Genomic DNA, 136,385 nt, shown 5'->3' on the forward strand with positions numbered 1-136,385 from the left:
CTTCGGCGATGTCATTTACAAAATAGCCTCCAACACTCTACTCAGCAAACTGGATGCAGTCTATCACAGTGCCATCTGTTTTGTCACCAAAGCCCCATGTACCACCCATCATTACGACCTGTATGCTCTAATCGGCTGGCCCTCGCTACATATTCGTCGCCTGACCCACTGGCTCCAGGTCATCTATAAGTCTTTGCTAGGTAAAGCTCCGCCTTATCTCAGCTCACTGGTCACGATAACAACACCCACCTGTAGCACGCACTCCAACAGGTATATCTCACTGGTCATCCCCAAAGCCAACACCTCCTTTGGCCGCCTTTCTTCCAGTTTTCTGTTGCCAATGACTGGAACGAATTGCAAAAATCGCTGAAGCTGTAGACTTATATTTCCCTCACTAACTTTAAACACCAGCTATCAGAGCAGCTAACCGATCAGTTGTACATAGCCCATCTGTAAATAGCCCATCCAATCTACCTACCTCATCCCCATATTGTTTTTATTTACTTTTCTGCTCTTTTGCACACCAGTATTTCTACTTGCACATCATCATCTGCACATCTATCACTCCAGTGTTAATCTGCTAAATTATAATTACTTGCTACTATGGCCTATTTATTGCCTTACCTCCTCACGTCATTTGCACACACTGTATATAGACTTTTTTTTATTCTATTGACTGTACACGTGTTTATTTCATGTGTAACTCTGTTGTTTGTGTCGCACTGCTTTGCTTTATCTTGGCCAGGTCGCAGTTGTAAATGAGAACTTGTTCTCAACTAGCCTACCTGGTTAAATGAAGGTGGAATAAATAAAAAATATGTATTACAAAATGTATCTGTATATAATGCTAAATGTATCTATTAGAGGTCGACCGATGAATCTGAATGGCCGATTAATTAGGGCCGATTTTAAGTTTTCATAACAATCGGATATCGGTATTTTTGGACGCCGATTTGGGCGATTACATTTTTTTTTAAGACCTTTATTTAAACTAGGCAAGTCAGTTAAGAACACATTCTTATTTTCAATGACGGCCTAGGAACGGTGGGTTAACTGCCTTGTTCAGGGGCAGAATGACAGATTTTTACCTTGTCAGCTCAGGGATTCAATCTTGCAACCTTACGGTTAACTAGGCCAACGCTCTAACCACCTGCTTTACATTGCACTCCACGAGGAGCCTGCCTGTTACGGGAATGCAGTAAGAAGCCAAGGCAAGTTGCTAGCTAGCATTAAATGTATCTTATAAAAAACAATCAATCAATCATAATTACTAGTTAACTACACATGGTTGATTTATATTACTAGCTTATCTAGCCTGTTCTGCGTTGCATATAATCGCTTAGGTACACGTTGCTCCAACCATAAACATCAATGCCTTTCTTAAAATCAATACACAAGTATATATTTTTAAACCTGCATATTTAGTTAATATTGACTGCTATCATGAATTTCTTTTAACTAGAGAAAATGTGTCACTTCTCTTGCAAACAGAGTCAGGGTATATGCAGCAGTTTGGGCCGCCTGGCTCGTTGCAAACTGTGAAGACTATTTCTTCCTAACAAAGACAGCCGACTTCGCCAAACGGGGGATGATTTAACAAAAGCGCATTTGCGAAAAAAGCACAATTGTTGCACGACTGTACCTAACCATAAACATCAATGCCTTTCTTAAAATCAATACACAGAAGTATATATTTTTAAACCTGCATATTTAGCTAAAAGAAATCCAAGTTAGCAGGCAATATTAACCAGGTGAAATTGTGTCATTTTGCGTTCATTGCACGCAGTCAGGGTATATGCAACAGTTTGGGCCGCCTGGCTCGTTGCGAACTAATTTACCAGAATTTTACATAATTATGACATAACATTGAAGGTTGTGCAATGTAACAGGAATAACGTTTTGTTTTCGAGATGATTGTTTCCGGATTCGACCATATTAATGACCTAAGGCTCGTATTTCTGTGTGTTATTATGTTATAATTAAGTCTATCATTTGATAGAGCAGTCTGACTGAGCGATGGTAGGCAGCAGGCTCGTAAGCATTCATTCAAACAGCACTTTCGTGTGTTTTGCCAGCAGCCCTTCGCAATGCATTGCGCTGTTTATGACTTCAAGCCTGTCAACTCCCAAGATGAGGCTGGTGTAACCGATGTGAAATGGCTAGCTAGTTAGCCGGGTGCGCGCTAATAGCGTTTCAAACATCACTCGCTCTGAGACTTGGAGTAGTTGTTCCCCTTACTCCCCTTACTCTTACTCTCGCTGCTTCGAGGGTGGCTTTTGTCGATGTGTTCCTGGTTCAAGCCCAGGTAGGAGTGAGGAGAGGGACGGAAGCTATACTGTTACACTGGCAATACTAAAGTGCCTATAAGAACATCCAATAGTCAAAGGTATATGAAATACAAATCGTATAGAGAGAAATAGTCCTATAATTCCTATAATAACTACAACCTAAAACATCTTACCTGGGAATACTGAAGACTCATGTTAAAAGGAACCACCAGCTTTCATATGTTCTCATGTTCTGAGCAAGGAACTTAAACGTTAGCTTTTTTACATGGCACATATTGCACTTTTACTTTCTTCTCCAACACTTTGTTTTTGCATTATTTAAACCAAATTGAACATGTTTCATTATTTATTTGAGGGTAAATGATTTTATTGATGTATTATATTAAGTTAAAATAAGTGTTAATTCAGTATTGTTGTAATTGTCATTATTACAAATAAATAAATAAATAAATAGGCAGATTAATCGGTATCGTCCTTTTTGGTCCGCCAATAATCGGTATCGGCGTTGAAAAATCATAATCGGTCGACCTCTAGTATCTATACAGAATGCAGAAAAGTAAATAGTATAGAGGATATGTTTTGGATATTGAATCAGATCGTGAAACTTCAGGTCGTGCCAATTCATATACTTCTCCAATAGTATAAGTCCATTGTCTGTTATGATGGTACACATATTCCAGCATCGTACAATTCCCATAGCTGCCATTAAAATATCATATCCAGGGAGCCGTAGCCTCATGGAGGTCCCTGCGGCAACCAAATCTATCTCCGTAACCGACCGTCCCAAGTGACAACCGGGGTCGGATATGCTTCGCTGGCTCTCTGAGGGGAACGGATGGTGACTGTCTGGGATATGATGTTTGGGGAATACGACAGTGGTGAATGTCGTTCCCCATGTCAAGTGACTGTTGGCATTATCATTTTGTAAGGCTTTGCTATCGGAGGGGAACTCGAGGAAGGACAGATAAGCCTTTTGGGTATCCGGGGAAGACGGAAGGTTAAGGGAAGAGGTCCCAAAGAGACAGATGATGGGAAATACAAAGATGCTCATTCTCAAATCAACCCCTAGCTCCTAACCCTTAGACCAGGGCTCTCCAACCCTGTTCCTAGAGAGCTATCTTCCTGTAGGTTTTCCCTCCTACCCCAGTTGTAACTAACCTGATTCCTCTTAGCAACCAGGTAATTATTAGAATGTTGACACCTGTTCTATCCGTTCCAATCTCGTGTCTAGATCTACATGTAATCGGCTAAGAGAAGGCAGTGTTCACCAATAAGTAATTCCCTCATGGAAGGAAGGGAGGAAGGGACAAATTTGATCATTTTAATCTATTTAATCAATTAAAGATCCCAATTGAATCACCACCAAATGGGTGGATCATGGGTGATTCAGCAGTAAACCAGATCAAGTTGGTGCTTCTGTTTCTTGTGTCAGGCCATTAAGAATTACTATACAAGTCATAACTGCCCGGGATGCTGATTAAACTTTAACATTGACCTCTGCCATGGAAACATTGTCTGGCTCTGGAAGAATTATAAAACAAATTCCACTTGGCAGGCCCATAAGAGAATGAAAGAACGCATTATTTGTTGCATGAATGTAATTTCCAGTATTCCGCTTTGGTGCATTTCTTAGATCAAAAGTGCCATTCTTGATACTACTTGTACAAATTCCAAATCATCTAGTCACTTGTGCACATCATTAAAGCAATTTCTTATTCCTTTGAACAAATTGCAATTGCTTTTGTACATATTGCAATTGATCATGTGCAAGTGTCAGCTTTTTTCCACATTTTCAATTGCTCATGTCATGTTGATCAAAATATAGTAGATGGTTCTCTGTTGAATAGTCTTACCCCTCAAAACATCTAGGCATTAGTTCCTTGCCTATGCCATTACATGCAAAATTGTTTCACTATTTGTAATAAACTGTCAAGCATAGTTTTACACATTTCTATTAGACCTTTTGTACAAAAACGTGAATTGATGAATGGTGCAGGTGAAATTGACCCTCACTCATGAAGGAATGTAAAGTGTTAGTTCAACCAACAATCAACCAGTTGTCTTCTATGCAGCACCCTGTCGATGGTTGAGATGCTAACCGTATGGATGTTTTCAAAGACATCGTTGTCTTCTATAATGGTCCTTTGTATTTCCCTGAGTCTCATGGCATTGTTTGCTCGGACCATGGTGCAAATAGCCTCCTCCTGTTGAGGTGTGAAAAGGCGTCCTCTGCCACCGGTTTGAGGTAATCTTGCAGTCCTATGTGGGGAAAAATGCAGTGATGCATCGCACACTTTCACATAGACAAAAACTATGCGAACACACATTTTACTGTAAAACATACAGGTGGGTGCATGTAAGGTGCAGTATGTATCTGTATAGAGTATATTTCTGTATGCTGTGAAATACAAGTGGACTACTGTAATATGAAGCATTGTAGGAAGTATACAGTATACTGCTTATATACAGTAACTGTGCACTGTACATTGGTGGACATACCTGTTCTCTCTTCGAAACGTTTGAACTATTGAGGACACGGTTGATCTCCCAATATTCGGCTGCACTCTTCGACCCACCTCAGCCATTGTAAGGCCATGATTGACAATATGGTCTACAATAGTGGCCCTTATGTCATCATATATGCGCCTATGTCCTCTTCTGCCTCTTCCTCTGTTTTGCCTTCCACCACGCATCCTTGCTCCTCTTCTTCCTCCTCTTGGCTGTTGACCCTGTTCGTTTTCCTGGTCCATCCATTATTGGAAAATTGCAACTCTGTGTTGTGGTCTGTCTATATATGCTTGCCAATTGATTCTTCATGAGATGCACCTGTACCGTGTACCATTCCAAAGGAATGAGGACAGAGTTAAGGAGCTACGGTACCAGTATGTACAGGTAAAACATATATCTATGTAACTACTTTACAGCAACATTTTATAGTGATACATAGTACAGTAAGCATAAACTGCACACATTTCCATTGCTGTGGAAGGAACATGCAATATATGTACATTTTATGTCACTCTTCCTTACCAAAACAAATTCAACTGTGTGTTCTGGGATATAGCGTATAATGGAGTTGGAATCAAGTGAACCCTCTCACAACTTTGTATACGTGGATGAGGCTGGCTTCAACCTGACCAAATGCAGAAGGCGGGGTCGGAATATCATCGGTCACAGAGCTACTGTGGATTTGCCAGGCCAACGGGGAGGAAATATCACCATGTGTGCTGCTATTTCAGAGCATGGTGTCCTAACCCATATCCCCCTTATAGGGCCATACAACACCCAGCATCTACTCAACTTTTTAGAGACTCTCTACAGGGCTCTCATCCCTGATGATGAGAGGGGTCTGTTTAGAGAGGATTTGCCAAAGTATGTGGTCATTTGTGATAATGTGAGTTTCCATCGATCAAACATCATAAGGCAATGGTTTGTGACCCACCCGAGGATGCTCATAGAATTCCTCCCACCTTATTCACCATTCCTTAACCCAATTGAGGAGTTATTTTCAGCATGGAGGTGGAAGGTGTACGATCGTCAGCCACACACACAGATGACCCTGCTGGCTGCAATGAATGCAGCATGTGAGGACATCACAGTAGACGCCTGCAGAGGATGGATAAGGCATTCCAAAATATTCTTTCCACGTTGCATTGGAAGGGAAAATATCCGGTGTGATGTGGATGAGAATATGTGGGCCGACAGACAGGAACGTCTGGATGTGTAGAGACAGCACTAGAACATTGCTGCGGGCAAAGTTGTGCCTTAGGGGTGGTTTCCTGTGTTTCTTTCTAATTTAGTTTTGTTTCCTTTGTGCCCCTTGGGTTGTCCAGTCTCTTTCAATCAATAACCCACATACAGTAATATGTAAATAGTACTGTTGAAATTGATATATGCCATAGAAGTGCAGCCTTGTGCATTTTCAATACAGTAACTGTCATCCAAACTGTAGCCTAAGTTTACATCAGGTAATACTGTCAAAGTACACAGTTCCATTGACAACATGCCTAAACATTTTGACGACCTTGTTCATGAACAATGACTCAATGACTTATCATTCTGATGACACTGACATGATCATTGGCATGAATATTTACTTTTGAGAGATGTACTAAGGATTTTTAGTGACTGACTAGCTTTAGAAACACATCTATTGTATATTGCAGTTTGTACAAATTGTTCTGAGAAATGCACTTATTATTTTGCACAGGTTAGGGATGATGTGAAAAATGCACCAAAGCGACTGAGAAAAACTGTAAGTAGAAAAAGGAAATGGGGGTAAACCAGGACCCGTATGTATTAAGCATCTCAGAATAGTGCTGATCTAGGACCAGGTCCCCCCTGCCCATTATAATCTTAAAAGGTAAAACTAATCGTAGATCAGCACTCCTTCTCTGAGTACAGCCCTGCACAACTTCATTGCTTATTTAAACATTCATTCATGTTGCTATCCTTATTTGTATACATACATTAATTTAAATCCAGTCAATCTGAGATCATCACATCATGTAATTAATCTCACGTTGGCTATTTTATGTCTGGGACATTAGTCTCAGGTATAAGTGACAGATCCTCCCTGGCTATCTGACAGCCGGACCGGATCAGGTGGTTCAGTATAAATATAGTGGTGAAGGAAAAAGGGCCAGTCATTAAATTAAAGTCCAGATGGACCTCGCCTCTTTATCCAGCTACCCGGCAGGTCCCCCATGTAATTATATTACCCTGTCTAATGGCTTCTATTATGCCGCTTATCTCGAGTCTGGAGGGAGAGATGGATGGATTGAAGGAGAGATGGGGGAGGGAGAGATGGAGATAGAAGGAATGGAAGAGACAGAGACAGACACAGAGACACAGAGAGACAGATGGATAGATAGATAGATAGATAGATAGATAGATAGATAGATAGATAGATAGATAGATAGATAGATAGATAGATAGATAGATAGATAGATAGATAGATAGATAGATAGATAGATAGATAGATAGATAGATAGATAGATAGATAGATAGATAGATAGATAGATAGATAGATAGATAGATAGATAGATATAGAACAGAGGTAACTATAGATAGATAGATAGATAGACAGAGAGACAGAGAGACAGATAGACAGATAGATAGATAGATAGATAGATAGATAGATAGATAGATAGATAGATAGATAGATAGATAGATAGATAGATAGATAGATAGATAGATAGATATGATCCAGAAGGTAATATAACAAGACGGGGGGGGGGCATTTTGATACACCACAGAACCCTCTCTGCACCCATTAACAGGTCAGGGGTCTCAATCTGGCAGCTGTGGTAATATCTGAATGTCCTAACATGGTGGAGAGAACAGAGGATGATTGGTGAAAGCCAAGTTATGACACACTACTGCCCACTGTAACCCATGGCACAACATGCCATTTGGTATTTTCTATTGAATAGAATGACAATGGTAATAGGTTAGTTCACAGTCACATCCATGCAATCGTGAAGCCATAGTACCATTCCACTCATACACTGAGTATAAGGCCTTTTTATTGAGGAAATTTCTAGTTATGTCACCCTACAGTCCATTGTAACACATGGCCATTTGGCACATACAGTATTTGCTGTTGAATAGAATAACCAAAGGTCGCAATCCTTTTTCAGATCAGTACAGATGAAGCACACAAGGCAAACAGAAGATGGCACAACATTAGACAATTGACACATAGCTACAGTAGGTGGATCAAACCCTTCAACTCAGTTTAGGACCAGAAAGTCCATTCGGTTGATGTCCCTAGCCTGAACTTTACAAGAGGATGAACCTCGTCTAGATGGCCTCTCCAGATCACAGTTAGTTTGATCATGCTCAACACAGTGAAAATCTGAGGCCCACAATGACAGTTGAATAACCAGGCTTTGTTGATGTGACTCGTCTTTGAAGGCACAGAGGCACCAACAGATCTTTAGAAGTGCAGGATCTGAGAGACCCGGACAGAGAGAAAAGAGAGAGAAAAGAGAGAGAGAGAGAGAGAGAGAGAGACAATGTGGATGAAAGAGAGAGCTCAATCAGCGAAGGAAAGACAGCTGTGTGCTAATCAAAGCTGCGGCGTGTTCAAATGGAAACGTACTAAGTCGGCAAACCAACGTCCTTCAACGCTCGTCCTTGGCTATTTGTAGGCTCGGCAAACATGAAACAGCATCAAATAACCAGTATTTAAACTAACTAGTTAGATAACAAGATAACTAGCTACTTCTCATGTTCAGATTTGTAGTTTAAGACCTTGCAGTAATTAACTTAAATGACCCTAGTAGCCTATCTCAGCGATGTGAAGGATATCTTCTAGACAAGATTCCCAGAGGGCATTGGCTATAAAACAAATGTTCTGTGTCAACAAACATGAAATAGTTTGTGTAAGGCAGGGGCTAGCTAGCATCTGATTCACCCTTTTCACTTATGTAACGGCCGACATAGAGTTGCCCTCTGGCCAGACATGGTGTTAACAAGGGAGAGATCGGACATAGCTGGCTTTCCCTTTCTGGAATGTTCTCTGTCTCACTTCAGGAAAACATCACTCAGGAAAACTAAAACCCTTCCTGTTTATAGTCAAGATTCTCCAATTCTGTCCTCCTCATGGGGTTTTAAGTGGATCCTTGAAGTTAAGACATTCCAGATTTATGGAATCAAAAGGAAATGTACTTTAATATATTAATCATTAAAAGTCAAACTGCATCACTGCTATGCACCCTCCGTGACCGACCTTAATACTCTAGCCTAGCTAGTTGTGCAGATCTGAAATAAATCCTAGGTTTAGGTTACATATAGCCATATAGGCTATATGGATCAGGGCTAGGGGTTGTTTCTGGACAGGACTCGTTTCTGGACCAGATGGATCAGTTGGATGGAGGATGGTGGAATAAAGGCTGATGGTTCCATTCCCACATGGGCCTATAAACTTCACTTCAAGTTCTAGTCTATTTCTATACTGTATAGCCCGTTTCTGTGTGGAAATCTGTCCTCCCAGAACTGACTCCTGTCCTGATCCACTGAGGGACCAGAGGCAGATGCCTGGAGGCTCCAGCTGCAGAGATGGAATGAACAGGTGGGCTGACTGCAGCTCTGCAGCTCTGCCCAACGTTGGCCTGGTTCCCTACAGTGGGATACATACAGACATCAAAACACACCTACACATGTCCAGCCAGGCGCACACACACACACACACACACACACACACACACACACACACACACACACACGTGTGCACACTAATGCATGCACACCCAGAGTCTTCCTTGCCACTGTCAAGTCTAGGTTTGGAGGTGAAGGTCTGAGCTTTGTTAATTGCTCTTTGACAAATATGTCAAAAGCATTAGCCATCTACAATTTTGCTTGATTGGTTGATTGAAAAGGACTTGTTCTCAGTTCATAAGAGGTTGGGGTTAGGGCCATGTGGAGAGATAATACTTTTCTGTATATAGTATATTGTGGGCTTTGCACTTGGAGATGGAAGAATATCGCCCTCTAGAGATACGCTACTATCATTACTACTACCACTACTTCTGAGAAAGAGTTGCATCCCAACAGTCTGAAGGAGCTTCCTCTTCTTGCCTTTTCTCAATCTGCATGGATCTGAGATCATTGGGAGAATCTCAAATGCATACTTCTCATGTTCTCCTCAAAACCCATTAGAGGAGAAGGTCAGAGGGGAGGGACCTCTGGCTTTCATATCCAATGGGTTTTGAGAGGGAGGCGAGGAGAGAGGATGCAGGGAGTATGCAATTGAGATTCTACCACAGTATAGATGAAAACATTGTGGATGCCTACTGGGCATTTCCCTTTTTCCCACTTTTTCAGATATTTCAGATCAGTGAAGATTAAAGAGATGAGACAGGGAGAGAAAGCTAACTTATACTATTGAAATGCACCCATGGCTTCTATGCAAGCTCCACTAATCAGAAAACCCAATTTACCCTAATGGGCAGCATAAACTGGGTCCAACGTAGGAATTATTGTTTCTGTTTGAGTGAAGGCGAGTATACATGCTCATCTGTTAAATCGTCTAATATAATATTGCTCTGGAGGCGTAATTCATGGGCACCCCCACTCGATAATCTGATTAATCAAATGATTCACTGGCAGTAGTGTGTGTGTTCTGTATAGGCAGTCACATGATTTCTATAAGTCCTCTGAGTATGTGAATGTCAACAGTAGAATGCGGTGTGGGTGTGTGTATTGGCCTGGACCAGGGGCAAAAATCTGATATCAACTTTGGAGGGGACAATGACATTACATTTTCTCAAGAGCAATTCCTGAGGGGGACACCAAAAGTAGTGCTGTAACACATAGCCTACGTTTAATATGGTAAATGTATATTGAGGAACCAAAGAAATAAGGTGTTTGCCGTACTCCTAACTACCGGTACCCAAAACTACACAACTAATCACAACAGCAATACCATTGCCTTTAACAAATCTTAGTTCAGTCACCAGTTTAAGTTGAGAGTGGGGGTATCCATGGCATTTTCCAATTATGTTCCTATTTTACAAGTAAAAAAAATGGAGAACCTTTCATAATGTTGCCAAACAAAGACTCAACAAACTTACCTGAGACTCCCTGTCTCTGCCAGTCTGTCCCTGCATATCTGTCCCCAACTCTGCTGTCTGTGTGCCATCTGTTGCCTGCTATGCCTAATAACATCATTGTGAAACATTTCCATTGGAATTTCATTTCTTTCTTATGAACATTTTATCAACTAGTCTTTGAGATATTAGAATACTAAGGTTCTTACTTTGCGTTTTGGGGTACTGAAAAATACTCTGATGTCCGTCTTTTTTCTGTCATTTTTCTGCCATTTTTCTACCTGGTTGGCTACACACACACAGTATGTAGGTTATTTACAGCAGGAGATGGGATTCTATCATCTTATCTTCTATCATTCTATATGGGCTTCGATCTAAAAGGTAGCTAGCAAATGTGAAACGGATTGCAGTGACAAGAGTTGACAGCTGAATGAGTTCACCATTTACACAACATATGCTGCAACCTTTTGTAATTTTAATCGTTTGTTTCATATTGGCTGGCTTCTAACAATACCTGAATTTGCAAAGCTAGCGAGCACCAATTCAGTGGTATTTGCTATAATCTTTGCTACCCGGGTTAAATAAAGGTGAAATAAAATATATAAATAAAAGTTCCCTTGCGACAATTTAGCTTTTGCAACGAGACCATTAAATATATTTAAAACAATGGTAGAAGAGAGTGTAGTTCTGTTCAGTTTATCGCTAACCTTATCACAGGGACTTTGAAGCACTAACTTACATGCATGCTGATCTTGGAATAAATTGACGATAGCAAAGATTCCATCTTTGACGACGCCACATAAATGGAATAGGTACTAGCTAGCTTAATAGTTAATATTTACGCGCTAGCTCTGCATATTCAGCTAGTGTGTGTGCGCGATTGACTGGATTAACCTCACGTCAGTTACGTGCATTGAGTGCCTTTCAGACAGTAGATACGACCTCTACGTTACCTCGCAAGCTAAGGAACTGGCAGTGGATCAAACCATTGTGAGGCAAAGGGTGGGGGGGTCGCAATCTTTTGAAACTTAAAAACGAGCTATTAAGTGTCTATAATCAGCACAATTGCTTTCATTGCGTATTATTAATATTATTTAAATTACATAGTTATGTTTCAGTGATATATTGGGGGGGACAAATCATATTTTTCCCAGGATGGGGGGGTCGTGTCCCCCCCCGTCCCCCCCGGGATTTCCGCCCCTGGCCTGGACACAGGATATGCACAAGCATGCCCGTGAGTTTATATAATGAGTGTTTGTGTGAGGGACTCTAAAAGAGAGTGTGTTGGAGCATGTTGGAGAACACACACACACACACACGTGCACATTAATTTGTGTGTGTGTGTTTGCGCGTGCTTGTGTTAACATTTAATTTCCTTCACAATGTCAACTAACCAGACTAGCCTTTTCCCATACATCCCCACTACAGTATTAATGAGCATGAGCAGTGTTAATGAGCATGAGCAATGAATGGGGACCAGATTTACTACTGTATCCGAGTGTTACGCACACACACACGCTCACACACACACACACACACGCACGCACGCACACACACAGAGGAGTAACAGGTGCGGGGGGACCCACTGAACTTTAAGCGCCTCCAGGGTGCATAGGCTCACCTCACACCCATATAGGCTCACCTCGCCCCCATATAGGCTCACCTCGCACCCATATAGGCTCACCTCACACCCATATAGGCTCAACTCGCACCCATATAGGCTCACCTCGCACCCATATAGGCTCACCTCACACCCATATAGGCTCACCTCGCACCCATATAGGCTCACCTCGTACCCATATAGGCTCACCTCGCACCCATATAGGCTCACCTCGCACCCATATAGGCTCAACTCGCACCCATATAGGCTCACCTCGCACCCATATAGGCTCAACTCGCACCCATATAGGCTCACCTCGCACCCATATAGGCTCACCTCGCACCCATATAGGCTCACCTCGCACCCATATAGGCTCACCACGTACCCATATAGGCTCACCTCGCACCCATATAGGCTCACCTCGCACCCATATAGGCTCACCTCACACCCATATAGGCTCACCTCGCACCCATATAGGCTCACCTCGCACCCATATAGGCTCACCTCACACCCATATAGGCTCACCTCGCACCCATATAGGCTCACCTCGCACCCATATAGGCTCACCTCGCAAACATATAGGCTCACCTCGCACCCATATAGGCTCACCTCGCCCCCATATAGGCTCACCTCGCACCCATATAGGCTCACCTACTGACAAGAAGCACATGGCTGAACTCTTTAATCACCAATTCATTTAGTCAGGATTCCTATTTGACTCAGCCATGCCCCCTTGCCCGTCCAACATTTCCTCATCTCCTATCCCTTCTAAAGCAACTATCCCTGATGCTTCTCCCTCTTATTCCCCTGCCCCACTACAAAGTTTCTCCCTGAGTAGAAGGTGCTAAAGGAGCTTCTGAAACTTGACCAAAAAAACATCTGGGTCAGATGGTTTAGACCCTTTCTTCTTTAAGGTTGCTGCCCCTATCGTCGCCAAGCCTATCTCCGACCTTTTTAACCTGTCTCTCCTTTCTGGGGAGGTTCCATTGCTTGGAAGGCAGCCATGGTTCGTCCTTTATTTAAAGGGAGAGATCAAGCTGATCCTAACTGTTTTCGACCTATTTCTATTTTGCCTTGTTTACCAAAAGTGTTTGAAAAAAACGTGTCAAAAATCAACTGACTGGCATTCTTGATGTCTATAGTATTCTCTCTGGTATGCAATCTGGGTCCGTTCAGGTTATGGATGTGTCAGGACTACCTGAGGCAGGACTATGCCTCAGGACTACCTGACATGATGACTCCTTGCTGTCCCCAGTCCACCTGGCCGTGCTGCTGCTCCAGTTTCAACTGTTCTGCCTGCGGCTATGGAACCTGACCTGTTCACCGGACGTGCTACCTGTCCCAGACCTGCTGTTTTCAACTCTCTAGAGACAGCAGGAGCGGTAGAGATACTCTCAATGATCGGCTATGAAAAGCCAACTAACATTTACTCTTGAGGTGCTGACTTGTTACACCCTCGACAACTGTGATTATTATTATTTGACCATGCTGGTCATTTATGAACATTTGAACATCTTGGCCATGTTCTGTTATAATCTCCACCCGGCACAGCCAGAAGAGGACTGGCCACCCCTCATAGCCTGGTTCCTCTCTAGGTTTCTTCCTAGGTTTTGGCCTTTCTAGGGAGTTTTTCCTAGCCACCGTGCTTCTACACCTGCATTGCTTGCTGTTTGGGGTTTTAGGCTGGGTTTCTGTACAGTACTTTGAGATATCAGCTGATGTAAGAAGGGCTATATAAATACATTTGATTTGATTTGTCACTGCAACCTTAAAGGTCCTCAATGATGTCACCATTGCCCTTGATTCTAAGCAATGCTGTGCTGCATTTTTATTGACTTGGCCAACGCTTTCGATACGGTAGACCATTCCATTCTTGTGGTCCGGCTAAGGAGTATTGGTGTCTCTGAGGGGTCTTTGGCCTGGTTTGCTAACTACCTCTCTGAAAGAGTGCAGTTTATAAAGTCAGAGTGTCTGCTGTCTCAGCCATTTCCTGTCACAACATAGCTCAGGCAGTAGGAAGCTCTCTCATCCAGCTCTCTCATCCATTTATATGCAGATGATACAGTCTTATACTCAGCTGGTCCCTCCCCGGATTTTGTGTTGAATGCTTTACAACAAAGCTTTCTTAGTGTCCAACAAGCTTTCTCTACCCTTAACCTTGTTCTGAACATCTCCAAAACAAAGGTCATGTGGTTTGGTAAGAAGAATGCCCCTCTCCCCACAGGTGTGATTACTTCCTCTGAGGGTTTAGAGGTAGTCACCTCATACAAGTACTTGGGAGTATGACTAGACGGTACACTGTCCTTTTCTCCGCACATATCAAAACTGCAGGCTAAAGTTAAATCTAGACTTGGATTCCTCTATCGTAATCGCTCCTCCTTCACCCCAGCTGCTAAACTAACCCTGATTCAGATGACCATCCTACCCATGCTAGATTACGGAGACATAATTTATAGATCGGCAGGTAACGGTGCTCTCGAGCGGCTAGATGTTCTTTACCATTCGACCATCAGATTTGCCACCCATGCTGCTTATAAGACACGTCACTGCACTCTATACTCCTCTGTAAACTGGTCATATCTGTATACCCGTTGCAAGACCCACTGGTTGATTCTTTTTTATAAAACCCTGTTAGGCCTCACTCCCCCCTATCTGAGATATCTACTGCAGCCCTCTTCCTCCACATACAACACCCGTTCTGCCAGTCACATTTTGTTAAAGGTCCCCAAAGCACACACATCACTGGGTTGCTCCTCTTTTCAGTTCGCTGCAGCTAGTGACTGGAACGAGCTGCAACAAACACTCAAACTGGACAGTTTAATCTCAATCTCTTCATTCAAAGACTCAATCATGGACACTCTTACTGACAGTTGTGGCTGCTTTGCGTGATGTATTGTTGTCTCTACCTTCTTGCCCTTTGAGCTGTTGTTTGTGCTCAATAATGTTTGTAACATGTTTTGTGTTGGTACCATGTTGCGTTGCTACCGTGCTGTGTTGTCATGTGTTGCTGCCTCACTATGTTGTTGTCTAGGTCTCTCTTGTCGTGATGTGTCTTTTGTCCTATATATATTTTTTTTACATTTTTATCCCAGCCCCTGTCCCCGCAGGAGGCCTTTTGCCTTTCGGTAGGCCGTCATTGTAAATAAGAATTTGTTCTTAACTGACTTGCCTAGTTAAATAAAGGTTAAATAAATAGGCTCACCTCACACCCATTTGAAACATTAAAAAAATCCCAAAATAAATGTACAAACAGTAGGGTATAAATAAATATCTCAATAACTAGAAATAAATAAAGAGGAGAGTCTATGCTTCTATCGAAACTTGTGTTTCAACTCTAAAAAATGAGTGCAGGAGGAGAGGTAGTTACAATGGAGGTATCACTGATCAGCTGTTTAGAGAAAATCCCCCCTATGTCCCCTATGCTCATTGTGCATGACTCAACACATATTAAAAAGTACAATATGCAATATGTATTGGTGTTAAATTGTTCAACATAAATGGAAGGTTCCCGGGCCCATAAGTAGTTTGGTCATGACCAGGGTAGACCCGTAGTGCCATCTTGTGGTACTTCATGACCATGCCTCCCTTCACTACCACATATTAGGTCAATTAGACTCACATGCAGACACCCAGCGTAACTTTTCCTATGACTATTCTAAACAATATAGTCATACATAGTTTTAATGTGAGGTTTTCTATGAAGTCATTGGGCGTGTTCCTTTGCCCAGGCGTTGCTGACGCCTGCCAGATCTTACAACGCCTGAATAGGTATTTTACGTATCAGCTAACCACATCATATGTTATAACAGCACAGACGATTACGTGGCACACAACCATTGGTTGATGCAACGCCTGAGCATGGAAAAGCGACCATTGTTTAATTTGAGTAGGCTACTGACAAGGAAAATGATTGATCTTGAGCACCAAACAGAGAGGAGGGTTGCTTGTGAAAGCCTTGACAGTCCTTGGTCCAACTCAAGTGAACAACTTCTGAATGTGCATTTAGAGTTGATTGGAGTTTGCATACTCCTCGCGTTCTCTTCTTGCCTGATAGGACATCCAACTAGTTCAAATTGCTGCCATACAAATTAACAGACAACATATTTCTGGGAAAAAAATGAATACTAAACTTTTTGAAATACAAAAAAAAATCGATGCAATTGTGTGGTTTGCATCACTTAATGCCCAATTTTACATATACGGAACAAACTTTTAAGTGACTATACTTTGCCAAAAATAAACATTTTTCTTAGAAATATATGTATGAATTTCAGAAACTTACCTTTTTGACAACTTACGAGACCATTCGAAGTAACATAATTCACTTTTTTACCATTGTTGAAGTCCACCATTTTCAGCGCCAATCTCTGATAGTGTAATTACAAAGATCGGGCATCAGATGGTGTCAAGTGTATACTAGGATCTCTTCTTGACGATCGTGGTTTCCTTTTATGTACTGATCGGGTTCAGACACTTTACCAGGTGTTTAAAGACACTGTTACATATATGTAACATTGGGCTTTAAAGGGTTAACAAGGTGATCAACTTTTCCATATTAATTTTCAGTACTTCAGTGTTCGTTGCTTGTATTATAATCAGCAGGCCAACAAGACGAGTATGAGATGAATATACTTTTTGGATTTGACAGAACAATAATGATTAAATAAACTGAGATGGCTGTATAATATGCTACACACTTTAGATTATATTATGTTGGAATGCCTTGGTAGATGTATGCATAGGTAGCATCACATATCACATACAAAAACATTGTCAGGAAATCAATATACAAAGAAACACCCATCTTGTTTTCTTTGTACAGATATTTAATATTTAGACTTGGGGCAACAGCCGTTGTTTTTACAGCACAATTTGCATAATTTATCAATACCTCCTGTGTACAATCACAAAACCATGACATTAGATTTTTCTGTTTACATAGAAGTGGAAAACCAGACGGATTTTACAAGCATAATCTTTGTACAGTCAACATACATCTTTAAATAATCGGAGAATTAGTCTTCAGAATTTCGTTCCCCTCGTAACGTTTGATCTCTCTGTCTATCTTTCTTTTTAAATAGAATTTCTGGACACAAAAATAGTATGAACGAACCACCAACTAAACATGCAACATCCATTGTTGTGAGCACATTTAAATTCTCCTGCAACTACTTGTGTTGATAAGATAAGGTTTGTCAGTGTTTGTATACTCTGGTAAAACTCTGTTGTGTCCGGTGTAAGGACAAGGTTTATAAGGTCTTTACTCCATCTAACTCCTGTAGGTATTCTGCCATGTCAAGAGAGTAACATACTGCTTGTGTTTTCATCCCGTGATCATATGCGTTAATGTCAGATATCAAGGAAATCTTTCGGTTTCCTCTTGTAGAAAAAAAAATATGTACTTACAAGGTAGGAAATAAAGAGATGGCATTTCCGTGTGTGTGTGTGTGTGTGTGTGTGTGTGTGTGTGTGTGTGTGTGTGTGTGTGTGTGTGTGTGTATATATCTTAGCTAGACCACACACAGGAAAGGGAGGTCACTTTCAGGAGGACTTGGCCATGCATGGTGTGGTACGGAGAAACTACTCACCCACGCTTGTATCAAAAAGGATCCATCTCAGGTGGGTAACCATTTTAGATAGAACATCAAGTCATTACATTGTTCAACTTTTTTTGGTCCTTTTTCAAATGACATATATACTGGAAAAATAAAACTATTTAAAAGTGGGGGTGCGTAAAAACTCTGTGAAAAGCTGGAATCTGGTGGGAATGTGTCTCTGGTGTTAAGAAAGTGTCTCCTTAGATTCTAGTCTATGTGAAGAGTCACTACTGTGTGTGTGTGTGTGTGTGTGTGTGTGTGTGTGTGTGTGTGTGTGTGTATGAGTCTGCTGGGACATTGGGCTGAAGACCGAGTTCCTGGGTTGAAATACAAGCACCGGATAATTTTGCTGAAAACAAAATACCTTTCCAATTAGCTATGTACTGTACATATAACATTTGATGATGTAAAAAACATATGAAAACAACAGCTTATGTGCAATAAATAAAGTTGCATTTAACAGTATGAGAAAGCATACTTATAAAAATCTAATTTTAAGAGCTATATGTTCTTATTCATTCCCAAACTTGAAGGCAGTAAAAAAAATATACATGTGCACAATACACAAACAGAATAACCCATTGTCCCCTAAAATGCATTGCTAACTCAGACTGTAGAATCTAGATCGACTCATATAATTCAGACACAGTCACAACACGAAGTCTATGTTGCATAGAATCAGCTGGATAGAACCTGTGGTGTTTGGTCAATGTTTGGCAAAGATCAAAGGTCAAAAGGTCACTATCAAACCAACACACTTTGACCCTAGGCAGGACATCACTCTGAGTGTGTCCTTTCAACTGAAAGCCATGTTACACATCTTCAAATCTCACAAGTCCATAGCTTAGAGATGCACACCCGCCCATAGCAAAATAATGTGTCACCAGGACTATGACAAACATACCAAAATGTAATCATTGTAGCATTTCTTAATCAAAGCAACTTTGATTGAACTCATCTACAAACAATAGCCCCAGCTACCAACCTCTCCCCATAGACAAACAGAGAACCCCAATAGGATAGTTTGTACCTAGACATGTGATGGAGATAGACACACCAACAGAAACAGTCCAAAGCATACCGCATCCACTAACTCCCCCACCCCACCCACCCATCCAATGTATAGATAGACAACTGTTTGGAGGGGACCCTGATATATGAACCATGGGACACACTTTACTATACTATATGGTCAACTATATTATATTACTATAATATATGACTATATCATTTATTTAATATATTCATTTGATATACTTATTTATATATATATATATATATATATATTATATTTCTCTACGAGTGGGGACATACTGTATATTCATCTATACATTCCATAACTTGACAAAGTGCTAAGTAAAACATGACAGTGTGCATGTGAAGCGATATTTCAAATGTGTGAATGTAAGGAGAAGTCAGAACTACGCTAGTCTTATGCATAGTAGTTCACTGTGAATCTTACTAGGAGAAAAACCAGGCTTGAATCACAGCTAAAACCTGTGCCCAATATTTCACATTCCAAAATAATACATTAAGCCACAATCATCCACAACGGATTGTCTGTGATAAGAATATATCTATTTATCTCTCACAACGACAGTGTACTCAACTATATACAAAGTGCAACTTTTCACTGTCACGTTCATTAGGTCACCCAACAGAAAACATTTTGCAACTGAAAACTAAAATGAGCATTTCTTCCTGGACAACAGCAGGTAGTCACCTCCTTGTTTCAGTCTGTTTTCTTCCATTTGGTGCCTAATAAACATGACCCTGTGCACAAGACTACCCAGTCTGTTTAAACCACACCAATTATACTTAGAACAATGTTTATATAATATATCTGATATATCAGCATCTAAATTTACATCTAGAGAAAGAAGAGAAAGGGAAATATTGTTGTCCCAAAATGTAAAAACATGCTTGTCAAGGGCCAGATGAGGGAGTCATTTCAAATGGACAATTAGAATTAAAGTGAGAGTATGTCACAAAATATACTGTGCGTCCCTGGATTCAAAATTCTTCATTCATCATTCAGTACTTAAACAATTGAGGAGAATAATCAATAAAACTCTAATAATCATAATTATAATACAAAAATAAGAGGTGCAATCTCCATAGAATACATCTTCAACATTTAATTCCCAAAATGCTTCATAAATGAATTAAATTCTTCTAACAATATAGAATGCCATGAGGGGAATCCACAGGTAGTTATAATTTCATTCATAAATAAAAACATCTCCAGTCAAATAAAGCAATGAGAGAATCTAAACGTGTCCATCCCCTGTATTTATGTGTCAGTCTCTTATGATCATCTTTCTTTGTGGTGTGTTTGAATGTGTTTGTGACTGTGTGTGTGAGCGTGTGTGTAATACCTGGTTGATTCTGTTCTTGCTTTGTTGCCTCAATGTCCTGCTCCCTCCCCTGGCTACACTACTTCCTGTAAACACAAGTTAATTTCCTGTAAACACATACCTACTTCCTCCCCACTACCCTTATCGCCAAATGCATGTCAAACAAAGGTTCTCTCCCCAATCCCCAGTCACAGCTCAAGCAATTCAAACGCTGACCCCTGACCCTTGACACCAAAACTCAAGATCCACAGGATACGTAAGAGATGTCTAACTCCCGCACCCTAACGGTCCTCACCCCCACCCCAATGGTGGACCTGTGAGTATGTTCAGTAGGTCCATAAAGAGTGGATCAATGATGGAGACAGTAAACTCGAGCGCCCTAGCCTCCTCGTCTTTCTCTCTGTGAGTTAAGAGCCTATAGAATAGACAAGATTAATAGTAGGTTCTTTAGGAGTGGATCTGAGCAGAGCTAGCCAGCAGTTTGTGCCAGCTGACCACTCGCTTCCGCACGTCCACCTTATCCAGCCAGATGTAGGCCTCTCCGATCAGGGTCTTCTTAATGAACTTCCCCCCATTGGACACCAGGAAGAGCTGGACAGAGGAGAGAGAAGAGTTAGACACCAGGAAGAGCTGGACAGAGGGGAGAGAAGGGTTAGACACCAGGAAGAGCTGGACAGAGGAGAGAGAAGAGTTAGACACCAGGAAGAGCTGGACAGAGGAGAGAGAAGAGTTAGACACCAGGAAGAGCTGGACAGAGGGGAGAGAAGAGTTAGACACCAGGAAGAGCTGGACAGAGGGGAGAGAAGAGTTAGACACCAGGAAGAGCTGGACAGAGGAGAGAGAAGAGTTAGACACCAGGAAGAGCTGGACAGAGGAGAGAGAAGAGTTAGACACCAGGAAGGGCTGGACAGAGGAGAGAGAAGAGTGAGACACCAGGAAGAGCTGGACAGAGGAGAGAGAAGAGTTAGACACCAGGAAGAGCTGGACAGAGGAGAGAGAAGAGTGAGACACCAGGAAGAGCTGGACAGAGGAGAGAGAAAAGTTAGACACCAGGAAGAGCTGGACAGAGGGGAGAGAAGAGTTAGACACCAGGAATAGCTGGACAGAGGAGAGAGAAGAGTTAGACACCAGGAATAGCTGGACAGAGGAGAGAGAAGAGTTAGACACCAGGAAGAGCTGGACAGAGGAGAGAGAAGAGTTAGACACCAGGAAGAGCTGGACAGAGGAGAGAGAAGAGTTAGACACCAGGAAGAGCTGGACAGAGGGGAGAGAAGAGTTAGACACCAGGAAGAGCTGGACAGAGGAGAGAGAAGAGTTAGACACCAGGAATAGCTGGACAGAGGAGAGAGAAGAGTTAGACACCAGGAATAGCTGGACAGAGGAGAGAGAAGAGTTAGACACCAGGAAGAGCTGGACAGAGGAGAGAGAAGAGTTAGACACCAGGAAGAGCTGGACAGAGGAGAGAGAAGAGTTAGACACCAGGAAGAGCTGGACAGAGGCAGAGAGAAGAATGACACCAGGGTGTCAAGCTGGACAGAGGAGAGAAGAGTTAGACACCAGGAATAGCTGGACAGAGGAGAGAGAAGAGTTAGACACCAGGAAGAGCTGGACAGAGGAGAGAGAAGAGTTAGACACCAGGAAGAGCTGACAGAGGAGAGAGAAGAGTTAGACACCAGGAAGAGCTGGACAGAGGGGAGAGAAGAGTTAGACACCAGGAAGAGCTGGACAGAGGAGAGAGAAGAGTTAGACACCAGGAATAGCTGGACAGAGGAGAGAGAAGAGTTAGACACCAGGAATAGCTGGACAGAGGAGAGAGAAGAGTTAGACACCAGGAAGAGCTGGACAGAGGAGAGAGAAGAGTTAGACACCAGGAAGAGCTGGACAGAGGAGAGAGAAGAGTTAGACACCAGGAAGAGCTGGACAGAGGGGAGAGAAGAGTTAGACACCAGGAAGAGCTGGACAGAGGAGAGAGAAGAGTTAGACACCAGGAAGAGCTGGACAGAGGAGAGAGAAGAGTTAGACACCAGGAAGAGCTGGACAGAGAAGAGTTAGACACCAGGAAGAGCTGGACAGAGAAGAGTTAGACACCAGGAAGAGCTGGACAGAGAAGAGTTAGACACCAGGAAGAGCTGGACAGAGAAGAGTTAGACACCAGGAAGAGCTGGACAGAGAAGAGTTAGACACCAGGAAGAGCTGGACAGAGAAGAGTTAGACACCAGGAAGAGCTGGACAGAGTACCGGAGCGCCAAGTCTAGGTCCAAAAAGCTTCTACATAGCTTCTACCCCCAAGCCATAAGACTCCTGAACAGCTAATCAAATGGCTACCCCAACTATTTGCATTGCCCCCCCACGCTGCTGCTACTCTCTGTTATTATGCATAGTCACTTTAATAACTCTACCTACAGTACTGTACATGTACATATTACCTCAATTACCTCGACACCGGTGCCCCCGCACATTGACTCTGTACCAGTACCCCCTGTATATAGCCTCGCTACTGTTATTTACTGCTGCTCTTTAATTATTTGTTATTCTTATCTCTGACTTTTTAATTTTAGGTATTTTTTTTGTATTTTCTTAAAACTGCATTGTTGGTTAAGGGCTTGTAAGTAAGCATTTCACTGTAAGGTCTACACCTGTTGTATTCTGCGCATGTGATTTGATTTGAGAGAGAAGAGTCCTGTTTAGAACAGACATCAAGCAGACACTTTGATCCAGAGTATTCTTGGTAACCAGGACCAAACATTGCGTGCATGGGAGCTGGCTACTCGAATGAATGTAACTTTCTGTCACAAGAGCTCATATCCAGTGTGACACACAGAGCATGTGATATAGGGGCAGCAGTACAGCACACATACGAGCATCCTACATATTATACTTTAAATGACATATAACAGTATCTAAGACAAGAAAAATAACAGTATCTAAGACAAGGAAAGAGATGCATGAGGTAAATAGACATTCAGGCAGGCAGGCAGGCAGGCAGGACAGACAGACAGACAGACAGACAGACAGACAGACAGACAGACAGACAGACAGACAGACAGACAGACAGACAGACAGACAGACAGACAGACAGACAGACAGACAGACAGACAGACAGACAGACAGACAGACAGACAGACAGACAGACAGACAGACAGACCTGCAGAGAGTGGCCGGTGGGGTTCATGCAGAATCTGAAGGTCTCGTTGAAGGAGGGCTCACGGTCGTGACGACATACCCGGGTCTTCTTCTTGATGATCCTCTTCTGGGTCGCAATGTTCACCACATACAGCTTCACATAGAGGTCTGTAGACACACACACACAGACATATGAGCAGACACTACATTTGTCACAAAAGAGTTGTCTTCCATTTTCTGAAACAGGTGTGTGTGTGTGTGTGTGTGTGTGTGTGTGTGTGTGTGTGTGTGTGTGTGTGTGTGTGAGTGTGTGTGTGTGCGTGTACCTGAATTCACATGTATCTGTACAGTTTGAGTGTTCGTGTGTGTGCGAGCGAATGTGCATCGACATGAGTGTGTAAACGTGTGTGTGTGTGTGTGTGTGTACATGTTTGTGTGTAATGTACATGTGCATATAGCAGTACCTGGCAGGTGGTCTGGAGACTTGAACTTGTAGGTGATGTTTCTGCACTGGAGAATCTCCAACACCAGCTGGTCTCCCTCTGTCTTCAGCTCCTTCCTCAGAGCTATCTTGATCTCTCCCATTACCTGGGTCTTTCCTACACACACACACACACACACACACACACACACACACACACACACACACACACACACACACACACACAACACCGGTGGAGGTCGGAGCCGTTTAAAGATGAGGGAGGACGCACATTTTTTTTACAAGTATGGCCTTATTTCCATTACTGCATATTGGATGACTGTCATTCATATTCCATTCACCCAGCTCAATGTAACAGCAATAGGTTTAGCTACTACATGATACTAACATTTTCCCTATACCCATCATGAGGTTGCTACAACCTAGTCTGTGAATGCAAGTTTACAATGTAGGTGCACAGGTGGAGAGAAATTTGAGTAATCAAAGTGACAGACATTGACACATTCACTCTTGCCTGCCTCTAGCTGAGCTAGGGTGTAATCATTAGTCCAACAGTTGAATATAAGAGTTTTCATTGGACAAATTCAGGTATGTTGATCCCCGTTTCGTTCCGTTTGCTTCCGGTTAAGAAACGTTTTTTCAACAGAATCGGCGGAATGAATACACCCGTAATCACATGCAAACACAGTTAACTTTGATCCCTTTGATCGTTGTATAATCCCTTATCACATCTACATGCTCTCCTCCTCTCACCTTTTCCCTTCGCTTGTGGACTTCAGTGCACAACACATTAGCTGCCTGTGACCAGGCAAAAAAAACTTTCCAAGCCAAACATTCATATCATAACAGCTAACTGCTACACACGGCCTACATCATTGTCACCATATTAACGTCATAGTCAACAAAGCTACTAGAACTAATGCGTTAGTAAACCCGCTATAATCATGCAGTACAGTGTACAGTCAGCAGCAAGCAGTTTAGCAGTCACCGGCGGGCCCCTGTGGCAATAAATTAATAAAACCAAAAGCTTACCTTGACTTGGAAAAGTTCCAGTGTTGGATAGCCATATCCAGCTAGCTAACATTGCATCCCTCTCTGTTTGAGCCGGTTTGTTTGAGTAGGCTAAACTAGCTAGCTGCATTCGCTAGCTAAGTGAAAGTGAAAAAAATGCAACTAAATATATCGCTCTCCTTCATTTTTAAAGAAATTAATTTGTTCATACTACAAGAGCTCTGATAGGTTGGAGGACATCCTCTGGAAGATAATTACTGTGTAAGTCTATGGAATGTGGCGAGAACCAATAGCCTCCTAGGTTTTTTTATTGAAGACAATGTACCCAGAGGGGGACGGAAGCTAGCTGTCCTCTGGCTACACCATGGTGCTACCCTACAGAGTGCTGTTGAGGCTACTGTAGACCTTCATTGCAAAACAGTGTTTTAATAAATGATTTGGTGACGTGAATATATTTAGTATTGTTTTATCTAAAAAGGATAACTTTTTTAATGTTTCACTATTTTTATGAAATTCAATAACGATGATGGTCCTCCCCTTCCTCCTCTGATCACTAGAGTGTTCCTTCCATGACACGTGTCAGTACTGTATGAAGTATGCTCATAAGGTCAGATGAATGTGACTGGTGCTGTCACTTCTTGATGACTTATGACTTCACACCAATCATAACACTCACACTGGGGTTCAACTAAACCTGCCCTAGAGAGCAGACCAGCTAACCATAGTTATATCTGAGGGAGGTGTTGACACATATTGTACACACTGAAGCTCACAAGGACATACTCACACCTATACACACACATGCATGCACACCATAGAATTACACTTCCACCTCCAGGTGCTATACACACACACGCACACACACACACAAACACACACACACACACACACACACGCCACTGTGACTTACCCTCAGAGTCCATATGGCCCATTGGTGACATCATCACGTCGGTGCCATTTGGAATCTTCCCACTGTCCGGAACAAGATCATATCAAAATACAGAAATATATACACTGAGTGCACAAAACATTAGGATGTAAACTACAGTATATACAATAACCAAACTCACAACCGAGGGACCTGGAAGATGGCACTGTCCACGGCATTAGTCCCACCCTCATCCTCCAATAGGCTGTAAGCACTGCCACTCAGACCGCTGTCCAATGAGGCGGCTGTTACCGGGGCGTCGCCGGACCTGCCGGGCCGTGCTGTATGGAGATTGGACCACACAAGTCATGAGAGAGAGAGAGAGGGAGCCCTATATAGGCCTGGTTGAGAATGTACTGCCTTATGTGGGTGCACTATAGGTCTCAATAAAGGCCTGGGTAACTGTCTCCTTTGGTTCCATTTTTATATAGTATTACACCACCCATGCCTACTGTTACCATATTATATATTATTTAGCACTTTGAGTGTGATGTATAGCTCTTCCACTTTACGTGACATAACATGGTGTGTGTGTGTGTGTGTGTGTGTGTGTCTTATCTACAGAATAAGGGCAGCCAACACCTCTCCCCCAAAACACACCAAATTGTTATTATAAATAGCACCACAATACTATAGAAGACAGGCATGAAGCATACATGAATGGGCAGATGTAGTAACATACATACAGTATCATCCCTCACACATAAACAGGACAACCTTTTCAAACGGATTCATCATTGGACACACAGAGAGAACACAAGGACATAGACACATAACGATCCAGAGAAACAGAATCAAACATTAAGCAACATAAATATGTTCACAACAGACCAAACAAAAGACCCACAGACCCTATTACGCGTTAGTAATCTAAATGTTGGACTACGTGTGTGTCTCTGATTTGTGGGGCTAACTAATCATCTTACTCTAAAACACATTGACGTAACGTTACTTATAAGCAATTTTACATTTGTTATGCAATCATCACAATTATATCTTAGTAACTGATCGTAGTTTCAAAACTTGAATTGTTTAAATGCCTATTTATGTGTTTGCTTTGCAAAAGTTACGTATAATAAATGCACTGTTTATATTCACAGCAACTTCTACAGTAAGTAAGTGTGTAACTGACTGGGTTTGACCTGGGTCTTCTTTGTTCCACAAGACTGTGTTAGCCAGCTGAGCTAAAGCCTAGGCATTAGCTCTGAGATCTAAATGCCAAAACAAGTTCAAATCACTTCTTTAGGTCTGGCAAGGTTACACACAAAACCACCTCTGTTACATAAGTGCAGTGGTGAGATAGATATAGAGTATGACTGGTTGGTTGTGAATGGCGTGGCGTGGGATGTGTGAGTCACGTGACATGAAACTGGATCTATGCCGACGCTCTTCTCTCAGGCCTCTCGACACGATAAGAAAAAATAAACGTTTGCTAATACCATTTAATGACCCAAGGGAAAAACGGAGTAAAAAAGTGTACAGGTACTTTATAAAGTATTATAAACTGCCCTGAATGCTGATTGGCTGACAGCCGTGTTATATCAGACCGTATACCATGGGTATGACAAAACATTTATTTGTACTGCTCTAATGACGTTGGTAACAAGTTTATAATAGCAATAAAGAACCTCGGGGGTTTGTGATATATGGCCAATATACCACGGCTAATGGCTGTGTCCTAGCACTCCGCATTGCGTTGGGCTTATGAACAGCCCTTAACCGTGGTATATTGGCCATATACCACACCCCCTCGGGCCTTATTGCTTAATGGTTTTATGGTAATTGCTGTCAAAGCCTGATTTATTGTTAGGGAACAATGCCGGAGCCCTGGATTGATAGTCTATTTCCTGGTATTAGCAAACTGTGTCCGCGGTCATTAAGAAATTGTGTCTCGCTGCATGAATCTCTGGCTGTGTGGCTGGCTGTGTGGCTGTGTGTTAGCTCTTTCTCTCTCGCTTTCTCTCTGGTCACAATCTCTCCTAATATCCCTTTCTGTCTGTTGTATTGTGTCAGATCTCTTTCTGTCTGTTGTATTGTGTCAGATCGCTCTCTTTCTGCAGGTGTGCGTTAGTAGTATCCCAGCCTGTCTCTCTCCGGCTGCAACAATCTTTGCAGTCAGTCACACGACAGAGACGTGCGACTCTCACCTCCTTCCCTCTGTGGCCTCTCTTCAGACATGGCTTTCCTGAAGGTCAGGTGTCTGCCGTCTGCTTGGATCCCATTGGCCGATGCTGCCAGGCCCGGCAGGGCGGGAGCGAATCGGATTGGGCTTTCTGAATGGTGAGCACGCCCACTATGGTGTGTCTGTGGTGCCTCAGGGAGAGGCGGCCTCTTTGGGCTGGGGGGTAGGAGACTGGAGGGCATAAGGGGCGCAGGCGCGGGACAGGGTCACGCCAAGGGGGTAGAGGGCAGAGGTCAAGGCCGGGGGCAGGGGGCGGGCAAGATGGAGACTCAGAAAGCAGGAATATCATCACCATTGAAACCAGCTTTACTGTCAGTCACATGCAGCCACAGTGCGCGGTGCACAGTCGCCCCGGCCCTCCACATCACATAGGGGTGGGGCGTCTACTGATGTGCATTGTGGTCAAAAAAAAAAAAAAAAGTGTGGGTGGGAGAGGGGCAGCGGACTGCATGCACAGCCATATCCGAGTGGAGTAGCTTCAGAAAGCCGGCCATTTTGGTATAAAACAGAAACCAAAATAAGTCCAAAACACAGGGAAAAAAAGGGATAATGAAATTTAAACGGAAGGAGAGGGTTAGGTTGGGAGACTTTCTTCTGAGTTCATCGTTGTAAATGCTTGGATCAGGTAGTTGAAACGATTCAAGTGATATCTAAGTGTAATTCCTAGCCTTCCCTCTCTTAGACCATGATGCCATGACTAATCCAAACGGAATAAAATATACTGTGTCTACTAATCTACTGAGTCTACTGTGTGTACCATGGCAGTCATTGGCTTGATTAGTCATGTGAGAGCTCTGGCAGTGGTGCTGTGTTCAGACACTGATTCACAAGTGGTCCCAAAGTGACTTTTCAAAAGCCCTACTTGTTTGTCGGGAGTCAGTCTTGTTTAAGATCATCGCTGTCATTCTGTGACATTGTGTTAACTGTCTTACAAAATTAAATAATACAAGAACATTTAAAAGAATGTTTGAAACAAAGGGAGGATGATTAAGCCTGCAACCTTATGATTCGTTATTTAAACGTTTAGTTCCAATTTATGACATCATTTAACAGAGGGTTTAGTGTCTGTTTTTAGAAACGTTAGTTTAATTGTAGTAATTGTATATTTCCCTTTTATCAAACTTTTAACCAATGAAGTATAAAATGTTTTTAACAGCAATCTTTGTGGCCCTGGAGGTTCATTGAAACAGGGTAAACTTAGGAGTAAACTTAAGTGTAAACTCTAAAACAAGAAGTGCTAGAATACGGTAAGTGTGATGCTGGATCTACACACCGTGGGAACATACAGAAGAGAAGCAGTGAGAGGGGGGGAGTACGGAAGGCACCAGAAGTAGGAAAAATAAAAAAAGGAGGGGGAAAAAAAAGGAAAAGTGGAAAAAAGAGAAAACAAAGAAAACAGCTGAAAGTGGACAGAAGGGGAACAGATGAGCGCAAGGCGGCCATGCTGCGGAGGCTTTATTTGCGTCTTTTACTTGGTTGGAGGCGGTGCTGTTGCTGCGGAGCCGGAGCTTCACCCGTTGCTACAGCGACACCGCCGTCGCCATCCTGCTGGTGTTGCCTTGCACTTTTGCGAGGCGCCGCACGTGGAGCCGCACGTGGCGTATGTTGGCTGTGGCCCTCGGACGGGGAAGGCTTCGATGTGCCGGGGCTACTGTGAGATTTCTCAATAGTGGGCACCTGCGTGTCTAGAACAACCAAATTCACCAATTACCATCTATTATTACCATTAAAGCTACCATCTGTTGTTGTGCTCTTCTATTTTTACATCAGGGCTAGATAGCTACTAAGCTACATGCCACATTCTGTAGCGCCCTGTTTAAATGACCCTTTGGAAGTGGGTATTTTCCAATTGTTTGGGCCACATAAGTTTTCCACTTAAATTTGGGGTTTTCCAATTAAGTTAAGGGTTAAGACTGAGGAGGTGGGGGTTGTTTTCAAAGCCTTCCATGGCCATGTTGTGTAAGGACGGGAATGGAGGAAGCTGAGAGTAGGAAAAGTCTGAGCTGAGTGGAGTCATGGCAACAGCAGAAAATAAAAACATGGCAAAGCAAAGAGCATGAATCCAAAGCTATAATGGGTGAGTCTGAATAGTGAGAGAGAGAGAAGACAGAGAGGGATAGAAAGAGAGACAGAGAGAAAGAGAGCGACAGGCAGAGAGATAGATAGGCAGACAGAGAGAGAGAAACAAAGACAGCTAGAGAAAACGAGAGAGAGAGAGAGAGAACAAGGGAGAGAGGGAGAAAGGGAGAGAGAACCAGAACAGGTACAGATAGAGAGAAAGGAGTAGGGTAGGCTGTTCATGATGACTAAGAGGTCAGAGGGAAGGGAAAGACAGAACCTCTCCTACCCTTGGCTGGATCAGGGAAGATCCCGTGGCTCCGGCTCTTGATGACCGACGACTTGGGCGAGTCCTGGTTCCCGTGGGCGGGGGTTTTGGGGGAGGCGTGCTGCGAGGGGGGCTTGGGGGAGTCCTGGTTACCGTGGGCGGGGGTTTTGGGGGAGGCGTGCTGCGAGGGGGGCTTGGGGGAGTGCTGGCGCCCCTGGGCTGAAAGGGAGCGCCGGTGGTGCTCTCCCTCACTCTGTTCCTTCAGAGGGAGCCAGCGTGGGACGTTATCCATGTTAGCTGTGTTGGACAGGTCCATCAACACCTAGAAGAACACCCACACACATCCCCTTTAACATCAAGAACACCCACACACATCCCCTTTAACATCAACCTCACATAGTGGATGGCTGCTACTTATAGGTAACTGACAGCAGCATCACAGTAATGTATGTCACCCTCACAGAAGTGCTATGGACAAAATGCATGTCTCTCTCTCTCACCTCTCCCAGAAAATCGTTGGAGGAGCACTTGTCGTAGTCCCACACGCTCACCTCCAGCAGCTTCTTCCTCAGCTGAAACACACCACACACACACACACACACACACACACACACACACACACAATTATTCCTCTAAACTCACAAATGCAGTATTCACAGTAACCAACACACGTGAAACACACAGGACATTGTGGTTATTCCAAAAGCAGTTAGTGATACTGTACCAGTACCTGTTCCAGGTGGATGTTCTTATAGATAACAGTCTGGTTCCACTCTGGGTTCAGACTCTGGCCAGCTTGTTTTGATCTCCTCTTATTCTCAGCACTGGAATCACACACAGACAGAGCAGGCCATTAGCAAGGTATATATATATACACACACACACACACACACAACCACACACACACACACACACACAAAACACAGAAATTCAGAGCACAATAGCACAATGTTAGGGTGCAGGGCACAATGAAAGGAAGTAGCGAGCTATGTTAAGATGTAGGGCACAATGTAAGGGGGTACGGAACAATTTAGGGCACAATTAAAATGGAACACTATAGGGAACAACACTGGATACAACGGAAACCACAATATCAAGAACAACTTCAGGGTGAGGTACAAAGTAAAACACAATGTTAGAAAAACAATTTAGGGTATTGTATATGTCTGACAGACATGTAGGGAAATGAGTTATGGGAAAGTGGGGAATCATATGTTAGGTCATATCGTAGCGATTAGAGGTAGAGTCTACTGTAGTATGCATATTAGAACACAATCTAAGGAGGTAGGGAACAATATGAGGGCATAGGGCAGAAGTGTACAATGCATGGGAGTGGAAAGGTGTTAGAGTGAGTACACAGTGACTTGCTGGGGTTATACGCTCGTCACCAGCTCCACATGCATTGGGCCCTGAGCCTTCAACTCAATCGTCATCGCAATCCAGGTCCAACCTTACTACAACCTAACAGCAACCATCAAAGTCAAAAGTCAGAGTGGGCAAATCACATACCTGGCATTCTGGACAACCATGACCTGACTGAATGGGTCCAGCATGCATTAAATATAAGAACAGCATACAAAAACAAGGGTCAGTGTCAGGGGGAGGGGGTAGGAGTGTGTGTGGGGTGTGTGTGGATGTAGTTTTGGTGGGGGGGAGGGGGGGTTAAGTGAGCAGTGAGGGTTCAGGTGTGTGGTGGGGGGGGGGGGGGGGGGTGTGTTGTGTGTGTGTGTGCCTGTGTGTGTGGTTGTGTGTGTGTGTGTGTGTGTGTGTGTGTGTGTGTGTGTGTGTGTGTGTGTGTGTGTGTGTGTGTGTGTGTATTTGGGGAGGTCAGTAACAGGGAAGTGGACATGGGGCACAGGATTTGTGTTGGGGCAGTGAGAGAGGAATGTGTCTGTGTGTATTGTGAGTGTGCATTTTCTCCCAGCGTGTGTGTGCTTGTATGTGCATGTGTGTAACACTATAAAAGTCCAGTGGTCTCTAAGGACTCCATAGATAAGGGTAGGGTAAGTGGTAGAGCTGATTACAACATGACATAATCACATTGAGCACTGAGATCCAGACGGCTACAGTGTGGATCGTATTACGAGCTATTATGAGTCTTATCGATTTCCCTGCTCTATTCCGCCTAGCAACAAGAGCAAAGGGGAAAACTCAGCAGAACTACATGGCAGAATATAACATCATTTACATCATGTTTAGGGTATTACATGTGTGTCGTTTGACGCTGATTAGGTGTTAATGACTCCCTTCATAAAAACTAGGTATCAAATGTCTACATAGAAACAGTTCCTAGAATGGTAATTACATTTCATGTCATGTGACAGGCTTGTAACAGGCTTATCATAGTGGCATGATGGAATTGATCTGACATCAGGTGTGGGTGCATAGAACACAAAACATGCCATGGCCAGCTAAAATCAATCGTAAATCGATGTTAAGATGAATGGGAGTTCGTTTTGAGCTTTCCAAAATGGCTTCCTTTTGAAGTGGTCTAGCCATGGTTTTAATGGTAATTTTGGTTCTATGCATTTCTTCCGTATGAATGCGTTTGTCTACATGACCTGAAATTCACAAGGCCTTTTACACACGTGAAACACCCTGAAACTAAACTAATCACCTTTCCAGTGTTTTATATACACTTAACACAATTACAGTAACACTTTACCACACAACCATTCAACACTGCTATCGATAATGCTTCCACTGCGATATGACACAGTTCCTTATTAACTCACAGTGATGCACATCCGATAAGGAGATGCTCTGGTAACATTACAGAGCATAGATACATGGACAGAGCACAGCAACAGAGCAAGGATGAAAAGTGAAAGAGTTACATAATGGCTGTAGTGTGTAGGCTACTTCTGTGAAGTATACTGTGAAGTATACTTAACTTCTCTCACCAAAGAGATTGTTCTCTCCTTGACTTGACTTGTTCCAGTGTTTCTGTCCCTACCTCTCTGCTTTAGTCTAGAATCCAAACGGAATACCACTCCTCACTGCTTGCCTGCAAACTAAACTGTATATACTTTCATTTCAATTAAAAAAAGAGTGATATTCCATTTGGATTCCAGACTAGCTTTCTTTGGTAGGGTTGTAGAATTCTGTTAAGTTTCCCAAAATTCCCAAGTTTTCCAGAAATCCGGATCGGAGGATTCCGGATAAGCCGCTTATTCTCTCCTGACTCCAAGAATCTTCTAGCCAGGATTTTATTTAGAAACCTGGGAATTTTGTGAAAGTTATCAGAATGTTGTAAACCCTACTGGTAGCGTATCCAACAGACTCACCCCCTCCCCGGTAGGAGGTAGACTTTGACGAAGGGGTCGGAGTAGCCGTTGATGTCTCGGGGGGCCAGGTTCCTGGCTTGGAGCACGTGAACAATCAGGTTCCCCAGCTGCTTGTCATAGTTGATTTGAAGCTGCAAAATCAAGAGATGGTGGAAACTCAACGAGACGACTGGTCTTAGTAAAACACCTTATGAAGTGCATGGATATACAAGCAGTGGTGAGTCAAGGAATGTCAAAAGAAGGCTTGGTCAGCTGACCTGTATCTCTCCAGTAACAGGGTGGGATTGTGTCTTCACTGCGTCCGCAGACTGGAAGATGAGAGAAACACATTTAGAAAGAGCAAGAGTGTGTGTGTGCGTGTAAAGAACTGTCAATGAGTACAGAATTATGCATGAGATTAATTAGAAACGCTTTCAAACTAAAATGCATACAACATACAGTGCCAATATAGAATTTCCTCTATTGAAAATTAGACAGTTCTTGTGAACATAAAATATGTTTTAGTCATGCAACCAGAAGATGACGCCTGTGTTCAATTTATCTCCACATCATCCTCCACCCGTTCACCTTGCTGCTGTGGCGTTTCTTGCTGACGGAGGGCGACCCCGGCTGGCCCGGACTCTGGATGGCGCTAGAAGTGGCCGAGGCGGCGCCTGAGATGGCAGAGTGGGGTCCTTTCTCTCCCCCCACCGTGGAGGAGGAGGACGTGGCGGTGGTAGGTGGAGGAGCCTGCTGCTGGGACACCTTCTGTAGCTCTGCAGCCAGTTGCTTCGGATCCACCCCCGGAGACCTGGGGGGTCTGTCACCTAGAGCACAGACACACACGTATGGACACAAATTCACAAAGAGAAACACACACACACGTTTGAAGTTATGGAATCATTCACTGTGGTAGAGGCCATAGTGATTGAAATATTCTAGTTGCAGAACCTTTAGTGAGGAGAGTCAAGAGAGAGAGGAGGAGTTGAGAGAGAAGGAAAAAGAGAGAGAGAGGACACCCTGGGGTGAAGAGGCTAAGCTCTTAGTCTACCTGGTTTGTTCTGGTCTGGGAGATCAAGGTGCTGAGAGCCATCAGAGTCAGCCAGCATGTTCAGATCTCTGAGAGAGAGGGAGAGAGAGAGGGAGAGAGAGAGAGAGAGAGAGAGAAAAAGAGAGAGAGAGAGAAAAAGAGAGAGAGAGAGAAAAAGAGAGAGAGAGAGAGAGAGAGAAAGTGAGAGAAAGTGAGAGAGAGCGGGTAAGAGAGAGAGAGACAGGTTGGGAAGAGAGAAAAGAGAAAACAAATTGTGTCAAAAAGAGAGGACAGAGATGAGTGTGAGAGAGAAGTCACCATTAAAGTGAGGGAGTGCGAGGCAATGAGATTAATTTAGAGAAGACTGAGATTTTAAAAAGAAATGTATTCTATGTGAATCAGAAACAGCCCACTCTAGAGAACTACTGAAGCTAATGAAGACTACTCACTTTCAAATATTTGAGGTGGAACCCCCGCAAGGCTCTTATCAGTGAGTGTAGGTGGCTGTGCTCAAATATATATCTTAAGGCTTAAATTCCTCCTCCTCTATCAAATCGTGACAAACGATAAAGGGAGAAGAGAGAGAGAGGAAGGTAGCTGGACAGAGAGAAACAGGAGGAGAGGGAGAGACATAGAGAGAGAAAGAGTTACAGGAATCGAGAGAGAGAGAGAGAAGTAGCCTAAGACCAATAAGAAAGGGAGAGACAGTCACAGAGAGAAAGTGGGACGGAGAGAGCGAGGAGAAAATATGCTCACAGTCTCACGCAGAGTTCTGCCTGGCCACACTGCTGTACCACAAGCCCCTGCACTTCCTCGTAGGTCTTCCCCGTCAGAGGAAGCCCGTTCCACTCCAGCACCTGCATTCCTATATTCACACACACACACGCACACAAACATAGTTTGTTTATTCTATAAAATGTATCACACCTAATTCTCACACTCGAAAACTGAAACCAATTAGCTAAGTGTAAAGTGTATCACCTCACACACAAACAGAAACACACCACACCATCATCAATAACACACAGTACCAATGAGTCCTGTTTTAACACCACAACTCAATGCTGTGCAGCCTCCTATAAACGCTAACTCTTTCTCCAACAACCCCATGCTTCGAAGAAAGTTAAACCACATGACCACAGGGTCAGTAGCAGGGTTTGGATCAATTCCATTTCAATTTAGTCAGTACATGAGATCACATTCAAATTCTAGAATTGAAAAGTGTTGCTTTTTCACGTCTTGTACTGAAGTTTCGATTCACTTCCTGAATTGAAACGGAATTGACCCTGGTCAGTAGAGGTCAGATCAGGCCAAAGCAATACAAACACACACACACACACACACACACACACACACACACACACACACACACACACACACACACACACACACACACACACGCACACGCACACGCACACGCACACGCACACACACGTCACACACACAGACCAGTCCTATAGCACTGCAAACGCACACACACTCCGTGCTGTCCAGCAGCACTCACACAGGTGAAAGCGAGTCTTGACGTAGGCCAGGTAGACTCTCTGACTGCGCCGGTGCTCCTGAGCTGTGCTACCCACATGGAGTTTCACACTAGTTACTCAGTGACACAGTATGGCAGTATGACTCATCACACACACTCGGCCTGAGCCTTCGCACCTGCTAGAATTGACACAGTTCTGTATTCACACCGCTCACTGTGAGAAACCATGTTCCAAAGTTTCAGCGGAAGTGTCACCTTACACAGAGACACTTTGTTTGGAACTGACACAGTCATAGCTGCAGCTCTCCATGGTAACGTTTTCACTGACAAAACGATGAGCTCTGAGAGAGTGAAAGGTAACAGTGTCACTAGGCTGCTACCCATCTCCTTCAGGCCTGGATGTTTTAGTCATCGGATAATAAATACTTCTGGTGAATGCAACTTCTTGGGATCATCTTAAATGTGTGTGTTAATGAGTGCATGCAGATATGTGGAGTAAGAAGAACATGTATTTAATTTGAATGAGGATTGATGATCTGCACTGTTTGGAGATGGACATTTATCAGGGCCGTGTTCAGTAGGGAAAACATCTTGAAACAGAGAGCTACTGGATCTGAATTTGTACAATAAGAAGAACACAGGTGTTCATTATCAGTTGCAAAATGTTTTGCTATGGTGTGCCCTAATGAACACAACCCAGGTGTTGACTGTAAGCAGAAGAGCTTGAAGATGGTGCCTCCACAGCTGACCTACTAGACGAGTGCAGAGGTGAGATCCAACCTGTCACAGCATTGATAAATACACACACAGGTCCAGACCAACCTGTAGTTAAAGATCATTCTGAGACAGAGGAAGAGACACAGAGGAAGAACAGCTGTTATTCAATTTTTTATTTTTTTTATTTAACCTTTATTTAACTAGGCAAGTCAGTTAAGAACAAATTCATATTTACAATTCAAGCCCATGATAAATCAGAGAGGGAGGGAGGGAGGGAGGGAGGGAGGGAGGGGAGGAAGGGAGGGAGGGAGGGAGGAAGGACAAAGATAAATTGATGGAGGAGAGATTGGTCAGGTGCAGGGAAGAAGGGACAGAGATAAGGAGGGGGGAGGGAGGGAGGGAGGGAGGGAGGGAGGGAGGGAGGGAGGGTGAAGGAGGAAAAGATGAAGAAAAATGGGGGGAGAGGACACACACACACCGAATGCATGCACGCAAACACAATAACACAGACACACACACAGTGTGACAGATGGATGGCCCTAGCTCCCACCAGGTGGCTCTGGGCTGTATCTCTTCCCTCTTCTCTTTACAGTCCTCCGACCCACCTCTCATACATCAGGCCCCAGACAGCCCCTACAGAGGTAGGGGCCACAGCCGTGCTAATTCACAACCGTCCAGCATGGACCCTGTACAACCCCCCAGACTGAGACAGAGAGAATGAGAGAGAGACTAGAGAGAGAGAGAGAGAGATACCAGAGACACCAGAGAGAAGAGACCAGAGAGAGAGAGAGACCAGAGAGAGACCAGAGAGACAGAAAGAGAGCGCGAGATAGAGAAAGATACACAGCATCCCTCTAGTCAAATCAATAAGTTTCATGAAATTCATTTCTGTTAATAGGACATAGCCATCCATCTTCAGATGGTGTTGTATTGACAACTGGCCAGGAGTGAGACTGTCTAGGGATAAATGGACAATGCTTACTGCTTGTTGTGCCTAAGGCCCCTTAGTTTGGATTCAGATCTATACCACTCTGGGCCCTAGCCCTACCACTGAGTTTTAGCACATTCCCAGAAATGTAGTAATGAAATAATATGGGTAAACCCTGACCGAAGGTCAAGATGACAGGAGTAAAGTAACAGAAACGCTAATGTGAACATTGCTAAGTTGGAGTAATAGTTGCTAACTTACAAAGCCATTCCGAAACGTACAATGCATTTTGAGCTTTGATTGAAGAAAACCTGTGATATCATTACATTCAGAATTCTGAAAGGGTGAAATATCTAAATATCTCAAACCCCCCCCCCCCCCATGAACCATTGCCTGGAGGTGACAAAACAAAATGCAAAGTAACTTCTATTTTTGTCATCTCCGTGTCGTTCCCCCTCAGTCCTCACATCTCACTCAAGTCAGATTCCTCTCAAACCATCTGTCAACAGTGAGCCACTGCTGCATTTATACACACACACTAAGGATAGAGAATGACAGGAGAGAAAGGTAAACAGAGAGAGATACGGACGGATAAACAAACGGATTTAAGGAAACAGACAGATGGAGAAAGACAGATAGAGCTACGATTCCTTCTTCTGATAAGAATCACTCATGTCCAGGCTTGGACTACTTGATTCTTGCAACTGATTGATTCTTAAAGGGGGAAGTACATTTCACATATAGAAATGTCTCTCTCAAATGTTTTTTTGAGCAACATAAGCACTTGACTGATATACCCATTTTGCACCATTTCATATTCATTATGACCACGCAGAAAATGAAAACAAGCATTTCTTATTGGACGAGTTCAGGTAGTCCCTTCCTGGTTCAGTCAGTTTGGTGCCTAATGAATACGACCGAGAAGTACAGTATATATCCCAGGATTTGTGAACTTAACTTACCCTCTAGTATCTTCCCAGTCTGTTGGGCAACTCCTCCAGGTAAGACTTTAGCTACGTAGGCTCCGATGTCTCCGTTGGTCCCTGGAACCTCTTTACCTCCCACCACTCTGATACCCAATCCATTCCCTGGAAATGAAGAGGTAGAAACCCACAAATGAGTGAGAAGCATGAACACACACAACTATACACATGCACGTACAGTGGTCAGACACCCATTAAGAGTATGCATGCACAGGAATATGTATCCAGAGTAGAATGTAGACACACACATTTATGTGCACGCACTCACTCACACGCACACACACACACACACACACACACACGCAGACACAGTCATTTAGAGATCAGTCATTTAAACTAAAGAGTAAATACACGCTTATCACACTGACACAGTCATCCAAATCCCACAAACAAATCGTTCATTTTAGCACTTCTCCACATAAACAAGCACCTTCTTTGTGGCCTGCTGACTAATTGCAAAAATCTAATCCGGTGTGTCAATGATACGCCATTTTGAGCCAGGATGGATGACTGATGAGAGTGGAGATGTGCCAAATCAACAGAGGAACCACGAAATGTCTACCCCATTTTGGGTCAAGGCAAACATTAAGACCTGTCACTGTGTTAAGACAGCTGTGTTTATGACAGATTGTGTCCATGTGCAAGGTAAACTGTGTTTCCCTTACCTGATACGCTGCGGTCCTTGGGATCCCTCTGCAGTTTGACTCTGGTGTGAGGAAAGGGGTAGTAAACACCCTTCCCCTGAGAGACACATACAGGAAACGACATAAGTATTTTATAGGCTATTACACCTCAAACAGATAGCTGCAGTTACTGATACAAATGCATGCTTGAAAATGTATCCACAATTATGTAGTCATGAATATGTATGTTATTAGTTTGGGTTATTTCTGCAAGAAAGAATAAACAGTAAAGCATTGTTTAAAAGCCTGTGTGCATATGGGCATTTCTCAACTTTATGACTTGTGCCGTGGGTGGGTGGGTGCGTCGTGGGTGGGTGGGTGGGTGGGTGCGTGGGTGTCACCTGTCTCCTGTCCGGCCCTTGTCCATTCTCTGGTCGTCCCTCGCGTGGTTTGTCAAACCAGTCCGTTTCCTCTCGCCGTAGGTGGTAGGCTTCAGAGACAAATAGGCCATGATCATTAACCCTGTCAATCAGTCCCTTCTAACCTATCAGTGGGGACAAGCTTTCTGATTGGTTGGAAGAGGATTGCATGCTGGAGAGGGGACGGGCAGTTGAAACAGGAAGGAAGAGAAAGAGGCCTCCAAAAAAGGTAAAAATGTAATAATTTAGGGCATTTTAAGATATAAATGACAAGCAGCTAAATGATAATACTTTCCTGTTGAAATATTTAACGCCAGGGGTAACTTTAACTTATCTTAGCTCATGGCAGATGTAATTTATTGGCATTAATGTTTGGCATGTTTTTGGTGTCATGTTTTTCACACTATCATGCCAACCTGACCAATGCTCTTTTTAGTTACTATGGCACAGTATAGGGTTAGTCCGTTTTCTTTCCATAGTTTATCACAACTGGCACCAGTTACTGTACAGTATGTAACCATGGTAACAGTCTGACCTTTAGGCCAGTGTAGCTCACTTTTGGAGTGCTGGTAAATGTGAAAATAAATGTAAGGTCCTATATCTTTAGATCAGCATTGATAAACTGCAGGTTTGAATTTCCGATTGGTGTAAAGCAACCTCCCTGACTCATCAATAAGGAACAAACGGTACACAGAAGCCAGCTAACATCTACCAACATTGAGTCATATTGGAAATACATGTTGACGTCTGGAATGGTTAAGATGTTGGCTTATGGATGATTGACAGGTAGGGGGCAGGGGAGGAGAATGGAACTAATATGTTTAAGGTTATGGTTAAGGTATTGTCTACATGTTGGCTTATGGATGATTGACAGGTAGTTGGCAGGGGCAGGGCAGGATAATGGAACACCCTAGAACTAATACTCTACCGTTTGGGATATTCTCATGTGATTGTCGGGGATCATCTCTGTTCAGTGCCAGCATGGAGTCACTTAGGGCTGTAACCAAGGGAAATTGATAAACATGGAGTTTTCTGCCCCATATGACATCATGTAGATCAAAGGGTCAAGTTCTACACACTTATTATGGGATAGGGTCATAGGGACTAGGGTGTTTACTTCCTGTCATGACAATAACTATTGGCACAGTCATAGATTGTTTTGTTCATATGTATATGAAATCAAGTAAACAGTGTTATGAAGGGGTTGTTTTAAAATAGACATGGTTGTCAGCAGAATAGAGATGGAGAGAGTAAAGAGAAAACTGTAATGCCTGCATTTTGTTGGAGCATGCGTAAAAGACCCTGATAAAGACTGACATCACAGAATCAGGAAGAGCTTTGTTCATGCTACAATACACATTATATTCCCCATGCAACATGTACAACAAAGGTATGACACCCATGCTCGTATTCAGACAAACACATGCAAATGAAATGTATTTATTATTGATTAACGGAACATGCATTAACATAACATGCATTGGAAAACCCTTAGAGATCGACATGCAAGAAAGTGAGAAAGAATTCTAGAAAAGAGAGAAAGGATCCTTCCCATATCATCTAGAAATTGTCAAGTGTATATCATCCAAATAAGAAATACTGCACTGATGCAATGATAATACTGTATGTACCTAACTACCGCAACAAAATACTTTTTAAACCTTCCAATAGATCTGTAATAGGCGTATCATAGTCTAAATAGATAATGTATAATGTAACATAACGTGCAGTGTTCACACAGATACACATTCCTATGATGTATATTTTGTCCTCAATTGAAGTACTGAATTTGAAATAAACATCAAATATCTGAAGGACAAAGCAATAAACACATTCCATAACATTTTGTTAGCCAGAGGCACTTTTTCAATTTATCACCTCAGAGAAAGCGAGGCTCTTTTCCCATTTCCCTGCACAATCTGACCTGAGCTTTCAAGTAGAGGGATTATTCTACTCCCAACACCTGGGCATTACATAAACAAGCAAGTTGTGAAATACTACGGAAGTCCTCTAGGACTTAAAGTACAAAACCATATTTTCAAGTATGTCAGTTATAGAGCAGAAATGACAACATTTAGCAAACTACACTGCTGATCAGTTTCAGAGAGAGAATGCTATTGGAGGAAGGATACCTTCTACATATCTATAAGTGACAGACATTCTAGAGTAACATACATAGAGATTAAATAGGAAAATATATATTACATAATGATTCCAACGCAGACACAATCACATGCATTTAGAGACCAGAAGAGACCCAAATGAGGGATTAAACACCAAAGGACATCAACATAGACAAATACAAAATACAGTAATTACATTCAGTAAAGTCAACTTGTCCTTTGTATTGAGACCAATACATCAAATCAAAGGAAGAGGGAATGAATACATTCAGAATAGACAATAGATGAAGAAACCAGTAAAGACACAGATAAGACATAAAGAAAGTCAAAAGTCATGGTTGGTGCAGGTGGGTGGTTCATTGGGTGATATATTGGGTGGTATATTGGGTGGTATATTGGATAGTATATTGGGTGCATACAAGCAGAGTCAGTTTGAAATAGGAAGAAAACAGTTCTGAACTGATGCCGTTGTTGTTTACCTTCGCCGTCCGACATGGTGCCCTGGAGGTCGTCCATCAAGACGTAGCCCCGCCCCCTCGTTGGCTCTTCCCTCAGGTGCTGCTGCTGCTGGGAGTCCTGCAGGGAGAGGCACGAACCAAACTGGTCCCGTGAGTCGGCCGAGATGGGAGGCAGGGGCCCCGCCGACGCCCGCGCCATGCCCATAGGCTGGCCCACAGGACTCAACGGGCTCTCCTCCTCAGAGTTCTGCGCCACGATGGGGATGCGCCCCCGGCCACCCTGCACGATGGGCAGGCTGGTGGGCTTGGCACGCCCTGATGGCATCGGGTAGCTGTCTGAGGCCGCCTCGCCATCCCCCTTGAGCCTCAAAGAGGAACTGGATGGGTCCCGTTTGAGTGAGAGATCCAGGCCATAGACGGAGTTGGGCCTAGAAGAGGGCCGTGACCGGCTGCCACTGGGGTAGGAAGTCGAGTCCAAGGCCAGGCTCTGGCCGAAGTTGAGCGAGCCAGCCAGGTTGGCACCCAACGTGGAGCCCAGGTACTTCTGCTGCTCTGCAATGTTCTTGCGTAGTCCAAAGGTGATCTCGTCCTGAAGGAGCCGGCTGGATCTGGGAGAGGCACTAACATTACTGGACCCTAAATAGCTGGTATAGTCTGTCTCCAGACTCCTGCCGTCTTGCATTGAGGAGTACTTGGAGACTTTGGAGTCGGTCAGTGGGGCTTTGTGCTTCTGGTACAGCATGGACGCCGGGAGCTGCTTGGCTGCCTGCTTCTCTAGGGTCAGCCGGCTGATGCTGTATTTCTCCGTCTTGGGGTAGTGTCTTTGGGAGTAGCTCTGGGAGGAGGAGACACCCGAGCTGGGGGTGCCGTAGTAGTTGTGGGAGAGACCCGTCAGCGGGTCCAGACTCTCTGTTCCCCCTGTGCTCCTCCGGAACTCCTGCTTCAGCTGCTGCTTGAGGAGCTTCAGCTCGTAGGGGTCGTCCATGGAGTCCTCATCGTCTGGGGTCTTTCCATACCCGGAGTGGAGCCTGGAGCTGGAGCCCAGGTAGTCGGTGGAGGTCAAATCAGCTGCACTTCTTCGCAACAGCCTTTCTGCCTTAGCCAGCTCCTTCTCGGCCTGGGCGTAGCTGGATGAAGCCAGACTCGTGGAGCTCTTGGCCAGCTCTGCCGCATCTTCTAGGAGGACGTAGCTTCGTGGAGTGTGGTGGTGGTGCTCCACGTCTCCATAGAAGGAGTCGGCCGACACGTTGGACATGGGGCTGCCAGCCATACTGCCCCCCACCTCCAGGGCCCGGAGGTCCAAGTGGTTACCGTACTTGTCGTACCTGACCCCTCCCATGTAGGCAGAAGACACGGGGTCGGGCTGTCGGCTGATGACTTCGTACTTTGACGACGCGTCCAACTCTTGGATCAGGGCCGCCTGCCTGGCTGCCTTCTGCTGGAGAAGGAGCATCTGGTGGTAGCTCTGCTGCTGGGAGCTAGACAGGGAGGGGACTGAGGAGTAGATGGACTGAGACTGGTAGGACTGGGGGGACTGGTAGAGTGACTGCTGCTGGTACAGCGTCTGGCTCAGTGGGTACTGGTACTGGGAGTACGTGCCGTACTGGGCCTCGTGTGTGGTCTGTGGTGGCACAAAATCATCCAGCTCTGACTGGGGTGCCGTCCTGGGGCGCTCCAGTCCACGACTTCCCATCTCTTCATCTTCTCCACTGCCGCGGCCGCTCCGTGTCTCCCGGATGTTGCTGACCTCACTATCTGACATGTAGTCACGATCCTCGGCCACGCTCTGCAGGTAGGCCCGCTCCCTCTTCTCTCTCTCCTTGAGGAGGGCGTCTTTCCTGCGGTTGATGCCCATCTCCAGGTAGCGTAGCTTGGCATCGATCTCCTTCTCTTCTTCGTCCAGCTCCGCCTGCTTGTGGCGGAGCTTGGACGACTCACGCTCCACCATGTCCAGCTCACGGTCGATATCCTGCAGGATCTTGGCCCTCGCCATGTTGGTGTTGCGGCACATGCGACGGCGGGCCGAGCCAGTGCTGTAGGCCGCCTGGCCGGCGGCTGTTGCCTCCTCCTCCGAGGGCGGGTTGGGCAGGGTCCTCTTCACCTTCTTGCCGGTGCCAGTTGGGGTGCTGCCTGACGAGCTTTTGCCCTGATGGAGAAAACCAAAACAAACAAATAGTTATAAAAACGAGAATAAATTGCTTCTTTAATTATTTATACTCAAACGTCACATTGTGATTTCACACTGAATGGGTACAGCATCTGAATGATGACTTTATCCAAACCTTTACTACATGGACTAAATTAACCGGAACGAAGTGTTAAATCTTTCATGATTTCAATTATCTGATTAAATTAATGGATGACTAAAATAGAAGAGGATCTCCATCCCGGTGTCTCTGTGTCCTAATCAGGCACGGACAAGAATCTGGTGTCCTGAGAGTGAGGGAAAGCTTATTGAGAAACAGAGCATATTGATTGCTGGTGAGTTTCACAGGAAGATACTGTACGTGCTCCTGGCCATAAATGTTACTCACTACCTTAAGAGCAGCCTCAAAATATGTAATTTATTCACATTAAACCCCTATGGATCTGTGGCATATCAATACTTTCCTACAAGCTCAGCTGTTTGTCCACCCCTTGTATGTACAGTATGAGGAGCTCTGTGGTGTGTCTCTCAGGCAGAGAACTGATTTATATACCCCGGGAGAGGGCCAGAGGAACAATGTGAGGCTTGATTAAGTATGTATAATGCTTGGCTGGTATACCATATACAGTGCCTTCGGAAAGTATTCAGACCTTTTAACTTTTCCCACAATTTTATTTTACGTTACAGCCTTATTCTGAAATGGATTAAATAAATAAAAATCCTCAGTAATCTACACAATATAGATATAAAACATATACAGTACCAGTCAAAAGTTTGGACACACCTACTCATTCAAGGGTTTTTCTTTATTTGTACTATTTTTTACATTGTAGAATAATAGTGAAGACATCAAAACTATGAAATAACACATATAGTAAACCAAAAAGTGTTAAACAAATCTAAATATATATTATATTTGAGATTATTCAAAGAAGCCACCTTTTGCCTTGATGACAGCTTCCTAGAGCTGGTCGCCCGGCCAAACTGAGTAATCAGGGGAGAAGGGAGGTGACCAAGAACCCGATGGTCACTCTGACATAGCTCTAGAGTTCCTCTGTGGAGATGGGAGAATCTTCCAGAAGGTCAACCATCTCTGCAGCACTCCACCAATCAGGCCTTTATGGTAGAGTGGTCAGATGGAAGCCACTCCTCAGTAAAAGGCACATGGCAGTTTGCCAAAAGACACCTAAAGACTCTCAGATCATGAGAAACAAGATTCTCTGGTCTGATAAAACCAAGATTGAACTCTTGGCCTGAATGCCAAGGGTCACGTCTAGAGGAATCCTGGCACCATCCCTTCGGTGAAACATGGTGGTGGTAGCATCATGCTGTGGGGATGGTTTTCAGCGGCAGGGACTGGGAGACTAGTCAAGATCAAGGTAAAGATGAACAGAGAAAAGTAAAGAGAGATCCTTGATGAAAACCTGCTCCAGAGCACTCAGGACCTCAGACTGGGGCATAGGTTCACCTTCCAACAGGACAAGGACCCTAAGCACACAGCCAAGACAACGCAGGAGTGGCTTTGGGACAAGTCTCTGAATGTCCTTGAGTGGCCCAGCCAGAGCCCAGACTTGAACCCGATTGAACATCTCTGGAGAGACCTGAAAATAGCTGTGCAGCGACGCTCCCCATCCAACCTGACAGAGTTTGAGAGGATCTGCAGAGAAGAATGGGAGAAACTACCCAAATACAGGTGTGCCAAGCTTGTAGCGTCATACCCAAGAGGACTTGAGGCTGTAATCGCTGCCAAAGGTGCTTCAACAAAGTACTGAGTAAAGGGTCTGAATACTTATGTAAATGTAATATTTCCATTTTTTATTGTAACACATTTTTATTATTAAAAAAACATTTTTTGCTTTGTCGTTATGGGGTATTGTGTGTAGATTGATGAGGGATATATTTTTTTTAATCCATTTTAGAATAAGGCTGTTACGTAACAAAATTTGTAAAAAGTCAAGGGGTCTGAATACATTCCAAAGGCACTGTCTCTGGATACTGCCCAACTCTAGTATTTATAACCTACTGTAAGTATATATCTTAACTTAATCATCTTTCATTACATTTTGACTATGTCTGAAACCGGTCCCATGGAAACAAGTTGAATGAAAAAAAAATGATATGAACACACTTCTATACCTGTGGTGTTTATGAAATTCAAATGTTATGTTTTAATACAACTAGTAGATACTAAACGAATAGCTGTAACCTTTGGACTAAGTCATTTGCAATACCTCAAATATATCCTGATCTAGTTAGTCTGGTTGGAAAGAAAGAATGTGGAAGGATGCTACCAGTCCAAAATCACATTGAAGAGGCACTGTGCAGTGACTCAATGTATGAAAAATTGAAACTCTTCTAGAAAATTGCCTCCAGTCTTACGGGCTTTGCCTTCAAACTAAAATGCCAATATAAATATATCAGCTTTAGTGCAGCAATGCCTTTGAAAGGGCATTCTATGAGAGACTCATATGAATTTAGACAGCAAACTTGCCAAATGAATAGCAAGCTGGGGGCTACATTAGATGTGTATGAGAGAAACGGAACTGCAATAAGACATCATTTTCAGGGAAATAATGGAGTAGTGTTATGACAAGAAGTGCAACCTGGAAATACATCCAAATCTGGTTTCAAAACAGAACAGAAATGCATCCAAATCTGGTTTCAAAACAGAACAGAAATACATCCAAATCTGGTTTCAAAACAGAACAATATCCTGGATTATGCTCTACTTTGTTTGTCCAATGTCACAGTATATCATACTTCCAAAAACTCTAACTCTAGTTGCCTTAATATAAAATGACAAAATAAACCCAATTATCTATAAAAAATAATATGCAAGTGTTAGCGCCCTTTTGTACCATTTCTCCTTGGGGTGAGAAAACTGACCATTATATAAAGCCTGCGTGCCTAAGGGAGAAACTCTATGCCCATTTGAACAGAACACATCACAACTGCAAACAATGATTAAACCAGAACTCACGGAGTAACCGTCGCCATACTGGAAACTGGATGATGCCCTCTCCTCTCCAGTGGGACTCATGGGCTTGGGGTCGGACATGGATCGCTGCATGGCCTTAGGTCCCTTGGGGCTGCCAGTTGGAGAGACTTTGGTCGGATCAGTACACCCTCTTATCCTCTGTGGGCTTGTATCACCCAGTGATTTCTCATAGGACACAAACTCAAGGGATTTGCTCGGGGATATGCAGGGGGATATGGGGGAGTAGAGAACATTGGGGGATTTGGGCGGGGCCTGAAGTGAGGAGGGGTCAGCTCTGAGGTGACTAGACTGTTCTATCTCCAAGGGCGTGGGCCGTCTCTTGTCTTCCCAATGTGGACTTTCCGAGTCAGAGAACTCCATCCTGGCGTCCATTCTTACATTCCCTGCAGAGTCCGTCTGTATGGAGATCTCAGAGCGAGCCTGAATGGACATATCGGAAGTCTGTCCGCCTCTGTCCCCCCTTGACGTGCGGGGCCTGCTACGTCTGGCCCGAGCAGGCTCCCACTCCTCCTGGTCCTCATCGTCCGTCTGCACGCAGCTGTCTACGCTCTTCTTGGCCGTGCTTCTCTTCTTCCTCCCCGCCGTGTAGGCTTTATCGACAACACTGTCCTCGTCGTCCGTCTGACACCCACTATCCATGATTTTCCGGGCCAGCTCGGTGCCGTCCGGCCCCAGAACGACTGCCTCCTGCTGGCCCTGCCCCAGCAACACCTCCCCCGGGTACATCTTCCGGAACTTCTGCTCCTCCAGTTGTGCTCGGAGCTGCTCCTGGAGCCTCTGGATCTGCTCTAGCTGCTGCTGCTGCTGGGCATAGGTTTCCTTTTGCATCATGAGGTGGGCCTGGCGCTCATCCTCCTGCTGGCACAGGATGGCCTGCTTCATGGACTGCAGCTCTTCCAGCTCCTTCTGCACCAGCATCTGTTCCTGCTCGCGGAAGCGCTGGATCTCCTGACGCTCCCACTCCAGTTCTTCAGCCAACCGCTGCTGTTTGAACTTCTCCATCTCCAGAATCTCACGCTGCATCTGGTATTGGCCCTCCCCTGGCACACAGGGCGAGGACAGGGCCTCCAGCGAGGCGGCGATAGCCTCCAGGGACGCGTCCGTGTACGAGTCCAGCCTTTCCAGGGCCAGGGTGACCGTTTTGGTGGTGAGGGCCGCGGAGGTGGATATGCCATCTTTAGAAAGCTCCAGGTTGAGGGGGACGTCCCCTTGATCGTCTGCAGAGGTGGTGGAGATGAAGCTGTGTGACCGAGTCATGGGCTGGTTCTGGAGAGTGGACAGGGATGGCATGGTGTCGCTGGTGTGCATGCCCGCCGACAGGGAGTTGTAAGTGTTGCTGAATATGGACCCAGGTTGTGTGGTTATGGCGTAGGTGGATGGGATTGGTACTGAGACTGAAGAGTACACCACCCCATTGGAGGATCTCAGGACACTGCTCATGCCAAAGTGTGTCCCAACAGCTCCTTTGACTCTGGCTTGGGAATATGGAGGGATTATCATTCCTGAATATAACCCTGAGCCTTTGGTGGAGAAGTCCAAAGCTACGCCTGTTGGGGAAAATAAATATATTGAGTCCACAAAAACAGGTAGCCTTAGTGGTGAAGCATCAGACAGAAAGCCATGCTCCATCGAAAGCAATGCTCCATCGAAAGCCATGCTCCATTAAAATAAATAAAAAAGCAACAACAAAAATGGAAAAACCTCCAGTCTTGTCAGATCATGGATGATGTAAAGTCAAAGCAAACAGCATGCAAGCACATGCATCGGTGTACCAAAAAAATGATCATAGAGGTAGAACGAAAAAATAAGGTAATATGTCCATGCAAACAACTCATGAAAAAACAAAAAGAAGTGAACGAAACAACAAAATACACTAAAATGCCACAGGATCAGCCATGAATAAGCAAAGGCATCTCAAAGTGACATTTCAGCGAGAGGTCGGCGATGTCACTGCACAAACCTGCATCAGATGTCTTGGAGGATGTCAGGTCTACTGCACCCTCTGTGGTGCCATGGAAATTGTAACTGTTCTTGCTCTTATAGAGGAAAAGCCCGGCCTCAGCCAGATTGGTGTCAGACATGGAGGGTTTGATGCCACCGAAGCCCCTCATGTTGTAGGGTGAGCGGTCATATTGGTAGTGGTCGTCTCGGTAGCCAAAGCGGTCTTCGGGCAATGGAGTAGTGGGCTGCTGGGTGGTGCAGCTACCTGTAAATGGCAGCTTGTAGACAACATCACAGCAGACGGCTCTTCTCGCAGCCGTCAGGTCCACGGGTTTCCCATCCTCCTCTGTGATCACAGCCATGACCACTTCCGCGGAGGAAGCGTCGACCGAAACCACGGTGTTGAAGGGTTTGGCTGTGCTAAGGTCCACCGCACCTGCTACTGTCGGCATCCCGCTGCTCAGACCATTAGCCACACACCCTGGGGCAGGGGTAGGGGCGATAGTAACAGGTGTCTGGAATGTCCCTAAGCCTGTGCCAGGTCCTACAGAAAGGTTAATCGGGATCTCAGCATTGTTGCTGGTTGTGGGCTGTGCATCTATGGGCCGATAGATGATCTGACAAACAGGCTCGAAGGCTTTGTTTGTGGTTGTAAGCTGAAGGGGCAGAGAAGGGACTTGGGATATGTTGGTATTTTCGTAACTTTGTATGGTGGCAGCACATGTAACTATGGTGATGCTGTCAGTCACTATGGAAACACTGGTCGACTCAATGCTTAGATTGACCACTGGGGACTGCACTGCACTTGTCTGACGACCGTTGATATCTGTGGCCAAGGACTGGCGTCTAACATCTGACGAAGACAGATCCACCACTTTCATGGCCGATTCTGAATTCACCTTCATGGTACGAAGGTCTACTACTTCCCCTGGCTGGTAGCCCTGTGGACTCTGTGTCTGTTGTGGTTTAGGTTTCTCCAGTGAGATTGGAACACCGTTCGCTCTTGGGGCTGGAGGTGGGGGCGGCGACCTTTCGTGTCGGACAGACACCATGGTTCTTTGAACTTCTGTCGTCACAAACTGAGTGACCTGCCCTAACCTGACCTCTGGGGGTGGAGCGGATGCTGAAATAGCCTCAATGACATGACAGGAGCTTGATACAACTTTCTCTGGCCCACATATCTCTTGACTTTCCATGGACTCAGTGATGCGAGTGAATGCCAGGGGCACTCTATTTGTGTGTGGTGGAGGTGGCTGTGGTTGTTTCTGGGGTTGAGGTTGTGGTTGATACTGTGTTTGAGGTTGAGGTGGAAGTTGGGCATGTCTTGAAGGAGATGCTGGACCTGGACTGGATGGGGCCTGGGTGGTGATCCCTTCCACTGGAGAGCTGGGCTGGGATGGCAGAGTTATAACCACATAAGTTTCGTGTCGATTGCCGTATCGCGGAGAAGTGGGGGATGGGTGACCCGAGGAGTGACCCGAGGAATGACCTGAGAAGTGACCTGGCCTGCTTTCAGCTGAGGGGCTCAGATTCAGGGCTATATCAGCATGGCCTGTGTGGAGGGCAGTGGGTCTTGGATATTGGATGTGGGCAGGAGAGCCAGGCTGAGAGACAGGTTTTGGAGCAAGGGGTGGTTTGACGTTTTCCCCTGGCCTGTGGCTGTACCCCATTCCAGCAGGGATGGCTGGCTTTGGAGGAACTGGTGGGGGGACATGAGGCTGTCTTACCGGTGACACTTGGGCTGTTGTCATGGCAACATGTTCTGACCTGATTATAGCCTGAGATGGAAGCGGAACAGGGGGTTTCCTGGGGTAAACCGATGGCTTTGGCATGGTGGGAGGGGGCAGTGGAGGGGGTTCAGGAATGTCTGCTTTTTCCTGAGACAGGGCCCTGTGCAGGATGGCTGGTTTGGGGGGCACTGGTGGGGTGGTTGACACTACACTGGGGACAGTGGAGGTGTACTGAGGGAGGGTGGGTAAGGGCGATACACTGGCAACAGCAGGGGCTGAGGACTTCATACTAGACAAGTCTATGACATCCTGTTGGCTTATGTCCAGAGGCTGGTCAGCCTGGGAAGTTTCAATGTGGGTCTGTGGTTGGTCTGAAGTTGTTGATGGGGGGACCTTGCAAGCAACTGATTTGGACTCTGTTTCTGCAGCAGCTGTTAAGGGTGCCTGATCAGCTTTAGGAATGTCTGATGAAGTCTTTGGCTTATCTTGACTTTTGGCCTCAGTGGCCTCTTCATCAGCGTCCTCCTCCCCTGAGGAGCACTGTGTAACCCTCAGGTCTGGTATGGGACGCAGAGCCCTTCTGGATTCAGTGCCTTCGAACTCACCACCAGGGGCCGCCCCAGATATATCAGGACCTTGCTGTGTCGGGCTAGTCCCAGGAGTCAGAACTTTCTTCATGAGTTCCTCATACGCAGCCTCAGCATCGAGCAGTGGTTTCCCATCCTTGCCTACAGTAACTATAACACTCGTGGAGCTGGTTGGCTCAGTGGGTTGCAATACAATCTCTGGTGTGGGTCTTTCTAACATGGACTGTGCTTTTTTCAGTTCCTGCTCCAGCTGCATGAATTCTTTCTTCTTCTCCATCATGTCTTCGTAAACCTCATCTGGAGATCTCAGTATTTTGGGCTGTGCTGGCACTGAGATTTTCTCAGGCTCCTGCTGCTGGACTTTCTTTCCATTTCCATCAACAAGGGACTCATAGGCATAATCTTCTATCAGCATCCCACCATAGAGGGACTCTTTCCCCGGAGGGATGTCTACCTTTTCCTTTGTGGGTGTTCTAGCCTTTACCATGATCTCTTCGTAGGCTTCGTCTGCAGTTTTTAGGGCACGTTTTTCAGGGCTTTTATTAGCACCTTGATCAGCTGTTGGAGAGTAGAGAGAAACAGATGTAGGAAGTTGGTATACTTTCTGTACTGCTGCAATCTTTACAGCATTGATCTCAACTCCCTCTGGTTCTGACTCGATGCTGGGAGAGAAATCGGATAAGGATGATCGCCTGAACTCCTCCATCTCTGCCTCTTGCCTCAGCTCTTCTGTTGGGGAGGCATCTTCAATGGGAGAGAGGTTGCTGGGCGGCGTTTTGGGACGCTCCCGCCTCCTCTGAGCTCGGATCTCATCTTTGTCCTTCTTCGACTTCTTCCCAGAGCCTTTCTGCTTCTCCTGTTCTCTTAGCAGCTCCTCCTCCTCTCGTAACTCCTCTTCCTCAGAAGAGTCTTCGATGGTGGGTAGACCTTGGCCTTGTTGTCTATGCTTCGCTTTCCTGTGCTGTTTCCCCTCGCCACTGTGCATGCGGCTGGGACTACTGCTGTCACTGTCCTCATCCAAAGAGGAGAGGGATGTAGGCGATGTCCCAGGGGTGAAGCTGGATGCGTGCAGGCTGGAGGACCCATCGCCCCTGGAGCGATCATCAGGGGAGTTGGTGAGGCTTTCCATCTCAAGCTCTCCATCATCTGATGTACCCGGTATGCGCACAGGGGTGGTAGTCGTGTTGAGCTCGATGGTTCTGAGTTGGTGTACTGCCACGACTCTATCTGCCAAAGGCTGTTCCCCTTCCTGAGAGTCTGAGACTTTGGGTTCCGATCCCTCTTTCCATGCCTTGTCAGGTTTATCCAGTGAGAGTTTCTGCTCATCTTCGTCCTCAGGGCTGATGGTGTTCTTCTTGAGGAGCCGCCTGCCTTTTGCCATTGCACTTCTCTCCTTCCCCTCCCCTTTCTCCTGCTCCATTCGTTTCCTGTCATGATCTCGGATCTTTCGCCGAATGAGGTTTTCTTCGTCAGACGGCGAAGCATCCTCGTTCTCACTCATCTCCATGATCTGTTTACGAATGAAGTCTTCGTCATCCCCTGACACGGGACTATCTTTCCCTAAGCTCTCACTGCTGTCCTCCAACGAGTCACCCCTGATGTCTGTCGGCACCAGCAGATTTTTCTTTGCTGAGGCATCCTTCTTCTCTGAGAGTTCTGGGTCATCCTCTGTGCTGGGAGATTCAGGTGAGAGGGGTAGCACCTCAAGTTTGCGTCTGGTCTTGAGTGAGTCGGTCAGTTTGTCCGAATTGTCCTTTGGTTGTGTAGCCTGGGCCTCTAGTATGGGAAGGACAGTGCTCTCCAGCTTGGCAAGGTCTGAGGGGCTGGTGGGACTGCTATCCTTGGCGACTGTGTTTTTTTCTCCAGGGTCTTTCAGCGTTGCCTGTAAATTAAAATAATAAAACACAATTATTGTATAATAAATATGTAGATGATAATCATCCATAATTGATCATAAACATGACATTATTTGGAACAATTAAAATGGATATATGAAGATGTATAAAGAGAAGATAGATTATTATGATATATTTTTTTACAACTAATGTCTGTCGATTATTTTACATAACTAAAAGGTATGTAGAAACATTTGTGAAAAGAGCCCTTCTGACTTGAATCATCTAATTCTCAGCCACTACTGTTGCTACATACTACAGTCACCTCTCCAACTGCATCCACTTCAGACTCTATTATCCCTTGAATTTCAGGCATTGACTTTTCTTCATTCAGAGGTTTGTCTTCATCCTGTTCACCAACTACAGGGACTAGGGTGTCAGGTTCTACTACAGGGGCTGGGGCTATAGACACATTTTCAGATACAGTTTCAGATGTTTTAGTCTGCTCTGGTGTTGTTTTGTCTTCTACACTGCCCTCTCTGTCACTCACAGCTTTCACCTCTGATACTGAAATAGGTTCCTGCTTTTCACTAACTACAGGTGGTGACACAACCACTTTCTCTTTCTCTGGCTGAATGCTCTCAGACACAGAGTCTGTCTTTGGAGTTTGCTCGGATTCATTTTCTTTGGATAATTCTTTCTCTTGCACTGCTTTCTCATCACACACAGTAGGAGTTGGCTCCCTACTCTCAGCTATAGACACCTCTTGTTTATTTTCAGCTATGCTGCTAGCTTCTTTTCCTTCCTGTGTGGGTTTCTCCTCAGAAACGTTCTCAGGGGCTTGTGGCTCACTAGCAGCAGATGATAGTGACGCTGCCTCTATAGCTTGTTCTAAGTGCTCTGCTTTGACCTTTTCTTGCTCTTTAGCTTCAGAAGCTGGGGGAGTAGACTCATTCTGGGCCTTCTCAGCCTTATTATCGGCTGTTGGCTCTGGTTCAACCTTGGTATTCACAGATGTCAGATTTTCCTCTTTCTGACCTACACGTTCTGCTCCAGCCTCAGTTTCAGTTTCATCTGTGTTTTTTTCTACTACTGGTGCTGGAGCTTCTACAGCCTCCTGAGGTGGGATCTGATCAACTTTAGCTGATCGTGGTTCAGGTTCTGGGAGCTGTTCAGGGACATTTTTCTCAAAAGGGGATGGTGAAACTGACTCCTCGGCTTTGACTTCTGGGCTGGGTTCAACCACTGTTTCTGACTCTGTCCTTTCGGCATCTCTCTCAGGGCTAACGTTTTCTGGTTCAGCGGCAGGAGGTGCAGGAGAAGCCTCTGGTACTTTCTTTACTACTGCCTCACTTTCTACAGGCTTCTCCTCAACTTGGGCTGGCTGAATTGGCTCTGCCTCCTTCTCTACAGGCTTCTCCTCAACTCGGGCTGGCTGAATTGCCTCTGCTTCCTTCTCTACAGGCTTCTCCTCAACTCGGGCTTTCGGAATTGGCACTGCCTCCTTCTCTACCGGCTTCTCCTCAACTTGGGCTGGCGGAATTGCCTCTGCCTCCTTCTCTACCGGCTTCTCCTCAACTTGGGCTGGCTGAATTGCTTCTGCCTCCTTCTCTACAGGCTTCTCCTCAATTTGGGCTGGCAGAATTGGCTCTGCCTCCTTCTCTACAGGCTTCTCCTCAACTTGGGCTGGCTGAATTGGCTCTGCCTCCTTCTCTAAAGGCTTCTCTCAACTTGGGCTGCAATTGGCTCTGCCTCCTTTTCTCTACAGGTTTTTCTACTTGGGCTGGCGGAATTGACTCCTTCCTCCTTCTCTACAGGTTTTTCACTTGGGCTGGCGGAATTGCCTCCTGCCTCCTTCTCTACCGGCTTCCTCCCTCAACTTGGGCTGGCTGGAATTGCCTACCACTCCTTCTCTACAGGCTTCTCCTCAACTCGGTTGTTGGCGGAATTGGCTCTGCCTCCTTCTCTACAGGCTTCTCCTCAACTTGGGCTGGCTGAATTGGCTCTGCCTCCTTCTCTAAAGGCTTCTCCTCAACTTGGGCTGGCTGAATTGGCTCTGCCTCCTTCTCTACAGGTTTCTCCTCTACTTGGGCTGGCGGAATTGACTCTTCCTCCTTCTCTACAGGCTTCTCCTCAACTTTATCAGTAACTAGAGGAGGAGATGTGGCTACAGACTCAACTGCCTCAGTTTGTGGAAAGGTCCCTACCTCTTTAGGCTGTTCATTCTCAACAACTACAGGGGGAGTTTCTTCTACCGCAGGGGGCACATCCTCTTTTTGTGAAGGCACAGGCTCTAGCTCTGCTGGTTTGGGAGATGTACAATCCTCTACCGGCTCATTAGGGGCTTCGGGTGCTGAGGCCGAATTCTCTACAATCTTAACTGGTGGAGCAGGAGCCACTTTTGGCATCTTAGTCTCCACGGCCGTCTCCACAGCTGAACTCTCTGCTACTGGACCTGTATGTACTGAAGACACCTCAGTTGGAGGCTGTTCAACAGTAGTTGCTTGAGGCTCTGGCTCTTTACGTTTCTCCTCCTGCTCGGTGACTGCAGGAGGTGTTGGAGCTGTCTCCTCAGCTTTAGGTGGCTGGCTAGGTTCTTCCTCAATCACCACTGCTTTATCTTCCTCCTCAGTGACAACAGGAGCTGGCGGTACAGGCTCTGGTGATTGGTCAGGTTGGACAGTAATTTCCTGTGTGACCGTTTCAGGTGTTGGAATCACCTCTGGTTCTACCGACTTAGCTTCCTCTTCAAGAACCTTCTCTAGGATGGGCTCCTGTTTCTCACTACCTGCAGAGGGAGCCGGTGAGATCTGCTCTGCTGTAGACTCACTCTGCACTGTATCTGGGCTTGGAGTTGGCTCGGGTGCAGCCTCAACAGGCTTTTCTGACTCATTCTCTACAGGGGGGGCAATGACAGGCTCCTCTACAACTGCAGGCTGGAAATCTGATTCTGCCTGAGTAGTGTTGGGTGGTGACTGTTCTTCTGTAACTTTCTCTGGCATACTCTCTGGATGATCCACTGCCGGGGCCTCGACAGCACTCTCCGCTACACTCTCTGTCACAGGCTCATCCAGTATAGTCTCAGATATAGCTTCCATCGCTTCAGCCTGCTCTGGGTCTTTCTCCACTGCTGGGGCCGCGACAGCACTCTCCACTACACTCTCTGTCACAGGCTCATCCTTTATAGTCACAGATATAGCTTCCATCGCTTCAGCCTGCTCTGGGTCTTTCTCCACTGCTGAGGCTTCGACAGCACTCTCCACTACACTCTCTGTCACAGGCTCATCCAGTATAGTCACAGATATAGCTTCCATTGTTTCAGCCTGCTCTGGTTCTTTCTCCTCTGGGACACTATCAGAGGGAGGGGTGGCATGCTCAGGTGGGATGGGTGTGGTGTCTGTGTTTGCAGACGCAGAGTCTGGTGTTTGGGGCGGGGTGCGTTCTGTTACTACCTTGGACATGGGAAGCGGCTGGGTGTCTTCCTTTGCTGCTGCTGCTGCCTCTGCCTGAGTGACTGAGGGGCTTCTTGTTAATGGAGAGGCAGCAGCAGCAGCAGCTGGGGAGGCAGGGACTTTGGCAGGGGAGGCAGGAGGGGTAGGGGTAGCTGTGGGTAGTTGCTTCTTCACAGGAGATGGTGGAGGGGGTATATCGCCCAGCTGGCCAGAGAGAGCTCTTTGGGTCTGGCAGTTGAGACATAACCATTCTTTCTGTAAGACAGAAAAACAAAGAAAATGTTAGTTAGTGTTGACCTTGTAAAAAAGCTCACTCACTCTAATACATAGTTGTCGTAGTGGATGATTAAAATGTTGACTTTAAATAGTAATTATGTTTTATGATCATTATTAGAAAACTGGACACACGGTTTCGTAACACTTGGGCTATGCGTAGACACGGGGCCAGTGTAGCCTATTCTAGTTCAGGCAAGCTTTTTACATTTATGTAACTTAACAGATAGTCCTTTCATAATGCATGGTAATGGCACAGAGGTTTACCAATGCATGTCAGAATGACTCTGGCAGCGTGTGCAGACATTCCACAGCAGAGCCAGGGTGGAGTCTGTGTGTGTTTGTGTGTGTCTAGCTGACCCATCTACACAAAACGATTTTATACAGTGCATCCATCAGGATGAACACATATTAGGCCCTATGACTTAATGACACAAGACCATAACCCCAGACCACTGCGCCCCTTAGTCCCATGTCCTAAATTCAGCATGATGTACAGTATATTAGGGATGAGCAACTGTTGGCCCGCGGCCCCCCTTTTGAAGGCCCTCACATCAATTTTCACAAAAATATGAGTATTATTTTTACCTTTATTTAACTAGGCAAATCAGTTAAGAACAAATTCTTATTTACAATGACGGCCTACCAGGGAACAGTAGGTTTAACTGCCTTGTTCAGGGGAAGAACGACAGATTTTTACCTTGTCTGCTCAGGATTCGGTTACTTGCCCAACGCTTTAATCACTAGGCTACCTGTCGCCCCATAGTACAACAAACATTTGGAACTAATTTGGGGTCTCAACTTACTGTTGCAAGCTAGAATAGTAGAATACACAATATGCCGTTTGGAAATGTGGTTGTGCATCAGCAGTTTTTCTGTTTTTATGTCAGTCACTGATAGTCAATCAATTAGCCATGTAATCAAAACATTTTAAGATTGCTAAGTTAGTTTAGCGGCCAGCTATCTAAACTTGTTATTGTGGTCGAATGATGGGCTGACAAGGACCTTACAGTGGGATGAACTGAAACATCTTATGTCAGACCAATTCAATCTGTCAGTAAACCCAGCTCAAAGGCAGGCAATTAAAAGTGTGCATTCAGTAAACGGTTTATCCTGCGTAGTGCGATGACTTCGGCATTGTTTATTCTTCCCATCCCCCGCTTGGGACCGAACCGGCCCTCTATCTCTGAAAATAACCAGAGTGCATCAGCAAGAAAGACAACAAACCGCCACGAGTACAGCTGTTCAAATCCTTCGTCTCGGAGGGCCTCTAATTCTGTCCTGTCATGGTTATCTGACTCAAGTCGACAATCACAGCACTAAAGAAGAAGTCATTACAGAAGGGCTCCACTGAGAATTGTGGTTTAAGTGTTGTACCCGTTAAGACGGTTTAATATTCGATATCTCGACAAGAAAGGAGAGAAAGAAACGATGGTAAACGTTTGATTCCTAGGGACTCTGGGTCTTACACTGTAGCACACCAGAGCTAATGTAAGTAGGACTAACGATGGAGAGACGTTGTACTGTATGTGTAGTTGTACTGTAAGTGTATTGGTAAAATAACACATCCACGCACCATACATACATATTCTCTCTTTCTCTCTTGGGGTCTAGTCCAGCATGGGTCTAGCCACCCCTCCAGTCTCCGTTTCAAGTAAACACCCTATTTCCTGCATACCCGTTTTGTGTGCCTCCACAGGCCAGTAATGTGGGTGTGTGCCACGGTAAGATACCTTAATGGTTGCCTCATAACGTTCTCCATGTTAAATGGTTAGCATGAAGTTTAGAATGGCATTTTGTTATCATACGATCGAAATGGAGAGTGTGTGTAAAAAAGAGCAAGGGAGAAGAGGAGAGGGGAGGGATAGAAGAGGAGAGGGGAGAGAGAGAAGCGGAGAGGAGAGAAGAGGAGAGAAGAGGGGAGAGAGAGAGAGAGCGAGAGAGAGAGAGAGAGAGAGAGAGAGAGAGAGAGGAAATAAAGTGAGAGCAAGAGAGGAAAGAAACAGAGAGCCGCAGGATTTCACCTTTATTATATATGACTTCATTAATAATATCATAATGCAGCCCCATAGCCATTCCAACCCTATGTAGAGGTCCCTCTTTCTACAATACAGGATGCCGTGCCACCCCCACAGGGCATTGGCTTTCGCAGCTTGACTGCTCCATCCATTTACACCACAGAGAGCAGCTCGAGAGGCAGAGAGATGGTTCCAGATTGCCACTGATAGGGAATAATGAGAGCCCGGACAGAGCCAGCCAGCCACAAGATCTGTCGCTTCAGCTTCAAACCACTTTTACCCTTGTCATCACCGACGCTATCAGAGATCTGCAGCCTACGGTCCTTGGATATCACCCATCCACCAGATCACCACCATAAAAAGCATCCTGTCTCTCCATCTCTGTACTTGTCAAATACACAAGTGCACACAAACACACACAAACACACTCCCTGTCTTTCACGCTCTCTCTCTCACACACACACACACACACACACACGCACACGCACACGCACACGCACACGCACACGCACACAGACACGCACACAGACACAGTGATCCACACACAAACACAGACTTCCACACACACAGTTAGCCACACACAAACACGTATATGCACATAAGTGTCACACTACAACTTTGTCGTATTGAAATGATTTAACCCCTTTAAGCCATTACATTGACTCCCTGATTGAAGCTAGGATGCTAATGGATGTTCGTGTTTTCCTAACTAGCCAATTACAAAGCATTCCTGGTAACAGAGCTCAGCAGCTTCAATTCCTTGAAGTGTCATTAAGAGCCCAGTCTTGTCCAGTCTTGTCCAGCGTCTCATTAAGATAAGAGAAACGATGAGTCATGTCACAGAGTGTGTGTGTGTGTGTGCCATCAGTTGGTCATCATAGTAGCGATGGGGGATGTATAATCATCAGCATCCTCACATTTGTATAGCTGTGTGGCTGTGTGGCTGTATGGCTGTATGGCTGTGTGGCTGTGTGCCTGTATGGCTGTGTGGCTGTGTGGCTATGTGGCTGTATGGCTATATGGCTGTATGGCTGTGTGGCTGTGTGGCTGTGTGGCTATATGGCTGTATGGCTGTGTGGCTATGTGGCTATATGGCTGTATGGCTGTATGGCTATTTGGCTATATTGCTGTATGGCTATATGGCTGTGTGGCTGTGTGGCTATATGGTTGTATGGTTATGAGTCTGTGTGACTATATGGCTTTATGACTGTATGTCTATATGGCTGTATGTGGGATCCACCCTCTCATATACATCCCTGTGGGTTGTGAATCAGCCATGCTGCTGTTTGCTAAGCACACACACACATATACATACACACACACATATACATACACACACACGGTATCACAGCTATACAGTGATATGCACATCCCACATGGATCTGGGTATAACATACTGTAGAGAGAAAGATAGTAAAAGGAGCAGCATTAGTGTGGGAGCCTTTCCTCTCTTTACTAGAACTATACAACCCTGACTTTACAAAAGAGTTCAAACGTTCAAGGACGCTACAAGAAACAACACTTTCAAACTACTAAACTACCTCAAGTCTCAAGACATTAACATAAAAAGTCTGAGATGATTTTGCAAAATCGGCAAATCTGGTAATCCGATGAGTCTATCCTCCGTGTTGGGTCATTGGTTCCTCCTCTCAGGGGAGGTAAGCGACGTGAAGGTCAAAGTGATATCCTTTTATTACAGAGGAGGATCCTGCAAGGGTTTTACCTCCTAAATTTGGTGAAGTCTGACATGAGAATTCCAATGGGTGGAGAAGGGAGGGGATATTTGAGGTGACTTCACCTGTTGCAGATAGCAAATTAGCTAGTCAGTATTAGTGTTTCTTAAATAATTTTAAAAGGGAGGCTTCTGATATGAAATAATTTCCCCCACAAATACGGATATAAATGTAGTGATTTAACCTGCTTTTAAATGGGCCAAATCTGGTCTCTGGGGATGGGAGTATCACACTTTAACCAACTAGACCATCAAAATCATTTGGTTCAACTGTGAACCATGTTGTCATAGAAACTACACTTTGCCATTTCTCTGGTTAGATTGTTTTCTTAGAAGGTTGAATCCTTAGCAACCTGCCCAGTGTTGAGAATATGTTGCTTGGTGTACTGTACAGTAGACCCGCATAGCTACATGTAACGGCTGTCGGGAGAGAGAGTCGACCAAGGCGCAGCGGAGTTAGTGTTCATCATGATTTTAATGGACAAAAGAACACTATACACAAAAACGAGAAAACTGACAGCCAAACAGTACTGTCAGGTGCAATACGTAACAGAAACAATTACCCACAAAACCCCAACGGAAAAACAGGCACTTATGTGTGACTCCCAATCAGCAACAACCAACAACAGCTGTGCCTGATTGGAAGCCACACGGCCAAAATCAATGAAACAGACAACATAGAAAATGAACATAGAACGCCCACCCAATGTAACACCCTGGCCTAACCAAAATAAATAACAAAAACCCATCTCTATGGCCAGGGCGTTACAGTACCCCCCCAAGGTGCGGACTCCGGCCGCAAAACCTGACTCTGAAGGGGAGGGTCCGGGTGGGCTGCGCCCGGCTGGCGGGCGTCGATGGCTGCGTCGGACAGGCGGGCGGCTCTGGACAGGCGGGCGGCTCTGGCGGCTCCGGACAGGCGGGCGGCTCTGGCGGCTCCGGACTGGCGAGACCCACTGGAGGCCTGGTCCATTGAGCAGGCACAGGACTGACCAGGATGGGGAGACCCACTGGAGGCCTGGTCCTAGGAGGAGGCACAGGATGGACCAGGATGGGGAGACCCACTGGAGGCCTGGTCCATGGAGGCGGCATAGGAGAGACCAGGATGGGGAGACCCACTGGAGGCCTGGTCCGTGGAGGCGGCACAGGAGAGACCAGGATGGGGAAACCCACTGGAGGCCTGGTCCGTGGAGGAGGCACAGGCTTAACCAGGAATGCCCACTTTGGCCCGTCACGGGCGAAAGCGCAGGCATTGGGCGAACTGGGCCCTCCCAGCGCTCTGGAGACACAGTGCGCAGAGCCGGTGCAGGATAACCTGGACCGAAAAGGCGCACCGGAGACCAGACTCGCTGAGCTGGCACAACCCGTCCTGGCTCGATGCCTGCACTCACATGGCACTTGCGGGGGGGGCTGGCCTATAGCGCACCGGGCTATGAACGCGTACTGGGGACACCGTGCGCTTTACCGCATAACACGGTGTCTGACCAGTTCTGCGCTGCCTCCTGTAAGCACGGGGAGTTGGCTCAGGTCTACCGCCTGACTCCGCCAATCTCCCCATGTGCCCCCCCCCCCCAAAAAATGTTGGGGGCTGCCTCTCGTGTCTGTTGCGCTCCCTTTCCTCATACCAGCGCCTCTCAGCTATCGCTGCCTCGATCTCCCACTGCGGGCGGCGATACTCCCCAGCTTGAGCCCATGGTCCCTTTCCGTCCATTAATTCTTCCCATCTCCAGGAATCCTGAACGTTCCTCTCCATCTTCTCCAAAGTCCATGAGTCCATATTACTTTCCTTCTCCTGGTGCCTCTCCTTCCTCCGATGCTTGGTCCGTTTTTGGTGGGTAATTCTGTAACGGCTGTCGGGAGAGAGAGTAGACCAAGGCGCAGCGGAGTTAGTGTTCATCATGATTTTAATGGACGAAAGAACACTATACACAAAAACGAGAAAACTGACAGCCAAACAGTACTGTCAGGTAACAGAAACAATTACCCACAAAACCCCAACGGAAAAATAGGCACTTATGTGTGACTCCCAATCAGCAACAACCAACAATAGCTGTGCCTGATTGGAAGCCACACGGCCAAAATCAATGAAACAGACAACATAGAAAATGAACATAGAATGCCCACCCAATGTAACACCCTGGCCTAACCAAAATAAAGAACAAAAACCCCTCTCTATGGCCAGGGCGTTACACTACAGTACTGTAGCAGGTGTCAAAGCTGTGTGGGCTAGAAAGCCTTGTTAGTGCGAAGGTCAAGTAAGGAGTTGAGGTGTTCATTAGGATTTTCTCTTATCTGCTATTGGAAGCATCACTTCAGAGTTCATGTCATCCAACACACAATGTCCAATGAAATATTCACAACATGGATTCAACTATCCAGCATTACATTCCAAACCTTTCTACTAACCATACAGACACTTCCCAAATACAATTACACAACAAATACTCTCTGACACCAACAAATGTGTACCTCAGTACTGTCTTTTCCTACTGTTTGACAGGAGTAAAGAGGTACTGTGGTGTCCCAGGTGGTTTGGGTTTGTTTCCCAGGAGGTTGAGGTGTGTGTTAAGGGATACTGAGAGGGAAGGTGAGAGACAGCACCATATTTACTCTGAGCTAGGTGAGAGACAGCACCATATTTACTCTGAGCTAGGTGAGAGACAGCACCATATTTACTCTGAGCTAGGTGAGAGACAGCATCATATTTACTCTGAGCTAGGTGAGAGACAGCATCATATTTACTCTGAGCTAGGTGAGCGACAGCACCATATTTACTCTGAGCTAGGTGAGAGAGAACTTAGTAAAGGAGGGGAAAGGAAGACCCAGCAAAACTAGGTAGGTGGGTGTGTCCGTCTGTATGTCTGTCTGAAGTGTTCTTCCGTTTTGCCATCTGTCTACTGAACTTTGAACCCAGTGTTATTTTGTGTGTATCAGCTTTTTGCTTCATCGTATCTTACACAGTACATTAGGTCAGTTCGCCAGCTGCAGTTAAAATGGGCTTATCAGCTGGTGTGTGTGTGTGTGTGTGTGTGTGTGTGTGTGAGATCGGGTTTCCCCTAGCTGGACAGGTGTGAGATGCTAGCTTGCCTGTGCTACTGGAGGCAATGAGAGAGGGATGGAGAGGGGGATCTCCTCTCCTCCTTTCAGTTTTAAAGGAGGGATAATTAAGACCCACAACAGCCTGCGGTAATGAGCGGCATTTGGAGTTCGGCTGCTGTTTTTGCTTTTCTGTTTGGGGTGAGAGAGAAAGAGACTGTATCACTTTGTGACTGACAGACCTGGGATCAAACACCAAAATCATGGCAAATATACTCAACAAAAATATAAACGCAACATGTAACGTGTTTGTTCCATGTTTCATGAGCTTATTTCTCTCACATTTTGTGCACACATTTGTTTACATCCCTGTTAGTGAGCATTTCTCATTTGCCAAGATAATCCATCTACCTGACAGGTGGTGGCATATCAAGAAGCTGATTAAACAGCATGATCATTACACAGGTGCACCTTGTGCTTGGGTCAATAAAAGGCCACTCTAAAATCTGCATTTTTGTCACACAACATAATGCCACAGATGTCTCAATTGCATGAGGCAGCATGCAATTGGCATGCTGACTGCAGGTTTGTCCACAAGAGCTGTTGCCAGAGAATTTCATGTTAAGCCACCTCCAATGTCGTTTTAGAGAATTTAGCAGTACGTCAACTGGCGTCACAACCGCAGACCACATTTAACCACGCCAGCCCAGGTCCTCCATATCCGGCTTCTTCACCTGCGGGATCGTCTGAAACCAGCCACCCGGACAGCTGATGAAACTGTGGGTTTGAACAACCAAAGAATTTCTGCACAAACAGTCAGAAACCATCTCAGTGAAGTTCATGTGCGTCCTCTTCATCATAACCATGGTCTTGACCTGACTGCAGTTCGGCGTCGTAACCGACTTCAGTGGGGAAATGCTCACCTTTAATGGCCACTGGCATGCTGGAGAAGTGTGCTCTTCACAGATGAATCCTGGTTTTAACTATATTGGTCAGATGGCAGACAGCGTGTATGGCATCGTGTGGGCTAGTGGTTTGCTGATGTCAACGTTGTGAACAGAGTGCGCCATAGTGGTGGTGGGGTTATGCTATAAGCAGGCAAAAGCTATGGACAACGACCACAATTGCATTTTATCGATGGCAATTTGAATGCACAGAGATACCGTGATGAGATCCTGAGGCCCATTGTCGTGTCATTCATCCGCCGCCATCACCTCATGTTTCAGCATGATAATGCACAGCCCCATGTTGCAAGGATCAATACACAATTCCTGGAAGGTGAAAATGTCCCAGTTCTTCCATGGCCTTCAAACTCACCAGACATGTCACCCATTGAGCACGTTTAGGATGCTCTGGATCGACGTGTCTGACAGTGTGTTCCAGTTCCCGCCAATATCCAGCAACTTTGCAAAGCTATTTGAAGAGGAGTGGGAAAACATTCCATAGGCCACAATCAACAGCCTGATCAACTCTATGCGAAAGACATGTGTCTTGCTGCATGAGGCAAATGGTGGTGAGACCAGAAACCCCTACTTTCTTTTAAGGTATCTGTGACCAACAGATGCATATCTGTATTCCCAGTCATGTGAAATCCATAGATTAGGGCATAATGAATTTATTTCAATTGACTGATTTCCTTATATGAACTGTAACTCAGATCTTTGAAATTGTTGTATGTTGTGTTTATATTTGTGTTCAGTGTAGTTTAGCTGGGCTTGATTGATTTTGCCTGTTGGTCTGGAACCAATAGAAAAGTCCCAGGAGTCAATGCTGACAAAACTAGCCTCCTCTCCACTAGCACTAATGCTAACAATACTAGTCTCCTCTCCACTAGCCCTAATGCTAACAATACTAGTCTCCTCTCCACTAGCCCTAATGCTAACAATACTAGTCTCCTCTCCACTAGCCCTAATGCTAACAATACTAGTCTCCTTTCTACTAGCCCTAATGCTAACAATACTAGTCTCCTCTCCACCAGCCCTAATGCTAACAATACTAGTCTCCTCTCCACCAGCCCTAATGCTAACAATACTAGTCTCCTGTCCACTAGCCCTAATGCTAACAATACTAGTCTCCTCTCCACTAGCCCTAATGCTAACAATACTAGTCTCCTCTCCACTAGCCCTAATGCTAACAATACTAGTCTCCTCTCCACTAGCCCTAATGCTAACAAAAGTGGTTTTGTACTCAATAGCTGTTAGCATTTTATTAAAGCAGCATGCAGCTGGCACACGTACATCCTCTGTGACATGACATCCAACCCCTCCTACTGCTTTCCTCAGTCATCCTGTTCCTCCTCTCCCAACCACCTCCTCTCCTTTGTTCACACTCATCCTTCTCTACCTCCGCTAATCACGTCTCTCTTCTCTTAAACATCTCCCTCAGTTTCCATCACAATCATTTTCTTCTTTCCCCTCCCCCTGCCTCCTCTACCCTTTCTCCCATTCCCTTCCAACTAAAGGCTACAACTAACGTTACAATTCAAGATATTGATCAGCTTGTCAAGTTCCTGAATGCCTGTGAAAGACTAGACCAGTCAGAAGACGTAGAATTGCTGATACCCAAATGCGTCACAGGTCCAGGTTAAGCCTACTCCTAGACTCAAAAGCACTTTCAAAAGTGACTCTCCATTGGAAGTGCTTTTGAGTCCAGGAGTAGGTTTAACCTGAGCATGGGAAATAAAGGTCTGCATCTTTCACAAGTGTGTGTGTGTGTGCGTCCCTTAGTGTTGCACGGTATACCGACAGTAGATCATGAAAAACGATTCCGTAATAGAACTTTTGTTATTTTCGGTACTTCTGTCAAGTCTGTCTATCAGCCCAGCAGATGTCTCCTTATAGCTCTAGAGTACCGTGCCTGTCAAGTCTGTCTATCAGCCCAGCAGATGGCTCCTTATAGTTCTAGAGTACCGTGCCTGTCAAGTCTGTCTATCAGCTGATGTCTCCTTATAGCTCTAGAGCACCGTGCCTGTCAAGTCTGTCTATCAGCTGATGTCTTCTTATAGCTCTAGAGCACCGTGCCTGTCAAGTCTGTCTATCAGCCCAGCTGATGTCTCCTTATAGCTCTAGAGTACCGTGCCTGTCAAGTCTGTCTATCAGCTGATGTCTTCTAATAGCTCTAGAGCACCGTGCCTGTCAAGTCTGTCTATCAGCCCAGCTGATGTCTCCTTATAGCTCTAGAGCACCGTGCCTATCAAGTCTGTCTATCAGCTGATGTCTCCTTATAGCTCTAGAGTACAGTGCCTGTCAAGTCTGTCTATCAGCTGATGTCTCCTTATAGCTCTAGAGCACCGTGCCTGTCAAGTCTGTCTATCTGCTGATGTCTCCTTATAGCTCTAGAGCACCGTGCCTGTCAAGTCTGTCTATCTGCTGATGTCTCCTTATAGCTCTAGAGCACCGTGCCTGTCAAGTCTGTCTATCAGCCCAGCAGATGTCTCCTTATAGCTCTAGAGCACCGTGCCTGTCAAGTCTGTCTATCAGCAGATGTCTCCTTATAGTTCTAGAGTACCGTGCCTGTCAAGTCTGTCTATCAGCTGATGTCTCCTTATAGTTCTAGAGTACCATGCCTGTCAAGTCTGTCTAACAGCTGATGTCTCCTTATAGCTCTAGAGTACCGTGCCTGTCAAGTCTGTCTAACAGCTGATGTCTCCTTATAGCTCTAGAGTACCGTGCCTGTCAAGTCTGTCTGTCAGCAGATGTCTCCTTATAGCTCTAAAGCAACGTGCCTGTCAAGTCTGTCTATCATCTGATGTCTCCTTATAGCTCTAGAGCACCGTGCCTGTCAAGTCTGTCTATCAGCCCAGCAGATGTCTCCTTATAGCTCTAGAGCACCGTGCCTGTCAAGTCTGTCTATCAGCTGATGTCTACTTATAGTTCTAGAGTACCGTGCCTGTCAAGTCTGTCTATCAGCCCAGCAGATGTCTCCTTATAGTTCTAGAGCAAAGTGCCTGTCAAGTCTGTCTAACAGCTGATGTCTCCTTATAGCTCTAGAGTACCGTGCCTGTCAAGTCTGTCTATCAGCAGATGTCTCCTTATAGCTCTAGAGCACCGTGCCTGTCAAGTCTGTCTATCAGCTGATGTCTCCTTATAGTTCTAGAGTACCGTGCCTGTCAAGTCTGTCTATCAGCTGATGTCTCCTTATAGTTCTAGAGTACCGTGCCTGTCAAGTCTGTCTAACAGCTGATGTCTCCTTATAGCTCTAGAGTACCGTGCCTGTCAAGTCTGTCTATCAGCAGATGTCTCCTTATAGCTCTAGAGCACCGTGCCTGTCAAGTCTGTCTATCAGCTGATGTCTCCTTATAGTTCTAGAGTACCGTGCCTGTCAAGTCTGTCTATCAGCTGATGTCTCCTTATAGTTCTAGAGTACCGTGCCTGTCAAGTCTGTCTAACAGCTGATGTCTCCTTATAGCTCTAGAGTACCGTGCCTGTCAAGTCTGTCTGTCAGCAGATGTCTCCTTATAGCTCTAGAGCAACGTGCCTGTCAAGTCTGTCTATCAGCTGATGTCTCCTTATAGCTCTAGAGCACCGTGCCTGTCAAGTCTGTCTATCAGCGGATGTCTCCTTATAGCTCTAGAGCACCGTGCCTGTCAAGTCTGTCTATCTGCTGATGTCTACTTATAGCTCTAGAGCACCGTGCCTGTCAAGTCTGTCTATCAGCCCAGCAGATGTCTCCTTATAGCTCTAGAGTACCGTGCCTGTCAAGTCTGTCTATCAGCCCAGCAGATGTCTCCTTATAGCTCTAGAGCACCGTGCCTGTCAAGTCTGTCTATCAGCTGATGTCTCCTTATAGTTCTAGAGTACCGTGCCTGTCAAGTCTGTCTATCAGCCCAGCAGATGTCTCCTTATAGCTCTAGAGCACCGTGCCTGTCAAATCTGTCTATCAGCTGATGTCTCCTTATAGCTCTAGTGCACCGTGCCTGTCAAGTCTGTCTATCAGCTGATGTCTCCATATAGCTCTAGAGCACCGTGCCTGTCAAGTCTGTCTATCAGCCCAGCTGATGTCTCCTTATAGCTCTAGAGCACCGTGCCTATCAAGTCTGTCTATCAGCTGATGTCTCCTTATAGCTCTAGAGTACCGTGCCTGTCAAGTCTGTCTATCAGCTGATGTCTCCTTATAGCTCTAGAGCACCGTGCCTGTCAAGTCTGTCTATCTGCTGATGTCTCCTTATAGCTCTAGAGCACCGTGCCTGTCAAGTCTGTCTATCAGCCCAGCAGATGTCTCCTTATAGCTCTAGAGCACCGTGCCTGTCAAGTCTGTCTATCAGCAGATGTCTCCTTATAGTTCTAGAGTACCGTGCCTGTCAAGTCTGTCTATCAGCTGATGTCTCCTTATAGTTCTAGAGTACCATGCCTGTCAAGTCTGTCTAACTGCTGATGTCTCCTTATAGCTCTAGAGTATCGTGCCTGTAAAGTCTGTCTAACAGCTGATGTCTCCTTATAGCTCTAGAGTACCGTGCCTGTCAAGTCTGTCTGTCAGCAGATGTCTCCTTATAGCTCTAGAGCAACGTGCCTGTCAAGTCTGTCTATCAGCTGATGTCTCCTTATAGCTCTAGAGTACCGTGCCTGTCAAGTCTGTCTATCATCTGATGCCTCCTTATAGTTCTAGAGCACCGTGCCTGTCAAGTCTGTCTATCAGCAGATGTCTCCTTATAGCTCTAGAGCACCGTGCCTGTCAAGTCTGTCTATCAGCTGATGTCTCCTTATAGCTCTAGAGCACCGTGCCTGTCAAGTCTGTCTATCTGCTGATGTCTACTTATAGCTCTAGAGCACCGTGCCTGTCAAGTCTGTCTATCAGCCCAGCAGATGTCTCCTTATAGCTCTAGAGTACCGTGCCTGTCAAGTCTGTCTATCAGCCCAGCAGATGTCTCCTTATAGCTCTAGAGCACCGTGCCTGTCAAGTCTGTCTATCAGCTGATGTCTCCTTATAGTTCTAGAGTACCGTGCCTGTCAAGTCTGTCTATCAGCCCAGCAGATGTCTCCTTATAGTTCTAGAGCACCGTGCCTGTCAAGTCTGTCTAACAGCTGATGTCTCCTTATAGCTCTAGAGTACCGTGCCTGTCAAGTCTGTCTATCAGCAGATGTCTCCTTATAGCTCTAGAGCACCGTGCCTGTCAAGTCTGTCTATCAGCTGATTTCTCCTTATAGCTCTAGAGTACCGTGCCTGTCAAGTCTGTCTATCAGCTGATGTCTCTTTATAGTTCTAGAGCACCGTGCCTGTCAAGTCTGTCTATCAGCAGATGTCTCCTTATAGCTCTAGAGCACCGTGCCTGTCAAGTCTGTCTATCAGCTGATGTCTCCTTATAGCTCTAGAGCACCGTGCCTGTCAAGTCTGTCTATCAGCTGATGTCTCCTTATAGCTCTAGAGCACCGTGCCTGTCAAGTCTGTCTATCAGCTGATGTCTTCTTATAGCTCTAGAGTACCGTGCCTGTCAAGTCTGTCTATCAGCTGATGTCTCCTTATAGCTCTAGAGCACCGTGCCTGTCAAGTCTGTCTATCAGCTGATGTCTCCTTATAGCTCTAGAGCACCGTGCCTGTCAAATCTGTCTATCAGCTGATGTCTCCTTATAGCTCTAGAGCACCGTGCCTGTCAAGTCTGTCTATCAGCTGATGTCTCCATATAGCTCTAGAGTACCGTGCCTGTCAAGTCTGTCTATCAGCCCAGCAGATGTCTCCTTATAGCTCTAGAGCACCGTGCCTGTCAAGTCTGTCTATCAGCCCAGCAGATGTCTCCTTATAGCTCTAGAGTACCGTGCCTGTCAAGTCTGTCTATCAGCCCAGCAGATGTCTCCTTATAGCACTAGAGTACTGTGCCTGTCAAGTCTGTCTATCAGCTGATGTCTCCTTATAGCTCTAGAGTACCGTGCCTGTCAAGTCTGTCTATCAGCCCAGCAGATGTCTCCTTATAGTTCTAGAGCACCGTGCCTGTCAAGTCCGTCTATCAGCTGATGTCTCCTTATAGCTCTAGAGCACCGTGCCTGTCAAGTCTGTCTATCAGCAGATGTCTCCTTATAGCTCTAGAGCAACGTGCCTGTCAAGTCTGTCTATCAGCTGATGTCTCCTTATAGCTCTAGAGTACCGTGCCTGTCAAGTCTGTCTATCAGCTGATGTCTCTTTATAGTTCTAGAGCACCGTGCCTGTCAAGTCTGTCTATCAGCTGATGTCTCCTTATAGCTCTAGAGCACCGTGCCTGTCAAGTCTGTCTATCAGCAGATGTCTCCTTATAGTTCTAGAGCACCGTGCCTGTCAAGTCTGTCTATCAGCTGATGTCTCCTTATAGCTCTACAGTACCGTGCCTGTCAAGTCTGTCTATCATGATGTCTCCTTATAGTTCTAGAGTACCGTGCCTGTCAAGTCTGTCTATCAGCTGATGTCTCCTTATAGCTCTAGAGCACCGTGCCTTTCAAGTCTGTCTATCAGCCCAGCAGATGTCTCCTTATAGTTCTAGAGTACCGTGCCTGTCAAGTCTGTCTATCAGCTGATGTCTCCTTATAGTTCTAGAGTACCATGCCTGTCAAGTCTGTCTAACTGCTGATGTCTCCTTATAGCTCTAGAGTATCGTGCCTGTAAAGTCTGTCTAACAGCTGATGTCTCCTTATAGCTCTAGAGTACCGTGCCTGTCAAGTCTGTCTGTCAGCAGATGTCTCCTTATAGCTCTAGAGCAACGTGCCTGTCAAGTCTGTCTATCAGCTGATGTCTCCTTATAGCTCTAGAGTACCGTGCCTGTCAAGTCTGTCTATCATCTGATGTCTCCTTATAGTTCTAGAGCACCGTGCCTGTCAAGTCTGTCTATCAGCAGATGTCTCCTTATAGCTCTAGAGCACCGTGCCTGTCAAGTCTGTCTATCAGCTGATGTCTCCTTATAGCTCTAGAGCACCGTGCCTGTCAAGTCTGTCTATCTGCTGATGTCTCCTTAGAGCTCTAGAGCACCGTGCCTGTCAAGTCTGTCTATCAGCCCAGCAGATGTCTCCTTATAGCTCTAGAGTACCGTGCCTGTCAAGTCTGTCTATCAGCCCAGCAGATGTCTCCTTATAGCTCTAGAGCACCGTGCCTGTCAAGTCTGTCTATCAGCTGATGTCTCCTTATAGTTCTAGAGTACCGTGCCTGTCAAGTCTGTCTATCAGCCCAGCAGATGTCTCCTTATAGCTCTAGAGCACCGTGCCTGTCAAGTCTGTCTAACAGCTGATGTCTCCTTATAGCTCTAGAGTACCGTGCCTGTCAAGTCTGTCTATCAGCAGATGTCTCCTTATAGCTCTAGAGCACCGTGCCTGTCAAGTCTGTCTATCAGCTGATGTCTCCTTATAGCTCTAGAGTACCGTGCCTGTCAAGTCTGTCTATCAGCTGATGTCTCTTTATAGTTCTAGAGCACCGTGCCTGTCAAGTCTGTCTATCAGCAGATGTCTCCTTATAGCTCTAGAGCACCGTGCCTGTCAAGTCTGTCTATCAGCTGATGTCTCCTTATAGCTCTAGAGCACCGTGCCTGTCAAGTCTGTCTATCAGCTGATGTCTCCTTATAGCTCTAGAGCACCGTGCCTGTCAAGTCTGTCTATCAGCTGATGTCTTCTTATAGCTCTAGAGTACCGTGCCTGTCAAGTCTGTCTATCAGCTGATGTCTCCTTATAGCTCTAGAGCACCGTGCCTGTCAAGTCTGTCTATCAGCTGATGTCTCCTTATAGCTCTAGAGCACCGTGCCTGTCAAATCTGTCTATCAGCTGATGTCTCCTTATAGCTCTAGAGCACCGTGCCTGTCAAGTCTGTCTATCAGCTGATGTCTCCATATAGCTCTAGAGTACCGTGCCTATCAAGTCTGTCTATCAGCCCAGCAGATGTCTCCTTATAGCTCTAGAGCACCGTGCCTGTCAAGTCTGTCTATCAGCCCAGCAGATGTCTCCTTATAGCTCTAGAGTACCGTGCCTGTCAAGTCTGTCTATCAGCCCAGCAGATGTCTCCTTATAGCACTAGAGTACCGTGCCTGTCAAGTTTGTCTATCAGCTGATGTCTCCTTATAGTTCTAGAGTAACGTGCCTGTCAAGTCTGTCTATCAGCTGATGTCTCCTTATAGCTCTAGAGTACCGTGCCTGTCAAGTCTGTCTATCAGCCCAGCAGATGTCTCCTTATAGTTCTAGAGCACCGTGCCTGTCAAGTCCGTCTATCAGCTGATGTCTCCTTATAGCTCTAGAGCACCGTGCCTGTCAAGTCTGTCTATCAGCAGATGTCTCCTTATAGCTCTAGAGCAACGTGCCTGTCAAGTCTGTCTATCAGCTGATGTCTCCTTATAGCTCTAGAGTACCGTGCCTGTCAAGTCTGTCTATCATCTGATGTCTCCTTATAGTTCTAGAGCAGCGTGCCTGTCAAGTCTGTCTATCAGCAGATGTCTCCTTATAGCTCTAGAGCACCGTGCCTGTCAAGTCTGTCTATCAGCCCAGCAGATGTCTCCTTATAGCTCTAGAGTACCGTGCCTGTCAAGTCTGTCTATCAGCCCAGCAGATGTCTCCTTATAGCTCTAGAGCACCGTGCCTGTCAAGTCTGTCTATCAGCTGATGTCTCCTTATAGTTCTAGAGTACCGTGCCTGTCAAGTCTGTCTATCAGCCCAGCAGATGTCTCCTTATAGCTCTAGAGTACCGTGCCTGTCAAGTCTGTCTATCAGCCCAGCAGATGTCTCCTTATAGCTCTAGAGCACCGTGCCTGTCAAGTCTGTCTATCAGCTGATGTCTCCTTATAGCTCTAGAGCACCGTGCCTGTCAAGTCTGTCTATCAGCTGATGTCTCCTTATAGCTCTAGAGCACCGTGCCTTTCAAGTCTGTCTATCAGCCCAGCAGATGTCTCCTTATAGCTCTAGAGTACCGTGCCTGTCAAGTCTGTCTATCAGCACAGCAGATGTCTCCTTATAGCTCTAGAGTACCGTGCCTGTCAAGTCTGTCTATCAGCTGATGTCTCCTTATAGCTCTAGAGTACCGTGCCTGTAAAGTCTGTCTATCAGCTGATGTCTCCTTATAGTTCTAGAGTACCGTGCCTGTCAAGTCTGTCTATCAGCTGATGTCTCCTTATAGCTCTAGAGTACCGTGCCTGTCAAGTCTGTCTATCAGCAGATGTCTCCTTATAGCTCTAGAGCACCGTGCCTGTCAAGTCTGTCTATCAGCTGATGTCTCCTTATAGCTCTAGAGCACCGTGCCTGTCAAGTCTGTCTATCTGCTGATGTCTACTTATAGCTCTAGAGCACCGTGCCTGTCAAGTCTGTCTATCAGCCCAGCAGATGTCTCCTTATAGCTCTAGAGTACCGTGCCTGTCAAGTCTGTCTATCAGCCCAGCAGATGTCTCCTTATAGCTCTAGAGCACCGTGCCTGTCAAGTCTGTCTATCAGCTGATGTCTCCTTATAGTTCTAGAGTACCGTGCCTGTCAAGTCTGTCTATCAGCCCAGCAGATGTCTCCTTATAGTTCTAGAGCACCGTGCCTGTCAAGTCTGTCTAACAGCTGATGTCTCCTTATAGCTCTAGAGTACCGTGCCTGTCAAGTCTGTCTATCAGCAGATGTCTCCTTATAGCTCTAGAGCACCGTGCCTGTCAAGTCTGTCTATCAGCTGATGTCTCCTTATAGCTCTAGAGTACCGTGCCTGTCAAGTCTGTCTATCAGCTGATGTCTCTTTATAGTTCTAGAGCACCGTGCCTGTCAAGTCTGTCTATCAGCAGATGTCTCCTTATAGCTCTAGAGCACCGTGCCTGTCAAGTCTGTCTATCAGCTGATGTCTCCTTATAGCTCTAGAGCACCGTGCCTGTCAAGTCTGTCTATCAGCTGATGTCTCCTTATAGCTCTAGAGCACCGTGCCTGTCAAGTCTGTCTATCAGCTGATGTCTTCTTATAGCTCTAGAGTACCGTGCCTGTCAAGTCTGTCTATCAGCTGATGTCTCCTTATAGCTCTAGAGCACCGTGCCTGTCAAGTCTGTCTATCAGCTGATGTCTCCTTATAGCTCTAGAGCACCGTGCCTGTCAAATCTGTCTATCAGCTGATGTCTCCTTATAGCTCTAGAGCACCGTGCCTGTCAAGTCTGTCTATCAGCTGATGTCTCCATATAGCTCTAGAGTACCGTGCCTGTCAAGTCTGTCTATCAGCCCAGCAGATGTCTCCTTATAGCTCTAGAGCACCGTGCCTGTCAAGTCTGTCTATCAGCCCAGCAGATGTCTCCTTATAGCTCTAGAGTACCGTGCCTGTCAAGTCTGTCTATCAGCCCAGCAGATGTCTCCTTATAGCACTAGAGTACCGTGCCTGTCAAGTTTGTCTATCAGCTGATGTCTCCTTATAGTTCTAGAGTAACGTGCCTGTCAAGTCTGTCTATCAGCTGATGTCTCCTTATAGCTCTAGAGTACCGTGCCTGTCAAGTCTGTCTATCAGCCCAGCAGATGTCTCCTTATAGTTCTAGAGCACTGTGCCTGTCAAGTCCGTCTATCAGCTGATGTCTCCTTATAGCTCTAGAGCACCGTGCCTGTCAAGTCTGTCTATCAGCAGATGTCTCCTTATAGCTCTAGAGCAACGTGCCTGTCAAGTCTGTCTATCAGCTGATGTCTCCTTATAGCTCTAGAGTACCGTGCCTGTCAAGTCTGTCTATCATCTGATGTCTCCTTATAGTTCTAGAGCAGCGTGCCTGTCAAGTCTGTCTATCAGCAGATGTCTCCTTATAGCTCTAGAGCACCGTGCCTGTCAAGTCTGTCTATCAGCCCAGCAGATGTCTCCTTATAGCTCTAGAGTACCGTGCCTGTCAAGTCTGTCTATCAGCCCAGCAGATGTCTCCTTATAGCTCTAGAGCACCGTGCCTGTCAAGTCTGTCTATCAGCTGATGTCTCCTTATAGTTCTAGAGTACCGTGCCTGTCAAGTCTGTCTATCAGCCCAGCAGATGTCTCCTTATAGCTCTAGAGTACCGTGCCTGTCAAGTCTGTCTATCAGCCCAGCAGATGTCTCCTTATAGTTCTAGAGCACCGTGCCTGTCAAGTCTGTCTATCAGCTGATGTCTCCTTATAGCTCTAGAGCACCGTGCCTGTCAAGTCTGTCTATCAGCAGATGTCTCCTTATAGTTCTAGAGCACCGTGCCTGTCAAGTCTGTCTATCAGCTGATGTCTCCTTATAGCTCTACAGTACCGTGCCTGTCAAGTCTGTCTATCATGATGTCTCCTTATAGTTCTAGAGTACCGTGCCTGTCAAGTCTGTCTATCAGCTGATGTCTCCTTATAGCTCTAGAGCACCGTGCCTTTCAAGTCTGTCTATCAGCCCAGCAGATGTCTCCTTATAGCTCTAGAGTACCGTGCCTGTCAAGTCTGTCTATCAGCACAGCAGATGTCTCCTTATAGCTCTAGAGTACCGTGCCTGTCAAGTCTGTCTATCAGCTGATGTCTCCTTATAGCTCTAGAGTACCGTGCCTGTAAAGTCTGTCTATCAGCTGATGTCTCCTTATAGTTCTAGAGTACCGTGCCTGTCAAGTCTGTCTATCAGCTGATGTCTCCTTATAGCTCTAGAGTACCGTGCATGTCAAGTCTGTCTATCAGCTGATGTCTCCTTATAGTTCTAGAGTACCGTGTCTGTCAAGTCTGTCTATCAGCTGATGTCTCCTTATAGCTCTAGAGTACCGTGCCTGTCAAGTCTGTCTATCAGCCCAGCAGATGTCTCCTTATAGTTCTAGAGTACCGTGCCTGTCAAGTCTGTCTATCAGCTGATGTCTCCTTATAGCTCTAGAGCACCGTGCCTGTCAAGTCTGTCTATCAGCAGATGTCTCCTTATAGTTCTTGAGCACCGTGCCTGTCAAGTCTGTCTATCAGCTGATGTCTCCTTATAGCTCTACAGTACCGTGCCTGTCAAGTCTGTCTATCATGATGTCTCCTTATAGTTCTAGAGTACCGTGCCTGTCAAGTCTGTCTATCAGCTGATGTCTCGTTATAGCTCTAGAGCACCGTGCCTGTCAAGTCTGTCTATCAGCCCAGCAGATGTCTCCTTATAGCTCTAGAGTACCGTGCCTGTCAAGTCTGTCTATCAGCCCAGCAGATGTCTCCTTATAGCTCTACAGTACCGTGCCTGTCAAGTCTGTCTATCAGCTGATGTCTCCTTATAGCTCTAGAGTACCGTGCCTGTCAAGTCTGTCTATCAGCTGATGTCTCCTTATAGTTCTATAGTACCGTGCCTGTCAAGTCTGTCTATCAGCTGATGTCTCCTTATAGCTCTAGAGTACCGTGCCTGTCAAGTCTGTCTATCAGCTGATGTCTCGTTATAGTTCTAGAGTACCGTGCCTGTCAAGTCTGTCTATCAGCTGATGTCTCCTTATAGCTCTAGAGTACCGTGCCTGTCAAGTCTGTCTATCAGCTGATGTCTCCTTATAGTTCTGGAGTACCGTGCCTGTCAAGTCTGTCTATCAGCTGATGTCTCCTTATAGCTCTAGAGTACCGTGCCTGTCAAGTCTGTCTATCAGCCCAGCAGATGTCTCCTTATAGCTCTAGAGTACCGTGCCTGTCAAGTCTGTCTATCAGCCCAGCAGATGTCTCCTTATAGTTCTAGAGTACCGTGCCTGTCAAGTCTGTCTATCAGCTGATGTCTCCTTATAGCTCTAGAGCACCGTGCCTGTCAAGTCTGTCTATCAGCTGATGACTCCTTATAGCTCTAGAGTACCGTGCCTGTCAAGTCTGTCTATCAGCCCAGCAGATGTCTCCTTATAGTTCTAGAGTACCGTGCCTGTCAAGTCTGTCTATCAGCTGATGTCTCCTTATAGCTCTAGAGCACCGTGCCTGTCAAGTCTGTCTATCAGCAGATGTCTCCTTATAGTTCTTGAGCACCGTGCCTGTCAAGTCTGTCTATCAGCTGATGTCTCCTTATAGCTCTACAGTACCGTGCCTGTCAAGTCTGTCTATCATGATGTCTCCTTATAGTTCTAGAGTACCGTGCCTGTCAAGTCTGTCTATCAGCTGATGTCTCCTTATAGCTCTAGAGCACCGTGCCTGTCAAGTCTATCTATCAGCCCAGCAGATGTCTCCTTATAGCTCTAGAGTACCGTGCCTGTCAAGTCTGTCTATCAGCCCAGCAGATGTCTCCTTATAGCTCTAGAGTACCGTGCCTGTCAAGTCTGTCTATCAGCTGATGTCTCCTTATAGCTCTAGAGTACCGTGCCTGTCAAGTCTGTCTATCAGCTGATGTCTCCTTATAGTTCTAGAGTACCGTGCCTGTCAAGTCTGTCTATCAGCTGATGTCTCCTTATAGCTCTAGAGTACCGTGCCTGTCAAGTCTGTCTATCAGCTGATGTCTCGTTATAGTTCTAGAGTACCGTGCCTGTCAAGTCTGTCTATCAGCTGATGTCTCCTTATAGCTCTAGAGTACCGTGCCTGTCAAGTCTGTCTATCAGCTGATGTCTCCTTATAGTTCTGGAGTACCGTGCCTGTCAAGTCTGTCTATCAGCTGATGTCTCCTTATAGCTCTAGAGTACCGTGCCTGTAAAGTCTGTCAATCAGCCCAGCAGATGTCTCCTTATAGCTCTAGAGTACCGTGCCTGTCAAGTCTGTCTATCAGCCCAGCAGATGTCTCCTTATAGTTCTAGAGTACCGTGCCTGTCAAGTCTGTCTATCAGCTGATGTCTCCTTATAGCTCTAGAGCACCGTGCCTGTCAAGTCTGTCTATCAGCTGATGTCTCCTTATAGTTCTGGAGTACCGTGCCTGTCAAGTCTGTCTATCAGCTGATGTCTCCTTATAGCTCTAGAGTACCGTGCCTGTCAAGTCTGTCTATCAGCCCAGCAGATGTCTCCTTATAGCTCTAGAGTACCGTGCCTGTCAAGTCTGTCTATCAGCCCAGCAGATGTCTCCTTATAGTTCTAGAGTACCGTGCCTGTCAAGTCTGTCTATCAGCTGATGTCTCCTTATAGCTCTAGAGCACCGTGCCTGTCAAGTCTGTCTATCAGCAGATGTCTCCTTATAGTTCTAGAGCACCGTGCCTGTCAAGTCTGTCTATCAGCTGATGTCTCCTTATAGCTCTAAAGTACCGTGCCTGTCAAGTCTGTCTATCATGATGTCTCCTTATAGTTCTAGAGTACCGTGCCTGTCAAGTCTGTCTATCAGCTGATGTTTCCTTATAGCTCTAGAGCACCGTGCCTGTCAAGTCTGTCTATCAGCCCAGCAGATGTCTCCTTATAGCTCTAGAGTACCGTGCCTGTCAAGTCTGTCTATCAGCCCAGCAGATGTCTCCTTATAGCTCTAGAGTACCGTGCCTGTCAAGTCTGTCTATCAGCTGATGTCTCCTTATAGCTCTAGAGTACCGTGCCTGTCAAGTCTGTCTATCAGCTGATGTCTCCTTATAGTTCTAGAGCACCGTGCCTGTCAAGTCTGTCTATCAGCAGATGTCTCCTTATAGCTCTAGAGCACCGTGCCTGTCAAGTCTGTCTATCAGCTGATGTCTCCTTATAGCTCTAGAGCACCGTGCCTGTCAAGTCTGTCTATCAGCTGATGTCTCCTTATAGTTCTAGAGTACCGTGCCTGTCAAGTCTGTCTATCAGCTGATGTCTCCTTATAGCTCTAGAGTACCGTGCCTGTCAAGTCTGTCTATCAGCCCAGCAGATGTCTCCTTATAGTTCTAGAGTACCGTGCCTGTCAAGTCTGTCTATCAGCTGATGTCTACTTATAGCTCTAGAGCACCGTGCCTGTCAAGTCTGTCTATCAGCAGATGTCTCCTTATAGCTCTAGAGCAACGTGCCTGTCAAGTCTGTCTATCAGCTGATGTCTCCTTATAGCTCTAGAGTACCGTGCCTGTCAAGTCTGTCTATCATCTGATGTCTCCTAAATAGTTCTAGAGCACCATGCCTGTCAAGTCTGACTATCAGCAGATGTCTCCTTATAGCTCTAGAGCACCGTGCCTGTCAAGTCTGTCTATCAGCTGATGTCTCCTTATAGCTCTAGAGCACCGTGCCTGTCAAGTCTGTCTATCTGCTGATGTCTCCTTATAGCTCTAGAGCACCGTGCCTGTCAAGTCTGTCTATCAGCCCAGCAGATGTCTCCTTATAGCTCTAGAGCACCGTGCCTGTCAAGTCTGTCTATCAGCCCAGCAGATGTCTCCTTATAGCTCTAGAGCACCGTGCCTGTCAAGTCTGTCTATCAGCTGATGTCTCCTTATAGCTCTAGAGTACCGTGCCTGTCAAGTCTGTCTATCAGCCCAGCAGATGTCTCCTTATAGTTCTAGAGCACCGTGCCTGTCAAGTCTGTCTATCAGCCCAGCAGATGTCTCCTTATAGCTCTAGAGTACCGTGCCTGTCAAGTCTGTCTATCAGCCCAGCAGATGTCTCCTTATAGCTCTAGAGTACCGTGCCTGTCAAGTCTGTCTATCAGCTGATGTCTCCTTATAGTTCTAGAGTACCGTGCCTGTCAAGTCTGTCTATCAGCTGATGTCTCCTTATAGCTCTAGAGTACCGTGCCTGTCAAGTCTGTCTATCATCTGATGTCTCCTTATAGTTCTAGAGCACCATGACTGTCAAGTCTGACTATCAGCAGATGTCTCCTTATAGCTCTAGAGCACCGTGCCTGTCAAGTCTGTCTATCAGCTGATGTCTCCTTATAGCTCTAGAGCACCGTGCCTGTCAAGTCTGTCTATCTGCTGATGTCTCCTTATAGCTCTAGAGCACCGTGCCTGTCAAGTCTGTCTATCAGCCCAGCAGATGTCTCCTTATAGCTCTAGAGCACCGTGCCTGTCAAGTCTGTCTATCAGCCCAGCAGATGTCTCCTTATAGCTCTAGAGCACCGTGCCTGTCAAGTCTGTCTATCAGCTGATGTCTCCTTATAGCTCTAGAGTACCGTGCCTGTCAAGTCTGTCTATCAGCCCAGCAGATGTCTCCTTATAGCTCTAGAGTACCGTGCCTGTCAAGTCTGTCTATCAGCTGATGTCTCCTTATAGCTCTAGAGTGCCGTGCTTGTAAAGTCTGTCTATCAGCTGATGTCTCCTTATAGTTCTAGAGTACCGTGCCTGTCAAGTCTGTCTATCAGCTGATGTCTCCTTATAGCTCTAGAGTACCGTGCCTGTCAAGTCTGTCTATCAGCCCAGCAGATGTCTCCTTATAGTTCTAGAGCACCGTGCCTGTCAAGTCTGTCTATCAGCCCAGCAGATGTCTCCTTATAGCTCTAGAGTACCGTGCCTGTCAAGTCTGTCTATCAGCCCAGCAGATGTCTCCTTATAGCTCTAGAGTACCGTGCCTGTCAAGTCTGTCTATCAGCTGATGTCTCCTTATAGTTCTAGAGTACCGTGCCTGTCAAGTCTGTCTATCAGCTGATGTCTCCTTATAGCTCTAGAGTACCGTGCCTGTCAAGTCTGTCTATCAGCTGATGTCTCCTTATAGCTCTAGAGCACCATGCCTGTCAAGTCTGTCTATCAGCAGATGTCTCCTTATAGTTCTTGAGCACCGTGCCTGTCAAGTCTGTCTATCAGCTGATGTCTCCTTATAGCTCTACAGTACCGTGCCTGTCAAGTCTGTCTATCATGATGTCTCCTTATAGTTCTAGAGTACCGTGCCTGTCAAGTCTGTCTATCAGCTGATGTCTCCTTATAGCTCTAGAGCACCGTGCCTGTCAAGTCTGTCTATCAGCCCAGCAGATGTCTCCTTATAGCTCTAGAGTACCGTGCCTGTCAAGTCTGTCTATCAGCTGATGTCTCCTTATAGCTCTAGAGTACCGTGCCTGTCAAGTCTGTCTATCAGCTAATGTCTCCTTATAGTTCTAGAGTACCGTGCCTGTCAAGTCTGTCTATCAGCTGATGTCTCCTTATAGCTCTAGAGTACCGTGCCTGTCAAGTCTGTCTATCAGCTGATGTCTCCTTATAGCTCTAGAGTACCGTGCCTGTCAAGTCTGTCTATCATCTGATGTCTCCTTATAGTTCTAGAGCACCATGCCTGTCAAGTCTGACTATCAGCAGATGTCTCCTTATAGCTCTAGAGCACCGTGCCTGTCAAGTCTGTCTATCAGCTGATTTCTCCTTATAGCTCTAGAGCACCGTGCCTGTCAAGTCTGTCTATCTGCTGATGTCTCCTTATAGCTCTAGAGCACCGTGCCTGTCAAGTCTGTCTATCAGCCCAGCAGATGTCTCCTTATAGCTCTAGAGCACTGTGCCTGTCAAGTCTGTCTATCAGCCCAGCAGATGTCTCCTTATAGCTCTAGAGCACCGTGCCTGTCAAGTCTGTCTATCAGCTGATGTCTCCTTATAGCTCTAGAGTACCGTGCCTGTCAAGTCTGTCTATCAGCCCAGCAGATGTCTCCTTATAGCTCTAGAGTACCGTGCCTGTCAAGTCTGTCTATCAGCTGATGTCTCCTTATAGCTCTAGAGTGCCGTGCTTGTAAAGTCTGTCTATCAGCTGATGTCTCCTTATAGTTCTAGAGTACCGTGCCTGTCAAGTCTGTCTATCAGCTGATGTCTCCTTATAGCTCTAGAGTACCGTGCCTGTCAAGTCTGTCTATCAGCCCAGCAGATGTCTCCTTATAGTTCTAGAGCACCGTGCCTGTCAAGTCTGTCTATCAGCCCAGCAGATGTCTCCTTATAGCTCTAGAGTACCGTGCCTGTCAAGTCTGTCTATCAGCCCAGCAGATGGCTCCTTATAGCTCTAGAGTACCGTGCCTGTCAAGTCTGTCTATCAGCTGATGTCTCCTTATAGTTCTAGAGTACCGTGCCTGTCAAGTCTGTCTATCAGCTGATGTCTCCTTATAGCTCTAGAGTACCGTGCCTGTCAAGTCTGTCTATCAGCTGATGTCTCCTTATAGCTCTAGAGCACCATGCCTGTCAAGTCTGTCTATCAGCAGATGTCTCCTTATAGTTCTTGAGCACCGTGCCTGTCAAGTCTGTCTATCAGCTGATGTCTCCTTATAGCTCTACAGTACCGTGCCTGTCAAGTCTGTCTATCATGATGTCTCCTTATAGCTCTAGAGCACCGTGCCTGTCAAGTCTGTCTATCAGCCCAGCAGATGTCTCCTTATAGCTCTAGAGTACCGTGCCTGTCAAGTCTGTCTATCAGCTAATGTCTCCTTATAGTTCTAGAGTACCGTGCCTGTCAAGTCTGTCTATCAGCTGATGTCTCCTTATAGCTCTTGAGTACCGTGCCTGTCAAGTCTGTCTATCAGCCCAGCAGATGTCTCCTTATAGCTCTAGAGTACCGTGCCTGTCAAGTCTGTCTATCAGCCCAGCAGATGTCTCCTTATAGCTCTAGAGCACCGTGCCTGTCAAGTCTGTCTATCAGCTGATGTCTCCTTATAGTTCTAGAGTACCGTGCCTGTCAAGTCTGTCTATCAGCCCAGCAGATGTCTCCTTATAGTTCTAGAGCACCGTGCCTGTCAAGTCTGTCTAACAGCTGATGTCTCCTTATAGCTCTAGAGTACCGTGCCTGTCAAGTCTGTCTAACAGCTGATGTCTCCTTATAGCTCTAGAGTAACGTGCCTGTAAAGTCTGTCTATCAGCAGATGTCTCCTTATAGCTCTAGAGCACCGTGCCTGTCAAGTCTGTCTATCAGCTGATGTCTCCTTATAGCTCTAGAGCACCGTGCCTGTCAAGTCTGTCTATCAGCTGATGTCTCCTTATAGTTCTAGAGTACCGTGCCTGTCAAGTCTGTCTATCAGCCCAGCAGATGTCTCCTTATAGTTCTAGAGCACCGTGCCTGTCAAGTCTGTCTAACAGCTGATGTCTCCTTATAGCTCTAGAGTACCGTGCCTGTCAAGTCTGTCTAACAGCTGATGTCTCCTTATAGCTCTAGAGTACCGTGCCTGTAAAGTCTGTCTATCAGCAGATGTCTCCTTATAGCTCTAGAGCACCGTGCCTGTCAAGTCTGTCTATCAGCTGATGTCTCCTTATAGCTCTAGAGCACCGTGCCTGTCAAGTCTGTCTATCAGCTGATGTCTCCTTATAGTTCTAGAGTACCGTGCCTGTCAAGTCTGTCTATTAGCCCAGCAGATGTCTCCTTATAGCTCTAGAGTACCGTGCCTGTCAAGTCTGTCTATAAGCCCAGCAGATGTCTCCTTATAGCTCTAGAGCACCGTGCCTGTCAAGTCTGTCTATCAGCTGATGTCTCCTTATAGCTCTAGAGCACCGTGCCTGTCAAGTCTGTCTATCAGCTGATGTCTTCTTATAGCTCTAGAGTACCGTGCCTGTCAAGTCTGTCTATCAGCTGATGTCTCCTTATAGCTCTAGAGCACCGTGCCTGTCAAGTCTGTCTATCAGCTGATGTCTCCTTATAACTCTAGAGCACCGTGCCTGTCAAGTCTGTCTATCAGCTGATGTCTCCTTATAGCTCTAGAGCACCGTGCCTGTCAAGTCTGTCTATCAGCTGATGTCTCCTTATAGCTCTAGAGTACCGTGCCTGTCAAGTCTGTCTATCAGCCCAGCAGATGTCTCCTTATAGCTCTAGAGCACCGTGCCTGTCAAGTCTGTCTATCAGCTGATGTCTCCTTATAGTTCTAGAGTACCGTGCCTGTCAAGTCTGTCTATCAGCTGATGTCTCCTTATAGCTCTAGAGTACCGTGCCTGTCAAGTCTGTCTATCATGATGTCTCCTTATAGTTCTAGAGTACCGTGCCTGTCAAGTCTGTCTATCAGCTGATGTCTCCTTATAGCTCTAGAGCACCGTGCCTGTCAAGTCTGTCTATCAGCCCAGCAGATGAATCCTTATAGTTCTAGAGTACCGTGCCTGTCAAGTCTGTCTGTCAGCCCAGCAGATGTCTCCTTATAGCTCTAGAGTACCGTGCCTGTCAAGTCTGTCTATCAGCTGATGTCTCCTTATAGCTCTAGAGTACCGTGCCTGTCAAGTCTGTCTATCAGCAGATGTCTCCTTATAGTTCTAGAGTACCGTGCCTGTCAAGTCTGTCTATCAGCTGATGTCTCCTTATAGCTCTAGAGTACCGTGCCTGTCAAGTCTGTCTATAAGCCCAGCAGATGTCTCCTTATAGCTCTAGAGCACCGTGCCTGTCAAGTCTGTCTATCAGCTGATGTCTCCTTATAGCTCTAGAGCACCGTGCCTGTCAAGTCTGTCTATCAGCTGATGTCTTCTTATAGCTCTAGAGTACCGTGCCTGTCAAGTCTGTCTATCAGCTGATGTCTCCTTATAGCTCTAGAGCACCGTGCCTGTCAAGTCTGTCTATCAGCTGATGTCTCCTTATAGCTCTAGAGCACCGTGCCTGTCAAGTCTGTCTATCAGCTGATGTCTCCTTATAGCTCTAGAGCACCGTGCCTGTCAAGTCTGTCTATCAGCTGATGTCTCCTTATAGCTCTAGAGTACCGTGCCTGTCAAGTCTGTCTATCAGCCCAGCAGATGTCTCCTTATAGCTCTAGAGTACCGTGCCTGTCAAGTCTGTCTATCAGCCCAGCAGATGTCTCCTTATAGCTCTAGAGTACCGTGCCTGTCAAGTCTGTCTATCAGCCCAGCAGATGTCTCCTTATAGCTCTAGAGTACCGTGCCTGTCAAGTCTGTCTATCAGCCCAGCAGATGTCTCCTTATAGCTCTAGAGCACCGTGCCTGTCAAGTCTGTCTATCAGCTGATGTCTCCTTATAGTTCTAGAGTACCGTGCCTGTCAAGTCTGTCTATCAGCCCAGCAGATGTCTCCTTATAGTTCTAGAGCACCGTGCCTGTCAAGTCTGTCTAACAGCTGATGTCTCCTTATAGCTCTAGAGTACCGTGCCTGTCAAGTCTGTCTAACAGCTGATGTCTCCTTATAGCTCTAGAGTAACGTGCCTGTAAAGTCTGTCTATCAGCAGATGTCTCCTTATAGCTCTAGAGCACCGTGCCTGTCAAGTCTGTCTATCAGCTGATGTCTCCTTATAGCTCTAGAGCACCGTGCCTGTCAAGTCTGTCTATCAGCTGATGTCTCCTTATAGTTCTAGAGTACCGTGCCTGTCAAGTCTGTCTATCAGCCCAGCAGATGTCTCCTTATAGTTCTAGAGCACCGTGCCTGTCAAGTCTGTCTAACAGCTGATGTCTCCTTATAGCTCTAGAGTACCGTGCCTGTCAAGTCTGTCTAACAGCTGATGTCTCCTTATAGCTCTAGAGTACCGTGCCTGTAAAGTCTGTCTATCAGCAGATGTCTCCTTATAGCTCTAGAGCACCGTGCCTGTCAAGTCTGTCTATCAGCTGATGTCTCCTTATAGCTCTAGAGCACCGTGCCTGTCAAGTCTGTCTATCAGCTGATGTCTCCTTATAGTTCTAGAGTACCGTGCCTGTCAAGTCTGTCTATTAGCCCAGCAGATGTCTCCTTATAGCTCTAGAGTACCGTGCCTGTCAAGTCTGTCTATAAGCCCAGCAGATGTCTCCTTATAGCTCTAGAGCACCGTGCCTGTCAAGTCTGTCTATCAGCTGATGTCTCCTTATAGCTCTAGAGCACCGTGCCTGTCAAGTCTGTCTATCAGCTGATGTCTTCTTATAGCTCTAGAGTACCGTGCCTGTCAAGTCTGTCTATCAGCTGATGTCTCCTTATAGCTCTAGAGCACCGTGCCTGTCAAGTCTGTCTATCAGCTGATGTCTCCTTATAACTCTAGAGCACCGTGCCTGTCAAGTCTGTCTATCAGCTGATGTCTCCTTATAGCTCTAGAGCACCGTGCCTGTCAAGTCTGTCTATCAGCTGATGTCTCCTTATAGCTCTAGAGTACCGTGCCTGTCAAGTCTGTCTATCAGCCCAGCAGATGTCTCCTTATAGCTCTAGAGCACCGTGCCTGTCAAGTCTGTCTATCAGCTGATGTCTCCTTATAGTTCTAGAGTACCGTGCCTGTCAAGTCTGTCTATCAGCTGATGTCTCCTTATAGCTCTAGAGTACCGTGCCTGTCAAGTCTGTCTATCATGATGTCTCCTTATAGTTCTAGAGTACCGTGCCTGTCAAGTCTGTCTATCAGCTGATGTCTCCTTATAGCTCTAGAGCACCGTGCCTGTCAAGTCTGTCTATCAGCCCAGCAGATGAATCCTTATAGTTCTAGAGTACCGTGCCTGTCAAGTCTGTCTGTCAGCCCAGCAGATGTCTCCTTATAGCTCTAGAGTACCGTGCCTGTCAAGTCTGTCTATCAGCTGATGTCTCCTTATAGCTCTAGAGTACCGTGCCTGTCAAGTCTGTCTATCAGCAGATGTCTCCTTATAGTTCTAGAGTACCGTGCCTGTCAAGTCTGTCTATCAGCTGATGTCTCCTTATAGCTCTAGAGTACCGTGCCTGTCAAGTCTGTCTATAAGCCCAGCAGATGTCTCCTTATAGCTCTAGAGCACCGTGCCTGTCAAGTCTGTCTATCAGCTGATGTCTCCTTATAGCTCTAGAGCACCGTGCCTGTCAAGTCTGTCTATCAGCTGATGTCTTCTTATAGCTCTAGAGTACCGTGCCTGTCAAGTCTGTCTATCAGCTGATGTCTCCTTATAGCTCTAGAGCACCGTGCCTGTCAAGTCTGTCTATCAGCTGATGTCTCCTTATAACTCTAGAGCACCGTGCCTGTCAAGTCTGTCTATCAGCTGATGTCTCCTTATAGCTCTAGAGCACCGTGCCTGTCAAGTCTGTCTATCAGCTGATGTCTCCTTATAGCTCTAGAGTACCGTGCCTGTCAAGTCTGTCTATCAGCCCAGCAGATGTCTCCTTATAGCTCTAGAGTACCGTGCCTGTCAAGTCTGTCTATCAGCCCAGCAGATGTCTCCTTATAGCTCTAGAGTACCGTGCCTGTCAAGTCTGTCTATCAGCCCAGCAGATGTCTCCTTATAGCTCTAGAGTACCGTGCCTGTCAAGTCTGTCTATCAGCTGATGTCTCCTTATAGCTCTAGAGTACCGTGCCTGTAAAGTCTGTCTATCAGCTGATGTCTCCTTATAGTTCTAGAGTACCGTGCCTGTCAAGTCTGTCTATCAGCTGATGTCTCCTTATAGCTCTAGAGTACCGTGCCTGTCAAGTCTGTCTATCATGATGTCTCCTTATAGTTCTAGAGTACCGTGCCTGTCAAGTCTGTCTATCAGCTGATGTCTCCTTATAGCTCTAGAGCACCGTGCCTGTCAAGTCTGTCTATCAGCCCAGCAGATGAATCCTTATAGTTCTAGAGTACCGTGCCTGTCAAGTCTGTCTGTCAGCCCAGCAGATGTCTCCTTATAGCTCTAGAGTACCGTGCCTGTCAAGTCTGTCTATCAGCTGATGTCTCCTTATAGCTCTAGAGTACCGTGCCTGTCAAGTCTGTCTATCAGCAGATGTCTCCTTATAGTTCTAGAGTACCGTGCCTGTCAAGTCTGTCTATCAGCTGATGTCTCCTTATAGCTCTAGAGTACTGTGCCTGCCAAGTCTGTCTATCAGCCCAGCAGATGTCTCCTTATAGTTCTAGAGCACCGTGCCTGTCAAGTCTGTCTATCAGCTGATGTCTCGTTATAGCTCTAGAGCACCGTGCCTGTCAAGTCTGTCTATCAGCAGATGTCTCCTTATAGTTCTAGAGCACCGTGCCTGTCAAGTCTGTCTATCAGCTTATGTCTCCTTATAGCTCTAGAGCACCGTGCCTGTCAAGTCTGTCTATCAGCAGATGTCTCCTTATAGTTCTAGAGTACCGTGCCTGTCAAGTCTGTCTATCAGCTGATGTCTCCTTATAGCTCTAGAGTACTGTGCCTGCCAAGTCTGTCTATCAGCCCAGCAGATGTCTCCTTATAGTTCTAGAGCACCGTGCCTGTCAAGTCTGTCTATCAGCTGATGTCTCCTTATAGCTCTACAGTACCGTGCCTGTCAAGTCTGTCTATCATGATGTCTCCTTATAGTTCTAGAGTACCGTGCCTGTCAAGTCTGTCTATCAGCTGATGTCTCCTTATAGCTCTAGAGCACCGTGCCTGTCAAGTCTGTCTATCAGCCCAGCAGATGTCTCCTTATAGCTCTAGAGTACCGTGCCTGTCAAGTCTGTCTATCAGCCCAGCAGATGGCTCCTTATAGCTCTAGAGTACCGTGCCTGTCAAGTCTGTCTATCAGCTGATGTCTCCTTATAGCTCTAGAGTACCGTGCCTGTCAAGTCTGTCTATCAGCTGATGTCTCCTTATAGTTCTAGAGTACCGTGCCTGTCAAGTCTGTCTATCAGCTGATGTCTCCTTATAGCTCTAGAGTACCGTGCCTGTCAAGTCTGTCTATCAGCTGATGTCTCCTTATAGTTCTGGAGTACCGTGCCTGTCAAGTCTGTCTATCAGCTGATGTCTCCTTATAGTTCTAGAGTACCGTGCCTGTCAAGTCTGTCTATCAGCCCAGCAGATGGCTCCTTATAGCTCTAGAGTACCGTGCCTGTCAAGTCTGTCTATCAGCTGATGTCTCCTTATAGCTCTAGAGTACCGTGCCTGTCAAGTCTGTCTATCAGCTGATGTCTCCTTATAGTTCTAGAGTACCGTGCCTGTCAAGTCTGTCTATCAGCTGATGTCTCCTTATAGCTCTAGAGTACCGTGCCTGTCAAGTCTGTCTATCAGCTGATGTCTCCTTATAGCTCTGGAGTACCGTGCCTGTCAAGTCTGTCTATCAGCTGATGTCTCCTTATAGCTCTAGAGTACCGTGCCTGTCAAGTCTGTCTATCAGCCCAGCAGATGTCTCCTTATAGCTCTAGAGTACCGTGCCTGTCAAGTCTGTCTATCAGCTGATGTCTCCTTATAGCTCTAGAGTACCGTGCCTGTCAAGTCTGTCTAACAGCTGATGTCTCCTTATAGCTCTAGAGTACCGTGCCTGTAAAGTCTGTCTATCAGCAGATGTCTCCTTATAGCTCTAGAGCACCGTGCCTGTCAAGTCTGTCTATCAGCTGATGTCTCCTTATAGCTCTAGAGCACCGTGCCTGTCAAGTCTGTCTATCAGCTGATGTCTCCTTATAGCTCTAGAGTACCGTGCCTGTCAAGTCTGTCTATCAGCTGATGTCTCCTTATAGCTCTAGAGCACCGTGCCTGTCAAGTCTGTCTATCAGCTGATGTCTCCTTATAACTCTAGAGCACCGTGCCTGTCAAGTCTGTCTATCAGCTGATGTCTCCTTATAGCTCTAGAGCACCGTGCCTCTCAAGTCTGTCTATCAGCTGATGTCTCCTTATAGCTCTAGAGCACCGTGCCTGTCAAGTCTGTCTAACAGCTGATGTCTCCTTATAGCTCTAGAGTACCGTGCCTGTCAAGTCTGTCTAACAGCTGATGTCTCCTTATAGCTCTAGAGTACCGTGCCTGTAAAGTCTGTCTATCAGCAGATGTCTCCTTATAGCTCTAGAGCACCGTGCCTGTCAAGTCTGTCTATCAGCTGATGTCTCCTTATAGCTCTAGAGCACCGTGCCTGTCAAGTCTGTCTATCAGCTGATGTCTCCTTATAGCTCTAGAGTACCGTGCCTGTCAAGTCTGTCTATCAGCTGATGTCTCCTTATAGCTCTAGAGCACCGTGCCTGTCAAGTCTGTCTATCAGCTGATGTCTCCTTATAACTCTAGAGCACCGTGCCTGTCAAGTCTGTCTATCAGCTGATGTCTCCTTATAGCTCTAGAGCACCGTGCCTCTCAAGTCTGTCTATCAGCTGATGTCTCCTTATAGCTCTAGAGTACCGTGCCTGTCAAGTCTGTCTATCAGCCCAGCAGATGTCTCCTTATAGCTCTAGAGCACCGTGCCTGTCAAGTCTGTCTATCAGCCCAGCAGATGTCTCCTTATAGCTCTAGAGTACCGTGCCTGTCAAGTCTGTCTATCAGCTGATGTCTCCTTATAGCTCTTGAGTACCGTGCCTGTCAAGTCTGTCTATCAGCCCAGCAGATGTCTCCTTATAGCTTAGAGTACCGTGCCTGTCAAGTCTGTCTATCAGCCCAGCAGATGTCTCCTTATAGCTCTAGAGCACCGTGCCTGTCAAGTCTGTCTATCAGCTGATGTCTCCTTATAGCTCTAGAGCACCGTGCCTGTCAAGTCTGTCTATCAGCTGATGTCTCCTTATAGCTCTAGAGCACCGTGCCTGTCAAGTCTGTCTATCAGCTGATGTCTCCTTATAGCTCTAGAGCACCGTGCCTGTCAAGTCTGTCTATCAGCTGATGTCTCCTTATAGTTCTAGAGTACCGTGCCTGTCAAGTCTGTCTATCAGCCCAGCAGATGTCTCCTTATAGCTCTAGAGCACCGTGCCTGTCAAGTCTGTCTATCAGCCCAGCAGATGTCTCCTTATAGCTCTAGAGTACCGTGCCTGTCAAGTCTGTCTATCAGCCCAGCAGATGTCTCCTTATAGCTCTAGAGTACCGTGCCTGTCAAGTCTGTCTATCAGCTGATGTCTCCTTATAGCTCTAGAGTACCGTGCCTGTAAAGTCTGTCCATCAGCTGATGTCTCCTTATAGTTCTAGAGTACCGTGCCTGTCAAGTCTGTCTATCAGCCCAGCAGATGTCTCCTTATAGCTCTAGAGTACCGTGCCTGTCAAGTCTGTCTATCAGCTGATGTCTCCTTATAGCTCTAGAGTACCGTGCCTGTAAAGTCTGTCCATCAGCTGATGTCTCCTTATAGTTCTAGAGTACCGTGCCTGTCAAGTCTGTCTATCAGCTGATGTCTCCTTATAGCTCTAGAGTACCGTGCCTGTCAAGTCTGTCTATCAGCCCAGCAGATGTCTCCTTATAGCTCTAGAGCACCGTGCCTGTCAAGTCTGTCTATCAGCTGATGTCTTCTTATAGCTCTAGAGTACCGTGCCTGTCAAGTCTGTCTATCAGCTGATGTCTCCTTATAGCTCTAGAGCACCGTGCCTGTCAAGTCTGTCTATCAGCTGATGTCTCCTTATAACTCTAGAGCACCGTGCCTGTCAAGTCTGTCTATCAGCTGATGTCTCCTTATAGCTCTAGAGCACCGTGCCTGTCAAGTCTGTCTATCAGCTGATGTCTCCTTATAGCTCTAGAGTACCGTGCCTGTCAAGTCTGTCTATCAGCCCAGCAGATGTCTCCTTATAGCTCTAGAGCACCGTGCCTGTCAAGTCTGTCTATCAGCTGATGTCTCCTTATAGTTCTAGAGTACCGTGCCTGTCAAGTCTGTCTATCAGCTGATGTCTCCTTATAGCTCTAGAGTACCGTGCCTGTCAAGTCTGTCTATCATGATGTCTCCTTATAGTTCTAGAGTACCGTGCCTGTCAAGTCTGTCTATCAGCTGATGTCTCCTTATAGCTCTAGAGCACCGTGCCTGTCAAGTCTGTCTATCAGCCCAGCAGATGAATCCTTATAGTTCTAGAGTACCGTGCCTGTCAAGTCTGTCTGTCAGCCCAGCAGATGTCTCCTTATAGCTCTAGAGTACCGTGCCTGTCAAGTCTGTCTATCAGCTGATGTCTCCTTATAGCTCTAGAGTACCGTGCCTGTCAAGTCTGTCTATCAGCAGATGTCTCCTTATAGTTCTAGAGTACCGTGCCTGTCAAGTCTGTCTATCAGCTGATGTCTCCTTATAGCTCTAGAGTACCGTGCCTGTCAAGTCTGTCTATAAGCCCAGCAGATGTCTCCTTATAGCTCTAGAGCACCGTGCCTGTCAAGTCTGTCTATCAGCTGATGTCTCCTTATAGCTCTAGAGCACCGTGCCTGTCAAGTCTGTCTATCAGCTGATGTCTTCTTATAGCTCTAGAGTACCGTGCCTGTCAAGTCTGTCTATCAGCTGATGTCTCCTTATAGCTCTAGAGCACCGTGCCTGTCAAGTCTGTCTATCAGCTGATGTCTCCTTATAACTCTAGAGCACCGTGCCTGTCAAGTCTGTCTATCAGCTGATGTCTCCTTATAGCTCTAGAGCACCGTGCCTGTCAAGTCTGTCTATCAGCTGATGTCTCCTTATAGCTCTAGAGTACCGTGCCTGTCAAGTCTGTCTATCAGCCCAGCAGATGTCTCCTTATAGCTCTAGAGTACCGTGCCTGTCAAGTCTGTCTATCAGCCCAGCAGATGTCTCCTTATAGCTCTAGAGTACCGTGCCTGTCAAGTCTGTCTATCAGCCCAGCAGATGTCTCCTTATAGCTCTAGAGTACCGTGCCTGTCAAGTCTGTCTATCAGCTGATGTCTCCTTATAGCTCTAGAGTACCGTGCCTGTAAAGTCTGTCTATCAGCTGATGTCTCCTTATAGTTCTAGAGTACCGTGCCTGTCAAGTCTGTCTATCAGCTGATGTCTCCTTATAGCTCTAGAGTACCGTGCCTGTCAAGTCTGTCTATCATGATGTCTCCTTATAGTTCTAGAGTACCGTGCCTGTCAAGTCTGTCTATCAGCTGATGTCTCCTTATAGCTCTAGAGCACCGTGCCTGTCAAGTCTGTCTATCAGCCCAGCAGATGAATCCTTATAGTTCTAGAGTACCGTGCCTGTCAAGTCTGTCTGTCAGCCCAGCAGATGTCTCCTTATAGCTCTAGAGTACCGTGCCTGTCAAGTCTGTCTATCAGCTGATGTCTCCTTATAGCTCTAGAGTACCGTGCCTGTCAAGTCTGTCTATCAGCAGATGTCTCCTTATAGTTCTAGAGTACCGTGCCTGTCAAGTCTGTCTATCAGCTGATGTCTCCTTATAGCTCTAGAGTACTGTGCCTGCCAAGTCTGTCTATCAGCCCAGCAGATGTCTCCTTATAGTTCTAGAGCACCGTGCCTGTCAAGTCTGTCTATCAGCTGATGTCTCCTTATAGCTCTAGAGCACCGTGCCTGTCAAGTCTGTCTATCAGCAGATGTCTCCTTATAGTTCTAGAGCACCGTGCCTGTCAAGTCTGTCTATCAGCTTATGTCTCCTTATAGCTCTAGAGCACCGTGCCTGTCAAGTCTGTCTATCAGCAGATGTCTCCTTATAGTTCTAGAGTACCGTGCCTGTCAAGTCTGTCTATCAGCTGATGTCTCCTTATAGCTCTAGAGTACTGTGCCTGCCAAGTCTGTCTATCAGCCCAGCAGATGTCTCCTTATAGTTCTAGAGCACCGTGCCTGTCAAGTCTGTCTATCAGCTGATGTCTCCTTATAGCTCTACAGTACCGTGCCTGTCAAGTCTGTCTATCATGATGTCTCCTTATAGTTCTAGAGTACCGTGCCTGTCAAGTCTGTCTATCAGCTGATGTCTCCTTATAGCTCTAGAGCACCGTGCCTGTCAAGTCTGTCTATCAGCCCAGCAGATGTCTCCTTATAGCTCTAGAGTACCGTGCCTGTCAAGTCTGTCTATCAGCCCAGCAGATGGCTCCTTATAGCTCTAGAGTACCGTGCCTGTCAAGTCTGTCTATCAGCTGATGTCTCCTTATAGCTCTAGAGTACCGTGCCTGTCAAGTCTGTCTATCAGCTGATGTCTCCTTATAGTTCTAGAGTACCGTGCCTGTCAAGTCTGTCTATCAGCTGATGTCTCCTTATAGCTCTAGAGTACCGTGCCTGTCAAGTCTGTCTATCAGCTGATGTCTCCTTATAGTTCTGGAGTACCGTGCCTGTCAAGTCTGTCTATCAGCTGATGTCTCCTTATAGTTCTAGAGTACCGTGCCTGTCAAGTCTGTCTATCAGCCCAGCAGATGGCTCCTTATAGCTCTAGAGTACCGTGCCTGTCAAGTCTGTCTATCAGCTGATGTCTCCTTATAGCTCTAGAGTACCGTGCCTGTCAAGTCTGTCTATCAGCTGATGTCTCCTTATAGTTCTAGAGTACCGTGCCTGTCAAGTCTGTCTATCAGCTGATGTCTCCTTATAGCTCTAGAGTACCGTGCCTGTCAAGTCTGTCTATCAGCTGATGTCTCCTTATAGTTCTGGAGTACCGTGCCTGTCAAGTCTGTCTATCAGCTGATGTCTCCTTATAGTTCTAGAGTACCGTGCCTGTCAAGTCTGTCTATCAGCCCAGCAGATGTCTCCTTATAGTTCTAGAGCACCGTGCCTGTCAAGTCTGTCTAACAGCTGATGTCTCCTTATAGCTCTAGAGTACCGTGCCTGTCAAGTCTGTCTAACAGCTGATGTCTCCTTATAGCTCTAGAGTACCGTGCCTGTAAAGTCTGTCTATCAGCAGATGTCTCCTTATAGCTCTAGAGCACCGTGCCTGTCAAGTCTGTCTATCAGCTGATGTCTCCTTATAGCTCTAGAGCACCGTGCCTGTCAAGTCTGTCTATCAGCTGATGTCTTCTTATAGCTCTAGAGTACCGTGCCTGTCAAGTCTGTCTATCAGCTGATGTCTCCTTATAGCTCTAGAGCACCGTGCCTGTCAAGTCTGTCTATCAGCTGATGTCTCCTTATAACTCTAGAGCACCGTGCCTGTCAAGTCTGTCTATCAGCTGATGTCTCCTTATAGCTCTAGAGCACCGTGCCTCTCAAGTCTGTCTATCAGCTGATGTCTCCTTATAGTTCTAGAGCACCGTGCCTGTCAAGTCTGTCTAACAGCTGATGTCTCCTTATAGCTCTAGAGTACCGTGCCTGTCAAGTCTGTCTAACAGCTGATGTCTCCTTATAGCTCTAGAGTACCGTGCCTGTAAAGTCTGTCTATCAGCAGATGTCTCCTTATAGCTCTAGAGCACCGTGCCTGTCAAGTCTGTCTATCAGCTGATGTCTCCTTATAGCTCTAGAGCACCGTGCCTGTCAAGTCTGTCTATCAGCTGATGTCTTCTTATAGCTCTAGAGTACCGTGCCTGTCAAGTCTGTCTATCAGCTGATGTCTCCTTATAGCTCTAGAGCACCGTGCCTGTCAAGTCTGTCTATCAGCTGATGTCTCCTTATAACTCTAGAGCACCGTGCCTGTCAAGTCTGTCTATCAGCTGATGTCTCCTTATAGCTCTAGAGCACCGTGCCTCTCAAGTCTGTCTATCAGCTGATGTCTCCTTATAGCTCTAGAGTACCGTGCCTGTCAAGTCTGTCTATCAGCCCAGCAGATGTCTCCTTATAGCTCTAGAGCACCGTGCCTGTCAAGTCTGTCTATCAGCCCAGCAGATGTCTCCTTATAGCTCTAGAGTACCGTGCCTGTCAAGTCTGTCTATCAGCTGATGTCTCCTTATAGCTCTTGAGTACCGTGCCTGTCAAGTCTGTCTATCAGCCCAGCAGATGTCTCCTTATAGCTTAGAGTACCGTGCCTGTCAAGTCTGTCTATCAGCCCAGCAGATGTCTCCTTATAGCTCTAGAGCACCGTGCCTGTCAAGTCTGTCTATCAGCTGATGTCTCCTTATAGTTCTAGAGTACCGTGCCTGTCAAGTCTGTCTATCAGCCCAGCAGATGTCTCCTTATAGCTCTAGAGTACCGTGCCTGTCAAGTCTGTCTATCAGCCCAGCAGATGTCTCCTTATAGCTCTAGAGCACCGTGCCTGTCAAGTCTGTCTATCAGCTGATTTCTCCTTATAGCTCTAGAGCACCGTGCCTGTCAAGTCTGTCTATCAGCTGATGTCTTCTTATAGCTCTAGAGTACCGTGCCTGTCAAGTCTGTCTATCAGCTGATGTCTCCTTATAGCTCTAGAGCACCGTGCCTGTCAAGTCTGTCTATCAGCTGATGTCTCCTTATAACTCTAGAGCACCGTGCCTGTCAAGTCTGTCTATCAGCTGATGTCTCCTTATAGCTCTAGAGCACCGTGCCTGTCAAGTCTGTCTATCAGCTGATGTCTCCTTATAGTTCTAGAGTACCGTGCCTGTCAAGTCTGTCTATCAGCCCAGCAGATGTCTCCTTATAGCTCTAGAGCACCGTGCCTGTCAAGTCTGTCTATCAGCCCAGCAGATGTCTCCTTATAGCTCTAGAGTACCGTGCCTGTCAAGTCTGTCTATCAGCCCAGCAGATGTCTCCTTATAGCTCTAGAGTACCGTGCCTGTCAAGTCTGTCTATCAGCTGATGTCTCCTTATAGCTCTAGAGTACCGTGCCTGTAAAGTCTGTCCATCAGCTGATGTCTCCTTATAGTTCTAGAGTACCGTGCCTGTCAAGTCTGTCTATCAGCTGATGTCTCCTTATAGCTCTAGAGTACCGTGCCTGTCAAGTCTGTCTATCAGCCCAGCAGATGTCTCCTTATAGTTCTAGAGCACCGTGCCTGTCAAGTCTGTCTATCATCTGATGTCTCCTTATAGCTCTAGAGCACCGTGCCTGTCAAGTCTGTCTATCAGCAGATGTCTCCTTATAGTTCTAGAGCACCGTGCCTGTCAAGTCTGTCTATCAGCTGATGTCTCCTTATAGCTCTACAGTACCGTGCCTGTCAAGTCTGTCTATCATGATGTCTCCTTATAGTTCTAGAGTACCGTGCCTGTCAAGTCTGTCTATCAGCTGATGTCTCCTTATAGCTCTAGAGCACCGTGCCTGTCAAGTCTGTCTATCAGCCCAGCAGATGTCTCCTTATAGTTCTAGAGTACCGTGCCTGTCAAGTCTGTCTATCAGCCCAGCAGATGTCTCCTTATAGCTCTAGAGTACCGTGCCTGTCAAGTCTGTCTATCAGCTGATGTCTCCTTATAGCTCTAGAGTACCGTGCCTGTCAAGTCTGTCTATCAGCAGATGTCTCCTTATAGTTCTAGAGCACCGTGCCTGTCAAGTCTGTCTATCAGCTGATGTCTCCTTATAGCTCTACAGTACCGTGCCTGTCAAGTCTGTCTATCATGATGTCTCCTTATAGTTCTAGAGTACAGTGCCTGTCAAGTCTGTCTATCAGCTGATGTCTCCTTATAGCTCTAGAGCACCGTGCATGTCAAGTCTGTCTATCAGCCCAGCAGATGTCTCCTTATAGTTCTAGAGTACCGTGCCTGTCAAGTCTGTCTATCAGCCCAGCAGATGTCTCCTTATAGCTCTAGAGTACCGTGCCTGTCAAGTCTGTCTATCAGCTGATGTCTCCTTATAGCTCTAGAGTACCGTGCCTGTCAAGTCTGTCTATCAGCAGATGTCTCCTTATAGTTCTAGAGTACCGTGCCTGTCAAGTCTGTCTATCAGCTTATGTCTCCTTATAGCTCTACAGTACCGTGCCTGTCAAGTCTGTCTATCATGATGTCTCCTTATAGTTCTAGAGTACCGTGCCTGTCAAGTCTGTCTATCAGCTGATGTCTTCTTACAGCTCTAGAGCACCGTGCCTGCTCCACTTCCTCATTGCTAGCTCTAGCCTGTTCTAAGTAACCACTGAACTAACTAGGCTGCATCACCACTTATGCTGAATAGAAGTTAACACACTTGAATAATGCAACACAGTAGAAATGTTGAAACTGCTAATTACTGTTCCCCAAACAATGTCCAGTACAGGCTAGAACACTACAGTGCAAGAAGATACTGGTAGCTTCCAGCTTTGTAGGCTAACTTTCCTTGCTAACTTACAGCTGAAGCCAAAACCAATTCACTACCCTAGTAATTCAAAAAATTGCTGACTACAAAGCCAATTGTCACCAAAAACATTATTCATTCACTTCGTTTACCCCGGCTCACATCTCCCCCAGTCAAGATCATCTTTGCTTCAGCCTAGAAAACTGACTTTGTGTGTGAATGACATCATGGGTCTTAAAGACACAGCGCACACTTTTATAAAATAAGATAATGCTTCTTCTATGCAAATGTCGTTGATCAGTACAATAAAATAAGTCACAATTGGAAGGTAAACAGATTGTTTTTCCATCATGAAATCAGCCAAAACAAGCTCTAACTCAATGCATGCACACACTCCTATTGAATATGCCTTCACCTGTATTGTGAACAGGGCTAGACTACATCATGATTTACCCAGATGATCAATAGAGATTTACCATTCAAATAAATTATTACCATTATGCTGTTATGTAGATTGGTAAAAAAAAAATGTAGTGAGTCATTAATGCATACATTCAAAAATCAAACATTTCAAATGATATAGAACACACAAGATCTGTCCGGATCAAGTGCCATTCATTTAGCTAATATGTTTTTGGTTGTTTTTTTTTGCATTGGTATGGTTTTGGTATCACTTTGGTATGAAGTATCGTGATGGTATTGAGTATTGGGATACTAAACCTGGCATTGAAGTAAAAATTCTGTGTGCATACGTGCCCACGTGCGTGTGTATGACATATATCTGCAGTGTGTCTGTGTATCTATGCATCTGACATAAGCCAAAGCTGACCTGACGCAAATACAACAGCTTGCGCTATCGGAACCAGGGTCTCAGTGTGTGTCTCTGTGCATCTCTCCCTCTCAATAGGACTTAACACTGGCACCTCATCGATTTCCTGGCGCCGGTATCTTTTGGCCACAGTCGCTCACTTGGCTTGGCTAAAATATGGCTTACGTCTCCTAAACCTCCAATCCCTCGTAAATGTGCTGTAGATAAAGAAGAATCATGACCCAGTAATAGGTCTGTATAACAGGGGGAGCTGTACCGACTAGGGACCTGGAGGTCTGCTAACCCCATATGTCACACAGAGGAAAACCCCAAACAGATAGTACAAACACTTTACTACATGTGATGTTCAGGCAGCTTCCATTTGAAGTTGGACATTTTACATTTCACACTACATAGTATTGGTCTGTGGGAAAGGGAACTACATTCACCAGGCCTCTCTAAAACTGACCCATAGTCACACATACTTTATTGGGTGTATATGCTAAACTTTACTCTCTTCCTAAGACTCACACACCTCCATGAGAGAGAGAGAGAGAGAGAGAGAGAGAGAGAGAGAGAGAGAGAGAGAGAGAGAGAGATATGATTTCCCATGGCGCCCTGTAGTTGCTTGTATCAGTAGCTCTTTTGTAGCTCAGGCTATTTTTGCCCATTTCTGTCCACGGGGCAAGTGATGGCAGTGAGAGTGACGGTAGTGTATACAGAGACAGACAGAGACACGCACACAGAGGGACGCACAAAGACACACACACACACACACACACACACACACACACACACACACACACACACACACACACACACACACACACACACACACACACACACACACACACACACACACACACACACAGGGAACTCAGTTCTACTATATACAGCAGACTTGGCTGGTATGGTGGATTAGTAAGGCTGAGGAGAGAGAGAGAGAGAGGTATGCTTACGTTAACAATGTATGTGTGCATTTCTTTGTCTCTGTGAGCGTCAATCTGTGTGCATCTCTGTATGTATGTACAGTTGAAGTTGGAAGTTTACATACACCTTAGCCAAATACATTTAAACTCAGTTTTTCACAATTTCTGACATTTAATCCTAGTAAAAATTCCCTGTCTTAGGTCAGAGAGAATGGTTTATTTCAGCTTTTACTTCTTTCATCACATTCCCAGTGGGTCAGAAGTTTACATACACTCAATTAGTACTTGGTAGCATTGCCTTTCAATTGTTTAACTTGGGTCAAATGTTTCGGGATTTGTGGGCTTTGTGATGGCCACTCCAATACCTTGACTTTGTTGTCCTTAAGCCATTTTGCCACAACTTTGGAAGTATGCTTGGGGTCATTGTCCATTTGAAAGACCCATTTGCGACCAAGCTTTAACTTCCTGACTGATGTCTTGAGATGTTGCTTCAATATATCCACATAATTTTCCTTCCTCATGAGGCCATCTATTGGAAATTGCTCCCAAGGATGAACCAGACTTGTGGAGGTCTACAATTGTTTTTCTGAGGTCTTGGCTGATTTCTTTTGATTTAACCATGATGTCAAGCAAAGAGGCACTGACTTTGAAGGTAGGCCTTGAAATACATCCACAGGTACACCTCCAATTGACTCAAATTATGTAAATTAGCCTATCATAAGCTTCTAAAGCCATGACATAATTTTCTGGAATTTTCCAAGCCGTTTAAAGGCACAGTCAACTTAGTGTATGTAAACTTCTGACCCACTGGAATTGTGATACAGTGAATAATAAGTGAAATAATCTGTCTGTCAACAGTTGTTGGAAAAATTACTTGTGTCATGCACAAAGTAGATGTCCTAACCGACTTGCCAAAACTATAGTTTGTTAACAAGAAATTGGTTGAGCGGTTTAAAAACAAGTTTTAATGACTCCAATCTAAGTGTATGTAAACTTCCAACTTCAACTGTAGATACCGATGAACTTACTGTTTGTATGTATGTATGTATGTATGTATGTATGTATGTATGTATGTATGTATGTATGTATGTATGTATGTATGTATGTATGTATGTATGTATGTATGTGAGCCAATAGAAAGACATTCCTGTTCATATGTTAGCAGTGTGGGCACCAACCTGGAATAATAAGGAGACTACAGGAAACATCACACAAAGCCAAGAAATAGAGGTGTGTGTGGGTGTGTGTGTCCAGCCAAACTAACACAGACAGTGAGCAGATCATTCAGGGCAGAGGAAACAGGTGGGGCTGTGTGTGTGTGTGTGTGTGTGTGTGTGTGTGTGTGTGTGTGTGTGTGTGTGTGTGTGTGTGTGTGTGTGTGTGTGTGTGTGTGTGTGTGTGTGTTAGTATATAGGGCCAGGACGATACCAGTATTGCGATACTTGTTAATACTTTGGCAAGGAAACAAAACAAAGCGGATTTAAGTCGTTATGAAAAAAGGACCATTTTGTTATCATCCAGAGTCACATTTTATTTATTTTCCAAGGTATAGAACACAATATTTTCCATACAGCAGGTTTTTAAAGGACCAAAGAGTATGTTCTGCTTTGTGTTTCCATTTTTGCCATGGAAACAATATCATTACAACCCTACTAGTATATCAGTTGGCTCTGACTCAACCTAACCTGGAGCAGATGGACAACCAAAATAACACCCTGGGGCCCCTAACCACAGGTGTACCCAGCTAACCACAGGTGTACCCAGCTGACCACAGCTGTACCCAGCTAACCACAGCTGTACCCAGCTAACCACAGGTGTACCCAGCTAACCACAGGTGTACCCAGCTGACCACAGGTGTATCCAGCTGACCACAGCTGTACCCAGCTGACCCCAGGTGTACCCAGCTGACCACAGGTGTACCCAGCTGACCACAGGTGTACCCAGCTGACCCCAGGTGTACCCAGCTAACCACAGGTGTACCCAGCTAACCACAGGTGTACCCAGCTGACCACAGGTGTACCCAGCTGACCACAGATGTACCCAGCTGACCCCAGGTGTACCCAGCTAACCACAGGTGTACCCAGCTAACCACAGGTGTACCCAGCTGACCACAGGTGTACCCAGCTAACCACAGGTGTACCCAGCTGACCACAGGTGTACCCAGCTAACCACAGGTGTACCCAGCTGACCACAGGTGTACCCAGCTGACCACAGGTGTACCCAGCTGACCACAGGTGTACCCAGCTAACCACAGGTGTACCCAGCTGACCACAGGTGTACCCAGCTGACCACAGCTGTACCCAGCTGACCACAGGTGTACCCAGCTAACCACAGGTGTACCCAGCTAACCACAGGTGTACCCAGCTAACCACAGGTGTACAGCCATTCATTTATCCAGGATGAATAATGTCACATCTTATTGGTCCTGTAGACCTATTGGTAAACAAACACAAACTGCCTCAGATAAATACATATTTATCTTTGATATGATGGCCAGATAGAAAAGTTGAATGTTGGATCATGAACCTAAATGTTGGATTCAGCTTCCCCATGATGGTGATGGTCTCTACTAGAAAGTATAATAAATGATATTATATGACTACAGCATATTCATTGTCTCTGTATGTTGGCACAGAGACATGTCTGTGAGGTTGTCCACCAGAGCAGGCTTTGGAAATGGCTTAGTGAATGTTGTAGCTCAGGTGTCAAGGTTCCTCTCCCTGGGTTATATAATATCATTCTGACAAGGGCCTTGGATGCTGTCTGATGTGAGCAACAAGGCAGTCTCATACAGTAGTGTCTGCATCGCAGCAGTCTCATGCGTTACTGAGTGGACTATAAATATAATATAACAAAAATGATTTGAAATGAATAAACTGCATATTGTTATTCTAACACACCTGATTCAACTAGTCCACTAATCACCAAGCTCTTGAGGTGTTTTAGTGCTGGGCTGGAACAAAAATGACAGGGAAGACGTTTTAAAGTGTTGTGCAGGGCAGAAGCCACTTCAGAGACAGAATCAATGTATTTTATGCTTGGGGAGAGCAAGAGTAAATATTGTCAAACAGTAGAGGCAGAACAGTAGAGGCAGAACAGTAGAGGCAGAACAGTAGAGACAGAACAGTAGAGGCAGAACAGTAGAGGCAGAACAGTAGAGGCAGAACAGTAGAGACAGAACAGTAGAGGCAGAACAGTAGAGGCAGAACAGTAGAGGCAGAACAGTAGAGGCAGAACAGTAGAGGCAGAACAGCCAGAGATCCTTGAGAACAACATCTAAACTACTAAAGAACAGATTAGATTTGATTTGATCAGCTGATGGGTAGAAGAGAAATAAAAAGAGGGAGAAAGAGAGGGACAGAGAGACAGAAGCTAGGTTCCCATCCATTTGTCAAAAGATTTCCAAGCAAATATTTTAATATTCGGACAAAAAAAGGAATTATAATCCACTGGTCTAATGTAATTTGTTTGATCAACATTTAGGAAAGGTTCCCGACAATGTTCTGTTTCCATCGGGCCTGTTTTCCCTTTTTTATCTGACATGTAAAGTTCTTTACTCAAATAAACATGGAAACAGAGAAATGAACAGAGATAATAACAGAGAGAGAGAGAGAGAGAGAGAGAGAGAGAGAGCTCATATTGAGCAAGGTTAAGGGACACCTCCTCTGACTGGGACAGGCTTCCTGATGCCCTTTAAATCCTTTTAGGAAGCAGAGAGTACTTTTTCTACAGCACGCCTACACAGCAAGCAACACACACCACACACCAAACAAACACCAACACACACCACACACCAAACAAACACCAACACACACCACACACCAAACAAACACCAACACACACCACACACCAAACAAACACCAACACACACCACACACCAAACAAACACCAACACACACCACACACCAAACAAACACCAACACACACCACACACCAAACAAACACCAACACACACCACACACCAAACAAACACCAACACACACCACACACCAAACAAACACCAACACACACCACACACCAAACAAACACCAACACACACCACACACCAAACAAACACCAACACACACCACACACCAAACAAACACCAACACACACCACACACCAAACAAACACCAACACACACCACACACCAAACAAACACCAACACACACCACACACCAAACAAACACCAACACACAGATAAATGCACACACAAATAAACACAAACAAATTCTCAGCTCGGAGCAAGTGTTGGGAGAGTGACAGAGGCGAGGCATGTCTGCTGACGAAGCAGAGAAAGGGGTGGATGAGTCAGTGTACTGAGGTAGGTAGACTGAGGCAGTAGCAGCCTCGTTCACATGGCCATCCAGCACCACGCTCTGTCCTAGACCAATGACTCACATCATCTATCTATTCCACTTCATCACAAAGGACTCAGGGCTCTACATAGCTCTCCATCAATCACCACAAGTTCAGTTTCATGAAGCATCCTTGAATGGATTGGATCAGATTAGATGCGTGTCTCGTTGGGTTGAATTGAATTTCAGCTCAGTTAAAATCAGGTTTGGGATCGAAATTCAACATGTATAAATCAGGAAATTAGGACTTTTTCAATTAGTATGTTTTTCAGTGAACCTTTTCAATCCATGATCAAAATGTCCTATTCATTCTCCACTGAGTAAAGATGAATTTACATAGTCCCTGAAACATGGTGGTATTTCATCTCTGTCGGTTATACTCTGCACCTGGGTTGTGTTCATTAATGCACACTGTCACAAAGCGTTTTGCATTGGAAATGAAAATGAGCATTTCTTATTGGACAAGTCCAGCTAGTCCCTCACTATTTCAGTCAGTTTTCTTCAGTTTGGTGCCTAATGAACACAACCCTGATTTTGAGCAAAACAAGTATATTTGTTGCAGTGTTAAGACACACTGGTCCAGAGACACCTAATCTTTGGCTCATTAGGCCGTCTAAGAACATAATCACCTAGGATTCTGATCTCCCCAATGTAATTACACATTTCCCCGTGCCTTGGACTTAATTCGAGGAATACGCTGCTCCTCATTACTGCCAAAGATGGGCCAGTACGACAACACAGAGATACATACCAGTCTATGATATTGGTAGCATTTTATATTGAGTTGACCTGTGTAGTCCAGAGGCCGTAACCTGAGGACCTTTGCTCCTCTAGGAGCTAAAATTAGTAGGTAAAGTAAGTGCCACCTGTGTAGTAATGAGGTAATTACACTAGTAACAACCTTAGGGTACATAGTAGTACTGTAGTAACTAGCTGTCTGAGCCAACACAAAGACACATGAGGATCTATGATGTGTGTTTTACCTCTATTTTAACTGTCTTTTGAAGTATTGTATGACATCACAGTGTATGTGTTTCTACATACAATAATGTTAAATAAACCTAAACGTAAATGATGAACTCCATGAGAAAATGGAGTGCCTCTTCAGTGACGTTATTTCATAATGCAGTGGCGGCCATCTTGTTGGGCGGAACACCTTAAATAGACCAGTAGCGTGATCACTAAGGGAACTGGCAACGCGCTACGCCGCTAAACACTACACCACCAACTAGCATAGTGAAGCTAGCATGTGAAGCTACACCAAACCTGCCATCGCGTGAGCTCAACTATACGTGCTTTCAACACTTTCACTGCTTTCACTCAAGGTTGAACAACTTACACTGTGAGTAGCTCCTAAGCCGAGCCAGACATGGCCGATAACAAATACAATCTAGTCACAGTTCAACCAAACTTGCTATTATAATTGAGAAACCAACGCTACCCGTATTACACCCTATTGACCTGTCAACCAAAATATACAGCAGTTACACAGTAGACAAGCAATAAGTAGGCTACTGCTGTATTTTCCCATCAGAATACTGTTTGACAGCGAGCTTTGATTCGCTGAACTGAATGAAATTCTGTGCAGTTCTTCCATTAATATAATTTGATGACCCCATAAACCATCTGTTCTTGGGAACTGAATGTAAGTGATGTATGTTAATTCAGCGTCAATGGGACACTCTAGTAATAACACTCTATAACCCCCTAGGAAGATGAGAAATCAAAGAGTATTTGGTTCCTATGACCACACACACACACACACACACACACACACACACACACACACACACACACACACGCGCACCCCTCTCTTAGATTACAGAGTCAAGTGGCAGCCTTTTGAAGTGTAAATGGAGCTCAGTAATGAGATGGCCATTTAAATGGCATTCATGTAGCCTTATTAACCTAGCCCCACAATGGCTTAGTTAGACTACAGGGCAGCTAGGAGGCTAGGGAAGGCTAAACGCATCAACCACAAACCACTCCCACAAAAGTCAGTCATGACAACCAAGACCGTGACAACCAAGACCGTGACAACCAAGACCGTGACAACCAAGACCGTAACCAACGTTCAGGTTTACTTATGGTAAGAGGGGTACCTTTAAACAGGGTGTCAATATTTGTGTCCTGATTACAATTGGAAGATATAAAAACCAAATTGACTGCAGACGTGGTTTTTATATAGCCAGTGAGTGACTGAACAACATGGAGTGTACAGAAGACTGTAGCCCTAACCCACCTACTGTAACAATGGAAACAGCTGAAATCATTGTATGGTGTGTGTACCTTTCATCAGAACTGTTTCTATTTTAGCAGTAGTGAAAGCTGTACTGGTCTTACCTCACCAAGATGAGGTGCGGGGTTGAAGCCACACAGGTTGCACACACTCTTCTTGCACTCAGTGCAGTTGCTGTAGTTAGGGGGGTCTGCTGATCCAACGTTCAGCTCCACCTTACACAGAGGGCAGTTTTCCTGGGCCCCCGAGCCTGGGGCCGGAGTAGGCGGCTCCCCCGCTTTCAGAGGCTCCGCGGAGGGCTCTGCTTCTATGGACTTCTGGTCCTTCAGCAGGGAGACGGCACGTTTGGGGGCCTTCTTGGAGGCAGGCGGGGTGTCAGGGCTGTCTGAGTCCGGGGGAGACCCGGGAGCGGAGAAGGGAGAGTCCGGGGAAGAACCAGGGGCAGAGAAAGGGGAATCTGGGGGAGAGCCGGCAGGAGAACCGGCAGGAGAATCGGCAGGAGAACCAGCTTTCTCATCCACAGAGTCCACAGAGTCGGTGGTCATGAGGTTGGTGGCCGAGCTCAAGATGGACGAGCCAAAGCCGAACATCTGGGAGGCAGCCGCCGGGGGCTTGGCTGTCTCGGTAAAACCACCGAACCCGCTGAACATCTTTCCCGTCACCGACTCTGCTGTTTTTTGGGGACCAGCAGCGGCTTTGGCCCGATCAGGTTTGGCTGATCCAGTGAACCCACCAAAGCCACTGAACATTGTTCCCGTGATGGACTCGGCCGCCTGGGAGGCAGCGGCTGGAGGCTTGGCCACGTCGGTGAGTCCCCCTAGGCTGATGCCCCCCAGGCCCCCGAAGAAGCTGGACTCCTGTTTACCTTTGGCCGGTGAGGGCTGGGGGCTGCCTTTCGGGGAAGATGGGCCGGGGGATTTCTGTTTGGGCGTGGTTGGAGGGGTTAAGCCTCTGTCGGAGATGCTCTGCTGCTTAATCAGTAGATTGGGCTTCTTGCCATCTTTTCCAGGGTCTTTCCTTGAGGGTGAAGGAGGGGCAGAGCCCTTGCCCATCATAGGAGGGTCATCCATACCCCCCATAGCCCTCTGCATCTGGCAGTTGAGACACAGCCACTCTTTGCCCTGAAAAGATCCAAAACATGGTCAGACACACATACGACACACACATATACACACATGTACTGTATGGCCGGGACGGTACCAGTATCGCGATACTCATTAGTAACGTGGCAAGGAAACAAAACATGAAGCGGATTTAACTTCTTTAGGAAAACAGCCCTAATGTTGGAAACAAATACCATTATGTTGCCATCCAGAGTCACATGTATTTATTTTCCAAGTTATAGCACACAATATTTTACATACAGCAGGTTTTTAAAGGACCAAACAGTATGTTCTGCTTTGTATTTTTATTTTTGCCATGAAAACAATAGTGCGATATCACAGCCCAATATCACAGCCCTAATGTAATGTATATACAGGTACACACACACACACACACACACACACACACACACACACACACACACACACACACACACACACACACACACACACACACACACACACACACACACACACACACACACACACACACACACACAATCCTTTCCATTAAGTGAAACATCACAGTAATTCAGAGAAAAAACAACTTCATTAGTCAATTTCAATAACATGCATGATTCTCTTTTCACACTGTAAATTGTTTTTCGCTCGGTTCATGAGGGATTTAAAAGCAAATTGAATGATTTATACTAATTACGTGTTGCAGTAACGGGAGCTGTATTTGCAGATCGTGGCAATTTGCAGAACCACCATTAAATGTACTACTCGACAAGGCTGCATTACAAATGGAATATTTCTCTAATTTGAGGCAAAAATCCTATCATTACAAACCATTTTATTTGTTTTATTTCAGATGTTTATTGGTTGACTCATTCTTGAAATACAAGAAAAGTACTCTGATGAAAGTAGATGCCTTTCATGGTTAGTTAGAAATGGGAAACTACTGTATTGATGCATCTGTAACACTTTATAAATATATCATTAGATAATCATACTGATTTCCTACACGATATATACTGTATGTTTGTTCTAAAGATGGAGTTTCGTCACATATCCTGACAACTAGCTTAGCTACAGTGTAATGTTTTTGTTCCCTATACAGGACATGGCCTTGGTTACCATTGTCTACAACAAGAAACCCTACAAAAGAGGACAATATTGACATGGTTATTATCAGTGTCTTGCATAGAACAACACTCACATTTCCGTTCCCTCTTTGTGATTACCATGCTCAATAATTCTACCTCCAGAAAAAGAGATGCAAAATATGACCACTTTGTGATTCTGCTGTTTTATCTGATAACGTGTGCAAAGATATACTTTTTTGAGAGGGGCACTGATGACCAAATCTTTGAATTAATTATTTGCATTGTATTTTCTGTATATCTATCTATAATAAATACCTTATATGGATAAGTATCAGATCACCTGCCCCCTCTCAGTTTCAACAGGCATGATGCCTCGGGGGTGTATGGCTCGTGTGGTTGGTTACTGAAATCCGCCAGTGGCCAGCGGTTGGAGGCTTCCTGTGCCCATGACATGAGTCACCTTGATAGCTTCCCCACTGTCCATATGGCCCCTCTGTTCCTCAAGCTGTGTGGCGTTAATATGAGGGGCTTTTCCAGAGCTAAGCCTGACTGCATGGGCATCTCTGGAATGCTAAATGCTCAAAGGCTAATGCTAAAAAGGCTAATGCTAAAAAGGCTAATGCTAAAAAGGCTCATGCTAAAAATGCTCATGCTAAAAATGCTAATGCTTAAAATGCTAATGCTTAAAAACTATCGCTCGGCTTCTTTAGATATCAGACTTAACTGTTGGTTTTTATTGATTCACCTTTTTTATGTATATTTTGTACTGCAATGGTGTACTATGCTTCTCTTGTGAAGTTGAAATGTCATTTAGACATGGTGGGTGAATTTTGCACTAACAAACAGAAACAGAAAACTGAAACTAATTCAAGGCATGCGTTGGTTGTTGTATCTATGCAACGACACTGGCAGTAGACATTTAATTGAATGAAGTGTCTGATACATCTGAGACAGAATGTGATGCGAAAAAACACCATATAATAGACCCTCAGTCAGTACAAATACATTTTAAGGGTAAGAGAGAGAGCAAGAGAGAGATAGAGAGGAACAGCGACAAAGGAAGTGTGGGAAAATGGAAATACGGGGTAGAGAGAGAGAAAGGGTAGTATAAATATATACCAGAGAACAGGAGAAAGAGAAAGAGGAAGAAAGCAAGCTAGAGAGAGAGAGCCTTCTCTTACCTCCGAGTCTGGGGGGCTGAATCCACATAGGCTGCACACCTGGTTCTTACACATGGTACAGTTGCTGTAGTTGGGCGGCTCCTTGGAGCCCACGTTGAGCTGGGTACTCTTGCACAGCGGACACAGTCCACCTCCAGGTGGTTTACCAGGGCCTTGTGGACCAGGGGGACTCCCAGCTTTAGCTGGCCCGCCTGGCTGTGCACCGGGGCCAGGGGGTCCTTGCTGCCCAGGGGGCCCTTGACCGGGGCCAGGTGGTCTAGGTCCTTGCTGCCCAGGGGGGCCTTGACCAGGTGGTCTGGGCCCTTGCTGCCCAGGGGGCCCTTGTCCAGAGACAGGGGGTCTGGGTCCTTGCTGGACAGGGGGGCCTTGACCAGGGAGTCTGGACCCTTGTTGACCAGGGGGGCCTTGACCAGTGGGTCTGGGCCCTTGCTGCCCGTGGGGTCTGGGCCCTTGTCCGGGGCCAGGGGTTCTGGGCCCTTGCTGCCCAGGGGGTCCTTGACCAGTGGGTCTGGGCCCTTGCTGCCCAGGGGGTCTGGGCCCTTGTCCGGGGCCAGGGGGTCTTGGCCCCCCCTGCTGGGGGCCCTTGCTGCCCGGCCCTGGGGGCCCACCTTGGGGCTTCTCTCCAGGCTTCTCTTCCTTGTCAAACAGGCCAAATGAGGGCATGTTGACCCCGGAGCCCATGGAGGTGACCTCGGAGGACATGGAGGACATTCCAGAGGACACCTGGGACGTCATGGACGAGACAGCGTTAAGCGGGTTGGCCCCACTCAGGAAGCTGGAGCCAAACATGCCTGTTTTCTTCTCCGGGTCCTTAGGCTCCTGCCTGAATCGGGACTCTAAGAGGCTGAGGGACGAGGGACTGCGGCCAGGGGCCGGCCTGCCAGTGGGGCCCTCTCCAAACGCGTCTACGGTGCGACTCTTGCTAAGCCGACCAGAGGGTCCAACTCCTGGCTGCTGGGGCCGCTGCTGAACATCTGCCTCCGAGGGCCTGAGAGAGAGAGTGCGAGAAAGAAAGAAAGAAACAAAGAAATAAAGAAACGAACAAAGAAGAGTCATTTGGCAGTACAAATGGAAATAGATGGTGTGTATGAATTTCAATACTCTGTGACTTCCTTTCTTTCCCTCCTTTCCTTAATCTGTACTGATGTGACAGAGCTGGATAGGTGAAAGCAAATTGCCATAGGCTTCCACCATGTTGTTGCATTTTCAGATCAGCGAAGAGGAAGGAGAGGAGACAAGGAGGGGAAGCTACTTTACACTATCAAATGGCTGATATTTCCTGGTTGCCAAACTTAGAGATGAGACTGATTAAACACTCATGATCACCATCGCCGCAGAAGAGCTCCTAAATACATCATTCAACACACATACAGACACATATGTATCCCAAATAAACAGATCTTCCAAACAACCAAATCATTAAGAATGATAATCGTTATATGACAACTCATCACTCAAATTCTTCAGACATCTCAACAATCTGGTATGATGTGTTGTAATAACATAGCCTACTTAACTACAAGGCCTACATGAGGTGTGGCTCTTTGGGGGTATTGCGCAATACTGTAGGCTAAATGCTCAATGATGAAATGCACTTAAGCCTCTGCCCGACACAACAAGCTAACCTTTCACCCCAAAGCCATTGGACATAGGCCTATCATCGGCACAGTGAGCACAAAGCAAGCATAGCACCAGCCCTAGGCTAGTGCTGATGGGAAGGTGAATAGCGCTGAATGACATCTACAGTTGAGAGATCATGGAGATATAGGAGAGTGAGAGATAGCTCAATGGGGTAAGATGAGATGGCCTTATTAGATGGAGCTGAGAGGTGGGATAGACAGCCTAGCCTACACTGCTGTCAGGTGCAACCCTGCTACTCATCAACTGAGATTGAACCTGTCACGTAGATGATAGATAGATCAATGCCGAGCACGAAATAAGATCAAACGGTTCAGGTTTGAAACAGTGAAGCATCATTGTGAATTTGAACTGCAGGTAAAGCATGACTTACAGAGAAAAATAGCTTGCCATTTGAGGTTAACAGACCATAAGCTAATTTGTGTTTAAAAGGAAAACTCCACCCAAAAACTATCTTTTGGTTTTTGTTTCATTAGTCCATTGTTGACATAGTCCCAACAGGTTTTGCTTGTCAGAAATCAAGTTTTCAAGTTATGTAACTTTCAAAATACAGAAATCATCCCTGTATGATGTATTTTGCTTCATGTGATGCAAAACGCAGCATAATATGATGCAAAATACATCATATGTGGAAGATTTCTGTATTTTGAAAGTTACATAACTTGAAAACTTGATTTCTGACAAGCAAAACATGTTGGGACTATGTCAACAATGGACTAATGAAACAAATACCAAAAGATCGTTTTTGGGTGGAGTTTTCCTTTAAGTGCCCAAAACAGCCCGCCAGTTCTGCCATTGGCAACTGTTGGTTTCAGCACCATGGAAAGCAACTAGCTCACAGACAGACCGCTCATCCACTTGGCTAATGCGTTTCCTTCCACAAGATGTTCGATATCTTTCCATTTCCAAAATGAAATTCAAAACCCACTTTCAAGAAGCAATAAGGGGGAATCAATGACTGTGATGACATTTGCGATCGCTGTTCTATATATAGTCACATTAATATGTATGTATCCCCTCCCCCTATTCTGGCTTGGGTAATAATAACTGTTCTCACCAACAGAGCGAATTAGTGATAAGGAATTTGTGATAACGTGTATCGTGTGCCAATGTATATTTTAATGATATACTGGGGGAATTGTTGGTCAATAGGGGACACACAAGCAATCCCATTCAACACCATTGATGGCTTGTTATTCACACAGCCAGCGTCGGCCTGAATATCGACTGTTGACATATATTTGCAATAGAAGCTACGTAAATACGATTAGGCTATGATATATAATTGACAACATTGGAATGGTGATATACAATGTTGGCACCGTGAGAGGAGAGGCTATTTGTTTTGGGTGATAGCGTCCTTCGTTGGGAAAAATACAGTGGCTTGACAGAGTCATTTTTACCCAGGAGGCATTTCGATTCTTTACAAACGCTGGTGTTTTACCACCGATTTTACAGAGGCTATCCCTCGATAATGGTACAATTAAACGATTTACGCAGTAATCGCATGCAAATAATTGTTACAAGAGATTATTTCTGTATCATACCATTTACTGCATTCTAATATTTGATCTGATGCGGTATTTTGAACGGACTGACAAATTGTCCAGCATTTTATCAGATGCTTTAATTTAATAAATTATGGCGAATTAACAATTTTGGGTAAAAACAGCATTGGTATTATGCCTATCAATGCTTCAAGACTATCTTTGTAAATGTCAATAACAACAACCAACTATGATTTTTGAATGGTATCATCTATTCCCATGGTAAATGTGAATGGGTGTGAACATGCGTTCTCCTTTCCTGTGCATTCATAGTGATAAACCGCTGACAAGCTGCAGTGCTCTGCCAAATCAAAACACGGCAGACACACGCCTTTCCTTCTCTTTTATGAGTAGGCCTGTTAAATGACGGGGTACAGAGAGGAGTGGACATTTTAAAGTGCACAAAAATGCCAGTAAAATCCTGCCTTCGAGCGGGCGCGCCCCCGGGCTTGTTGGTTTGCGCCCTTGACATAGCCGCGGCGAGTTGCTTCCTGTCGTCCTCGCTGAGTTGGCTCAGGTCCACCTGTGCCCCCGTGGATGTCCGAATGAAGCCTCCTTTCCCGTCCGGTGCGAGCCCCTCCGGTAATCCAGCAAGCACCCCTTCGCCGCCTTCGAGGCTCGCTTCGTTCCCCATGATGGCCCCTCCCGCCGCCCCCCGTTTCGGTTTCGACGCGACGCTCTGCGTTTTTAGCTCCAAAGAACGTGGTGAAAGGCGGTGAAAACGACCCCCCTCGACTCTGCTTGCATCTCAAATTATTTCTCCATCTTTACATCGCCCTCTCCCTCGTTCTCTCAGTTCTGTGTTGATATCGCGCATCTCTTCTGTCGAGGGACGATGGTTTTCCATGCGGGTCTGTCTTCAGTTCTATCCTACTACACCACATCCTCTCCCTCTCTCCCTGCGCACTCAAACGCGCATGTTCCGCTTCTGACAGGTGACAGAAGACTTCACTGAAGGAAAATATGTAGGCTTTAAAGGGATCAACGTTAACCGTTAAAAACATAACGTGTAGGCTACAGAAGAGCTCTTGTTAGTTCAAAGGGGCAAGTGTATTTTCCTTTACTCATTTGTAACCTGTATGACAATGACACGACCTAAGCTGCTGACTATTGATTTCTGTAATACATGAAGTCCTGGTGACATTTTGGCTATTATGTAAATATCACGATGATCATGTAATCTTAAAGTAGGCCTACAATGAGTGGGTTCAAGTGATTAGGCGTCACACATCCAGATGTACACACACACACACACACACACACACACACACACACACACACACACACACACACCTAAATGCCAGTGATATGCCATTATAGCATTGTAGTGCTCTGGGTCAAGAGTGCAGGTGTGCATGCTTTTGTTCCAGCCAAAATGCCTCTTCGATATATTATCAACATTTTGATTGATTTAATTGAAACTAAACCCTGCAAATCATGTAGTTCTCAACTACCAGATTGGCAGCATACCACCCTGCATCCCACTGCTTTCCTGTTTCTAATGCTAAGCAGGGTTGGTCCTGGTCAGTCCCTGGGTGGGAGACCACATGCTGCTGGAAGTGGTGTTGGAGGACCAGTAGGAGGCACCCTTTCCTCTGGTCTAATAAAATATTAGATTGTGTAGGGTGCTGTCTTTTGGATGTGACGTTAAACAGGTGTCCTGACTCTTTGTGGTCACTAAACATCCCGTGGCACTTATTGGAAGAGTAGGGGTGTTAACCCTGGCGTGCTGGCTAATTTCCCAATCTGGCACTCACACCTAATCATCCCCAGTTTACTATTGGCTCATTCATCCCTTGTAACTATTCCCCAGGTTGTTGCTGAGAATGTGTTCTCAGTCAACTTACCTGGTTTAATAAAAACTACCAGAGTTGGTGAACATGGGGCTTGGATGAGACTTCATTTCCCAGAGTGCATCACTGTGGCTGGATCTGTTTATCTGCACTGAACCTCAATTAGCTGCTTTTTCCTCATACTTTACCCATGACACTATTCAATCAAATCATATTACCAGGTTTTTGGGGTGTTCTGGTACAATTTGGATTCATGTACCAAGCAGAATAATGTTTATATTTTGGACATTCATGTAGCATGTAGCTAATCCTGGAAAAATTGAAACAGTTTTTGATTGAATAGGGCCCCTTGTGACTTGACTGATACGTGTAAACAGTTTGGTATTTACACCAAATGTATTAATCTACATATAATAATCATTAAGTGGGCGCTTACATTTGTCCTATTTCACACATGTACGAATTAGATATCTTTTTTTTTCATATCCCACTCCCCCTGAGACAGGAATCAGACATTATTGACAGCAACTTTGGAGCAATTAGGGTTAAGTACCTTGCTCAAGGGCCCATCAGGAGATTTTTCACCTAGTCTGTTTGGGGATTTGAACCAGCAACCTTTCGGTTACTGGCCCAATCCTCCTAACCACTAGGCTTCCTGCCACCCAAACATGATGCCTAGTTTATGGGGAAAATATGTACCATTCTTTTAATTCGTAACAGATTTATACATAATATTCTCAAAAAAACATCCACAAGATGAAAACTATTCAGCACAGTTGTAGCTCAAGCGGAATTCCACACTCACTTCCTCCACACACTGTGATTCTAATTCTATATTTCAAGCAGGCACACCCTCCAGATCACTGGTTATGATATTAAAGAGCGTCCACTGTGCTTTCCATCTCTGGGATGCGCTGTCATGTGATGGCCAGTGCTTATTCACAGCTTACAGAGCGCCAGGCTGGATGTGTCCTCTGTGTACCTAGCTTTAGGCTCTCCCTCCCTGGGTAACGGCAGAGGAGAGGTCCTAGGGTGGGAGAGTCATTGCGGTGAGCAATTTCTCTACAGATATCTTGTTATTGGCTGTGTTTCAATCCAAAAGATCCCTCGGCCTAAATTCATTGCCCTCATGGATAGAAACAACTGGGTAGGTGTAATCACTAGATCCATCTAGTTCCCACCATATTGCTTTCACCTATCCAGCCCTATCAGACCTGTGAAGGGGAGTGAACGAGGTCAGAGGGGAGGGAACATCCTCTTGGAATAAAATGCAGCCATTAACTTACAGTGCTGTTTTGCTTGTGTTTATTATAGCAGTGGATGGTCATTGTGTTTATTATAGTATTGGATGGTCATTGTGTTTATTATAGCAGTGGATGGTCATTGTGTTTATTATAGCAGTGGATGGTCATTGTGTTTATTATAGTATTGGATGGTCATTGTGTTTATTATCAGTGGATGGTCATTGTGTTTATTATAGCAGTGGATGGTCATTGTGTTTATTATAGTATTGGATGGTCATTGTGTTTATTATAGTATTAGATGGTCATTGTGTTTATTATAGTATTGGATGGTAATTGTGTTTATTATAGTATTGGATGGTAATTGTGTTTATTATAGCAGTGCATGGTCATTGTGTTTATTATAGTATTAGATGGTCATTGTGTTTATTATAGTATTGGATGGTAATTGTGTTTATTATAGCAGTGGATGGTCATTGTGTTTATTATAGCAGTGGATGGTCGTTGTGTTTATTATAGCAGTGGATGGTCATTGTGTTTATAATGGTATTGGATGGTCGTTGTGTTTATTATAGCAGTGGATGGTCATTGTGTTTATTATAGCAGTGGATGGTCATTGTGTTTATTATAGCAGTGGATGTCATTGTGTTTATTATAGTATTGGATGGTCATTGTGTTTATTATAGTATTGGATGGTCATTGTGTTTATTATAGCAGTGGATGGTCATTGTGTTTATTATAGCAGTGGATGGTCATTGTGTTTATTATAGTATTAGATGGTCATTGTGTTTATTATAGCAGTGGATGGTCATTGTGTTTATTATAGCAGTGGATGGTCATTGTGTTTATTATAGTATTGGATGGTCATTGTGTTTATTATCAGTGGATGGTCATTGTATTTATTATAGCAGTGGATGTCATTGTGTTTATTATAGTATTGGATGGTCATTGTGTTTATTATAGCAGTGGATGGTCATTGTGTTTATTATCAGTGGATGGTCATTGTATTTATTATAGCAGTGGATGGTCATTGTGTTTATTATAGCAGTGGATGGTCATTGTGTTTATTATGGCAGTGGATGGTCATTGTGTTTATTATAGCAGTGGATGGTCATTGTGTTTATTATAGCAGTGGATGGTCATTGTGTTTATTATAGCAGTGGATGGTCATTGTGTTTATTATAGCAGTGGATGGTCATTGTGTTTATTATAGCAGTGGATGGTCATTGTGTTTATTATAGCAGTGGATGGTCATTGTGTTTATTATAGTATTGGATGGTCATTGTGTTTATTATAGCAGTGGATGGTCAATTTGTTTATTATAGCAGTGGATGGTCATTGTGTTTATTATAGTATTAGATGGTCATTGTGTTTATTATAGTATTGGATGGTAATTGTGTTTATTATAGCAGTGGATGGTCATTGTGTTTATTATAGCAGTGGATGGTCGTTGTGTTTATTATAGCAGTGAATGGTCATTGTGTTTATAATGGTATTGGATGGTCGTTGTGTTTATTATAGCAGTGGATGGTCATTGTGTTTATTATAGCAGTGGATGGTCATTGTGTTTATTATAGCAGTGGATGTCATTGTGTTTATTATAGTATTGGATGGTCATTGTGTTTATTATAGTATTGGATGGTCATTGTGTTTATTATATCAGTGGATGGTCATTGTGTTTATTATAGCAGTGGATGGTCATTGTGTTTATTATAGTATTAGATGGTCATTGTGTTTATTATAGCAGTGGATGGTCATTGTGTTTATTATAGTATTGGATGGTCATTGTGTTTATTATAGCAGTGGATGGTCATTGTGTTTATTATCAGTGGATGGTCATTGTATTTATTATAGCAGTGGATGGTCATTGTGTTTATTATAGCAGTGGATGGTCATTGTGTTTATTATGGCAGTGGATGGTCATTGTGTTTATTATAGCAGTGGATGGTCATTGTGTTTATTATAGCAGTGGATGGTCATTGTGTTTATTATAGCACTGGATGGTCATTGTGTTTATTATCAGTGGATGGTCATTGTGTTTATTATAGTATTGGATGGTCATTGTGTTTATTATAGTATTGGATGGTCATTGTGTTTATTATAGTATTGGATGGTCATTGTGTTTATTATGGCAGTGGATGGTCATTGTGTTTATTATAGCAGTGGATGGTCATTGTGTTTATTATCAGTGGATGGTCATTGTGTTTATTATCAGTGGATGGTCATTGTATTTATTATAGCAGTGGATGGTCATTGTGTTTATTATCAGTGGATGGTCATTGTGTTTATTATAGTATTGGATGGTCATTGTATTTATTATAGCAGTGGATGGTCATTGTGTTTATTATCAGTGGATGGTCATTGTGTTTATTATAGTATTGGATGGTCATTGTGTTTATTATGGCAGTGGATGGTCATTGTGTTTATTATAGCAGTGGATGGTCATTGTGTTTATTATAGCAGTGGATGGTCATTGTATTTATTATAACAGTGGATGGTCATTGTATTTATTATAGCAGTGGATGGTCATTGTGTTTATTATCAGTGGATGGTCATTGTGTTTATTATAGTATTGGATGGTCATTGTATTTATTATAGCAGTGGATGGTCATTGTGTTTATTATCAGTGGATGGTCATTGTGTTTATTATAGCAGTGGATGGTCATTGTGTTTATTATAGTATTGGATGGTCATTGTGTTCATTATAGCAGTGGATGGTCATTGTGTTTATTATAGCAGTGGATGGTCATTGTGTTTATTATAGCAGTGGATGGTCATTGTGTTTAATATAGCAGTGGATGGTCATTGTGTTTAATATAGCAGTGGATGGTCGTTGTGTTTATTATAGTATTGGATGGTCATTGTGTTTCAGTTGAACAGAACAGCCTTATGCGCGTTTCAATTGTAAACATAGTAAGGCAGTAGACTCCTCCTCTCTCAGTAAAGTCTCTCTTCTCTCTTGATCTTTCCATCACTTTCCCTTCTCCTTTCCATCGTATCTTTCCTCCCTCTCTCTCTCTCTCTCTCTCTTTCCTGCTCATTATGCTCTTCCTCCCCTCTACCCATTTCCCACTCTCTCACTCTCCCTTTCATTTCATCTATTCCTCCTCCTCCCCTATCCCTCACTCATCCCCTCCCTTCCTCTCGCTCCCCTCCTTCCTCTCCCTGGTGGTGACAGTGTGTGTGTAGATGGAGGTGTGTTTTAGTCAGGCGCTGGGTGCTGTCTCCAGTGATAAACTATGGTATTGAACAGAGAGCCTTCCCCACACTGGGCTGGCCACTGGAGCGAGCCCTAATGGCCTCAAGTCTGTGGAGCGGAAACAGCCCATACGCGCTCACACACACACACAGGCATACACCCTACACACCCACACATAAGCGTGCATACACTGGTGTACACACTCATATCAGTACACTGACGCACACTCATATACACACTGTGTGTGTGTGTGTGTGTGTGTGTGTGTGTGTGTGTGTGTGTGTGTGTGTGTGTGTGTGTGTGTGTGTGTGTGTGTGTGTGTGTGTGTGTGTGTGTGTGTGTGTCTAAGCCAGGGAAGAATGTAATGGAATCTGGTAACCAGATCACACACACTGGGCTGTGTTCATTACATTTTAATACACACCTGAGGACCAAATGTGGATCACTAGTCGCACACAGTGAAACTAGTTTCATTTCAGTCTGAGCTATCCAAAATAGGTCCAGAAGATTTGTACAATGTTAATAGAAATGCCATAATATATATTTCACATAGTAAAGGATCAATATCAAATAGATTTCTCTTACCAAAAAACAAGACAAGAATAAGTATGGCGCGATACAATTCCTACCACTGAAATCCTACAGTAAGTGTTCACTGAAATATGCAACTAGTGAGCATCCAATCACCAGCATTGGCAATTCCAAGGCAAATCCCTCCCACTCTGCAGCAACAGGTGTCAGAATCAGAAAGTTATTTTCATAAAGAGAGAGAAGCAGTCACATACTTTTGTCAGGGTGTATATCCTGTGTCTGTCCTCTACTATCCACTCTGAGAACAGGTTCCTCAGTGGTTCCTCAGTAGCGCTAGCCCTGCGAGCGGAGCGATGTTTAACCAGAGGTTTATTAGTCCTGAGCCCTTTCTATTCCCATTAGCGACCTGGCACACGCCTAACTCTACCCTTAACACCAGATTCTTCTGACCGCTGACCAGAGAGAAGCCCTGAACTAAAAATATTTTTAAAGGAACAGTGTACTCTATCTCCTTCTCTCTCTCTCAAGACACACCTCATAATCCTCTTTACTCTGAGAGATAGGCCAATCACGAACTATACTATAATCTGTTGTTGTACACCAGCAAAGATCAGTCTGTCACTCAGATGAGTCCGACTAGGGGTCAAGTCTGGGGTGAAATTCCACCTTTCATCAGGTAAAATTACATCAATCTTCAGATCTGATTGAACTGAAAAGGGATTGAACCCAAGTCGGAGAAACACCTTTGCTCATGGTATAAAACCATCAGTCAATTCCTAAAGCAAACACCACTGAACATCCCAACATGAGTAATACCGCTAGGGTGTATTTCAAGACATGTATACAATATGCATACTATTCCGTTCAAGCAGCTCGCTGTCAACAGAGTACTACATATTTTCCTCTGTCTGAGAAAACCACGCAGTTAAATTCACCACAATGCCAAGACAGCCTTCTGGTTACATAATGTTTCTATCTAAACTCTTTGTTCCTCAGACACTTCATACTGCCAAACTGATTTACAGAGCTCTGGATCCTATTTATTAGGCACCAAACAAGAGAAAACAGAATGAAAAATGGAAACTCACCTTAGCTTGTCCAAAACGTTTTGCTACGGTGTGTCCTAATGAATATGACCCTGTTTTGGTGAAGTAGGATGACGTTGCCCCTAGACACTGACGCTCTAAGGTCAGTTTAGTGTTTTCCTCATCATTGTCAAGGTAGGGTTGGAGAAGGGTAAGCTGATAGATCTGCAGATCAGGACATTCAGGCATTGTCTGCCAGGATTTGTTTTGGTGCTCTGACCTCACCAGGAGGGTGACGGTGATTAATAAAGGACATCAGGTTCTTCTGTTCTTAACGGGATTTACAGGTCAGAGAAGTCCCTGGTCGCATTCCCCTGTTCGGATGTTGCATGCATCAACCAATGGTTGCGTGCCATGTCATCGACCATGTCATCGACTGCCAGATTACTATAACAAATGATATGCTTAGTTGATACATCAAATACTTATTAAGGCGTTGTAAGATCTGTCAGGCGTCAGCAACGTCTGAGCATAGGAACGCATCTTAACCATTGGTTTCTTTTCCAATGGTTAAGGTAAGGGTCAGGAAGATGGGGACTGGCATGACCCATAGAATTGTCTGATCCTAGATGGGGCATGACAGTAATACACTTTTTACACTATTGAGCTGAGCGATACTGTTTCAGCGTGGTTACACATCCACCATAGCTGCTGGAATCATGTTGGAAAGGGAAAGAAGTAAGCTCAGGTAGGCATGAACAGGGTTTATCACTGCCTCTTATCTGCCTTCTCAATTCACTCACTCCACCAAATTTGCATTTAACCTTTATTTAACTAGGCAAGTCAGTTAAGAACAAGTTCTTATTTACAATGACAGACTAGGAACATTGGGTTAACTGCCTTGTTCAGGGGCAGAATGACAGATTTTTACCTTGTAAGCTCTGGGATTCGATCTAGCAACTTTTCAGTTACTGGCCCAATACTCTAACCACTAGGCTACCTGGCGCCCCAAATGCTCAAATTAACTCTCTCTTCCCATTCTCATTCCTCTCATCTCCATCTCCTCCTTCTTGTCCCTTTCTCTCCTTCTCCCTAATCCCTCCTCTCTTCCTCTAACTGCAGAAGGATTCCTCAAATCAGTGAACGTTTCCAGACTAATATAGTGATTTAGCAACATGATCCAATTATTCAACTGTAGTGAAGAGGGAAGAGTCCCTTGACAACCCACTGTCTAATCCTTGAGAGAGAGAGATCGGGGGGGGGGCAGACATACAGAGAGATAGAGAGAGACAGAGGGAGAGAAACAGAGTGAGAGAGAGAGAGACACAGAGAGAGGGAGACAGAGATAGAGACAGAGAGAGCGAGAGAGAGAGAGAGAGACAATGAGAGAGACAGAGAGAGAGAGAGAGAGCAAAAGGAAGAGAAAGGGGTTCCCTCCTTCATTTGTGCTCTCTCTCTCACACACCCTGTTGTGAATCGCTAGAGAGACAGAGGGAGAGAAACAGAGTGAGAGAGAGAGAGAGACACAGAGAGAGGGAGACAGAGATAGAGACAGAGAGAGCGATAGAGAGAGACAGAGGGAGAGAAACAGAGTGAGAGAGAGAGAGACACAGAGAGAGGGAGACAGAGATAGAGACAGAGAGAGCGAGAGAGAGAGAGAGAGAGAGAGACAACGAGAGAGACAGAGAGAGAGAGAGAGAGCAAAAGGAAGAGAAAGGGGTTCCCTCCTTCATTTGTGCTCTCTCTCTCACACACCCTGTTGTGAATCGCTAGCAACACCAGTTGTTAGGGATGCGCGTCACAGGTGGTGATGTCACTGTAACAAGGCCGGTCCACTTGGTACAGATTAGGAGGAGGAAGGTGGAGAGAAGGTGATTAGCCAGGCTTGTAACAGATGAGTCACACTGAAGGACACACACACACATACACACACAGGCAGATAAAAACAAACATGCATACACACACACACATACACACACGCAGACACACACGCATACAAACAAAGAAGGCAAAAACACACGCCTACGTACAGGTCTACAAACTGTATATTATTCAAAAACATTATAAACATTGCGGTAAACATTCAAGGGGAAAGACACCCTGAACACATTCAAAACAACATGGGTTTTGACTACAGCAAATAGAGGATTCTTTGAGTGCAGTAATCTCCCTGGGGCAAAACCAAACCATACAAACTCCAAGGCAACTCAAGTCTCTGACAACTTTCTCAAAATGACCAACCCAAGCACTTGTTCTGTAGCCTGGTCCCAGATCTGTTAGTGCTATCTTGCCATATCCTTGTCACTCATTGTCACACCAATAGGCATGTCCTTCCACTTAAAGGTTGACTTTGGGCACCAAAAAACGGTCCAAGTCTGTCTCTTTCTCAATTTTCAAAACAAAATGGGGTGTGCCTTTGGTGGTTCATTGATGTGTCATTCTGGTGATTTGCGCCGTGACCGACATAGCTAGTTCCTTAGCTAAGCTAGCCACTATAGCTAGCCTCCTCCAGTATGTGTTGACGTCATTTCACAGGATGTATTGTTTGGATGGAAGCTGTCGACATTGGTAGGAAATGGCACTTCTGTAGCCAAATATCTTATTCATAATTTTGTTTTGTTTTTAAGCATTAAATGGCCTGCTATGATGGTTCATTTATCGGTTATACCATTTAAAGCCATTTGTTTTTTCTCCCCCCCCCCTCCCCCCAAAAGTCGACCTTTATAGCTGGAATCCACATTAGGGAATGCAGCGCCACTGTTTACCCCAGCACATTTGTTTTTGTTCATGAAACAGGAAAGGAGCATCATGGTAAAAAAAAAGTGCAATAAATACTTTGCTGTTCTATCGTGCATGCAATAATGTGCAACGATTTCTGAGGGGAAAAAACATTGTTCGTTGTTTAAAGTCATTTCTTTATATTTGTAATATCGCAAACGGACGTGACAGTTTCACCATTACTGATTCCAGCTTTAAAGAGCCACTGAACACACTGATTGGCACGTGTTTTTGTGTTGCTCATTAGAAAAACACGTTTTCAGTCTTGGAGGTGTGTTTCCTGACCGATTCAGCATTTTGTTAATGATGTTTGTCCCCCATAAGACACTATAGACATGGAAGCCTATTTCACTTCCTCAAAATCCCCAGAATAATTGTAAGACAACTCAAGAAATCTGTAATGAATTTTCACGTTTTTGCCGAGGATGTTTTAGTTGCGCAATTTTACATCTGACTAAGGTGTTTGGTGCAGTATTTCTCAAGTAAAAAAATGCACAACGTGTTGTCTAATGTCGACAAAGTCGGAGCTCTTGGGCAGTGCTGGACAGTTTCACTGTCACCGCAGCTGTTCACCCCATGTTAGTGGGCAAATGGACATCGTCAAATCAAAACCTTAATTTTAGACTAGAATGACTTTATGACCAAAATATAGTCACTTTGAACAATAAAATAACAGTTTCTGACTCATATCGATGACTGTGGTGGCTAATTTCTGCATTACCAAATGAGGAGAGTTACAAACTTCACACACCAGTCAGAGTTATACTTATAACTACATCTTTAATAATTAAGAGCTTTTTCAAAAGCCCTTTGACTTTCAATGATGCGCTACCTCTAATGAACCATTGAAAAGTGATTACACAAAAGTACAAAGATCTTTTATAGCCAAGATACACCCCTCTCAACGTACATGACGAACCACAGATACATAGAATGGGTCACAAGGTTAAGTTTTGTATGAAAGATATCTATATTGTTTAGACCAGAGTCTGGTCCTCCTACTCCAAACTGGAACCGTCTCTCCCTGGTACGGTATAGAACAGAACCATTAGCTTATCCAATGGCATAAATCAATTGACAACTCTAGATTCTCCCATCTCAAGTAAACCCCCTCTTGACTCCACTCCTGGACAAGCTCACTGAGGGGAGTGAGCCTCTAGGTCATACACTATCCCAAGATAAGTGCAACATCAGAGGGGACATACAATGTTCCAAACACTGCCATACACCTTCCCCCAATGCCAAAGGAGGGAGTGACTTGCGCACAGACATTGTGGAGACAAGTAATTGGTTCCCCATTAATCACGCCATCCCTTCACATGGTTTAACAGATACAATCACATATGACAAGTATCTCACATAAGCATATTATGCAAATAAAACATCTTAATTATCTATGTTACCCAACTAATTCTGATTCATCTGCCACGTGACGCATTGGCTGTTTTCAAAGGGATTTGTTGCTTTTTAACTCTCTTTAACGCTGGACACTATACATCTGTATTCCATCCACTCAGGAGAATGGCCACAGAGGAGCTATTGATCACCTCATCAATCCTAACCTACAGCAATCAATAGCCTCACAATCAAACCCCCAGTGGGGAAGATTTTATGAGCTCTTACCTGCGTGTGTGTGTGTGTGTGTGTGTGTGTGTGTGTGTGTGTGTGTGTGTTGTGTCTGTGTGTGTGTGTGTGTGTGTGTGTGTTGGCATGAGTGGGGGGGTTGTGTGTGTGTGTGTGTTTGTTTTATGTGGATGAATTGTATGTGTGAATTTTGTTTTGATTGACAAGTGTGTGTGTTTACGAGGTCGAAGGGTGTGTGTGGTTGAACCTTGAGGGTTTGTGTGTACAATAGGATCGATCAGACATGAATACAACATTCCCAGAGCTCACTGAATCCTCTCACACTTCTCCTGGGAATAGCTATGGAAACTGGGAAGAGAGAGAGAGAGGAAAATGGGAGGTGAAAATGATATAACTGACCACTGTTAGAAATGTAAAACCATCTCTGCTTTTAGACCTGTACATAAGACTAAGTGGTGTTCTTGAAGTCGTCACAGTGCTGGGGCTACTCACTATCTGTTAATGAGGTCTTCCAAGGGCTCGGTCTAGACTCAAAATGGCCGCCAGTGACTCCTCTGTTTCCTCTGGGAGTTTCTGCAAAGCAACCCTTCAAGAGTCAAGCGTTGCCATGGCATCTGTGAACCCCTGCCGCCTGAGGGGTCGTAACTATGGGGTGAGTGAGGGTTGGAAATCCCACATCAAACAGTCAAGGTGCTCTGTGTGTGTTTGGCTGCATTTGTGTACTCAAGAGCAGCCTCTAGGTATCATTGTTTTACATTGTGCTTAACATTAGCCTTATGCTAAGTTGTGGGCCAACTGGGGTATAAAGAGAGAATAGGGTTCAGCTTGGTACAGATGTTGAGAGGAAGAGATGAGGAAGAGATGATTAGAGAAAGTATGGGAGGGAGAGGGAATTAAATAAATAGAAAGACAGGAAATAAATAAGAGAGAGAAATGTAAGGAGTAGGTCTGTGTGAGCGTTGTCTTGTCATGGACCTGAATCTCCTTTCCCTGCTGACAGAGTTGACTTCCCAGAATACCTGGAGCCCACTCCTGGGCTGCGGAACGAGTGTGAGTCAGAGCTTCTGAAGAGCCCAATCTGGGAGTCGTGAGGAGACTGGGAGACACACACACATAGAGGACGAACACACACATAAGAGACAATCACAGATGTCACATACACACATATATACCATTTTTTTTTTTTAATTTTGGGGGGGGGGTCTCTCAACTTATTATTAAGAGTTAGAATAGTAGAATACACCAGATGCAATTTCTAAATGTGTCATGCATCAGCAGTGTTTCTCTTGTTAAGTCACTCCATTAGCCATGTCAGCTAACAATCTATAGACTGGTAGATAGTCTAGCCAGCTATCTAAACTTGTAGTAATCATGAGCGAACACCTGACCTCCAGGGGGACCCATTGATTGTGTTACTCATTTTCACTCAGCTCTTATATTAACACGGCATAAGTCGTTACAAAATGTGTGGAATTACAGAAAACTTGCTTTAAAACTGCTACATTTTCTCTACGCCCCATGGCAATGTTTTTTCTACGCCCGATGGCAATGTTTTCTCTACGTCCCATAGCAATGTTTTCTTTACGGCCCATGACAGTGTTTTCTCTACGTCCCATGGCAATGTTTTCTCTACGTCCCATGGCAATGTTTTTTCTACGCCCCATGGCAGTGTTTTCTCTACGTCCCATGGCAATGTTTTCTCTACGTCCCATGGCAGTGTTTTCTCTACGTCCCATGGCAATGTTTTCTCTACACCACATGACAATGTTTTCTCTACGTCCCATGGCAGTGTTTTCTCTACGCCCCATGACAGTGTTTTCTCTGTGCCCCATGGCAATGTTTTTTCTACGCCCCATGGCAATGTTTTCTTTACGCCCCATGGCAGGGTTTTCTCTACGCCCCATGGCAATGTTTTCTCTACGCCCCATGGCAATGTTTTCTCTACGCCCCATGGCAGTGTTTTCTCTACGTCCCATGGCAATGTTTTCTCTACGCCCCATGGCAGTGTTTCTTTACGCCCCATGACAGTGTTTTCTCTACACCACATGGCAATGTTTTTTCTACGCCCGATGGCAATGTTTTCTCTACGCCCCATGGCAGTGTTTTCTCTACGCCCCATGGCAGTGTTTTCTCTACGCCCCATGGCAATGTTTTCTCTACACCACATGGCAATGTTTTTTCTACGCCCGATGGCAATGTTTTCTCTACGCCCCATGGCAGTGTTTTCTCTACGCCCCATGGCAGTGTTTTCTCTACGCCCCATGGCAATGTTTTCTCTACACCACATGGCAATGTTTTTTCTACGCCCGATGGCAATGTTTTCTTTACGCCCCATGGCAGTGTTTTCTCTACACCACATGGCAAGGTTTTCTCTACGCCCCATGGCAGGGTTTTCTCTACACCACATGGCAATGTTTTTTCTACGCCCGATGGCAATGTTTTCTCTACTCCCGATGGCAATGTTTTTTCTGCGCCCCATGGCAATATTTTTTCTGCGCCCCATGGCAATGTTTTTTCTACGCCCCATGGTGTCACGTATTTCGTTGTGTTGAGGAAAGGAGGACCAAAATGCAGCGGGATTGTGGACACTCATATTTATTCCTGATAAAAACAGGTAAGGTATCCACTTGAAGAAAAACAAAACAATAAACAATACTCACAACGGCAACAGTGTGGCAGGCTCAGACAAACGCAGTGCACACAACAATCTCCCACAAAAGACACATACATTTACATTTACATTTAAGTCATTTAGCAGACGCTCTTATCCAGAGCGACTTACAAATTGGTGGATTCACCTTATGATATCCAGTGGAACAACCACTTACAATAGTGCATCTAAATATTTTAAGGGGGGGGGGGGGGGTTAGAAGGATTACTTTATCCTATCCTAGGTATTCCTTAAAGAGGTGGGGTCTCAGGTGTCTCCGGAAGGTGGTGATTGACTCCGCTGTCCTGGCGTCGTGAGAGAGCTTGTTCCACCATTGGGGTGCCAGAGCAGCGAACACACCCTAATATATGGGACTCTCAATCAAAGGCAAATGGACAACACCTGCCTTCAATTGAGAGTCCCAACCCCAATTGACCACACATAGATATACAACAGCTAGATCAATCATAGACATACATAACAAGGAACAGTGCCCAAAAACCCCGGAATACACAAATCAAATCCCCTACAACAAACACACCACCCCGAATACCATAAAATGAATACCCTCTGCCACGTCCTGACCAAACTACAATACCAATTATCCCTTATACTGGCCAGGACGTGACAGTACCCCCCCCTAAAGGTGCTAACCCCGGAAGCACCTTAAGAAAAAACAACAACCCCAAACAACAACAACAACAAAAAAATTCCCCCTACTAAAGGGAGGGAAGGGAGGGTGGCTGCCGTCAACGACGGCACTGTGCTACACCCCCCCTCCCCAACCCACCTATATCTGGAGGTGGCTCCGGTTCTGGCCGTTCCAGGCAGTCGGGGCACTCTGGCAGGCCCGGGGGGCAATCGGGCCACTCTGGCAGCTCGGGGCAGTCGGGCCACTCTGGCAGCTCGGGGCAGTCGGGCCACTCTGGCAGCTCGGGGCAGTCGGGCCACTCTGGCAGACCCGGAGGGCAGTCGGGCCACTCTGGCAGACCCGGAGGGCAGTCGGGCCACTCTGGCAGACCCGGAGGGCAGTCGGGCCACTCTGGCAGACCCGGAGGGCAGTCGGGCCACTCTGGCAGTTCCGGGCAGTCGGGCCACTCTGGCAGTTCCGGGCAGTCGGGCCACTCTGGCAGTTCCGGGCAGTCGGGCCACTCTGGCAGTTCCGGGCAGTCGGGCCACTCTGGCAGTTCCGGGCAGTCGGGCCACTCTGGCTGTTCCGGGCAGTCGGGCCACTCTGGCAGTTCCGGGCAGTCGGGCCACTCTGGCTGTTCCGGGCAGTCGGGCCACTCTGGCAGTTCCGGGCAGTCGGACCACTCTGGCAGCTTCTGACTAGCGGGCGGCTCTGGCGGCTCCTGACTAGCGGGCGGCTCTGGTGACGTACGACTGGCGGGCAGCTCTGGTGACTGTTGACTGGCGGGCAGCTCTGGTGACTGTTGACTGGCGGGCAGCTCTGGTGACTGTTGACTGGCGGGCAGCTCTGGTGACTGTTGACTGGCGGGCAGCTCTGGTGACTGTTGACTGGCGGGCAGCTCTGGTGACTGTTGACTGGCGGGCAGCTCTGGTGACTGTTGACTGGCGGGCAGCTCTGCTGACTGTTGACTGGCGGGCAGCTCTGGTGACTGTTGACTGGCGGGCAGCTCTGGTGACTGTTGACTGGCGGGCAGCTCTGGTGACTGTTGACTAGTGGGCAGCTCTGGTGACTGTTGACTGGCGGGCAGCTCTGGTGACTGTTGACTGGCGGGCAGCTCTGGTGACTGTTGACTGGCGGGCAGCTCTGGTGACTGTTGACTGGCGAGGCTGGGTTTACGCACTAGATGCCTTGTGCGTGGGGCTGGTACTGGACGTGCCAGCCCGGAGACACGCACCTCAAGGCTAGTGCCAGTAACGGGAAACACCGGACAGTAGAGGCGCACTGGCAGTCTTAAGCGCAGGGTTGGCATCTCCGGTGCTGGCTCGATGCCTACTTTCCCCTGGCACGTGCGGGGTGCTGGTATTGAGCCTACTGGCCTGAAAATACCAGGCCTTACCATGGCGCCTACCCCAAAGCACGGGACCTGTCCAGTCTGTTTACCTCTAACAAGGGTACGGGGCACTGGCCTGGGTGTCCAGTCTTGCCCCGTCACACAGCCCTTGTGCCCCCCCCCTAAAAAATTATTGGGGGTGCCTCTCGGTCTCCCTTACCCGTCGTGTTCCCCAGTCCTCGCCAGAATTCTTCCGCTGCTTGGTCCTGGTTTGGTGGGAGATTCTGTCACGTATTTCGTTGTGTTGAGGAAAGGAGGACCAAAATGCAGCGGGATTGTGGACACTCATATTTATTCCTGATAAAAACAGGTAAGGTATCCACTTGAAGAAAAACAAAACAATAAACAATACTCACAACGGCAACAGTGTGGCAGGCTCAGACAAACGCAGTGCACACAACAATCTCCCACAAAAGACACATACAAACACACCCTAATATATGGGACTCTCAATCAAAGGCAAATGGACAACACCTGCCTTCAATTGAGAGTCCCAACCCCAATTGACCACACATAGATATACAACAGCTAGATCAATCATAGACATACATAACATGGAACAGTGCCCAAAAACCCCGGAATACACAAATCAAATCCCCTACAACAAACACACCACCCCGAATACCATAAAACGAATACCCTCTGCCACGTCCTGACCAAACTACAATACCAATTATCCCTTATACTGGCCAGGACGTGACACATGGCAATGTTTTTTCTGCGCCCCATGGCAATATTTTTTCTGCGCCCCATGGCAATGTTTTCTCTACGCCCCATGGCAATGTTTTCTCTATGCCCCATAGCAATGTTTTCTCTACGCCCCATGGCAATGTTTTCTCTACGCCCCATGGCAATATTTTCTCTATGGCCCATAGCAATGTTTTCTCTACGCCCCAGCAGGAAACCACATGCCTTCTATAGCCCTTATATCCATTGTCCCATTCTGTCTATTATAAAGAAGTGATGTTGAACTTCCATAGGTCATCTTTACAGTAAGGGGATCTGTGTGCCATCTAGTGGCAATCACATGACAACAACGGTGACTTGCATTTCAATACAATCTACAATAGGCCAACCTACACACAACCACAAAGAAACAAACCTCTGGGTTAGCAAACATGTGGTGTCTTCCTATTCATTCACCTGATTAAGACACAGTACAAACATATTCTTCCACATAAGAGATATGAGTGGAACCTCGAGCAGTGGAGGCTGCTGAAGGGGGGAACGGCTCATAATAATGTCTGGAACGAAGCGAATGGAATGACATCAAACACATGGAAACCGTGTGTTTGATGTATTTGATACCATTCCACTGATTCCGCTACAGCCGTTACCACGAGACCATCCTCCCCAATTAAGGTACCACCAACCTCCTGTCATCAAGAGAGCCTCTATGCCATGGTAACACTAGGTATATTTCAATCCATCTCTAAATCCGAGATAGCTTGTTGTGAGACACGTCGGTGTTACATTCCTTCCTACCAGCTGTTTAGCCTTGTCTACGCTGCAATACAGACCTGTCATTGACACAACAGAACAGAATGCCTCAGTTCAAAGCTACATGAATATGCATAGATGTAGCTTAATTATGCTTGTTGTAATGGCCGCGTTCCAGGTTGATGTTTTTGCAGTCGTGCTGCACGTTTCCGAGGATTGCTGTGTCATTAATAGGTTGTATGTATCAAGCGTCTCAGAGAAGCTGACATAGGATCAGATTCTGTGTTTTAGATTACAATGAGTATGATTATATGGACAGGGGAGACCTGACCCTAGATCAGCACTCATACTCTGAGACACTTGATACATACAACCCCTGATGATTAGCGCAACACAACTGCAAAAAGGTTAAGTGTACCCCCTGGGCCACTTAACCAGGATCAGCACCGATGTTTCAAGCAGTGAGCAAGAGGGTGCCTCTGCTTTGAGGAATCTAGGGGTGTATCTCAGTAATCTAAAATGGGTTCCTCTCCTTGTCTCCTTTCCGCCATTGGCATCCACCATATTGCTTTCAATTTTCAGATGAGTACAGATGAAGAAGAGACGAGGGCAGGAAGCTACTCCAGACTATTGAGATGCACCCGAAGAGAGCAGTCACTGCAATGTCAATGACATAATAAACCCTGTGTTCAAACAGTCTTTATTACCAAGGGGTACAAATATGCTGTAGTGTGTTGTTTATCATTGGCAGTCACCTATCACACCATTCCAAAGGTGTGTGCGTGCACGTGCACATGCACACCACAGGAGGCTGGTGGCACCTTAATTGGGGAGGATGGGCTCGTGGTAATGGCCGGAGCAGAATGAGTGGAATGCCATGCATGCCATGGCATGAGCACCGTTCCAGACATTATTATGAGCCGTCCTCACCTCAGCAGCCTCCACTGTCACACACACATACAGCCTGTCATGGGTGTCGTGTCTTTGGGGGTACCATTAAACGGAAGATATGTTTATCAATTAGCTCCCTGTAATTATTATCATTTGTAATTAACTAGGAGATCGGGGCACCAAGGAGAATATTCAGATTACAAAGCTATAATTTTCCTAATATAACTTTCCTGTACTATAATATTCTATTCTATTATAGTATAGGCCGATTATCTTCTTGTGGTTTAAATGGTGTATTTTACCTCTAGTCCAGTCTCATTCCAAACGTCGTAAATTGTTGTATCTGCACGAACCCAGTCTTTACAAAAATCATCCATACATCAATTGTCTTAAAATCATTTATTTACTACACTAAGTAATTAACAGAAAAACATACAAACAGTAATTATCGTCACAAAGGATTGGTATAGGAATGTGCCCTTGTGGGCTAAACAGGCAGGTCGGCCTGTTGAACAATGGATCATAAAAGGTCAGCTGTGGCACACAGAGTTCATTAATATTAACAATTGACAATTGAAGGCTCACTCATTCGGGAACAATTGCAATCAATATATATTTACGCTCAGTGTGTCGTTCTGATTCTTGTTGGAGAGTAGTTCTGATGGAGAGTCTCTCTCTCGGTTAGAATGGATCTTTCAAAGCGACATTCATTAATGTCGTCATCGAATGGTTGTTTCGTTGGTCTTCGCGTTCAATGATATAATTTACTTAGCTGCAGACTAATAATTAATATCAAAGACTTGTTCTTATTCTGTCAGTATCGATAGTCTAAAAGTTAACCACGTGGTATGGTTCACTTTCAGTAGAGGAATTGGAAGGTAAAACCTATTAGCCAACGGAGTGTAGGCCTGGTCTGAAGAAATGTAAATACGGGGGTGTTTTATAGTGCCCATAGAACAGGCTTGTCAAATGACGCCTGGTCCTGTATGGGTCCCTGGGGGCATGCCTATGACTGAGTTAGATTTGGTTACAGAAATACAATTCTATCACATTACATCAGTACATAGCATCTCAATGTCTTACAAAAGCTTTATCCTTATTAATACATTCTATACAACCATTATGATGCTATTATATAAACAGTTTTATGGTAATATGGCTATATAGTCTCTTCTGAGTATCACAAAATTGTACCAAGCGGATCAGTTCGTAGCTGGATTCTTCACCAATCTTCCATACCTTCTCCAGAACACAAAATGTCGCTTGGCTCTCCAATTCTATGAGTTGGAAGAATTTCCTGTGTCTCTCTATGGGCCATGTGGCCAGAGACTCTCCTGGAATTTTAGAGTTTTTACGACCCTTTACACACAGGGTGGATTGGGTGCAAAAGGGAGGGGTCAACTGTCCTCCCTGTACCAAAAGAGGCCAACGTCATGACATGGGCGTCGTAAGGATTGGACCAAGGTGCAGCGGGTAAAGTGCTCATCTTCTTAATTTATTAAAGAACACTCAAAACAAAATAAACAAACGACGATAACAGTTCCATAAGGCTCCCAGGCTATACAGAAAATAACCACCCACAAAAACAAGTGAAAACAAACCCAACTAAATATGGCCTCCAATTTGAGAAAACGACAACCAGCTGCCTCTAATTGGAGGTCATTGCCAAAAACCCAACATAGAACTAGAAAAATAGATATACACATAGAAATAGAAAATATAGAACATAAACCAAAAACACCGAAACACACAAAACAAACACCCCTGCCACGCCCTGACCAAACTACAATAACAAATAACCCCTTTTACTGGTCAGGACGTGACACAGCCCTTGTGCTCTCGGGGCAGTACCCATGGTAACGAACCCTGTGAATTCACTACACGTTTGTGACTCTTGGGGCTTGGGAACATAGATTGTGCTACTCTCATCAGTTAAGCTATTTCGCAACAAAGCATCCTTCACTTATGTTGCCAAACATACCCTCGTAAAACTGACCATCCTACCAATCCTCGACTTCGGTGATGTCATTTACAAAATAGCCTCAAATACCCTACTCAATAAATTGGATCTAGTCTATCACAGTGCCATCCGTTTTGTCACCAAAGCCCCATATACTACCCACCACTGCGACCTGTACACTCTCGTTGGCTGGCCCTCGCTTCATACTCGTCGGCAAACCCACTGCCTCCAGGTCATCTACAAGACCCTGCTAGGTAAAGTCCCCCCTTATCTTAGCTCGCTGGTCACCATAGCAGCACCCACCTGTAGCACGCGCTCCAGCAGGTATATCTCACTGGTCACCCCCAAAGCCAATTCCTCCTTTGGCCGTCTCTCCTTCCAGTTCTCTGCTGCCAATGACTGGAACGAACTACAAAAATCTCTGAAACTGGAAACACTTATCTCCCTCACTAGCTTTAAGCACCAGCTGTCAGAGCAGCTCACAGATTACTGCACCTGTACATCTCCCATCTATAATTTAGCCCAAACTACTGTATTTATTTATTTTGCTCCTTTGCACCCCATTATTTCTATTTCTACTTTGCTCTTTCTTCCACTGCAAATCTACCATTCCAGTGTTTTACTTGCTATATTGTATGTACTTCGCCACCATGGCCTTTTTTTGCCTTTACCTCCCTTATCTCACCTCATTTGCTCACATTGTATATAGACTTATTTTCTACTGTATTATTGACTGTATGTTTGTTTTACTCCATGTGTAACTCTGTGTTGTTGTATGTGTGAAACTGCTTTGCTTTATCTTGGCCAGGTCGCAATTGTAAACTTGTTCTCAACTTGCCTACCTGGTTAAATAAAGGTGAAATAGATAAAAATAAATGAAAGCTGAGGTTTCCACATGCACACTCTCTCTGTGTGACTGGATGGCCGGTGTGTGTGTGTGTGTGTGTGTGTGTGTGTGTGTGTGTGTGTGTGTGTGTGTGTGTGTGTGTGTGTGTGTGTGTGTGTGTGTGTGTGTGTGTGTGTGTGTGTGTGTGTGTGTGTGTGTGTGTGTGTGTGTGTGTGTGTCAGAGGGTTCAGGGAGTTTGTGCCCATGCAGAGAGTGGTAGAGAACCTTTTAAGGTACCTGCAGGGATTCAGTGGTAGAGCACCATTTTAGGTAACACGCTGTGCCACTGTAGGTAGGCAATTAGAGTGGAGATGACGACCTCACGAAGGCCTTTAGTGGCACTGTGTTAACTGTTAACCGTCTCTCTCCACACCAGTGGAATCTTCAAAACTATAGACATAGGGTAACACACAGCGCAAGACATTGTGGCTGATGAACATAAACAGCTGATGGTCATTGCATTCCAGTCACATAACTGATATACAGGGATCTTAGACTACTAACTAAAGTGTTAGAACAGGGGTGTAAAACTCATTCCATTGAGGGCCTAGTGTCTGTTTTTTTTGTTAAGACCTAGACAACCAGGTGGGAGGAGTTCCTTACTAAACAGTGACCTTAATTCATCAGTCAAGTCCAATGGAGGAGTTAAAACCCACAGACACTCGGCCCTCCGTGCAATGAGTTTGACACGTGAACTAGAATGACAACAGCTAAAATGCAATGCCTCGGTAGAAATGGAAGTCCATTGGAACAGAGAATAGTGTCCTCTTGTGGCTAATCTAAAACATGAACCTCCAGTTGAATTATTCATGGCTAGGGGGTGTTTCCATCACTGCGTGTTACTTATACAGTATAACATATCAATTACCTTTTTTAACACATCATTTCTGCCTTTAGTCAATAATCTCTCTATGGGAGCCGTGGTCAACCCACTGAAGGATGTGGACAGAGAGCTGGTGATTCTACTTCAGTATTTACTATACTCAGCACTGAGAGCCCACTCTGGCTGCGTTTACACAGGCAGCCCAATTCTGATCTATTGACACTAATTGGTCTTTTAATCAATCAGATCGGCTCTTTAGCCAATAATATCAGAATTGGGCTTCCTCTGTAAACACAGCCATTGTGATATACTGAAGCACATACCTTAGAACTGAGTCGCATCTTCTTCCATGGTCTGCGTTCAGATGGTATCCTCTGGTGAAGGAGCAGGCGTCACTGTCTGTTGGAAAGTATTTTTAAAAACGTTTTTAAAGAATATATAGTACTGTGTAATTCGGCATAATATAATTCCAGT

The 136,385-nt window shown here is 45.4% G+C and overlaps 1 protein-coding gene across 1 annotated transcript; it reads right to left on the reverse strand.

The window, feature by feature from the left end:
• Nucleotides 1–17,248: 17,248 nt before the first annotated feature.
• LOC106576559 (protein piccolo) lies at nucleotides 17,249–113,993 on the reverse strand. The gene is made up of 26 exons (XM_045698653.1): nucleotides 113,515–113,993; nucleotides 109,905–110,892; nucleotides 106,676–107,692; nucleotides 57,129–57,383; nucleotides 49,544–53,723; nucleotides 47,566–49,130; nucleotides 42,461–44,585; nucleotides 39,841–39,929; nucleotides 39,482–39,557; nucleotides 38,796–38,921; nucleotides 35,462–35,570; nucleotides 34,727–34,794; nucleotides 34,264–34,502; nucleotides 33,954–34,004; nucleotides 33,697–33,827; nucleotides 31,919–31,945; nucleotides 31,140–31,233; nucleotides 30,910–30,981; nucleotides 30,431–30,731; nucleotides 29,547–29,768; nucleotides 28,049–28,291; nucleotides 26,044–26,182; nucleotides 25,884–25,945; nucleotides 23,985–24,119; nucleotides 23,543–23,688; nucleotides 17,249–20,988 (listed from the first exon to the last, which is right to left on the reverse strand). Exons 1-26 carry the CDS (start codon nucleotides 113,721–113,723, stop codon nucleotides 20,845–20,847), a joined length of 12,813 nt encoding a protein of 4,270 aa, XP_045554609.1. The 5' UTR covers nucleotides 113,724–113,993; the 3' UTR covers nucleotides 17,249–20,844.
• Nucleotides 113,994–136,385: the final 22,392 nt, after the last annotated feature.

This window comes from Salmo salar, chromosome ssa17 (genome assembly GCF_905237065.1).
Source record: "Salmo salar chromosome ssa17, Ssal_v3.1, whole genome shotgun sequence".
In the NCBI taxonomy this organism is placed as follows: Eukaryota; Metazoa; Chordata; class Actinopteri; order Salmoniformes; family Salmonidae; genus Salmo; species Salmo salar.

What these genes read in the sequence shown, in the direction of transcription:
- LOC106576559 (XM_045698653.1), bottom strand. Translation starts at nt 113,723, where the DNA reads ATGGGGAACGAAGCGAGCCTCGAAGGCGGCGAAGGGGTGCTTGCTGGA. An exon ending in CACCATGTCGGACGGCGAAG is followed by an intron (nt 39,930 to 42,460) that starts GTAAACAACAAC and finishes TTGTCTCTGAAG; the next exon opens with CCTACCACCTACGGCGAGAG. An exon ending in CCAACGATTTTCTGGGAGAG is followed by an intron (nt 30,732 to 30,909) that starts GTGAGAGAGAGA and finishes GTGTTCTTCTAG; the next exon opens with GTGTTGATGGACCTGTCCAA.